At 35.7% G+C, this 143,126-nt stretch overlaps 3 protein-coding genes across 3 annotated transcripts; 1 reads left to right on the top strand and 2 right to left on the bottom strand.

Annotated features, from left to right (window-relative positions):
* Positions 1 to 15,307: 15,307 nt before the first annotated feature.
* Positions 15,308 to 16,383, bottom strand: LOC132560058 (uncharacterized). The gene is made up of 2 exons (XM_060224713.1): positions 16,342 to 16,383; positions 15,308 to 15,889 (listed from the first exon to the last, which is right to left on the bottom strand). Exons 1-2 carry the CDS (start codon positions 16,381 to 16,383, stop codon positions 15,308 to 15,310), a joined length of 624 nt encoding a protein of 207 aa, XP_060080696.1.
* Positions 16,384 to 33,553: 17,170 nt separating this feature from the next.
* Positions 33,554 to 36,101, top strand: LOC132560057 (uncharacterized). Its single transcript, XM_060224712.1, has 2 exons — positions 33,554 to 33,629; positions 35,674 to 36,101. Exons 1-2 carry the CDS (start codon positions 33,554 to 33,556, stop codon positions 36,099 to 36,101), a joined length of 504 nt encoding a protein of 167 aa, XP_060080695.1.
* Positions 36,102 to 48,699: 12,598 nt separating this feature from the next.
* LOC132560056 (A disintegrin and metalloproteinase with thrombospondin motifs 18-like) lies at positions 48,700 to 104,269 on the bottom strand. Its single transcript, XM_060224711.1, has 22 exons — positions 103,133 to 104,269; positions 102,021 to 102,081; positions 80,724 to 81,067; positions 66,159 to 66,357; positions 65,266 to 65,708; positions 64,859 to 64,942; positions 64,180 to 64,339; positions 63,353 to 63,458; positions 62,827 to 62,964; positions 62,395 to 62,548; positions 61,707 to 61,805; positions 60,306 to 60,454; positions 59,841 to 59,904; positions 59,266 to 59,377; positions 57,675 to 57,805; positions 56,531 to 56,654; positions 55,719 to 55,963; positions 54,814 to 55,076; positions 54,228 to 54,435; positions 53,047 to 53,238; positions 51,733 to 52,078; positions 48,700 to 48,812 (listed from the first exon to the last, which is right to left on the bottom strand). The coding sequence occupies exons 1-22, from the start codon at positions 104,267 to 104,269 to the stop codon at positions 48,700 to 48,702; spliced, it is 4,872 nt and encodes a 1,623-aa protein (XP_060080694.1).
* Positions 104,270 to 143,126: the final 38,857 nt, after the last annotated feature.

Here is a 143,126-nt window from a genome sequence, read left to right as displayed (position 1 = left end):
CACTTTCGATTCATCAATTTTACCCAGCCCTAGGCTCAATATTTGTCATTAATTGTCGACTGTTTTTTTAGAGTTTTGTTTTCATGGTGAATGGAATGAAATGAGATAAATAGTCTAACCAATACCCCTCTGAGAGCTAATTAAGACATTGCAGTATTATCATTTTGGGCCTTATTAAAAGTCAAATTGCAACTTTTAAGAAACTCAAGTGACTGTAAGTACAACAATAAGATGTCAATAATCAATGAAATTGATTAATTGAGAAGACATTTTCTTAGTACAGTTAACCAGGCTTTGTTTGTTCAGAACTGTAGTTCTGGTTAAGTAACCATTAATTGTGTCCTTTCAGTTACAATGACATACATTTTTGAAATACCTCTACTGTAGCTAAATATGGCATTTGTAATAGACAGCCAACATTAATTTTGTGATTTTAGGATCAGTTAGGACAGCTACTGTTTGTAACAGGCATGGGTTCGATTACATGATGATGTAATTAATGAAATTACAATTACATTATGAAAATGGCATTGCCATTGCATGACGGTCCAATGTAATTAATTAAATTACACATTACCTTTCAAGTCATAATGATTTTTGAAATACAAACGTCAAAATAAATTATCATACTGCACAGATTTATCTCATGAATTTAACTTTATGATTCAATCTCTGTATGACCATGGTCAAGATATTCTTATTTTCTAGCTGTCCATCATTTCATAATTTGACAGTCCTGAATGTCAAAACAATTAATTATATTTAATATAGACTCCTATTGGGAAGTTCAAGACTATAAGCTTATATAGAAGTGTATATATTTCTTGCACATAATCATAGCAATAAAGAAATATAGTTATTTATTTGCTTTACTCTCTTTCAGCAGGTGGATGTCCCTGAAGAAATGAAATCTGGAATGGTAGAAGGTATCTCTTGATTATTTTAACTTGGAATTGGCCATTGTGACCAACAATGGATTTGAGAACCTTATGGTGGAGAAAAACGTCCTTCTTTCCGACCTCCAATTAGATGTTGAAGATGGTTAATCACTTGAGGATATGCTAACAACCATGTTGCCTTTTAAGGTCACAGTACTCTCTAAAGGCGGCAATATAATTACCATCACAAAAGAAGAATCAACAAATGGCAGAAACTAAAAAAATGTGGAAAAGATCATTGTATGCTGCATTTGTAGTAAATTTCTTTACAATCTTCAATTTACTTAAGTAGAAAGATTCACTAGTTATACCAAGTTTATGTAGAAAGGCTCACTGTATACTGAGTTTGTAGTGTACGTAGAAAGGTTTACTTATTTTATTTTCTGAGTTATGTGTATACAATATATAAAAAAACTTTTTGTAGAAAAGATCACTGCATACTGAGTTTGTTGTTTACAAATGTGTAGAAAAGATCGCTGTATACCGAGTTTATAGTTTACAATTGTCTAGAAAAATCACTGTATACTGAACATAATACGACTTCTGTTAAAAACCTTCATTTAAACTTAGACATGTATTTTTTTTCATTTATCTTAAAAGTCTACCGACAACAATTTTGTGTATGCAATCTTGTACTAGGATATTGACATGACAAGATTACATTGCTGATCAAAGCATGGAAAGAATACTGAATAAAGAAAACAAGATATAAGCATCTTTATCGTGTTTTTATTTTTATTATTATCGTTATTATTTTTCCATGATGTCTGTCCACATGTGCACTCTTGTGCATTCTTATACCACCAAAAGGGTGGGTAAATCGAATCAAGTTGTCTATCCGTCCATCCATCTGTTTGTCTGTCTAGACACATCTTGTCTAGACAACTCCAATGAAACTACAGTAATATTCGGGACAATGTGTAGATGTGCATGCACCATTTTCCCCTGGAAATATTGATTGCCATGGCATCTGGTCAATATAGACAGGTTTTGCATGTTGGTCAACTTCTAAACCTGTGGACCAATTTCAACAAAACTTCGCAGGAATATTAGGGAACATGTGCACATGCCGCTGTGTTTCAGAGGATGTTTTTTTGCAAAAGGTCACCATGGGGAGATAACTAAGGCTTTGGGTGATGGGGGTATTAGTTATCATTTGGATTACAGTTTCAGTTATCCCTGGGCAATGTGGAGAGGATATAGTAATGATTTTGAGGATTGAATGTAGAGGTCACAGTACTTGCATAAGTACTATATGATTACCTTGTAAACGCATTGAGACCAAGACAGTTAGTATACTTTAATCAAATTTGGAACATGTATCCCTTGTGAGGAGAAGTCGGTTTCTTTAGAAATTCAGGGTCAGATATCAAAGATCAAGGTCACAGTCAAAAAACGGATAGTTGCATGGGGGTGTTTTTCCATTGTATTACCCTCGTTTTTCTATCAAATTTCACAACCTAAAAGATATTCACATCTTGTAAATTTCAAGGTTCAAGGTCACTGTAAGGATGTTAAAAAAATGATAATACAAGAGGAATAAAATATCTTGTGACAAGTTTTAGAGAACAAAGAATATATAAACATGAAAAATTGGAACAAAGTCAACATCTACTTGAAGATTCCCAGAAAAAGTACAAGGAGAATAAGACCAGGTTTTCTGGAAGAATAGGCATCTTCTATTTTAAGTTATGGTGACAAGTCATGTTTGTTTTAGAAAATTGGCACTCTTATGCAGTCATTTACAAACAATCTGGAAAATGAAGCTGTCCAATATTTGTATGTAGCATGTTATTTGCATGATGGTCTAACTAATGGTCTTAAACCAATAGGATACACAGTCTTTAAAGTGATAATATGGTGTCCATGATCAACATTCCCTACAATGTATCCAAAGAAATGGACAACTTCCCTATCATTGCATCTTGGAGCCTACTTGGGACATGTATTACATAAGTAATACTACTATGCCTGTTATTTCTGATATCTGCTGGTCATTTTTTATGGGCTGCAATGATTTACTGATTGCATATAGTTGGTTTCAGTATATAGCAAGCTAATAACAAAGAATTTATTTTTTAACGGTCTTAGCATACCAGTACTTTCAGTACTTTGATTTGTGTTTGAAGGAATCTAGGATTAGACAAATACGCTCAATTTTATCCAAGGGTAGACGCGTTCCATTGGAATGCGAATCAATGAACACTCCGAGGTACTCCAACCCAGTACAAGGGCCAACTGTCTTATGAAAAATAGCGAGAAAACGTTCCATTGTAGCAGTAGCATTAGCTTGAGCTGGTTCGACCACCAAGAAATCGTCCAAAAGATGAAGTATGTGATTGATGTTGTAATTGGTATGCGCGATCCAACAAATAGCTCGAGACAAGGTATCAAATAACTTTGGGCTAGAACGACTTCCAAACACAAGTCTAGTACAAAAATAAAATTTCTGATTCCACTGAATGCCATGATACGACCACAGTTCTGGTTTAATAGGTAGCAACTTAAACGCGTCAGTAATGTTCGTTTTCATTAACCAAGCATCTGCACCCAAGTTTTTTATAATACGGACCGCATCGTCAATAGTGACATATTGTAAGGAACACGTGATTTTATCAATAAGGCTATTAAGACGAAGGTTCGAATCATCGTCGTGCGGGGCAGACAAATCCACGATGAGGCGCTTCTTCTTAGAATATTTGTGTTCCGCCAACACAATGGGATTAATCCTATAGTTAGTGAAAGGGATGTTGTCAAAAGGGCCGATACGATAGCCTTTTTGAAGCTCTTTATCAACTAAATCTGATACACGGTTCGGGTCCTTCAAAGCTGGCTTGAGGTTTTTGCAGATAATGGAATTGATCGGCAAATGTTGAAAACCTGTATCAAAACCATGAGTTAATGAAGGAGATGATTAACAAATTGTTGGTCAGGATGATGAACGAGTTCAGATCTTAAGCGTTGATACTAATCGGAGTAGTAGCAGTAAAAGGAAAGCCACAGATACCACTGGTTATCTTTTCTTCAGAGGAGGCTTTGTTGACTCTAAAGGGCAGGTTTGCTTGGAATGACCCCCCTTACAGCTCAAACAAACGTGCAGGAAAAAGCAAGGGACATGCTGCAGCCAAAAGAACTATTAAAATTGTTACAAATTTCACGTCCGTCGTGGAACACCTTGGCGCGTCCTTTAGAATCTAGTGAAGAACCCTGATTTTTGTTGGTGCTTGACTTCACATTTTTGGGGCTAAAGCCTAAAGAGTGACGGGGTTTATCGCGAAGACTTGGACAGAAACTGGTTGTATGGAGTGTGCTATCACATCCCTCACACGACGGGTTTTGAGTTGGCAAATATGTTACAAAATAGAGTATTGTCACGCACTGACCAGTCTATAGGCACATTATTGTATCTCAGTTGAGCTGCTGCTCTCATAGAAAATTGTTTGTGATACTCGTAAAATCCAAAGGATTGGTACCTAGTAGCCATGTCCACAATATCGTGCTGGTATAGATCTAATTCCAAACGTCGCGAAGGATGGGCTGAGCACATGACCTGCTTGAACACCCCGAAGGCCAAAATAAATTCGCTTAAAGTAAGCGACTTAGAAAGTCGAGAGTCTGGCTTATCAGTAGTATAGCAGCTAGGATCACTTTGACCACTAAAATAGGGAATGAGCAAGGCCGCAAGATTCACATCACGCCTGGTAATTATTTGCTGACGGAGGGAGGGAGAAATGGTCTCTACTAGTGGAAAGGACTCCGCTGCATAACCAAACCTTGTCCTAGTTAAGACAGAACTCTCACCTTGAGAAGAAACTAAGGCGTCTGTACGCCATGTCCAACGTGTAATCCTGTTGAATGGTAGGAATAGCTACACTGCTCCAGTCGTTGCTGGTAGCAGCCCTATCGGAGTGTGAAGTTGAAGCATTTGAAGGAAGCTGACTCTCGCTTCCTGCTGCCGCCGTTGGAGACACATGTAGCCTAGTACAGGTTAGACGATTCACAGGATCGGGCAGATTCGGGCATGATCGGGTAGAATCGGACTAAAATAGTGCCGTTTAAATGATTTTCATGAATGTATTTTTGGAAGTCCGTCAAAATTGACCTAATAAATAGTCCTTATTGCTAATCTAACCCTTAACCTCGGGACCGGCGTTTTTTCTGAAATTATTTTCATGTTTTAGAGGTAGGTATAGCAGTTTGGTTATGAAAAAAACATCATTACATGTATATATATTTATAAACTACAAAACAAGTATATTAATAGTAGAGATCAGTTTGTGTTTTTAAAAAATCCTTATTTCGGACATGTGATTGCCATGGTTACCAACTGAAAATATGCAAAATACTAGTTTTTGGTGCGTAGACACAGATTCGAGAATGCCCAATCAATCATCTCCAATAAATAGCTAAATTATTATTCTAATCCTAAATAAATGTCTGATCGCCAGTATTACATGTTTTTCACTTGTCCGACCGTCCCGACCTATTTCTAGGGTTCCCATGATAAGGAAATGGTGACGGTTTTGTCATGTCGTCGGTCATTACTTTTATGGTCTCTAAGTTGTTGTTCTTCCGGCTGTTTCTTACTCCGTGTCCTTGTCCCCAAATAAATGTCTGATCCTCAGTATTACATATTTTTCATTTGTCCGACCGTCCCGACCTATTTCTAGGTTTCCCATGTTAAGGAAATGGTGACGGTTTTGTTATTGAGTCGTCAATTAATTGTTTTGGTCTCTTCATCGGAGTTGTTGTTCTGGTCCTTTCGGCTATTTTCCGTTTCCTTTGTCCTGGTTTCTTACCGCGTGTCTTTGGTCCCTGAATTAATGTCTGACCATCAGTCGAGGTAACTTGTATTTTGTTTTTGTATACATAACGTCTGAACCTGTTGTAATGTCGATTTCGTTCGTCTGTAATCTTCCTAGCCCATACGTCTCTGTGCATTTCAAACTGGTTGTGTGTGTCTGCCAGTCTGTACTGTACTGTCTGCAGTAATGCACGTCGCAGGTCTTTATACTGAACAGTAACTAGGTCTTGGGCTGATTGTACAAACTCAGTCAGTGGCTTACATTTCCAGTCAACTGTCTGCTTAAGTATGTGATTTATACTTTCGCAATTATTGTTCGTCCAGTGTTTCTCAATTTTGCCTAGTCTTTCAGGTTCGCTGACCTTTGTGCGTAGAATATCCTTCAAGCGTCTGTCGAAATATAACACGAAATTAGGGGCTGTCGATTGACATAACGTTTTAAATTCGTCGCAGTGCTCGTCAAAACAAATTGTGTCTTCATGGCGTTAACCATCGATCTTTCGTCATCTGTCCCGATCACCTGGTTCGACAGGTCAGTACCAACCAGTTTGGTTTTAAGGTGAGAGAAAAAATTGCTCTAGCTTTCGTAATCACTACTGTCGTGTATATACATAGGTCCATTAAACAAAGGGGCGTCGTTCGTGTCTGGTCTAGTCACGGCCAATTGTTTAAAACAAGAAGCAGTCGCGTGCATGTCACACAGGTTGAAAGTCTTGTTAAACCCTAACACTGTCTGGCCAGTACAGCAAAGGTGTCTTATGTCTGTCAATTGTTCGTCCGTGTACAACACCACACTGGGTGTTTTCCCAGAGGAGTGTATTACCGATCTAACAAAAGGATGGTTGTCTTTGACAAGGTTTGTAGACGGACAATTTTGTCAGCGATGTTCAAACGTCCGTACGTCTGGCCAGTCTGTTCTAGTCGGTCTCGTATTTGCTGTCGTCTTCTTGCGTCTCTCACTTGTCTGACAGATGTCGGAGCCGCCAATTCGTCACGTGTCCTCACTAATTTGTCATAATTTTTTTTTGGTTTTGTACCGTCATGTTTAAGCATGTCATTGATATCGTCCATAACGTCAGTCGGCGTTCTGATGTAACCTACAGTGTCGGTTTTGCTGTTCCCGTGGGGAGCCAGTCCCGGGTAATTGCCACAGTATTCTACAACTGCCAAATGTCTTTCACTATTCATTCTACCCCCCGTTCCCAGCCAAGACACACGTCTTTTGTAATTACTGTCAAACTTTAGCGTTCTATATTGCCTTTGTACCTCTATTGATTCCTCGGGGGCAGGCTGGGGGACAAGTGGGATACAAGTTCGCTTCCCCTTAACTATAGCTTCACTACAGAATGTCATCTGACCGTCTATCGTTCTCGTAAAAAGTTTCTTTAAGTCATGTCCGTCGTTAGTAATTAAATAAGTCGTTTTTGGTGAACATCCTGATTTTGAAGCCTATACCCCACAATCATCAGAAAAGGCACGTGTTAGATGTTTTGTCGTTTTTTAAAACATAATAAACATTGTTTTTAGTCCCTAATGGGATAGCATCTAAAGATTCAGTCGATGTCAGCAATAAATTGACCACTGTTGGGGTGTCAAGAAAAGTGCCGTTGTCTAATCGACCTCCCGTCTTTGAAACAACGTCTGCCTCGTCGTCAAAGTCTCCCTCGTCACTCTGACCAATGTCACACTCATACTCCGACTCTTTGTCGCCCCCCTCGTCACTCTGACCAATGCCACACTCATACTCCGGCCCTTTGTCGCCCCCCTCGTCTGACTGTTTACCTGACCATCAACTCTACCTTTAATGTTCGTGTGCTTTTTCTTTGTTGTCTGTGCGGATGTAGGTGGTGTCAGATCCACATGGTCGGGTTCGCTGATTGGAACAAGTGTTATGAAGTGATTAGGTCTAAAGTCTGTATGTTTGTCGGGTACATGCAGCTGCGTCCACATGACCGTTACGTCTACCGAACGAGATTCCTTACAACTCCATCCGGCTATGATACTATTGTAGGGTTGGGTGAGAAAATATTTGTCATCGTCGACGGGTAGTAGGACCGGAATGTCCATTCCAGGGCAGCACTAGCAGCACACATATGAATGAGCTCTGAATAGGCTCCAATGGTACAGGCGTCTCTAACTAACTGGATGTAGGGTGATGTCACGACGCGAATGTCATTGATAGGTTCAGGAGTATGGCGACTAGTTACACAGTAATGATGTTTGTTGGTCAGTAGCTCTACGGCGGTTTTGAGGCGGATAATAAGATGGTAATTTTCTGTCCCAGTCAGTCCTAATGACAACGCCCTATACAAGCAATTTCCATCCGCTCCGATTTTGGCAGGAACATAATCCTCTAAAATTACAGGTTGAAAACGTTTGAGTATATTCGCCGAAACAAAATCGGCCACACAATCAATACTACCTTCCCTATGTGGAATCTGGACATTGTATGTCATCATATGGAGATGAATATGGTGTGCGATCTCAGCGGTAGGATTCAATGCGAGTCTGAACATAAACAAACAACACAAATAAGCTTGTTTTACCTTATCAACCACCAGCCTACCATTACAGTACAACAATATTTCATCATAGTGTCACACATTATACTACAACACATGAAAATGTTGCTTAACATAATGATGCCCAGTCGGATTCAGTCCACGAAACACTGTTAAAAGTTAATTGATATCAAAATAAAATACGTTATACATGTATCAGTAAAAATTACATTATAAAAGAGAACGCCTAAGCCACACCATGAGATCTATTTATTTTGACACAAGAGTTTTTTTCAGTTTGTAATATACATCAAAACTTTTTTTTTATCACTAAAAGTGTAAAATTGGTTACACACACGCTAATTTTCATTTTAATGAACGTATTTCTAAGATCAGCTTATAAGCACATGGTATGATATTTAACAATATCAATAATGTATTGCAAATCATATAATTCTGATTGTGTTGTATTGTGCTATAAATAATATATTTCGTGTACAATTTACACTTGCAGTTACTGTTTTATTGGTCTCTAGTCTTTCGGCTTATCAGCGCAAACAATCTCAACATATAATACAACAGTGATTACAGTGATATAGACATGTTATAGAGGATCGACAATAAGATTTGCATTGACATTTTGATCTAACCTTAGAAGCCGCAACCACAAAATTCTGGTAATTTTGCTATGTTACTTATTTCCTTCTTATATTTTGAACAGAGGGTTTGAAAATATATGTACTTTTTGATATTTATCAATTTAATGAATTCTAAGAACATTATAAAGTGGACAAACAAGAAATAAAATCATGCAATTACTGAAGTATATGAATATGGCAAAAATGTCCTAAAGATATATATTTTTAACATAAATGTCAAGCAACTATAACGCTATCTCGAAACGGTCATATTCCAATGAAATATAAAAATCTATGTCTAAGTACACACCAGAAGTCATGTCAAAGATACGGTTTTAGTGACAACGCGTACTTAAGGTACGCATGCATTACTCAATCACTTAATCAGTCATATTATAGTAATTTATTCAATCATTCTGACATACTCACGTCTGTAACAAGAGGTCACATACATATAATTATCATGATACATGGCGTGTGATACGAAGTTCAAAAATACAACAATTTCTGTCAATAATGATAATTTATTTTTTCATAATTGCATAGAGAAAGATCACAACCAGGTACGGATATTAACTCAATAATTTATCAAGTTTTTCTACAAATCTACAAATATATCAATCAGATCTTGCATTCTATGTTCACTTGATAAGTGAAATAATATTTTGATATATATTTCCCTCTTATAAATCTTACTGATTCATTTTGGCAATTAAATAGATAGTGAAATTCAAATCCAATGTTATAATCTACCAATAACTCGCTAGAGTCCCTCTAAAATTATCAGAAAAATTCGTATTTCTAAAAATGGGATGAAAATAAAGCATTTTGACTGCATAGTGTGAGATATAACTGTAATGAAAAGATTAAATCATCTTCTTAATTTTTGTGTACTATTATTGTTCATACCTGTATATGATATCTTCCTGAACTGACGAGCTGCAAGGCTCAAGGTAATAAAGAATTGATCTGAACAGCTGGATTTACGAGATACTTTAGGTCTGATAGCAAAATATTAGAAAAACCATACGATCAAAAATTTGGAAGTAGTTACCTCAAAGAGGAAATGTATTGAAAGGGACGATAAAAAATAAATCTGTGTCGCTAAGCATAACTGTTAGTGAGATCAGAACAAACAAATTGTAACAAGTAACCCTACCTTAAAAGGGCGTCTCGTGCGTTGAAAAGTCCATCTTCATGACAACAGTTTCGACAAAGAAAGTCGTACTTTGACGATGTCCATTTCTTGAATAAAGTCACGTTCAAAGAAACACAGTCTGCATGAATCCATTTGTTGCAAGAGCCACAGAGAAGAGAATTTTTAGATGATTTACAATCCAAATTACAAGTAATACAAGGATATTTCTTGAAAACAGCTGGAGTTTTGCGTGCTTTTCCCATGGCGAATGATGGTGTTATGAATAGCGTACTTTGAATCAAGAATAAAAATAAAATATCAATAAAATGATAAATACAGGTTGCACCAATCGGCATCACTGTTTACGTTTTCCAAACTTTTTGGCACCAACTCATCTACTCGGTTATTTGACAATACCCCATTAGTACTAATAACAAGATGTCATTTGTTGTTAAGAAAATATCGTTCAGTTTTAAAGATACACTGTTCAAATAGTGATTGACGTAAAGAAACCCCAATACCCGGTTGAATGGCATTGGCTTCGCAATTATCAGATTTATGATTGTAATACCAAAAAACTGACACACAATTGAACCAATACCAACATACAGCTATTTGAAACTAAAAACAAAAGAAAACAAAAGGGTAAAGGAGGGAAAAATACTCAACAAAACAAATACAGAAACAAAGGAAGATGATACCGCCTTTTCTCCAGGCTGTATAAGTCCACACATTATAAATACTTAGTCTTACACAGTTTTTTTTACACTTATTACAAGTACAACTTAAATCGTGTCGAGAATAGCGTTATTTGGAAGTAGCTACATTGCGCGTCTTAACAGATTTTGCGGGGGTCGTTTGAGTTTTGAAGGGACAGTACGTTTTTTTGGTGAAGGTGGCATGGTGGCTAATAAAGTGTTTTCTGTGCCAAGATTGAGGAAGTGCCTTGAGGAACTGTTAGATTTTAAGGCTGACGTTGTGTTTGTTTGCTTGGGAGGGAATGACATTTCAACCGACTCATATCCAGCAGAAATCGTAGACAGTCTCAAGCTTTTAGTAGGTGTATTGAAGCGTCAGGCGTGAAGACAGTTCTAATTCAGGAAATTGTAGCGCGGGGTAAATTCAGGGGTGACTTATCCATGCAACATTTCAAACGCCAGTAGTCGTCGGTAAACAAGAAACTATTCAAGGTTTTTAAGGACAGTGTAGTAAAAATGAACATTCCGTATCCAGCGATGTATACGACAGACCTTGTCCACTTCCATGACAAAGAACTAACAAAGTATTATCATTATATTTGTAGTGTTGTTTAGGTACAGATAGACAAAAAAAAAAAAAAAAGAAAAGCCAAAAAAAAAAAAAAAACCCTCCCAAAAAAAAGGGTCTCCATGAAAGCAGGGTCCACGATCGCGAGACCTGGGCAATGCAGTGATATATTCCCGATAATGTTACTTTATTAGCAGCATTATCAGGCCATTATCACTGTAGCAGATGGCTTTCTACATTATATCAGTTAATAATAAAACTGAAAGGAAACATCCGCGACTTATTTTACATACTGCCGACAACATTATTACTAAGTATAGTCAATATTCTTTACTATTGTAGGGGAATGGGGTGCGGGGGATTTCCATTATTGTTAACACAACACAAAAAGGTATTATCAATTTTCTATGATATATTTTATAATTAACCTATGAATTTATAAATCAACCAATGTCCAAATTCTACATATGAACCGCCCGATTCTGCCCGATCCTGCAAATCGTCTTTCGGTCCAGTGCGGCACATTAGGTTATGTGGAAAGAACATAATACTTTTTTTTTGGCCGTTTTTGATCGATATGAAATTATGATGTTTTAACTGATATCATTTAACACCACAATAATTACACTAAAAACAATTTAGAGTCCAAATTCTACATATAAACCACCCGTTTCTGCCCGATCCTGCAAATCGTCTTTCGGTCTTGCGCGACCAAATCAGAAATGAGTGTTTTATGTAATACGTCTTCATTTTTCCTTAAAAAAACTTTCATAATGTGTAACATATGATGACATCAATGCAAAAGAAATTCATGAAAATCATTTAAACGGCACTATTCTAGTCCGATTCTGCCCGATCCTGCCCGATTCTGCTCGATCCTGCCTGATCCTGCTCGATTCTGCCTGATTCTGCCCAAGCCTGTAAATCGTCTAACCGGCCTAGTACCACTTCCTCCAGAATTAAAACAGTTTTCTAGTCGTAAATAGCTTTCCTGCAACGTAGCGACACTGTCAGCCAAGCTAGACACCATGCGATACAAAGTGTTGTTGTTTTCTCCATGGGCGCCGCCATCTTGTAAGTCGCCATCTTGGCCCGTTGCACTGTGGGATCGCGCACCAGCTCTGCCGTTTTGCACACGACCCATCGAATTTCTAGCGTCCCTCAATTTTTTAACAAGAACCATGCGTTTGTCACTTGTTCTGAACACAAATCCTTGTGACTGAAGTTCTTCCCTTAAACGTGAAAGAGTCCAGTTTTCTAATAGTTCCGGGTCGTAAGGCGCAGCTCGACGAGAAGAGCGTTTAGGACTCATATTAAACACAAATCTAAATATAGATAGGAATTCCCACGCAAGTCACGGCCTATTTCACAAACAAAACAGGATGTTTAGACACATGAATGATATCCGTTGTGAGTCAACACATTAAAAGTAGCGAAGGGGCGAAATACGAAACATAACAAACGGGCATTCCGGGCAGCAAACCAGCGTAGTTCTTAGTAGGCCTACAGAGTCCGAGTAACAACAATCAGGGTGCGAGAAATGGGTACAGTAAAGCACATGATCGGCGATAAAAGTTTGAAAGAATGTAAAGTTCGAGAAACGAACGGTGAGGCACGATCGCACACAATTAGGCCTACTGTAGTTTAACACAACATCGTAAATGCCATGATGAGTTGGTAATCATTAACAGCGAGTCCGAGCATTCCAGGCGAACTTCGTCGAGTTCGTGTCTTCAAGAACAAGCACCTAGGCCAAGGCCCAGTTCCTCCGGAAAAGTCACACTATAATTAAGTCACAGTGAATATATAGAAGATAGCGATGAAAATGCTGTACTCAGAACAAAGTAGTGAAGTACTAAACGTAGATCGTAGGGTAGATAAGTTGAGAAAAATAAGTCACAAACAAACACCACCATTCATCAGAAAACAATTACTGAAGTCTGAAACTGCAATACAACATACCCCTCTAGGGTTTAATGGTGATTGGTCAATAATCCCAAAATTCCCCTAATTTGCATATCAACATAATAAGCTTCATTAAATAGACTTACACTGGCCCTGGCAAAGGAAATCCTAGGAAATACACAGATACAAAATGAATAAAAACATAAGATTTAAGCCAATATAACAAAGGAAATAAAAAGTAACAAAAATATACCAGTATGGTGAATATTAAAGAAAGGAGCAATATATAAAGTTGTATATAAACTATAATTTAACACAAGTTAAATTATCATTTGTTACCGCTATTTCTGGAAAAGTACTGGATGGATCTTTCTCAAATTTCATATGCAGGTTTCCTTTGGATCCTAGTTGTGCATTATACCTTTTTGGACTGATCCGAAATCAAGATGGCTGACAGGCAGCCATCTTGGATTTTGAGAGTAAAATCTTTTTACTGCTATATCTGAGGAAGTACTGGATGGATCCTTCTGATATTTCATAGATATTAGTTTCCCTTGGTCCCTAGTTGTGCATTGTACCTTTTTTGGACTGATTTGAAATCAAGGTGGCCCACAGGCAGCCATCTTTGATGTCGACAGTAATACAGCACAAGCATATTGTCCATTATCCACTTGTAACTGACTGCTATCTAATAAGACTTTGGGATCTTTTTCAAATGATATTTGCTAATAGGTGCTTAATAAAAATTTCTTGTGCCATCATTGAGTACATTCAATGAAGACCAGTTCATGAACATTTACAACACCTGTAACAAACAAAAAAAATAAACAAATCTTCAAGAACTGAAAACAGATCCTCAAATGGTGGGCGCCAAGATCCCTCTGGGATCTCTTGTTGATAATTGATGTTGAAATCGTATGCGGATGGGGCCGCTAGCCATCAGTGTCCTGTTGCATCCAATTTATAACTGGTTAAGACATAAGTCAGAGGGTTGTTGTCGGTCAACACAGAGAAACTGTGGCCATATAGATAATCCTTAAACATCTCGGTGACAGCCAATTTCATCGCAAGAAACTCAAGTTTATGGGCTGGATAATTTCTTTCCGACTTGGAAAGCACTCTTCTAGCATAACGCAATAACCACCCGTTTCCCATCCTGATGCTGGTACTACACTGCCCCTAGTCCCTAATGACTAGCATCAGTGTGAAGCTCGAATGGCTTGGAATAGTTTGGGTAAGCCAAAATGGGTGGCGACTAAAGTACATCCTTCAGTTTTGTAAAGGTTTGCATGCTCCCTTAGGCGTTGCAGTACCCTCTCTAATTTCTCGAGGTGTTCCTCACATGTGGAGAATATTATGACATCATCAAGGGAGATGAAACAATCTACCATATGCAATTCCCCTAAACACTGTTCCATCAAACGTTGGTAGGTGGCCGGGGCATTTAATTCAAATAAATGCCTCAAAACGGTCCATTTTTAAGCATGAAAAACATCTTTACAATGTCAACAGAGCTCACAACAAACAACAGCCAGTAGAACCGGGAATAATTTAAATATCTTCTACATTAAATCTAGCTTACTATAAAGTTTCATATGAACTACTTTAGTTTCATGTAGATATACCTCTTACGACCAGCTAGACCCTCAACGATATGAGAGAAGCTGAAACAAATTGGGAATATTCTATTACTATGAATTGAGGGTAAAATTCCCCAAGAATTAAGTGCCAAAAATATATATGCAAAAACATCTATATTGCAACCATCTCCACAATGTTCAATGAAATTTTTGATGCGACCAAATTCAACATATTTGCCTGTCGTTAGTTTTTCATCCTGTTGGCCTCGAGCACTGTCTACACATACATAGGATGATACTGTTTTCAATGAGGAATGTTCTTTAGAACGGCAACTGTATTTTGTAACTTTCTGTGAATTGGGATCATTGACAGTCACCATGCTGGTAGTCTTTTCAACTGTACAAGTGGCGCCATTACATTTATTGACACACAGTCCATGTATAACAGCCATTTTTCGTGCAGTTAATCTAAGTTTCTCTTTAGAACTGGGTTAATTTCTAACATCATCATCACCACCGTCAAGGTTATAATAATGACTAGGAGTTCCAAGAGTAAGCAGGTTTCCATCTAAATGAAGTTTGCCTGAAGAAATCATATATAATGTACGTCTCCACTACAGTAGCTTCTTGATGTTGCATATGCAATGCACGTTTGCATAGCCAGCTGTTGAAACGTTCGAAAACGTACATCCATGTCCCATAAACTGGGCCAAACTTCCTTATTCCCTCAGTAATGTGATGTAACAGATGAGTTGTGATATTCTGCAGGGAACTTGGAAAGTCACGTTCCAGGCAAGCCAACGAGGTATTCAGTCTTGTCTCAGTGTCGTCCAACTCATCCACATTTTGGGATTCAGAACACAAGTCTGAAAAACAATCAAATAGCATGAAGAGTGTATGCCTTTGTTCCCCACCTAACAATCCTCTGATGCAGAATTTCAGTTTACCTTCTGAGCCTAATTGCACCCAATCATGAGATTTGAGACAACCAGACTTGGTAAAAATTGGAGAAGGCTTAAGACCAAAACCTACAGATATTCTCAGTGACTTTGCTCGTTCATCAGCAATGCTGATTTCTTTTTTTATCATAAAGAATGGTAGGTGTTTGGACTTTGTAGGCTGTTGAATATCACTTTAAATTTTGACCCGAAAGCACATGATTTGGAACTGGATTGCTTTTTCTTTGAAACACTGTGCCACTTTCTTTTTCTTGACCCCACACGACATGAAGAAGTTGATTCCAATGGCTGTATAACGGAGCTGGATTCATTTTCAAGGAAGTCACAAAATCGACCAAAATTTCTCTCCGCTTTTTCTATTTTTTCTTTGTCAATATTTGTCCCAGTGATAAGATATACGATAGCTTGTATCACATCTTTCAATGTATGACAAGCGTCAGGGCAACATTTATCCATTCTGTTGTGATCAGGTAATCGAAGCAATGGATACTTTCCTTTATATCCTGTAACTTTAGCCACTGCTTTAGCTGGAGTTTTGTTGGTAACATTTTGATAGGCTTCCCTGTAATTTTGTTCTGTTTGCAGAGTTCTAGGTTTTGGTTTGGAGCTTACCTCTGTGCAGTGTTCCAGGAAATTAGCTGTATCCTTTCGCATCGGGTCTTTCTTATCCAAATAAGACCTGTGTCGAAGATAGACTACCTTCTGTAAATCTGGACTGTAGACTCCATGGATGTCACACCAATGACATCCCGAAATGCTTCCACTTCCATGCTGGTGAAAAAGTTTTGACAGACCAGGATAATCCAAAACAAACAATAGTTTTAGTTTAACCTGAACAGGAACATTTGTATATGCCGAGTATGTTTCACATTTTGTTAGAAAAAGAAGTTCGTCTAAACATCGGTGTTTCTTTCAGAAATTTCTCTTTGGCCTTTAATAATTCCAACAAGCGTAATACTCTTGAAACAATTCCTGATATGTCGTGGCAAGTTTAATATTGTCAATATGATTGGGGTCATCGAATACATGACCCCAAGGTTGTGGTATGGATTCACACCATCCATTCCCAGTGCGAACAAAAGTGCCATTTTATCATCTTGAAAAAGTCCATTTTCTGAATAGATGTCTTTCCATATTGGTGAATAATGTATGTCCCACATCACATCATCATTTTACAAGGAACTCCCGGAATGTACTTGAATAAGTTTTGCTAGACTTTCCTCTCCATAGATCCTAGCCAGTCGCGGTCCATTACTGATATAGATTTAATTAATCGCTGTATTTAATTTAGAAGTAGTTTTTATGTTTACATTCTGATTTACACTTGCAGATCGAGGAGTTGATGAGGAAACATTTCTACAGTTTTCTAGAGATGACATACAGGATTTATTCCCAGACTTCCTGGATCGTTTCCATGGTCAAAGATAAATTGCAAATAAAAAAACTGGAGTTGAATGATGAAACGTCCAGTACTAGTGTGTCTACATCTAGCTATTTACTGAGTCCAACTGGTTCAAATTCATCAAGATCTAGTGTAACATGCAAAAGTCCAAGTTCATCCGAGTCCATTTCAACATATCAGAGTCCTCCTTCACTGGGTCCCCTTGAGAGTTCTTGTGCAAATCCAGATAGACCTAATACTACAGTTCAGCAAGATGTACATGTAGAAGAGATGTTTTTTAAAACAAATGCTGTAGAGGGACATCTACCAAGGCACAGGGTTATTTTAACACTGTACTCCGTGATTCAGCAATCGCTGCACACATTTGGCAGAAATCTCCTACATTAAAAGACATAAAGAGTCGGAAGGGAGAAGCAGATTAGAGGGGGTACATTTAGTTTTTTTGATGGCCATTATTTACAGTGTTTAATTGGCATTATTGCTAGAAATGTAATGGGTACACTTTTAATAGCCGTTAATATTAGGATGTGTCATGGTATTTTCATGCCCATTAAAATGTGATATCTCTGTTTAAAGGCCATTAAACAAGTCAATAATGCCCAAGAAAGTGGGGTAACATTAATGGGTTTATATGCCATTAAGGTGCCTGAACAAGAAATTAATGGCCATCAATCACCACTGTCCTTTTTACGTGTAATGACCATTACATGCACAGTTTCATCACAATTCAATGGCTTTATGCCTATAAGCCATGAAAATCACCCCCTTAATATTCGAATGTTTTAAAGGTTTATAAAGGGGTTTTTAATAGTGGTTTTCATGGGGATTTTAATAGGTTGAATATAATGGGTTTTTCATTGGCATTTAATGGCATTACGTATGGTAGTGAGTTTGTTCCACTTTCAGACTTGAACAAAACTCTATGACCATCAATATAAACGTGATAGCAAAGTGGTACCAGGAGATCAGTATCATCACCTATCAATATTACATTTCTGTTCTGTGCACACTCACAAACAGTCTTTGTGATCAAATAGTCTGCATCATCAGAAGCATGTCTGACTGATACTTCTCGATTGTAGACTACTACTGAGCAAGTTTATGAAATTTTGTTTGTTCTTTGGGTTTCAGAGAAACATATCTTTCTTTCCTTTCAATTAAAGCGGGATTCCGCTTTTTTTCAATTTTCCAATGAACATATTTTAATTTTCAGTAAAAAAAAAGGATTTTCAATGCTACTGATCGACGACGCAAATCCGGAATGTCCGCTGTCGTTTCCGCATTTACTGTCATAAACGTGTTTCCTATTTGTACTACAGACGAGTGTTTTAGTTAGAGTAAAGCTTATTGGTTGTTTGATTATTTTCAACTAATCAATATAGCCGTAACAAAGTAGCAAAAAAAGCGCGGTTTTGTCGACAATGGCATCGAGAATTATTGATAGAGACGTCGATACAAAGTCGATAGAAAAGGGAATAAAAAACGTCTGGAAGTGGGAATGGCTGGAAAAGAAAGCAAAGGGATAGTTAATCGGCAAGCACATTAGGAAAATAAAAGTTCCGGGAATGGCATTTTGCGAACTTTGTCAAAAGGACATAAACTACGCGAGGCGAGAGTGGAAAAGATTGGAACATCATATCTTGAAGAAGATACACATTGACAACGGAAAAGCCAGAGCTAACATTTATAGTTTACCAGGTATGTAAAACTCAGCGTAGCTTTCAAAAAAGCATGTTGTTTTAGGATAAGGAGAACTGTCCAGTTTTTTTGGATGTTTATAGTTATATCTGAATTACCCGCATGATATACACGTTTAAGTGTGAATTCATGGTATAATTGATATGCTGATTTTACTTGAGCTCTCTTACGTTGTAACTTGTATAATCGTTTCTGTAAAATTTTCGAGAGTGACATTTACACAATAGCACCTGAAACAAGTCGCCATTATAAAAATGAATTAAAAGTGTTTCTCATTAAATGAATATGGCATTGGCACATTAAATTTTTGTAAAAACGTTTTTAGCAATTTCCCAGAATTTATTGTTGATCTACAAATGCAATTTCAAGTTAAAATTGTCCAAAATTTAAATTTGGTAATTATATAAATGGTTAATTTGTCCCTGTGTATATATATATATATATATATAATGACAGTCACCCGATAGAGCATGATGATTGTTCAGCATTTTTTTAAAGAACCTGTAATAAGGTATAGGCCTACCCCACATGTATATATCATTATTGTGTGTACATGTACTAATAAAAAGGTCCAGAAGTAGATATTATTAATCAATTATGCTAATTCAAACTTTTAGAAATTAAATAAGTTAATTTATGAAGTAAGAACACTTATGAGGAATAATTGTTCAGTATATACCATTTCCCTAGTATAAATTTCAATCTGAAGTTATATTGAATTAATTTTTTTATCATTTTCATTGTAGGAGTTGGATAAAAATCAAAAACATGTGTCTGAGATCTTGAAAGATGACTTCAACATTTCAAGATGTGTTCATGTTGAACCTGCTGAGGAATCTTCAACCAGCAAAAATGAAGATAATGGTGTTTCCACATCCTTCACCGAGTCAGCTTCAATATTAGATAGTTCTTTGCGTCTACATGATTACTGCAGTGATTTACCATCATTATCTGTTATACTCCACCAAGCTATTCAGTCTCATGTTGATGTATCAGATGCATGCACCCAAATTGATGAAGTGTCATCTTTACAAATGAACTGCACACAGACTGACTCTATTCAAACAAGTGAAATTGGCATACAGGTTAATCTCCCACAACTCACACATGAAGATATTAAGAATGATGACCAGAAACTATCTTTCTATAGTGGAATTCCTAACAGGGTTGTATTTGATACACTATTTGAGGAAATTGCTGTAGATGCAGATGAAGGCACAGGGAGAGCTACAGGATCAACAGTTGGTAGACCAAGGTCTCTCAAGGTCATTGATGAATTTTTGTTAGTGCTGATGCGTTTGAGGTTAGGCCTACTTCTGGAAGATTTAGCATATAGGTTTCATATCTCCACTACGGCGTGTGGCAAAATTGTGAACAAATGGATTGATTACTTAGATGTTAAATTATCTTTTTTGGTGATGTGGACTACTCGAGAAGTGATTGATGCTAATATGCCCGATGTTTTCAAGGAGAAATTTCCAAATACATGTGTCATCATAGACTGCACGGAAATTCAAACAGAAACTCCAAACTCGCTCCAGTTGAAATCACTTATGTACAGTGACTATGAATCACATCTGACCGGGAAATCTCTGATTGGGATCAATCCATCTGGGATAGTGACTTTTGTAAGTGATCGCTGGTCTGGGAGCACAAGTGACAAAAAAATAACACAAGAGAGTGGTTTAATTGCCTTTGCGAACCTGGTGATGCAATAATGGCGGACAAGGGGTTCACAATTGCAGATCTAACAACACAAAAAGGCGTATGTGTTATTATCCCACCCTTCAAAACGAAAAGGACACAAATGCCGAAACGAGACGTTAAAAAGACAAGAGATATTGCCAATGCTTGCATTCATGTCGAACGTGAAATGGAAAGAATAAAAAACATCAGGATATTGCAAGGAGTGATGCCTATTTCGATGTCAAAGCGTGCATCAAAAGTTTGGAAAATATGTGTTCGCCTTACAAATTTGCAACCACCCCTTGTGCCAATGAAACGTAAAAAAAAACATTTTTGTGATTAAGTCAACATGAATAAAAACTTGACTAAAACCCATTGGTATCATACTAAACTGTGTATTATATACCTGCATGTAATTCACTTTATGAAAATTCTTTTTCTGATATCAGCATTTCAAATTGATATAAATATATATATATTGTTTATGTACATCTATGGTTTCAAATAATCAGTAGACAATTTGTGAACTGTGTGAAAAATATCTGTAATAAATTGACTGATGTGCATATATATGTTGACTAGTTTTTATAGAAATATTTCCGTGCACCTTGTCCTATCAGGAAAACATCATTTTTCCATATATGCAGAGAATTAAAATTTATCCTGCAAATAAAGCCCAGGCAGCCTGTGTTTAATGTTGTATCAACAGAGTTGGGGGACAAGGTAGGCTTATTGCATGGATATATAGTTGATGAAAAATGAATTTGAAATCTATGAAAATTATTGCTGGATAAATACGATACTAGGCTAAAAAAAGTATTGTATTTTGCTTGACTTTAAAAACAGAGCAGTTAAAACGAAAACACAGCATTTTTTCTTGGTCTTATATATTGGTACAATGAGGTAAAAGTACAAGACAGTTTCTTAATACAAATTTTTTCCACGGGCTACACGACTGGAGAAAACTTCTGGTAAAAATGAATCTTTGTAAAACTGTTCAAGTTTTTGAGCCATGACATTCCAAAACTTTTCATCAAATTGATCGATAGAACAACCTGCACATATCCACACCACGACATCGCACCACTTGCGACCTGATAATGCCATTTGTCCTTGCGCTTGGTAGTAATATACATGGTCAGTTTTCAGTTTTAAGGAACCATCACTAATAAGTGTACAATAAAATTTGGGGTCTTTAGCACATTCATAGGGTGTTTTCATTCTTCGTTCTAAAGAAGCAGGGCGTTTGATCTCGATCAAACCTTGTGAGTCATCACAATGAGGACAATGCACCAGTCCATCTGGGCTAGCTCCCAAGTGCGGATATTTGGGGCTGACAATTAATCCACATTCCTTGACACTTACATCTGGGTGACTTTGTTTATGTTTATTAACATATGTCCTTCTGCCTGCAGGCTCATGTTTTCTTCCATATTCCGTATACTTGGAATAAAAAACGCTGTAACCCCACAGTGTATTTAACAAACTCTCTGGAGTAGTGGATTGCTTCCTTTTACATACAAGGCCAAAGTTTGATGCGGTGATTCTCGCACCTCTCTCCGCTTGGGGTTGGTTGACTGATTCCTTGAAAGAAGTTCAATTTGATCACACTTTTCTTTTGTGATTGACAGTTTAGAAAAGTGACTGTGCATATCACCTACACACTCTAGGCTTTTTAAGTCAACATTATCTGCGTACTGAAAATACACATTAATGAGTTTTGGTACACTCGTGTCACTAGATTCACTGCTGGCATCACTTGGTAAGAAATTTTTCAACCAACCAACATTTGAAGCACCTTTTCCTTCCAGACGTTCACGGAAACTAGTGATGTTTACTGATATGCTGTGGGTTTTCTCACTGGAGTCATCTGTAGCGACTTTGGTCATGTCGTTGTTTTCTTTTCCCCATATTTGTTTTTTAAACTTGATGTCCTGTGCTTTCTTTGGACTTAATTTTCTTTTGCGTGGATTATTCCATTTGCATTTGACAGATGTAGGAGCTAACAGACCTTCCTTCTTTTTCCCAGAAATATCTGCAACAGCATACAAGAGGGCAGCTATATTGTTGCATGCCTCACCTTCCCTAGAAAAAAAATATAGATATATAAAAATAACATATTGACATCACTTATATATATACAATATATATCCAAAAGATGGATCATCATGATCAATGGACAGTAAAAATAAGTTATTATCAAAATACACAAATGTGTTATTTGCTTAACATTAAATGAATATTAAGAAATGTACTTAATGTAAAATAATTTATTTTAATTCCGTTTTATAAATATCAAGTTATGCGAAGTTCTTATAAAGAACTTTGTTAAAAAGATCATGAACAATATATATAATATCTTGATATAAACAAGTACTAAGCGGGGGCCCGTACTAAGTAGTCTTGTATAACATTATTACAAGAATAATAACACTTATAAAAGGTAATATAAAAGGTAATACAGGTTCAAGTGTATTTTATTCAAATTAACTTTGTCAGAAATATTTTTATCAAATACATGACTTATAATGTATTGCACGTAATGTATGACTATGTACACCTTTTTATACTGTACTGTACAAGAGTATATAATATCATCAGATATTTACCCTGCGACACAGTTGCACTCTGCAGAATGAATATTGCCCGTAACCTTTGACAACAGTATCCACACTGAGTAATCCGGAGATTTGTTCTTATTTGCTGTAGGCATAGCAATGGCTGGCTTCAGCACTGATCGGATGCATTTCAACCAAATGTACATGGCGGTCCTTGTAGGACACTTTTGATTTAAGTTGACGCTCGGCATTCATTTTCAATACGAAATAATTGTATATTCCCTTCTCAGAAAAGTCAGGCAAGCTATTAGCAAAGTCAATGTGCCAGTCCGATAAGCCACCGGGTGGGGATATTTCTCTCCCAGAGGTGTTGAAAGTTTGTCGGTCTTTCTTTTTACACAAGCCTCCTCATCACTTTGTTTTGCAACATTCAAATCTTGCTTTCCCAAAACCTATGTCCCTTTAACCCTCTCGATCAAGTCCTTTTTGTTACCTGATATTGGTTCTCCATATTTACGCAGATACTTCTTCAATTCTACCACCGTAAACCTATTCAAATCATCAGAACTTTCAATGGAGTCGCACATAATCTTATCACCTCCCGCAGCCATTTTTATTTGTTCTAAACAATAGCCCCCGGAAGTGCCCTTATCTATTTGAAGACTTCCGCGATAAGGGAGATAACCTAGTTTCGGGAACGAACTATATAAAACACTTAACATGTATGTGGCAAATTGGACTAAACAAAACGATTTATTTTTCAGGTTCATTTGGTCAGAAGAAAGACCATTCTTCAGAGATGTATGAAATACACCCAATGTTTAGATCAGTTGCTAAAAAACAAGATCCTGCTCCTTTGCCATTGACACCATTATGAATAACCCACGCTGAGGCAATGATTTTAGCTTTCACTACTGAACACTCCTTATCATTTGCAGTAGTTCCTGGACTCGTAGAACTTACTAAGGCACTAGCTGGATTCACTCCCAAAAAGCTACTTACAAAACGGCAAGCCAAAGAACACTCAGCCAAAGCAGCAAGGAAAGCACAAATAATCCATTGTTCATATATACATATGTGACATGTATATAAAGACTTCAGGAATTATGACTAAAATTTGTTATTGTTTTATAAACATACATGTTTAAAGGAAAGGAAATTTGAGGTTTTTTAATGTAAAACCAATTTTCATGAGGTAATACTTACCATAACTTTTGTATGCAAATATGGTACCTACACCCATCTTTGTATCCCAAAAACAAAAGATTCAAAAATCCCGCCCTCCCTACGACCATGAGCCTTCACGTCATGAACATAGAGTTATCTCCCTTCCTCTTAGCCTTTATGGGGCATACCCACCTAGACACCGACTGGGAGGAGATGTCTCGCTGTCCCTGTTTGATAGGCAAAAACAGACGGGATCTGGAGCCCCGCCCCCCCCACCTGGTTTTATCAAGATAAAACCTAAGAGCCCTACAGGGACAAAGCAATCTATCCCTCTCCTCCGAGCTAGTCAAAACCAGAATCTTGATGGGATCGGGCGAGAACCACGGGACCTGATTCTTCGAAAGGAACGAAGGATCAGTAAGAAGAGTAACGGCAGCGTAGCCTCAGGACCAACGAAGGCAAGAAGGAAGTGACAACAGGGCGTTCACTTCACTCCTCCTACGTCCAGAGGCCAGAGCCAAAAGGAAGACTGTCTTGAAAGTTAGAAACTTCAAAGAGGCAGACTCCATAGGCTCATAAGGTGACCTCGTCAGGGAATCTAGCACCAAGGCTAAATTCCACTGCGGGGCCAGCTGCCGAACTCTGGGTCTATCCAAAGCGAAGCCTCTAATTAGGGCAGAAAGAAATGAGGAAGAACCTATCTCCTTCCTGCCGTAAAAAGCCAAGACACTGGCAATTGCTGTCCTATAGCCAGCAATAGTGCCAGGTGCCAGATTGCGGATTTCCTACTCTCTCTGTTTAGGGACCGCAATCAGCTGAACAGAGGCTTCAAATGAATCAACCTCCCTGCCGACACACCAATCACAGAAGATCTTCCATCTGGACTGGTAGACGGCAGAAGAGGAAGCCCTGATAGATCGCGTGATGCGATCTGACACCTCTCCAGAAAAGCCTGCCTTGGCGAGGCTTCCAGAGATAGCCTCCACGCGTGAGCCTGCGGGAGAAGGACAAGAGACCTGAACGGGAGGACCGCCGTCCACCCTGCCAGACCCCTGTTCTGTCTCGGTTAAGGAGAAGAAAGAGTCAGGAGCCCTTCTTCTTGCCCCCAGGAGGTTTCTTACCCTTCTTACCTTTCCCCTTATTGCCCTTGAAGTGTGGCTGCGATTTGGGTTGGGCAAACGCCTGCCCTGCCGAAAACTTAGCCCTCTTCTTGGGAGGCGCTGACCCCTGCGAGGCGCTGGCCTTCTCGGAACGAAACCTCTTCACCAAGAGTGCTGAGGCGACCGAGTCCTCCTTCATATCCTTCTGGACAGAAGGGAGAGCTCCCCCGAACAGGGTAGAGCCGGAGAAGGGAGCAGTCAATAGACGGGAAAGATAAGGTTCCTCGACTGGGCGATTTTTTAAGATTGAAAATCGCCTAGCCAACACGACATTGGCGAGCAGGGAGACCTGTAAGGCCGCCGATGCCCTCAACGCCGCGTTCAAGACAGGTGTAAGCCTGTCCTGAATGTCGGCCTGTTCCGTCTCTGGTACCCGACCCTCAGGCAAGTCAGATACCTTGTATAGATTCACAGTCAGGAAGTCTATGCAAGACAGAACTTGGATGGAAAGGTGCAACATTCTCTCCATCCTGTGGTGCTCTCTAGCCTCGAGCACCACCTGGTCCACCGATTTGCCGGGCCAGGCAGCCAACTCCCTCGACTCCAGCTGTGCTGGTTGAGGTAGAAGCCTCTGACAAATCGCCAACACCGAGCTGCAGACCGGCAAACCCTGGAGTGCGGGTAGATGAAGAATTCTTCTCCAAAACCCGTGTCCGGGCGGTGGCCAGAGCCGAAGACACAATGGTGCCTTCTGGCAGAGTCCGATCAGTTCGAACGGAAGCCCGAGGAGCCACCAAAGAACCTAGAAGGGTGGTGGACTCGGGCACTGACGATGCAGAAGGCGGTGGGCATACCTCCGCTCCGAGAATCCGAGAAATGTCGGCCCATAGGGCCCGCATCCCCGAAAGAACATGCTGAGCCTCGGTTTCAGCAATCTCTGAGCCCCCTACCTCCTGGGAACCCTCCTGGTCGGAAGGGTCATCTGCAGATGACTCGGACAGATCAATCGCCGAGCACCCAGGAGACAGATGGATAACATCGTCATCCTCTGCCAAGCCCACGCCCTCAGCGTCCATCTCCTCCTCGCTAGCGACCGAAGTCACCCTGGAAGGAACAGGGGCCGCCAGAGGAGACCTCTCCGGAGAGGGGGACTCCTCTATACGGCGTTTAGACGTAGAACGTCTAACAGCCCAAGCTGTAGACTTACAAGCCAACCCCTAAGGACAGGAGACCGACGGGTAAGCGCGGGAGGCGGAAGTCCTAAAGGTCCGGCGAACCTTTTTAGGACCGGCCGAAACGGCCCCCGAAGTAGCAGAGCGTTGGGGGGATTCAGCACTGCTAAAACGTCTCCTAGAGGGAGAGACCATACCCCAAGGGTTCCATGAAGGAAGACCCATGGGGTAGAACCCAAACCCCTGAGGGAATGGGAACAGTCCCGCGGGCTGGGAGTGACCCCAGAACTGGCCAAATTGGCCTGCCTGAGCCTGGGGCTGGACACCCTGTCCAAAGGACCAGGAGGAACCTCCACTCCCACCAGGTGGAAACCCAGCCATGTACGGGCCGAGCCCGTAACCGCTGGGTAACTGTTGGTACCCATGACCATCCGCAGGTTGGCCTGGGCGGCCCGGGATTAAGTGCCCGCAGGCACCCCTACACCCCGAGCCCGAGGGAAAAGGTAACCGGAAACCGGAAGCCTGACCTGGGGCCCTAAATCCCTGGGGGAAACCCCCTGGGAAACCCCGCATCGGAAAATCTGGACTAGAGTGAAAAGCCCCAGATCCACAGACCTGTGAGGGTAGGAACCCAGGCCCCGCACTGACACAAGGATTAGTGAACTCAGTGTCACTAATCCCCGTAGCCACTGACAACCCTGACAAAAAGTCAGTGACCCCTGACCCCATATCCGGCATCAGGGCGGCCCCCAATCAACGACACCACCTGGCGTTCCGAGGTCCCTGAAAGACTCGGAGACCTGTGACCGGAAGTCCCTTTCCGGCGAGAAGTTCGCTGACTGGGTAGGGGAACCTTTACAGCGGACCCAGCGTGCAAACAAAGTTCGCACGGTGAGGCCTCGCTGCAAGGCCGGCATAAGGGACAGACATCATGGGAGTCCTGCTCTCCGTAGAAGTGGGAACACCCATGTGCCGATCCACGACGCAGCCCTGAATCCATAATTGTTACGAAATAAATAATCAAATAACAACAGTTATTAATACAAATAAACATAACAAAAATAAATGGAGTGAAAAAACACAACTCCAACAAACAAATACGGGACGAAAGCAAAAGCTAACGAAACATAAAAAAGTTAAGCAAAATATACGGTCGAATAAATAAAACGACCGATAAAAAGCGAAAAAAATTCACGAAAAAACCGAACAGCGCAAAACACGTGGATACGCGCTCGGTGCGTGGAGTATAGCAATGGCCGAACAAAGGCCGAACAAAGGCCGAACAAAGCCGGTCGAATAAAGGCCTAAAAGCAGGATATATTAACAAAATAAACGTCTGCAAAAGACTGTTAAAGTTAACGATGGGTTAAAGCAATAAGCCGATATATAAATACTCGGCTATAAGCTAGACTTAAGCTAGAAAGAAAAGGAAGGCACTCAGCTGAATATAGCATGTCCGCCCGCTCCGGTAGCCATAAAGATAAGAGAAAGGGAGATAACTCTATGTTCATGACGTGAATGCTCATGGTCGTAGGGAGGGCAGGATTTTTTAATCTTTTGTTTTTGGGATACAAAGATGGGTGTAGGTACCATATTTGCATACTAAAGTTATGGTAATTATTACTGAAATTAAAATGGAATTACAGGTAATACACAAGGGAAAAATAAGGGGAAATATTTTTTAAAAAACCTGCTAGGAGATGCTTTCCTAAGAATGTCTAAAAAATCATTATAGGTTGGGGGCATTCGGCCCCCTGAACCCCAAGAACAGGCGCTGCCCCTTGTAACCGCGCTGGGGGAGGTCTACTAATGACCATACCCTCCTTTCAGCTTTTGTTATCTTTGCTCTGATGTCTGTTACAGTGAAGGATACGTTTGACCCAACTATACCATGACTTCGACGAAAATGACAAACATCTTCTGTAGAAGGGCCAGATTCATAGCCATGAAATACCACCAAGCTGTCAGAATATCTTGAATGTATTGTATATATGACAAACAAATTTCACCATATGTCAATCCTGTTTGCCAAGGGATACGATGTAGTAGAACCACCGTCCAGTATGTGTTCAACATGTAAATCGTCCATAATCAAGGTAGAAGCTTCACGGTCACCAGTAGAGCAAATTGCATCCGCAAGAGCAGCTTTTTGAGGGAGTCTAAGAAGTCCAAAGTTTCCAAAGAGTGCGGCTGGGAAAATAGAAAGTTCAAAATCAAAAAGTGTAGGTACATCATCCTCGGACGATCTTGTAACGAGTCTCTGAAATAACAACCAGGTATCAACCTGAGTGAGCTCACTTTCGAGGGTTTTAGAAGGCTTCAGGTTCATCACTACAACTTGTTCCGACTTCTTAAAAGAATACTGAACAACCGAATGACCGACCATGATTTTGATGATGTTTTCACCAACTTCTTTTGCCTCATCTACATTCACGGCAGATTCGGCTTCAATACCTGTCTCAATGTTTCTAAGAAAACATGTTTCATCAGTGGAAAAGGGTTGCCTTTCTAAAAGATAATTCAAAACTACTTTGGCATCATGAACATCCCTTGCAACCCTTGTGTCACTACATTCTTTATGTTGGTCACTTGTGTGATAAGAAATACCCACAATTCCTGAAGCACTGCACTGATTTGCAGAGACAACAACCACTGCAATCGTTGACTTAATGACATACCCTTTCCCCTAGTTAACCAACCATTAGTATTGACAGTCCTCATCAAAACCTGCTCTATTACAAGATAACTTGACAGTCCTACCAAAACCGCTCACTTCGACAAACTACATGATGCCCAGTCCTAAACATATTGAATACATGTAGGTTGGTTTTCTCAAGCTGGTGTATAATTTGGAGATATACATAAGCCGATTTCAGATACAAACTATGGCCTGCAGCCGCAAAATACGGCAGTATACGTCTCAAAGTATGAAGATGTAAAAACCAGTCACCTGTTCGCTCAACCGCAAGAAACAATGGCATGAGCTCCACCATCTCCAGCACCATCTTCTGTGGGATTTCAACTTTTCTTTCCCCATCAAACACACCTTTTTGACATTATCCAAAAGACTGATTTTCTAAGGCAGAAACTTCTACTTTGGCTGACACGATATCATCAAACAAATAACCCATTTTAACAACGATACAGCGCGAGTTTTCATGCTCTGCGGGAGTTGGATCTTGACTAGGGCTATCTTCAGAGTCTGAATGTGTTAACTCCTCCACTATCGGTATATTAAACAGAGTTTTGGCAAGAATGGTAGACAGAGCCCTCTCGACCAACAAATGGCCTCTTATTGCTCTGGCTACCGATTTCCCACTCATCATATGGACAACAGAATTTGGGGCGTAAATAGATTCTAATGTCTCTACTTATCCTGAACCAATCATCAAATGGCCTATAGACCCCATAAAATTCCTAAGCGTATGAAAGCCTCCAAGGCATACAACGAAGACTACTCGACTCTGGCTCGTTTAGTACAATGTTCATCGCCTTCCAATGAATTCACCTGAAGTTGACTTTTCACTTCATGAAATGGTTAAATCAGACACACACAGTTACACCATTTGTTCGTCCTTCTCGAAATTGCAGTTAAAATATGAAACATTTCTAAATTTATATACTGATGGTTTAAAAGATAATGATAAGGTTGCTGCGACCATGGTTACACAAGATGAAACCTATGGATGCCGGCTACCGAACAACGCCTCAATATTCTCCGCAGAAGCGCGAGCTATCTACCTCGCTCTTGTCTGTTATCCATTCAGACTCTCTTTCTGTTCTACAAAGTCTTAGCAATAGAAATATCGAAAATATTTTCACTCGTAATACCTTAATACTATATCGTGAACTTGCTTTTAACTTTCGTATTGCTTTTTGCCGGGTTCCTGGGCACATTGGAATACCAGGCAATGGAAAAGCAGATCGTGCCGCAAATGAAACTTTATCGCCTCCACCTGTTTTTTCAAACTTCATTTTATCGATTTTAAACCATTTATTAAACAAATTTCAAAAGCTCAGTGGCAGGAGGAATGGAATACCTATACCAATAACAAATTGCACTCCGTTAAACCTGTTATCGGTGAATGGTATCCAGGCTAATGAGACAACCACCGAGACGAAGTTGTCCTTGCCCGTCTTCGGATGGGTCATACATACCTTACACATTCATATATGTTGAAAGGCGAAGATAATCCTTGGTGCATAGGATGTGATGAGCCATTTACCATTAAACATTTTTAATTGGACTGCATTGACCTTCTGTCTTCTGGAGAACTTTTTATCGTAACATTATGTGGCAGAGACGATATTTCGTGTTAGTCCGTGTTACTTCGTACTTATTATATTTGTTCATATACCTAATCATGTCCGATGAACTTTCTCACAATGAAATCACCAAGATGGTTGACTTGATGAAGAAGATAAAAGTGAAACAGAAGTTAGAGTCGGAGCAAGATTTTCTTCAATGGATGGCAGGAACGGTTTGTAATTATGAAGTGGCAATTAAGCCCGATACCAAGGAGATGGATCAGGATAAAAAGGGGAAAGACGTAGCGGTGTCTATGCTTCAGCACTTCCCAAAGGTATCACAATTTTCAGGAGACAGAAAAGGAGTATCCTACGATATTTGGAAGCAAAAAAGGAGACAGAAAAGCAGTATCCTACGATATTTGGAAGCAAGACGTTTTGTGTCTGAAGACTGAAGGCCACAACCAATCTACCATACGCCAAGCTATTAGGACTTCTTTGAAGGGTTCAGGTTTGTGGATAGGGATGAAGAGATCGAGAGATATGGAGAAACAAGGGAAGATTAGCGGTGGTGAAGCTGGCAGGACATCAACCGATGACGATTAGGCCAAACACTGAAGTGATTGTAGCTGGATTCTTGGACAAGGAGTTAACATACCAACCAGTTTGTGCTTTAATGATGCCAACGTCCAAATCATCCATACCAGAGGACTTGAACATTACGCCCAAAGTCGTACCTTATAAATACAAGGATACAGGAATGCTTTCAGTTGGGATTTCAAACCTGTCAACCCGTACTGTTACCATTCAGCCTCGTTCTGTACTTTGTGAGCTACAGCCAGTATCTATTGAGGATGTTGAGCAGCTACAAGCACCTGAGAAGTCAGAAGATGTTCTACAAAAGGTGGAATTGTATAGGGCAAATACAGATAGGAAAGGATTTACATGAGAAACATAGACCTATTTTCTCTACCGGCGACACCGATTTCGGGCACTACAATGACGTTACTCACAGCATAGATTTATCCATAGATGTTCCATTCAAGCAGAGCTACAGACGGATCCTCCCAACCCCTTTGATTACTTACAGATGAAGGGAACAGTTTTACATCGAGTGACCAACACTGAAGAGGGCATGAAAGATCAAGTAGTTATTCCTAGCAGCTGTAGATTGTCAGTTCTCAAGATGTTGCATGACGATATGGGTAGGGCCGAGATAAGACGTTAACCTTGACTAGAGATAGATTTTACTGGCCAGGAATGGTCAGGGATGCGGAGGATTATGTCAGGAGATGTGATCGTTGTATTAAGAGGAAGGCTACGGACAACAGAGCTCCATTTGTGCCTATCGTTTCCCATGAACCTCTTGAAATCGTCTGTATGGATTATTTGAGTTTGGAGAAATATGAGAATGTTCTCGTGATCACCGACCACTTCACCCATTATGCCTTGGCAGTACCAACTAGAAATCAAACAGCAAGTACTACAGCGGATGCATTCTACCATCATTTTATCAACCATTACTGCATTCCCAAACAGATCCACTCAAACCAGGTGAGAAATTTTGAAAGTACTTTTATCAAAGAACTATGTAACATCACTGGGATGAAGAAGAGTCATATCACACCATATCATCCATTGGGTAACGGAGCTTGCCAAAGATTCAACAGGACGTTATTTGGAACGCTTGGAACTCTAGAGGATGAGCAGAAGAAATATATATAAGTTTGGTTAGTCACATGGTAACGGGGATCTTTCATATCGAGCCCCAAACATACTTTCGACATATGCACTCCGTTGCCGCATGAAAAACTATTTCAAGTTTTGTCGGAATTTCTTTACCTGTGGTTGTAATGGTCGATGGTTTTCCAGCGTCCTGTAATACCCAAGGTAGTACAAAATACTGGAGATGTGCGCACACATTCCCATCGTTCTCTCTCCAACTGGGCACTGGCAGTAGTAGTCCTTTATTGGGGCCTCAACATCGGGTGAAACGGTAAACCGTATCCAAACGTTATATTTCGTTTGGCTTTGGTGTCGAGAATGTATTTGACATCGGAGAAGGTCTGGGGAGTGCTGGTAAAGCCACACCTCATAGTCTCCGTCATCACATAAATGTTCGGAGATGTAACCAGGAGCCAGAGATATCTGATACGTTCCACACGTAATGGTTCTCAAGTAATCAAGATCGAGACGGGGAAACAGTACGGAAGATGCATCCATCTTGACAAACTCGGACCTTGCCCGTCTAGATAGATCCGGATCTATCTTGACTCTCTGAGCTAAACCATTCGGTGTTGTCAAACGGTCCTTCATACGTTCAGCCATTAGCCTATCTTTGGCATCTCTCTCTGGATATCTCTGGTAGATCGGTCCTCTAATACCATTCAGACAGGCTGTGACGGTTCGAAGCAAAGCCTCAATGACATTGATAAAGCTGTTAGACACCAATTGCGTTCGGAAGAACGTCCAGTGTTTCAGACGACCATGATAGGATTCCACAATCCACCTCGATTTGGTGATAGTTCTGTCAAGATTTGCTTGATGGTCAGAATGTTGACTTTGACCGGGTTTCAGGTATGACGGCATGCTAGCATTGAGGCAAGAGGCTTCGAGAACTGGTAGGCCATCTCTAAAACCTCGGTCAACGACAACGTTGTCGTCTGGTTGTAGCCAAGTAACTCGCTTGTCCATGACTTTTTTTGTAATTGTAGCATCATTTTCGCTGCCAGTGAATGTTCCTACGGTGTCCAGAATGTAGCCATCTGGTAAGGCCATGCTCATGAATTTGACATGGTTTCTCTTCGTCTGGCCACAGTAGGACATTCTCTGGAGCTTGTGGTCGGAGCTTTTCTGGATATAAATATAGGTGCCATCTAATATGGCAGTGGCTTTATCTCCAAAAAATGCTTCTGAAAAGACAGTATTGTGCCCGAGCAATTGTTCTCTTGTCAAGTGATCCGGACCTAGAAATTGTGGGACTATCGATGTGTCTAATGCCTGTACTATGGAGTGGAAAGTTTTGGACACACTTGACTTGGAAATTCCAAAAAGATAAGAACGCCTGACTGCAGGAAATGTCGGTTTTCAGTTTTACCCAGAACAGTAATAGAGCATCGTGTGTAGTCTTGGTATATATACCAGATGAAAGATATGGGGAACAGTGCGAGTGGATTTCGAGGAACTGATCTTTGGACCAACCTGTCCAGGCCATGCATGCCGAGTCATCAAGAGAAGAAAAGCTTATTGTAAATGCAGACTGGTTCTGTGAAAGGACGTGCGACACCTCTAGGAGGTCATTAATGATTTCGGACGATTTTGATGGTAACTGAGATTCCAAGGAACCTCTACCATCAAGGACAACCTCTGTAGACGGATCTGTCGTTACCAATAAGGTGAATGGAGCAGTTTGTGTGAATAGATCAGGTGATGTCTTGCACGTTTTGGTAAGACTGATGATTTTGTTCCATTTTTTGGAAAGGTAACAAGTCAGAGACAGCATTTTTTGTGTGAAGATGATCCATTCAAAAGATCATGAAGGGTCAGCAACGGCAGGATATGGGACGGGGAGTCGTCTTCTTCCTCTATTTCCTGGTTCTGCTCGGGTTCAGGTTCAGGCTGATTTTTGTTCCGAAGATACTTCATGTAGCACTTCTGGCAAATAAATGCTTGTTCCTTTGCTGACATCAATACTTGTTGCACCAGCGTATCTAGGAGCCATTTATATTGTGGACTATTTACATTGCGTACACTTCTGTTCTTATTGCCACTACGTTTCTTTAAGTATACTTGACACTCTTATCCAACACCTTTACCCTCCATCTTGAAACAATAACGATTGGTTTATGAAGCGTCGATAAAGTAACAAAATAGCAAGCCACCGATGATTGCTGTAAACAGCTAATACTTAGTAGTTTGGTACAATTATGCGAAAATGTGTGATAAATAACGAACAACTAATTACACAAAATAACAATATAATAAATCACATTCAATACCTCCAAGAAGCGCAGAATTGATTGATTACTTAGAACAAAATAAAGTATTTCATATGGATAATCTATCTATTCGATGTGGCGTGGTCGGCAGGCACAAAGAAAGTGAGACAAGTCAGGGTCTCAACCCTGACAGAGCCACAACGCTTTGGAGATGGGACAATAAAACAAGGAAATTGAGACAAGAGTAGCTAGCGTCGAGTGAATGATTTCGTAAACGTATAGACAAAGACAAGAAGATACGGATAAATGTACAAGGCCACACGATCAGAAAATTCAGAAGAGGACAATACAACAGTATTCATGTATCAGGGTGTCCTCAGTGTAAATCTTTATATCGATACTATTTATTTAGTCGTTACACATCATAAAACTGCCATGAAAATATCCGCTCTGATATTCAATATAAAAGTTTATATAATAAGCTATATAATAGGGTTTCAGACAAGGTTGTTACTCATTTCCCCTTTTCTTTCAATTTACCACATTCTGGCGGCGATATGAGAACGTTCCACCACATGGAATTACACATATGAAACAAGTAAAGCTCTATCCGATTTTCTGATGGAAATTTGCATCCAAAACTATATAACGGGAGAAAATTGCAAATTTATGGCATTTTTCTTCATAATTGTGTCTCTGCAAGTGCATTTTCATCCGAGAATATTTTCTTTATGTTTTATGAATAAACACGATGTTTTGGAAATATTTATCAAAGTCTTTGATGCTGAAATTGACAACTTTATAAAAATACATTTTCACTGAAATTATGAAATCTGGGTGTCGCAAAGGTGTAAAATTATTTTTCGGAAAAGAAAAAAAACAGTAGTTGAGCTAGATAAGAAATTATACGGGGGCAGGCTCCTATGGAGAATAACATTACTGGAAACAGGCCCTTTACTACTTCCCATATAATAGTTTCGGAGGATAACGACACTTCCGCTCCCAACAGGCCTATTCCGGCTCCACGATCATCCCTGACTCGGAGGACGACTGTACCATCGTCTCACAGAAACGAGGATGATGATGAAGATGACGATTCAGCTATATTGGTCTCGTACCCGACCGATGGTATTATAGCTGACGACGAAATAGCAGAGATGGATGGCCCGGGCGACATCGAGGAGGTCTCTGATGATGACATAGAGGTGGGGGACGCGCCAGAGATGTCAGAACTGCAGTTCTATGAACCGGAAGTAGAGAGATCGGAACAGGAAGTTGTCGAGGCAGAACAGGAAGTGATAGGACCGCGAGAACCACAACCGGAGGTACAGGAGGAAAGGAACGATGACGAAAGGGAAAGACAACAACCGCAAATGGAGAAAAGAAACGACAGACCGACATGAAACCGGAAAACAGAGAGCTGGATGACCATCGGTGATTATGTGTTGTGTCAGCAACACATAGATCCTGCCTGGATGGTAAGAGCTAATTATATGCAGGATTTATTTCAGCAGGTACCAGACTGTATGACTGAAATTTGCTCGGCAGTTTGTCATATTGTCACTACGTAGATATGTCATTTGTATCGTTTCATTTATTTTCACATGCGCAGATTATTTTGATATATTTGCTTTTCTTGTAACTTTGTTTTCAGGCTCACGGTGTTACATTTTATTTTTATTTTCAGATAATTTTAATCGAGGACGATATTTCCTCAGGATGGGGGAGAATGTGGCAGAGACGATATTTCGTTATTTGATCTTTTTATTATTTCAGTTCATGTATACATTATAGCGTCCGTCTATTAATTGAAATATGTATTTTCCTTTAGTTTTGCCTTGATATATGTTTAGAGTATTTCTATTTATTCGCTTGGTTGGTTTATAGCAATCCTGCTGGTACCTCTTTCTTTAGCCAATGGTCAGTGTTTTCTTTGTTTGTATTGTGTTTTTGGTCATTTCGGCGCGTTATTTGGCACTCTGACTTTAGACACTTGACTGACAAGATGAAATTTTGAAAGGTAAGACATTTACTAACTTTCACTAAATTATTTGTCCAATTACTAATTCATTTGCTTCCTTTGGCCTTACATTCGATTTGTGTAATCGCGATCAGATCTATATATGTACTGATAACGCTATATGGTTTTTAATTGAATTGTATTCGTTTCTTATACAGATTATTAAAAGTTAATATATATCGTCAGCTGTCAATGTGATCCCACTGCCCTGTTCCACAAATAGCTAAACCCATATAATTGATATTTATTGTATTTATTTCATTTTAACCATCTATTCATATAACTAGAATATATGAAACTGTAAATCAAGTTCCTAAAGTAATTGTGATTTAGTAGTTGTATATGTACAGGTATAAGCGAATGGCTTGTTATCTTTATATTGTGCTGTATATGTGCGATATTGAATGTACGGTAAGGTCATTGCTAATTGTTATTTCATATTGTTACAGGTAAAAGTAACGTCTATAATAAATCGGAGAACCCTTTTGAACTGTGTTTGTTGGTGTGTATACAACAAAAAAGCAACACTACTACATGTCTAAAATTCCTTTGAAACTGTTGAGATGTGTAAAATTCTACATTACCTGAAAGTGGTTGGTCTATATAAAAGACTATAACGTACCATTTTAATTTTTTGTGTTAACATACCCATTTAAGATTTTTAACATTTGTCTTTTAACTTTTGGTTTGGTTAATGCTATTTCCTTTCGGATCGCTGTGTGTTTTACCGTTTGATGGCCCTAATGACCTTTTTTGTGTTGACGGGCCATTAAGAATGTAATAATAATTATACCGGACCTCCACCATGGCAAGCTAGTAAGACAGTCATAGAAATAACAACTAGATCACAAGATGTGAATTGAATATGGCCGTTTATTATAGTAAACGACATTTGTTATTTAGTTCAAAGTTTATCATTTAAATCTACCGAACAAGTCTTAGATGAGGCTCATAATCTGCCACCACATCATACATAAATATACCCAATCATATAAGGAAAATTTGACAGCATACATAAACATAAGACAGTATAGTTCAAGTGAAGAAAAACTAACATCGTACAAAATTATCAGATATGAACGTTAAAAAAGGAAAATTTAACAGCATATAACAAGTACATGACATAACTGGATGCTATACTCCAGGGTAGGAATATTAACATCAATTGTGAATTATTGGATGGTACAAGTTCAGTAACCCAGAGACGTATATACATCTCTGAGTAACCTAATCAACAATGCAAGCTTAGGTAATGACTGTATGAAATTACAAAAACTTAACAGAGTGGATATGACGAGTCATGTACATCAGCATAAAAACGCTTGGAACAATTTTATGAAGGATACTTCCTATACATATTTGATGTAAAATTGAAACTAATGAAAAGATCTCATCAACCAAGTCTGGAACAAATTAAACAGGCCTTGAAAGAACAATAAACAAGAGATAAAAACTCAAAAAAGGAACGGAGGAAAGTAGGGGATGGTGGTGGGCTAAAAATGTATGATTTTTTATTTAGTTTTCCGATGATATAAATAGACTAATATAAATCAAATAAACTGGCCTTGACCGTGCGAACCTTGTTCCGCCATATTCTGCTGTCAGCTTCTGAATAGAAAATGCTGCGTCATTTATATTTATAGCGATCTAAAAATATCCACCGAATTAGTGCGCCCGTGCGACAGTTGGACCACCATGCTCCAACCCCAAATTACCTCCTTCCGCTAATAATTGAATCCTTACATATAAAAACAATCAGCCTGTATAAATAACATAAAAACTTGTTTTAATTTGCATTAATAACACTGCACTAGAAATCTATCCTCTAAAGACCAAGTGACAGTTTAGTTTGTATTATAAAAAATTAACAATTATTAAATAATCAGTATTACTGATAACATGTTATCGTCATTCCACTTTTCTTCGTTTAGCATTAAATATAACAATAATGGATATAAATTAGTTAGATACTCTAATTAATAAATGAAGCCAGAAATGATAACCTTGTCTGACACTTGAATGTGCAAGTATGTTAATTTCCTGAAACATAGAAATGTATTACTAAGCGAAAATGGTATGAATACTTTACAGTATCTATTGACAATTACATAGACAAAGTTACACTTATGTCAGACATTCTGTATTAAATTCAAATACTGCAAATCTCCCATCAACTTTACTAATAATCATGTCAGACGTGTGCATAGGTCATGGTTGAAAAACCAGGTTGAAAGATTTATCTCACGGAGCCAGACCTCAAGTAAGATATGTATGTTTACCCAGTATAACTGGCTGGACCAGCTGCTGACTGCTGAGATCATAAGCATAACGGAAGAAAACATATTATGAAGAAAGTGCTACAAATGGTACCTCAAGCAAATGCCATTGCAGTCTGAATTGATTTACCTTCTGGTAAGAGCACTCGAGATGACCTGGCGAATGATGCAGATGATGCTTACACTGATTTCATGTCATCCAACTAATACCACTAGTCTCATTTTTCGAAATTATTTTATGGTGGCAATTCACATAAAAGATGTATCATATGTGGAAAAGAGGGCACTGAGCTATGCACTATACCCCAACCAGCGTGCCATGACAAACTTGATATTTTAACATTTTCTATGGTGTCGCCCTGTTGTTCGTGTTTGCATTGACCATGTAATTGGTGATTTCTGAATCCTTCCTTGCCACTAGATCTGCAAACAAGGGAACTGTTTGCTCTTCATCTTCAAGAAAGAGCTAATAAGGTTATCAATTGCCTTCTTGAACTAATCCATTTCCTTTCTGCTGGTACTCCAACCAACACAGGCATATATGTAGACCATCACGGAAATGAAGATTTCAAAGCATGGACTGGTTACAAACATAAACAAATGCAGTGAATCCATAGCATTTACTCCTCACATCAATAGAGGTTCATGTTCCATGCTTTTTCTAGGTTAAACTGAAGACCAATATGTCATTGTTTCAATATGGTGTCTTGTGTGGCTGACAAAAAAAAAACCAGTATGTGTCTCACACATTTCATATCTTAAAAGCCTGGAATCATTGTGCCCCGTTTCCTTGGTCCGAGACACATTACCCGCGAGCACGCTAAGTGCAACAACACTACGTTTACAAGATGTTTCTACGGGGACAAAGTAACTGTAATCCTTGATGGTACCTACATTTATGTCCAAAAAGTGCTGATCACCCCCTTCAAAGATCCTCATACTTTGGGCAAAAAAAGCGCAACTATGTTAAATTCATGAGCATCGTCTTTCCAGATGGTTATGTACTAGACACTTTTTGGGCCTTTTTATGGCAATGAAAATTATACAAATATCTTAATATCTTAAAAATTCTTAAAAGACTTGAGAACCTGACCTTGTGGCTCGGTGAAGATGACAGTGTGATTGTTGACCGGGGGTTAAGGGATGTGTTGGAGCTGCTGCGAGGTTCAGGGTTTTCTGTGTACATGCCTTCACATCTTCTGTCAGGTCAGACGCAGCATGATACACTTACTGCCAACGAGGACGCCAGTGTAGTAAGTCAAGATGGGTTGAGGAGAGTTATCATGGTCGACTGAAGGAGTGCAAACTGTTCAGAGAACAACTCGGCTCAAACCACTTCTACTAATTAGTGTCATGGAGAAACTGATTAAAGTAACTACTGCTTCCGTGAATGCTGTACATGGACCAATTTATGTGTGCACACCAGAGAGGGGCTTGAGGGACCGTCGCCTTGCTTTGCGAATGCAATCCTGTTTGGCTCTGTCCAACACCTTGGCCTCAAGGGTTGCAGATGAATGACCTTTCTAGGTGCAACAAGGCCAACTGGGTGAAACTTGATGCTTGTTCAATAGAGTTTCCAGTACTGGATATGGAATATTTAGAAACAGTAACCTGCGGATCATACTAGGTGAAAGTAGCACCCAGATATATTGCTGAGTATCTGACTCCTGCTGGAGACGTTAAGTTTGGGTCTATCAGCATGATGAAAATCTCCTCGGAGGCCAAATCCATTCAAGGGACAAATCACAGTCAATATACAACGTTTGGATTGCGTTTGACAGAAATGATCAAGATGACCCTGTCACAGATTACTACTGGGACTGTCAAGCGGGCAAGCGAATCGTTGGAATGTGTGTACATGTTGCGTGCATTTTGTATCAACACTCAGGTTCAAACGAGCAATCACTTGCGCATTCATTTGTGTAACCTTGAACAGGGGTCAAGGCCAGCAATGCTAACCAAACTGATACAAATTGACATGAACAACCACCATGTCAAATAGCAAGACCTACAGACTTTTTGTTATTAAGCTGTCACTATTTAACGAAAATGAAAAAAAAATCAATGTTTAAAATATGTAAACTGACAAACTTACCGGTTTTCATTTTTTTCAAGAATCCTTCTTTTGAAAGATATCATCTGTGGCAAACTTTTAAGCAAGTATGAAAAATAGACAGATTTCAGAAGTATGAAAATTGAAGTGTCCAAAACAGTACCTTTCTCAAAAGTAATTGTTGATTGGAATTGCTTCATAATAATACACTAGAAGGAATTACATACCAACTACTTTAACATCCACTAAGGTGTTCGTCAAGGAGCTCCCATTTTTTAAGAAATCAATTCTTAGACTAAAATTTCCATATTTAAGCTTCTCATACCCACATCTGTTTAAGGTTATCATATTTTTTAAATTCCAAGTAGGGGCCGATGCTAATGTTAAATTCCCATATATGTTGATCCCACCTTTGGATTAAATGTAAAGCCTAGGGAACCAACTTTGATGGCACAATGTAATTTATTGGTGAGTGGTCCCGAAGTGGTCCCTATTGCTGGCAACCCCACCTTTACCACAAAACGTAATCTTTTACTGAATGTCATGGTTCAACATGTCGAGTATCATCGGCTGTCATGGTTTGAGATGAATTTTACTGTAAGTATGCTGTTTACATGTTATTTGAAGAGATTACAAATAAAATTCTTAGTTTTTGTTGAGAAGAGTGTTTTCTTTATTATTTCATGTAGTGCAACATTAACACCCATCATGTCTTGGTGTGGTAGAAATTATCCGAAAAGTATATATTCCTGGAGTTGATTATTTGTATCAATACAGAATTAAAGGCTGGAGTTCTTTGATGCCGAAATGAACAGCACAGATGCTAATTTTGTATCGCGTTTATTAATAATTATTGCTATAGTGTACAACTACTCCAATAAATCACTGCGCATTATTTTACTAACTGCAATTTCTATATAAATATGTACCTATCAATACTCCATATACACATAGATAAGACTGTCTTTGTTGCATAAATAAATGCAATGGATGTGTCAAGTCAAGTGGCCCTTAGGTTCTGCATCGCTAAAATAATTTCATCCAAACTAAAGGAAAATTGAAATTTAAATGTTAATAATTTCCCCCATTGCCCTTGATGAGGTTAGCCAAATAATCTTTGAAATAACCTCTGTCGCCCAAACATGCTCCGAACTAAAGTGGGATAGAATCCTGATAATCCTACAAAAGGACCAGATGAGCTAATAATGATTGTCAACTGGAAGCAGTAATATCTAAAAATTGATTTCACAAATAAGTAATGTTTCTGCCAAAATTTCCAATTTCTTTTTTATTCATAATAGTACAAGTATAATACATGAAATGATGGTCGTGTTAAAATGATAATAAAAAAACATATAACATTCATTATCATTATTTCAACACCTCTCATGCACCGGTTACACGGGACCGTCTCCCGTTTAAATACCTTGACATTGTCTAATGCATTTTCATTCCTCGTGAAATAAAAGTTTCTCTGAAAACAACTAAAAAATGTTGCTTTCAATGAGGATTAAGCATTGTCGTACATTTATTCTGAGAATGCATTTAACTAGGTCACAAAGTTACATAAAGGGTAAATTAACTATAAAAACATCCTTCATATGCTTAATCATTCATGGACACAGTCGTCATGTGACCCTGACAGGTGTGATGATGAACAAACATAAAGGGGCTCAATAGGAGTGCAATATTGCATCTGGTCAGACCAATTTGATTCTCCCTAGCCGTCTCCTAAGCTTCACGATGCAAGCCCTTAGCATCACTTACGTGTCTTTGAAGGATGAAGCAGCTGTATGATGCAGTTAATTTGGCTTCGCATAACACCAAATTCCAAATAAGCATTTATCTCAATGTAATCCATCATCTTAGATATTGAGATTTGTGTGATAAAAATAAATAATTACAACTGATGCGTGTTTATTTTGAATTACAGAGTGGAACAGCTTGGATCAACAAGAAAATACCATCATGTCAACTTAATGAATAATCCAAAATCAAATACAGTAAAGCAAGGGCGAAATATGAACAAAAGAATGATTTACACGGATAAACAGAAACATGTATAAGGGGAGAATAAGCATAGGTGTTCAAGAGGAGTAAGGGACAACATCTGCTGTGTAAATCTGGGTAAATCCAAGTAAGTTATGCAAAGTTATCAAACGTAAAGGCATTGAACCAATCTCTTGAGTGTTTTAGCAACTATTCAACTCTGATTTTCTAAGAAATTATTCCAGCTATTAAAATACATTTTAGCAGTGTGTGATTATTTCTTGTGAGGGTGGCATGAAAACTTATTTTATTTTTGGAAATTAGTTATTTAACAGAAGGCAAATAATGGCCTGTAGATATCAATAAACTAATACTATTACATGTGAATTATATTCATAGAAAAGCTGCAGAATACTTTATCTTATCTTCAGAGACCTATGCTGTTTACCAGTTGCGTTTGATTCGATATTCAAAGGTCTGTTCCTATTATCTTGATCTTCGTGCAATAAGTCGTCAAATAATGTAAACAAATGTCAAAACTCATGGTTTCAAAAGATGAATGTTGATGAAAATTATGGAGAAGTTTTACGATCATGATCTCTATTCTGTTTCTTAGTGTAATAATGAAGCTGGATATACTTGATGCTTGTTAGTTTGCCTGTCGGTTCCATTGTCTTATACCAAGTTCTCATCTAAGAACGTGACATGACCTACTTGGATTAACCACATTTGCATGGCAGATGTCGTCGATGAAGCAGATGATGCTTACTCTTCCCTGACTTATTCTTCATTGACTTTTTCAGGAGTCTCAGAGTAAATTTTCTTTTTGGCATGTTTTGCGTTTGTTTTACTGAAGTTTGGATCATGATTGCGTTGACCTGTTGGTATTTCCTTGTTTTATTTCTAACACAGCACGATGAGGTTATGTCTATAAACCACTTGATAGCATAATAGAGCTTAAATGCCTCGAACTGTTAAAAGTGGAATTTTATCACTGTTCTTGAAAATGTCACTTTTTCAAAATCACACTCAAGTCATCATGATTGTCCATCCTTGGCCCCCAAATATGGCGGCTTGGAAGAAATATCTATCTATGAAATAAGTAAAATTTGCTTGCCAAAGTATACACAATATGCACAAAGAGCAAATATTTCTGTGGCGGTCTTGACACTTACCCTTCACACATGTATATTCCTTTTACATCAGGATGCAATGAACTAATTATTTACAATATTATAGATATTGATAGTACAATCAAAGACATCACTGTTACAGACACATTCTCCATACTGGCACTGCGAGCATAATACAGTCTAATACAAAAATAAATATCTTCCATCTGTACAGATATAATACTAATAATCGTGATTGTTTTGCACAAATATATGAAAATGTACAACAAACATGAAAAGACATGGATATAAATACACTTTAGTATTCTAATAGTCATGGTATGCAAAAGCTTTGTTATTCTGTCAAACAATATCATTGATTCATATTTCAGGTTTCCGTTATTTACAATGTAAATTAACTGCTCTGTTCACCTTTCATTCCCACATTGATTTCATACGATTTATCGCTCGGCAAATATATTAATCGATACATTTAACAAATAATGTTCAGAGCGATTCCAAATGCCCTTCCCGACAACCACAGAAAATTCTGAAGCTTTTTAACATGTAGTGATGACTCATGAAATAAAATTGAAGTTTTGTCTGTTTCCAACTGGTCTAAAACTCTGAAAGAATAGATTCATGTATTCAGTTGGACTGTATGACATCAATATTTGACAAAATTATCCAGGGGACATGTTGGCAATATAAAAAAATTGCTATCTGGAAAAAAGATCATAACCCAATATTTCATTAATACACAAGAGAATAGGACGGATGATATATATTTTTTTGACAGTTTCTGTTGTGTAAGGGCTATAGACCTGTTGAATCGTCAGCTAACATGACAGTTTTTAATGGTTAAGTTTCAAATAAACAGAGTTAATTAGTGACATCTTTTCCTTGTATGATTTCATTATTCTAATTTCGTTAAGGACACTTATGATCATATGAAGCCATAGTGCAAAAATACTTTACTCATCGTAAACTACTCAACTATTTCAAACGTTTGTAAATACTCCATCACTGTTGCAAGGATAGGAATCTTGAACTCTAAAATCGATACGATTCACAATGGGAAATATTAACTGCCAAGGAGGTGAAACAAAACAGAATGTGGATATGTAGAACATCAGTCGCCAGTCTCAGCTCCGAAATCAAGAATGATTCATTTGCTCTGTTTCTCAAGTGAATAACAAAATATCCCACGAATATGGCGTGAAATGGTGGTGGAGATGTAATGAGTTCCAGACTAGATATTTGATTTATTATATTGTATACAGTCTTTTGTTTTCCGATATTTTTTTGAAAAGCTTCGTGATTTAAAACAACAAATATTTCTAAGAAGTGCTTATTCTAATTTGTTTGTAATTACTAAAGAGAATGCATTCAGTATTTTGGTGCGCCTTGACACATTTGATCGTTTGGTTTCAAAGCTTTTGAAACCAAGATGGAACCTTTTTAGAGACGTAATTCAATATTTGAATTCTATGAAAATAACTGAAATCCACAATGTATGGTTTAATAAATTATGGCTATTAACACTGTTGTCAATAAAAGGGACTTCAAAAAGAGTAATGTTGTCATTAAGATTTTCAAGATTACAGGTTACTCACTAATATTTAGGACACTGTTTTTTCATTAAAAAATTAGGAATTGGAATTAGTTAAATAATTCATTTAGACGATAAGTTGGAACAGATTTAATGATATTTCACAATATTGTCAACATACCTCGAAATACATGAAATCTCCTTCTTTATCCGATTGGATTTTTTTTCAAATTTTGAAATACAAATTTATCCTATACAAGGGCATCACAGAAGCAACACCATTGAAGTTTTTAACAAAGGTAAACCACAGCGTGGTTTCACAATGTGGAACTACATCTGCTTTTTATAATATATGTGTATAAAACCAGGATTTGAATTTAGATTGGGATCTTAATACAGACATACAAAACCAAAAAATGAAAAGTTGATTCATGACATGGAAATGCCATGCGAAAGGAAACATGTTGTACACACAAATTCTCAGTGTAATGAATTCAAGTTTTTGTCATTCCGTAAAAAGCTATTTAAAAAGTAACTCGAGGAACACTAATGGCGTGTATCATCACAACTTATCAAATCTTGCACGTATAAAATCACAAATGCACACGCATGCATACTCAATCAGGATAAAATATCGTTTGAACTCATACCAAACAATCACGTCTATACATTTCTTCTCCACTTTTATCAGAAGTGAACAGCTATAAGTTGCAATTAATTCCAAACTTGATTAAAGAAATGAAGAGGAAATCCTAAATTGATTTCATAATTGAAAAAACAATATAAGAAACATTTTCATTAACCTTACCACTGTCTTCATTGCAAACAAAGTGTGCACAAAGAAATATACACCGTTTTGTTGTCAGTTCCAACTGTTTTCAAGTATGACCTTTTTTTAATAATGTAATTTTGAATCACATTCTGATTGTAAATTTTTAGTAACAATGTGAGAGATGTTCTCCATTTGGTTATACTTTGAATTTTTATGAAGAATTCTCTACATGAACAACTTCCTCGGCAGATGATATGGCATTTCTATCAAAAGATACCAAAACAATAAACATGCAAGTATTCAATGAATTCATTTCATGAAACCACAAACACAATCTGATTTAGCAATTGTGTGTGGTGCATCGTACGTCGTTGTAAGCAATGCGTAAGTTTTTTCTGGTTTGTTGCATCATTGGGTAAAGGTGATCATTTTTTGAATTTCGAATTGTTATTCGGTCCCTAGGGGTCAAGGAATGGTGCCCCAAAGGAGGAGGTACTGAAATTAGATTTAAAATCCTACTTCTCCTTTCTGCTGCATGGATTTCAACTGTTTGGGTAAGCATTTATTTAAGAAATTTGATCCACCTCTCTTGCCAAAGGGACATGGAAAATCAGCCAATACTTTGCTTCAAACTCTACTTTTTTTACGCTTAAATTTATTTCAACAAAATTTGGTCTGACACATTGAGGATGGGGAACCATTTCCTAAATTCAGAAAGTTGATTCACCATATGGACTTTAGGGGAAAGGGGAAATATAACAATATTTAGCTTCAAATTCCTATTGGGGGGGGGGGGGGGGGGGGGTCGGTGAGGTCCCAAAATGGGAAGTTAGACAATCTCAACCAAATTTGGTCTAAACCATCATGGAGAGTGGGAAATCATTAAGATTCAGAAAGTTGATTCGACCCTTAATTAAAAGGAGTGACCTTGGCCTGCTTGAAAGGTCACAGGGATCAAATATGTCAAAATCTTTAAATGACTTCTTCTCAATACCCAAAAGGCCAAGGATGATGATATTGGGCCTGTAGCATGGTAGGATGACGGGCTAATAACATTCTTATTATGAATGACATTGACTCACTTTCAAGGCCATAGGAAACAAATGTTTTAAAATGTTTAAAAGACTTTTTCTCAATAACTAAAAGGACCAGGGTGCTGATATTGGACCAACTTTCAAGGTCACTGGGGTCAAACGTGTTGAAATGCTGAAGTAACTTCTACTCAACAACTGAAAGGCCAGGGGTCTTAAGCTTGCTTTTTCAAAACGCAATATGTCCAGAGTAATGGCAGTTGTGTAGTGCATGTATAAAGGATATGATTTCAAGTTTGCAGAAAATGTATTGATGAACCAATAATGTCTTCTTTGTAAGCTGTAGATTAGTCAAGCAATTTATTTTAGACCTGTTCTGCCTCTTTCATATATGTTTTTATGTTCAGATTACCACATTAAGGCCCAGGGGTATCTCATTATTTGAATTTTGATAATGTCTCCAATCACTAAGTATTAACATTACTTAGAGTGACCCTCTCTATTGTCATCACTGTTATCATCTATTTATCAAATCCATCACTTCTCATACGTTTATGTAATAACGGTTTTTGTATGTTATGTTTATTATGCCGAATAATGTGTTGTTAATCCAGGTTATACTTTCTTTCCGAACTGCAATGACGTCGATTAATAGAGCAGTCCAGATGAGTATTCTCTCAGGAATATGGTGAACACTCACAGCTAAAATCCAGGGATATATATGTTCTAGACATTTACAATATCTTGTAGTATCTAAATCAGTATTTTACAGGATTCAATTTCAGTCCCTTCTGGTGCCTCTTTCCAGGTGACTCAGTAATTGGAATTTCAAAACAATAACAGTTGTTTTATACATAAATGATCTGATGGCTTTCTCACGATTGTCTTTACTAGGACGTGATCAGAAGACTTGTTGTAATTGTACAAACTTGTTTGTCAATCCTAAAAGGACTACGATCTTGGGATAGTAATGCTGCAATTTCATCACACTTTTGAGGTATTTTCATCGTCTTGGAGTCAATCCACCTCCTTATCAACAATGTGGTATGAGGAGAGCTGATTTACTTCTTCATTATTCAGAAGCATTGCTGATTATTTCATATAAGAAATACTCAAAATACTGGAGCATGCAGCTTATGAAGTCGACGAATCCCAGTCCAAGGTTTATGATTGGTCTAGTTGCCACGCTGAAGGGGTCATGATTTGGTTTTACATGACAAGCAACATTTCCGTCCGTAAAAATGGTGATTACATATATCATGTTTTGGTACCAGATGACACCACTGAAACTGGTCTATACACAAGGGATCTGGAAAAGAACATAACAGAAACTGATTTTCTGGTTATATGGAAATTAACCTCATGAGGATGATTATCTCTGAAGACACCGAGATAGGTGGATTCGTCTGAAGCACGAAGATGTAAAGAGTAACAACAGGAGTCAGAAATTTACCATTTCTATATCATTTATACATATAAAGTATAACTAACTCCTCAAATGGTGGAGAATGTCACTTTTTCAGAAAGTAGAATGTAAGGAGCATTTTAAGAATTCGATTGCCAGCTGAGCTGAAATAATACTTGTACACATGTGTCCTCCTAAAAGTGCACTTTTGAAGGTACTTTTCATATTAAAACAAGAATTATCTAATCAATGAGTTAAAAACCGTCTTATATGTCAAAGTAACTCTGAACATTTTCGGATTCGATTGGCAGCCGAGCTAAAAAAACTTGTACACATGTGTCCTTGTAAAAGCGCACTTTTGCAGGTACCTATCATATTTCAACAAGAATTATCTTATTAATGAGTTAAATCAAAGTACTGAAAGTACTGAGAGGCTAAACGTATTGAAAAATGTTCACAAATAACCGCTAAGCTATATTCCTTTCCCCATACTCCTACACTTTGGAATGAAAAAATTACTAAAATAAGAGAACCAGAGGCTATTTTCCTTAATTTTAAGCGATTTTATATCTTCTTTAATTCTTATTTCAAATTGGACGACAATAATGTGAACAAATCAAAATAGGTAAAAAAAATAAAATAACAAAATAAACACAACCATATATTCATCGCCAACAAGCCAAATGATAAATAGATCTATGATGAAGTTGACTAAATAAAACCTTTAAAATCCCGAAGATGTTGCAATTACTATCCTATCAATATGAGGATTTAGACAAATCGAAAGGACTTTATACCTACTTCTCTATTTTAAACGTATTGCAAAGTAATAGTCCTTACTTATTATAATTAAATTTGTGGTTTAGGAAAGTAGATAAGGTGTACACAGCATTTCAGATAGATAAAAGTGTAAACAATTACATTAAATTTATTTACATGCATATCTTCCTTGAAGTATCATGGTTAGATTTTTATTCCAGTAATTATATCTATAAAGACATAGTTCTATGAGATTAAACTTGACTTCCATATATATACAAAATTTACAATATTTTCACTATAGATACTAATATTTCTGATCTCCAATGCATTAGATAATGTCACCATGACACGCAAAATGAATTAATATGTTATGGAAATATTTCGTTCTAGTTAATTGATTATTATAGACATGAATATTTTAGTTTTTTATACGCGTTTTGTTTAAAGGAATATTTTCATTTCAAGGAACTTTGATACACATTAACAAACCTAGAGAAATCAGCACAATCAACCTTCAAATAAAACTAAAAGACAAAAATTATAAGTTATAACAAAGTCAACATCATGATCAGTACAATATTAAAAATATATTATTCATAAATCATGAACATCAATTGTACCTTGCCTACGAGGCGCAAACTTTTTATCTACAAAAACTTGAAAAAGAGTCATGGTGGTGGGTGTGAAAAACCTGAAAAAGTGTCATATCGGCGGGTATGTGTGTGGGACGAACAGTCCAATTTTGTGACGTCTAATGAGGTAAAATGATGCTATATATTAAGACGATCTTGCCACAACGACAAGGATTCAAGCAAAATTGATGTTCTGTTTGTAAGTTATGTTTGTTATAAGTGCTGTTAGTTAATAATTCAAACCAAGCCCCCAAACAAGCTTCTTATCATGGCGCCAACTCGCATGTTCAGTGTTCTGTACGCTTACGTCATGTCGAGAAGGATTCATAAGCCGCCATACAGTAAATACACTGTAAATCAGGTCACGCAGTTACAATAAACTTTGAAGATGCAAGAAACCATTTTTTAATTACTTTCGGCAGAGACGTATCTCTGCTTACGGTCAATATGGTTGTTTTCTAGGAATATTCATAGCAGGCGATAAGAATCACGTCAGCTCGATCTTCTTCAATAGCACAGGTCGGGGATGTCCGTGCACAAATTCCGTAAAATATATTGTTCAAAATTTATCAACAGTTCAACCACACTGTGCTTCTTTTTTTAAATATATAGTAATCGTATTGTTATTAAAAATGAACTTATTGAGGATGCTTTTAAAATAGTGATTTAAAAGATTACGGCATTATTTACGCAGAAAATTACCGCTAGAGGGCTCTTACTCTTTTCGATATTTCAGCCAATGAGAAGGCCAGGATCGGTAAATTTTGTCTGAAAGGCCGTCGCAATAGGCTGCACGTACTGAGTACGTTTAGCCTAAAAACCAGTGTTATATGTCAAAATAAATTGTTTTTGAACTTGCCAAACTCAAAAATAAAATTTTTCATGAAAAATAAACTAGACAGTGATTCGTCACACATTCCATCTCTATTTTTGACCTGATTTATGAGGATGTCAACCTAAATCTATCTAACATATGTACATTTTTCACAAACTGTGTTTAAAGCCAACCTGTTGATAAAATATCACTCACTATACTATAGAAAAGGTTGAATGAACAGAAAATAAACATGTACTAGGTTAACACACCTAGATGTTGAAATTTGTTTTATTCAGTTTAATTCATTGTTTGGTTCTACTGTATCTAACTCTGAATTATTGAGTGGTTCTAATCATTTCTTTGTACAATAATGGAATACATTTTAAAATTCATGCCAATTCAAAAAGTCCACAAACTTTTAATAGTAACCACAATATCATATCACCTGATGAGTTTTATAGCTAAATCATTAAACTGTTCTGAGATATTGATCTAAACGAAACTTCTTAACCTTGATTTTGACCCTGACATATTAATATCTCCGATATTTCTGTTCCTTTATCACGAAAACTCAAAAAACAACAATATGAATGACAAGGGACGAAGGTCTCACCTGGTGTTGGGCAGGTTCTTGTCTGACACCTCCGCCTAGACAATGGTTTGGTGCTGGCTGCACATCCGGATGCAAGGCCCTGGGTCTGCTTGTCCATACAGTGGACTAGACGAGTCTGGATCCCTGCACCACATGACACTGAGCACTGTGACCAAGGTGAAGAGAACCAAAATGGATGCTCTTTTACGGGACATGCTGGTAGTTGACATTCTTCCTTCAATGAAATGTCTGGAGGAATAACATTCCGACATTTTGCAGAACTGTCCATTTTCCATCCACGGCCATTTTTCTGTTTTCCACATTTTAGCTTCCTTGTACGAACCCCAGTATCACAAGTCGATGTACACTGCAAAGAATGAATAATTTTAATAGGATTTCATAAACAACAATACAGGAAAGGTAATGAAAATGTTGAACATTTGTCTTCACTAACTTAACAGAATTCTTGTTTCCCAATTGTCTCCTTTTTTAACTGCTGCTGTTGAGAAGAGAATTTTCCGCGGTGAGAGAGACTAAAAGGTCTGTCCATAGGCCATATTTATTTTTAAAGTTGAAGAATGATATCACTATTTCCTGATAAGTACTGGATGGATCTTTCTCAGATTTCATACACAGACTGCCCTTAACCCCCTGTTGTACATGATTACTTCGGACTTCCTTAGTTCTTTGTTGTTCATGATGAATTGAGTGACAGGTTATAAGTTCAAACTGACAGCTTAATTTTTTATCAGGATTACTTAACAAGGACAGTGCATATTAATCTCAGTTTTATGTCAGTTCCATTAAGTCAGAGACATATGAGGGTTAAGAAACAAGGCACAGTGGTGTCCTCTCTGGGGTTAGCGTTTGCATTTGTGCACTGAGCCATCCCCTCTTCTTACTGTTCTTATCAAGTCTTATCTGTCTGTCTCCCTTTCACTCCTTTAAAAAGTCTTCAACTACTATTTACTTTAAGAAGATAAATTATGTACTTTGGGAGAAAAAATGGATTACAAACACAGCAAGGCTGGTAACTTGAAATTCTTCGTTATAGCTTTATAGAGACGTGGATAGTTTCTTACCCTCTTATTATATGCCCCTACTCTTAGTAAACCAATGTACATCAAGGACTAAATGCATTGCTGATAAAAGGGCAAATAATAGTAAAGAAGAGAACAGAAGGGACAACATCCAGGCAACAGAATCCTTTAGTACAGCTTTTCTCCTTTTTTTCTGCTTTGGTCATTGCAAAGTTGGTAAACCCCAAATACAAAAATAAAGACAGCAAGTGTTGTCACGTTGACCTTATGCCAATATCTAGCTTGGTTGTCTTACCTCTGTCCAAGATGACACAATCCACTGATAGGTTATCACAGGTGGACATTTGGCAACTTGACATTTCCTAGTTGTAGCTACAACTGGCTGGTGTTGACACATGTTGTCTGGAAGCTCTATTGGACCACGACTGGTGCGACTACGACAAGCCACCTCTCGTGTCTTTGTGCCAGGACCACATGTTGTTGAACACTACCATTAATATAATCAATGACATGTTATTTTTTTTCAAAACTGAATGTGTTGAATTTGAAACAAAGGATCTGGAATGAAATGGAATTAAGCCAGTAAAATCCATTATGAAGGATCTTGAATAAGTCAATACGTTTAACTCCTAAGACATCAAATAATCATTCCAACTGTTGTGTAAACATATAATGTTATATCACATGTGGTTTAACAATTTCGCATGTTCCAATTGGCTGACAGGATGAACTTTGACCGAAATGGCGCTTTGGAAATTCAATCGCAGATTAGTTTTATATGTTGTTTTGATCATCAAATTTTCATACATATTTCTGCCGTACAATGGACTTGAAAATTCTTCATTTGTTAACTTCTTGTTACAAGTTGTAATCAATCTAAAAAAATTCTAGAATTGACATTTTTTAATATCAAGCGGCGACATTTTACTTCAGGCCATTGTATTGCACTGTTTTGGAAAGTCAATAGTTTTTGTGTGTAGAATGTTTTTTTCTCTTGTGGTAGAAACCCCCCACAAAATGAGTGGTTGTCATTTATGGTATTTATTTCACTTGAGTTAGTTATTTTTCAAAAGTTACCAAAAAAAACAGGCTTTTTATCTTCTATTTATTCATGACTTCACTTGTAATAGATGCATAAATTTTCACTGAAGTTAAACAAAATTCACTTCTTTCGGTCATATTTTCCTCTGTGAACTTTCAGAAAATTTCCACTGTAATAAGACAATGTCCTCTGTTTCTGGTCATTTTTTTCTGTGAAATTTATGAAAATTTCAACTGCAGTTAGATATGGTTCCTTACTTTTGGTCGTATGTTTTTCTTTGAAATTGTCATAACCCTGAGAAAAACATATGTTTACAGAAACAAAGACAGAACTTGAAATGTACATACAACTGGGTTCTTATTGTCACTTGCAAGTTTGAACAGAGCTACCCTGGAACAATCTGAACTCACAACACCATGTTTTGAAATACTTACCTCGGACCATTTTTTCATATGCCAAGCTGGTGGGCACTCCTGTGTGTTACATGCAATCTTTTTGGCTGGGCGGAGATTTTTGTCACAGCGGCGTTTACTGACTCGACGGTCCTCCTTTTGAGAGATTTTCTGTCGACAGAATACTCGACGCTTCTGTTTCCCTCCACCACATGATTTTGTGCAATCACCCCAGGGCTCAGTAAACCACCTGAATTATTCAGATATAAACAGCTTTACACAGCTTTTTCAGCAGCTGCATTAAGAGGAAGTCACCAGTCTTTAGTACAGTGGACCCTCGATAATACAGACTAATTCATTCCCCACCAAAATCATCTAGTTTTCCAGACTAGTGATAAGTCAATGGGCCAATCTGGGCTTTGGGCCTCCAGATTATCGTGGGTCCACTGTTTATTTTGATCTTCCTGTTAGCATTATATAGTGTTAAATGTACTTATCTTTGAATTAAGTTTATTCCAATAATTTCTTTATTTTTATACAAAATCTTTTTACACTTCAGATTTTTCTTTCAATATAATGATGATATGATCTTTGACATACGTAAACTAAGCCTGAAATATTTTCATACCTTGGGGTACAAGGTTTTACATTACAGGAAGACACGCCTGTCTGTGGCCTTGACCTCGAGTCACAAAGACGTGGATTGACTTCCTCTCCATCCTCACGAGAACAGTGAGCTGTGGATGTCTGGACACCACCGGCACACTGTTCACTGCAGTGAGTCAGTTTCACACTCCATGTGTGGTTGTGGGGAACTGCAAATACGGTTGGTAAAACCTTGGGCATGGCATACTGGTAAGATATCCCTGGATTGACACCTTGTGACAGCAACTATAAAGATCAATACATTTCTGTCATACCCTACATCACGAAAGGAGTATGCAAAACCATGACATGAGATACATTTATTGATCAGTTTTAAAAATAAATAACAAGGGAATCTGATGGGCAACAGTTTGAGCTATCGACCCTGATCAGTGGGTCTCACTTTGGTTCTGACCTAAAATGTCATATGTGCTGCTGATCAGATTCTCATGAACACGCTCATGAGCAATTTCGAAAAAACTTAAAAGTTTTTATTGATCATGTAACTAAAGAGATATTTCATACATTAATCTTAAGTCTATAGTGGAAGCTGTCCCCAAAGTGTTAGTCCTTCTAATAAAATAAAAAGTTATTTTCATTATACAGAAGATTTTAGCATTTAGAAAGCTTCAGATTTGCACTTTCCTAAGGCATATACAAACCTCCCATAAACATTAATTTAATTCATGCACTTCGTATACAGAGCAAGGCCTAATTCAATGGTCCTAATTGTTAAGAGGATATTATACAATAGCAATCACGACTAAAATTTCAGTTTTAAACACTTAACCATGAAGGTTTTGGTATATGGCGACATAATATATAAATAAGTTTCAGAGACACATCTGCTGAAAGAGAGAGAGACCCTAAAATTCATGAAGTAATTACCTCCAAGACAATGTCCTCTGAGAGAGGTCCATCTGACTCCAGTCTCTCCGGTTCTCGATAGCTTCGTTTGTAAATAAATCTAGCCCCTCCCACTGTGTAAGATCCCTCTGTGCTCAAATGCCAATCACCATTGAGGTAGTATTTGCCAAAAATGTTACGAAGGGCGAGGTAGTTTGTAGAGAGTGATGTCTCACGTAGGACAATGCTACGCGCTCCTTTTGGGATGACGACAATTGGGAAATAACCTAAAATGTAACACATAGTTTGTATTGATGGAGAAGTCTTTTTCAGTCATATACCAGTCTTAACTTTATTTAGATTTGATAATGAATAAAATTTGATTTCAATGTCTTTAGAAATTTCATCCTAAATGTACTTTTCAATCCGGGTGTCATAAATGTTGGCCAAAATTGAGGTAAAAATATACGAGTTTGTGACCATTGTCAGCAAAAGTAAAGGAGCCGAATAAAAAAACTCAATTGAGATGAGAATTTCAGACACTAAATGTGAGATTAATGGTAGACATTTGCACTCAGACACTAAATTGTGAGATCAATGGTAGACTTTTGCACTCAGACACTAAATTGTGAGATCAATGGTAGACATTTGCACTCAGACACTAAATGTGAGATTAATGGTAGACTTGTGCACATACAATGAGTAAGAAGAAGAAAACCATCAGGTACTTTTGGAAATTATTTTGCATCATAAAATTATAACAGAACTTAATTCAAGTTCATTTCCTTTTAATCAAAATACCCGAAATTATTAATACTGGTAATTATCTGATTCAAAATAGTTGTCGTTCTTACGATTTCTTTCTGGTTGACTTTCATAGATGCCTTCAAACACATTACAAGTGGAGTTATCACCCATGCACACTCCACAGATGTCTTTCTTGGCAGGAGATCCAACTACAAGGTCACATCCGACAGACTGCAACATTAGTTATAAATCACTTATACAATCATGCTACCTGTTTGCAAGTCATCTGACTATAAAGACCAATGTATTGTACACTGGTAATGGTAGTAGTCGGAACAATTACTAACTAATTAAGGTAGTTCAGGACATTTTTGCAGTAAGGGCAAAAAAAGCTTTTCATTTCAGTTTTAACAACATTTCTACAAAACTTTGGCTCAATGGCATCAGTGGAGCTGGGGAAAAAGTTTTTCAAGATGGCAGCCATATTGGATTTTGGGTCGACCAGAGCAATAACAACAAGTAGAACTTAGAAGTTTTAAAAAGGTATTGTTCAAAGAAAACCATGACTGTGTCAAAACATAACAAGGCTGTAGGCTTCCCTTCCTGAACATCTCCAACAATTTTTAGCTCCATGGCAACAGTAAAGCTTTAAAAGTTGAAAATGTGTTTTTCAAGATGGTGGCCATATCAGATTTCAGACCACCCCATCAAATTACATTTCCTGATTAGGACCACCTCAGAATCGTTTCAGGTAATTTGATATAATATAAAAGTTTAAGTATGGCGGACGGCACACATCAAGATGATGAAAACAGGATGGCTTCTAGTCAGATGACACAACAAGGATGTGTTTTAACTCCAGTTTGTGTATTCTTATCAAATGTATAAACACAAGCTTACTTTCTTGGTTTCAAGCAAGATGATAATTCATCATTGCTGTTGAAAGAGGTCATTAATCAGCAGCAAATCTGAATTACATTGAAATGTCTCAAATGTTTGTCTCTAAGGCTTTGCTCTACTTTAATTTGGTCACTACCACAAAATATTTTTCTCTGCTAGCTTCAGAAATATTATCTTTATTTCTTGTTCAAAATATGTAAAAAAAATATTAAGCTTACCATGGTAATCTGAGGTGAACAGGTATTGAATATCTTTATCCAATATTTCTTTTTCAAATTTAATGAAAATTTAGAACAAGATTCTAATGGATTAGAACTGCTCCTACATAGTCTTCAGTAGATTCCTACTTACACGACACTGGCCTTGAACACATATGTCGTTGGAGTAATCATTACAGCGCGTGCCATCAACCACTTGTTTTGCAAGAGCGTAGAAAAAGTTGTATCCATTGGCCTGACAGTATAACTTACACTGGTCTTGTACTACAACGCAAACACACACTTGTACAAAACTTTGATTGTGCTTCAATAGTCATGAAAGAACATGTGAATGTTGACTTTTCAACAATATGTTTTAAAACTCATTAAACATCTGTAAGCTATAAACAAAGAGCAGATCCTTAAAATAAGATTTTCTTATCAAACATTGCCTTAAAATAGATCATCATCTGATTTTATTTCAAAGTTATACAAGTGTTGTTGAATACCATAAATTTGCGGGTTTAGTGAGCACGCGGGTATAGTGCGCAGGTACTTTTTTGGGGTCAGATTCCAAAAAAAAAAAATAAGAAGATTTTCTACAGAAAGATTAATTGATAATGAGGAAACCACAGTCATCGTGACCCTAACATATTTAATTACCTTATGTAAACAAATTCACACAGGTACCTGACTTAACAAGGATGAAAGGCTTGGCTAATTGGATAATTAACGGTTCTTAACAGGTAACAAACACGTTGAGTATGAGGAGATTGATGACACCCGGCTTCGGCTAAACACGTACTACAACTCAGAAAACAATGTTGTTTTAACTGTCTGAAAAGTTTCAATCATACCTTGTCCCCATATGTGTACCTACCACGGTATCCGAAGGTACTTAGTTATAGAATGTTTACACCGACTTCGACATGGGGAAACCGCGAACGCCATGGACTACGCCAAGAGACTTGAGTTTCGTGCCGCCGGTCGCCACTTCGACATTCCAGAGTGAAATATCAAGGCACGAAGAAAAAACCGTCTAAAGTACCAACCACAGACCAGAAGGGCTGACATAGGTGCGACAGCGAAGCACCAAGAGATGGAGAGAGAGCTGTTCAACTTTGTATGCGATCACTGAGATGCCGGTATCGCTGCCAGTACAACAGAGCTGCGCGTGCAGGCCATGCAGATCAAGAGAGGACATGGGGTCACCAACTTTGAGCATCGGTGGGATGGGCTGTCTGATTTATGAACAGAACGACAATCGCACAAAAACTTCCGGACACATTGAATTCCACAGATACATCATCAAAATGAGGCAGAAATTCAGACACTACTATAGCCCCGACCAATTGTAAGTCACTAATCAAACGACGGGAAATGAAAAAAAAAATTAGATTCACCGTAATGCTAGCGTGAATGGCCGATGATTAAAACATTCGAAATTTACTTTTACTTTTTTTTTTTGTTGCTGTTGTTTTTATCTCCAAACTATCATATAAGACCGATGACTTTTACATATAACTATGTGAAGGGTGGTAATCCAATATGGCGGACGCAGAACTCGGGAATGATAACCCCAAGAATTGCATGTTCCTGCATATAATGCGCACCTCCTTTTTGACACGACAGTTTCAGCTTGAAAAAGTGTGCACTATACGCGAAAATTTATTTGATAAACTGTGCAATTTGGCTCATTAAGTTATCTCCCTTCCTCAACAATTTAGTTTTCAGGTTTTACTCACCATCGAATATACGTTTGTAAGGCTTCCATTTATAATGCCATCCTCGGAATGCCTTGTCATCATATCCTTTACACTGGACACTGCGGAAGTCAACACTGTCCTCCGCGCAACTCTACATCGCAAAGATTTGACAGATAATAAGGTATTTGAAATATTAGCTTTCTTCATTTTACCAAATTTGCAAATCAAGTTATTTAAACATATTATAATTACTCTTGTTGGTCTGAATGTAAGTGCTTGAGGGAATTGAACCCTGGACATCTAGATGAAAGGCGAGTGTGTTACCACTGCACCAACTGACCACCATTTTACAGACATAGTATATCTACATTGATCTGGTGAGTTTAGCACATTCAGTCCTCTACGCTGTCAAACAGTTACGTATTCATTTTACTACATAATGTATTATGTACGACCTTCTATGCATTATGTACAGTCTTCTATTGTTAAATTAAAGTAATTCATCTAAAAGATCAATTGAATATTGGAATATTTCTTCATATAAAAAGACCAATATCATCAGTAATTTGATTAGCAGTCATTATCTTTATTCAGCCTCATTTTTGCGGCCCTACCTGTAAGTTACACAGCTTACTCATGCTGTCATTTCCTTTACATGGTTCACCCCCATACTGTGGCCTGAAACCAACACAAATCATTGGCTTTAGTTTCCAACCTAATACCAATTAGCATTCAACTTAATACCCTGACGCATTAAATTTTCTATTCTTCTTTCTTTCCTGTCCTGAATGTTTTTAATCAATCAACATTAATAATGGCAGATGATATTATGGTGAAAGGAATGTCTATTTTGAAAGAGAAATAATGTCACTGGTGGATTTCAACTTGAATTTTAGATAATATACGACATCTAAATAAAAATGTAAAAATGTTGTGAGCAATTCTCATATTTAGATCCTTAAGACATTTTGTAATGGTTGTCTCCCTTCGCTTGTATAGTCCATTCTCATGTTGTAGTTCTAAAATTATGTAGGGTTAACTGTATTTATATGAGGTTATTGCCACAGTTTATAACTTACAATGGATCATTACACTGCCTCTTTCGACCTTTGACACCTCCACCACATGTCCTTGAGCAAGCTGACCACTCTGACCAGGCAGACCACTGTCCATTTACTGGAAGAGGACCACGTACACCGTATGTCTCACACTGACCTTGTCGACACCACTACAAATGACGTTGATATCATGAATATTCAATTGAAAGAAGTTGGTGTTTACATTTTCTTCAGACAAACTTGATACACTATCTTATCATCATAAAATCACTGTCTTTATAACCTTAAACTTCCATTTAACACACTCAATCCATTAAACACACTCGATCCATTAAACACACTTGATCCATTGAACACACTCAATCCATTGAACACATTTAATACATTTAACACATTCAATCAATTAACCACACTTGATCCATTAAACACACTTTATTCAACACTCGATCCATTAAACACACTTAATCCATTAAACACATTTAATCCACTGAACACACTCAATCCATTAAACACACTCGATGTAATCAGCATTACTTAAAGATAAACCATTGTGTGGAAAACTGATAGGAAGCCACCAGTGCAATATAACTGACATCCCTTTTGATGAGACATATTTTTTTCCCTTTATACTTTTTTGATACTTTAGTTTCCAACATTAACTTACTCAGATGAACAGGTAAAAATTTCAGTAGTTCCAGTGAATTCAACATGGTTGACAGGAATAACAGTTTCATTAATTTTAAATTTGTATAAGTTAAGCCCTTTGTTTAATAATTTTTGCTTTGAAAATAACAAAATATTAATTTCAATGTAAGTCTACCAGAGAATATCATATTCACTATCAATTTGGAATCCTGATAAATATCACCATTTCTACTGGTATCCACTGTTGTAGCTTAAGGCAAGTCTTAGAATACGGAAATATCTTTCAAGTAGTCTTTCTATACGCATCAAGTTTGTATTGCAAGTGGTCTCTATACAGGTTAAACCTTACAAATAGTCTCTTTAATAGTTTAAGAAACCTTAAAAGTGGTCTCTCTATACAGGTTATAGAAATTTTCATGTAGTTTCTCTTTCAAGTTATAGAAACCTTTCAAGCAGTTTCTCTATACATGTTAGAGATACCTTACAGGTGGTCTCTCTATACAGGTTTTAGAAATCTCACAATTGGTCTCTCTTTACAGGTTATAGAAACCTTACAAGTAGTCTCTCTATACAGGCTAGAGATACTTTACAAGTGGTCTCACTATACATGTTATTGAAATATTTCAAGTGATCTTTCTTTACAGGTTAAATATACCTTACAAATGGCCTCTATACAGGTTACAGATACCTTACAAGTGGTCTCTTTGTACAGGTTCAGTCTGTTAACGCCCATTAGTCAGACAGAGTAAAAGAGTATTCTTTCATTATCCTACCTACCTTACCAGCACCACATGAGGTCCCATCAGCTGCTGGGAGGAATTTGGTTTCACACATCATCCCACTCTTGTAACACCACAGCTTTTGGCAAATTTCTCTCTAAAACAAGAAACACTTCAGTATAATGTATCAATTATATGTCCATCTAGATGCAGGTTTACGTCAAATAATTTTGTAGTTTTATTTTCACACAGTGATATAGTCGATATCTGAAATATTCTTCAGAGTAAAGCTATTTTAATCTTTCTAAATCATACAGTACTTTAAGTCCTTTCCCAAATGCAATTCATTTTCAGTTTTGTTTTTGGTAGAGAGAAGGGAATTTAAACATAGTGTTTTTCATTTGATCGAATAAATATCTTAGGGATTCATCATTACTTGATCAGTGAGGTGGCACAAATCTCTCGGATAATTTGACCTGTTTTCAATCCATATCACAGACAATTTAATGTTTCAAAAATATTTTAACCTTGTTACATAAATCAAAGTGACAGTTTTGAAAAAAATTTTTAAATAAAACTTAAAAAAAGAAAGCTGATTCGTACTTTTGAAAGGTCACATTTATCCAAGTACCTCTATGTTGAGTATTATTTACACTAATAAAAGTCATTTTTATTACAGTTGAAATAAAATTTTGAAATCATTCCAACTGATTATGATTTTGATATGAATGCATTTTGATACAAACCTTTCCAAAGTCAAAAATGCACAGTCTTGCATGCTTCCCAAATTGCCACCGACATTGTGTATCGGCATTAAAGATTTCTCCTGGTAGTTTATCTGGGAACTTCAACTCGGCCACAGCCTGTGGTTCATCAACTAAACAACTTGACTGGATTGTGCTGGAAAACAGGATTTTGACACGGGGATAATCAGCATCAGACATCTACCATGATAGCTGAATTGACATTTTTCACCTTCTATAGATTTTACTAAGACTGCTCTATTTAATCCAATGTTTTTTAAGACTGACATGAGCTTGGTAAAGTTAAGGTTAACTATTAAATTCGAGTAATAATAAATCATATAAACATTGTCAAATTACAGCAACAGATCACATAATGTTACTGTTAGCAGTGAATTCTCATTTAAAGTACATGTATTTAAAACATGTACTTACTTGAAGAACCTATGAAGGTAGTTACGACTGCACTGAGACCATTGAAATATGCCGCTCTTGGAGCTGAGTGTCGGGGACATGATTGTTCCAGCATGAGGCCGACAGAAATTGTCTGTTCCATCGTGAAGCATTCCAAAACTAAAATAAACATTTAACAGATATGAAATTCAAATTAGGATTTTTTGGGGGCATATCAATCTACTGTTACAGCTATGTGTACTTTTATTTTCTAAATAAGATAACTATATTCCTATTTTGAATTCTTCAGTATTGATGAATTAATTATTGCAGTCTCTTTTTTTGTTTATCTAAATATATATAGTTTCCTATTCTACTGCGATGTCCCATATCCTTTATCCAAGAAAGATATCACTGCAAAATTATAGTGATCACTTTGTAGTCTTGTATATAATTTGTCACCTTCCTGTTACAGTAATATCTCTATGGGAAATGTTTGCTGATTATGTATAACAATAATCTAATTTTAGTATATGAGAATTCATGTCCCAGTGAAATGTGAACTGACTTGTGTCCAATTTCATGAGCAATTGTGAATGCGGTAGCCAGCCCTGAATCTTCTGTAACACTACAGCTCCTTAGTCTGTTGCACATCCCCTTCACCGGTGCAAATCCTGAAATTTCAACAATGATGAAATTTAAGCAATATTTTATTTTTAATAAAATCTTATAAACATGACAAAGATATTTATATAAGTTAGAAATATTCTAAGGTTAGTGTAGTGATGACCAAATCTGATGACCATAAAAATGTTATTTGACCTGTACAACTTAATTGGTTTGAACTTTGACCTTTTATTGTTACCTTGATCTAAAACTATGAGGGCTGCTGCAAACAGGAAAAAAAAATTGGTACAGCCATATTTTCATTGTTAAGTATTATGATGTGTGTCTAATATACTTGTTGAAGAAATGGTCTGCCCTTTCTCATTCATTCTTAATACAACGTTACTGCAAATGATTGTCTTCTACATGTTTTTGACGTAGTTTAAACATTCAGTTTGTACAAGAGTCATGTGACCTCTAGTGGTGACTTTAAACCATCATTTGATACATCACAACAGGGCTAAGTAAACAGGTACATAAACTGTCTGATAATGACTTTGAAACTTCAGAAAGTTATGATTAGTCAAAATCATCAGCTATAGAGAGAATGAACACATCAGATGCATATTGAACATGGAGAGAGCATTGACATTCACAGACAAAGATGTTTGACATTTAACTGGACCATTTGTGGAAACAGGTTTTTTTTATATTTTGCCATTTCAATAAAGTTCAACGTCTTAATACATTACATAAAGCATTCAATGATATTCTTCTGATCCTTTTTACCTAGAGTATTACAAGGAGCATTTCGTAAGGCACAGATGTCCAGTCCCGTTAGGAGAATAGCATGGTCATGTTGTCGGTGCCGTTTTCCCCCTATTACAGCTTGCCACTGACAGAAACTATTGAGTGTGTTGTCAGCATTGTGACTAATGCTAAGTCCAGGCTGATAATGAATATAAATAAACAGTTTTAAAAACCAGATTAAAATCTTTAAAAAAAAAACAAACATTCATTTATTGTGATCATTCTTTACAGAAATTTTAGTAAAATATTTCCTTTTTCTGTAAATTTGAAACCACCCCATTTAAAGGATAACTACATATGTATTACAGATAAACACCGTAAAATCCAAAAGTTTCCTGAAATTATTTTTGAAATGGAGCTATATTGTGAGAGTTACCTCCCTTCCTATAACTTTTCTGTATCGAATAAGCATACTACTTCTTAAGAATAGCATTATTTCATATTTTTGAGGAAGATTACTTAAAACAGACATTAAAAAACATAATGTTATCAAAACAACAAGTGGACAAAAAATAATTAAAATCAAATTCAAAATGATTATCTTGTAAAACAGGCAATCTTTAAGCAAAATGACCATTAATCATCTATTGATCCAAAATTTTACGACTACTCTCTTTTGGTCTCTTCTTGGGTAGATCATCCTTTTTATCAGTCTTACCTCAGATCCATCCATGATAATAAGCCCAACCAATACAATGTTGACTTTGTATCCAAGACTGTCATCTAAGAACAACTGTGACACCTTCAAAACAAACAGGAGCATAGGAAGTACTAGGAACGAATAAAACTTTTTATGGAAATGTAATTTGTAGTAGAGAAGGAAAGAAAAGACCAGTCTAAGTCTAGTTTGTAACTGATGGCATTCATGGCATTTTAAACCTTAAATCTTTAAAATAATTGATCATATTTGTGTTTAGTTTTAACAAATTAAAATCAATTTTTTCTAATTTACAAAATTTATTTTAAGTGGGGTTTGGTTATTTTTCCATAGTTGTCAATTGAATACTGATTGATGAATTACTCACAAACAAAATGATGAAGAAGGACTCCATCAAAGTTGCTTACCATGTTAAACATACTGAGGACGTAAGTAGTCACATTCTGGCGTCCATGTTTTTTATACACATGTTGATCTACAACCACAAGAGTTTCGACAGTTTTTGTGCGTGAGAACTCCTTTCGGCGTTGGGCAGATGACGATTCCGCTTGTCGTCTGCTATTTGATGATCTCTCCTGCTGCCGCCTGGCATTTTCTGACCTAGACCTCTCTTGTTGACGTCGAGCGCGCAACAACATTTCCTGTCGACGTCTTTCGGTTGACAACCTTTCTTGACGCTGTCGCTCAAGCAACAACCGCTGTCGACGAAGTCGCTCATGTAACAACCTTTCTTGGCGTTGACGTTCATGTGACAATTTTTCCTGACGTTGTTGCTCATGTGACAAGTTCTGTTGTAGATTCTGAGAAGTAGATGATCTTTTCGTCCTTGTTGCATTTGAACGTTTGTCATCTAAAATCAGAAAGGATGGAAGCCACTTAAACGAAACACCTGCAAAAGTCTTCATCACGATAATAAAGACAGAAATGTTCCCTATTTTTATATCATTTTGGCAAATAAATCAATAATGAACAAACATTGTTCATAAAAGCTGATGACCTTTTAAAACACATCAATATTTTGTGGACATTCAACACAGATATCGTTTTTTTGTGATTTCTTCACTTGTTATCTAAAAGTTGTTTAATATTCTAATTTGCACAACAGTTTTATCAAAATTTTTCAACAAACATTTTTTTTGCAAAGAAGTTATCAAACAGCCTAAGATTTGTTTCGTTAATACCATTTGCTTTCATAATTTCATCCTTGAAATGATGAAAATTTAAAACTCTATGAAAATGACAACTATGGTATCTTCACATATATACAGTGACAAAAATCCTGGCAGCCTCTTTTACTTACAATTTTGAGCTTCATAATATCTTGGTTCATGGCCATGGACAGCAGACATTTTGTAAAGGACATGAGGAAGTCTGTATCCATGGTTATGACGACGATGTTCATGGTGATGTTGTTGAGAGGTAGATATGTTTCTAACATCAAAATTTACAGGCATTGGTTCTATGACATAGTCTTCATCTGGCAACCGTAGAATCCCTGTCTGTAAAACAATAGTAACTTATGTTAATTGGGTCAAGGTTACTAACCTGAACAAAGCTGATGATAACCTCCTAGTTTAAAGCTACCATCATATCCCTGTACCCGACATATTTGCTTTATCTGTAAGTAAAATTTAATGACTATCAGACTGATAATACTGAAGAGGTCATTAAAAGTCAGTCCTACTGAGAAGACTAGAGATCCATTTGTTTTAAATTAATAATACATCAGATCTCACCAAAATTGAATATAACAAGAGAATTAGAAATTTGTTTTGTGAGCAAGAAACATTTATCTCCCTTGACTGTCTCATTCAGCCTGGCTATAAACTTCTGTCAATAAATAGTACACAATTTAGAAGCTAACTGATGAAAAAGTGATCATGATTTTCATTATTTGTCATATATATGTTATCATGGATTTAGAACACTTTATCTGAATTCATTCATCAATCAAGGACATCATTTTTAAGACTGAAAACAAAACACATTATTTCTAAACATTTACATTTATCCCTACTGATAAACTGTACTCCACCCTGATAAAATATTGTAATCTTATCTTATTACCCTCCCCCAGGCTCCAGCTAGTATCACTTATCATCAGCAAAAGAACATTTTTCACTCCAACTTGACTATTGTCTGAACGACATCCATGACATCCATGTTAATGTTTCTCCCAAACTCTTGACAGATTAACTCACCCTAATGACAGGGCTATACCCGTGAATGTACTTTTTATCACTGATCCTAAACATGATGACTATAATCTCTCTCGAAACACTTTATAAAGAAACATGTCTGCCCTTCAAAGTTCAGCAGTATATTGTGCAATGAAAGTGTAATTAAGTTGATTTAATGAATGGTGCCCTATATTTAGAAAAAAAAGTTACATTTCAAAATTCTTGAGAAATGGAAACTAGTATTAAATTGATGGTCTATATATACAGGATTTATATTATAGTGATAAGAAAACGGGGTCTATAAACAGATCCTGTATTGTAGTATTGTGAAGGCATTTAGTTCTCTATATTGCGATATTACAAATATGTATTGATATTGTTGTAGAAGTGGGTGGTGTTACAAAGACACTTTTTTGGTTTAACTGAATTGTATGAGACATTCGTCTCCTTAGACTGGCTGGTATTTCAAGACAGGCTCTAGTGGAATGAAGTAAGGTGATCACTCGAGTAACGTTCTATGTCCTTGTGATACTGCTGTAGTATTTCAGGTTGTTATTACAGAGATCTGTGTGACCTTTGAACCAATAGCTTGTATTTGTAATATATATATTCCCTTTCCAAGTATAAGCAGTATCATTGCTTTATAACTTTTTGTTGAGTAAAAGAAACTGTAATATTACAAAAATCTACAAGATGGTTCTTCTAGACAAGAATGCCTCAGCTCCCATGCATGTAAAAATTGTTGGATAAATTAAAAGAAGTTTTCAAATGTGACCTTTGACTCTTTACCTTGACCAATGACACCTTTTGTATAAGGTGTAGATCTTGTTGTTATGACAACATGGAGTAAATATGAACACAATTAGTAGAGAGATACTCAAAATATTATATTTGTTCACAGCACCATGCGGTGCAATGGGACAGACAGATGGGCGGACATTGGTAGCATTACGTATCCACCCAGCCCATAAAATGCTAAACACATGAAAACCTCTAATGGATAGGAATATGTAAGAAAAAATTCTCTTCCACTCAAGGTCTGGTGAGTTGTAATGAAATCACGCCTTGTGATCACTTATCTGCAGAACAAGTCAGAACGATGATTGGAACCAGTATCAGGAATGTTATACTCCATAAAATGGTGATAGAAATAGGAATAATTGTCTTATTTAATCACTAATTTGGACTATCTCTAGAATTATCAATCTAACAGGTGAAACTGTCTCTGGCTGAGTTGCGACCTAACAGACTTACACGATATTATCAGACCTTTATCTGGGAGTGACTTCCCTTGGGTGATGACAACTATCTGATAAAGAAGTAGTCCAATTTAAAAAATTTATTCCCATGTTGAAGTTGAATCAGTTTAATTTTATATAAATTCTGTTGGTATCTGTTTTATGGGAAAATTTTAAAGGTTTGATACAGCAAACCTAGAGTCTTAGAGACGTGCTGCCTTTCATATCACAGGGTGGTGATATAATATAGGATAGGTACAACTTCTACAGATTAGATATAGAGGAATAATGATGTACATTGACAAAATCAAAAGGTGGGATACTTTTAGTCTACAGAATTATAGGAGTATGACATCATTACAAAAATATTGATATTTTTCTACAGAAACAAAGTAAAAAGAAACTTATGAGAAATGATTATTGTTTTATCATTAAAATATAACATTTTTTTTAATCATTTTTTTTGTCTATCCACATTTATTCAGTAATATTTTTCACACAGAATTATATTTGCTATCCTTACTATTCTCTAATGCCTTAAACCTAGGTATAATACATAATTAATGTTGGTCCTTATCACTTAGCACTAAAGGAGGCCTATTTACAACATTTATGATATATAAGTTTACTACTTCTGTCAACAGTATGTTATTTATATTCAGGGTTGTTTGTTTTCTATAATTTCTCCAATGACCAACTCTATACAATAACGCACAGTGATGAATACCATAATTATCCTTCAATAAGACCTCTGACACAGTTTGGGGTGGGCTTATTACAGAACAATGAATTAGCATTTACTGCTGGCAATAATCTTCTGAACAGCAATATAGATATGGATGATAACAGAGAAGTGTGCCTGCTTAGCTGCAGAGATATGATGGTACAACGCCATAATTTGACCTTATTTGACCTTAAGGGTTTGAAACTAACTACAATAGATAGAGGATGCTGATCTATATATTATAAAATTTAAGATCAATTGTTTTCGTTATAAGGTTATAGTAAAATATGCTTTTGTAGCAGAGCTCATTATGAATTTCAATAAATCTATTGCTAGGATTTGAACCTTGGACCTCTGGTTTACTAACCTTATACTCAACAGATCAAAGTAAAGTTATTTACTCTCTAGAGGAGCAGTTTGTTACACAAGTTTTATATTTTAATCTGATAAATAAAACATATTAAGTATTGTCAACACTGTAGGTGAGTGTATACCAAAATTATTGTCTAAGTTAGTGATTCTGATTGTCACCTTCTGATCTTTTGTCCTAATTTTTTCAACACTGCTGTGAATATTTATGAGAAAAAGAAGTGCTTAACATATTGAAAATGATTCGAACAATTTTTGTTATAAATCCTTATAAATCAATGTTTGTTTTGCATTGAAACAAATCAATACCTTTCAAACACATTCTTAACATTTCACAAAATCTGTCGCCATCATGGCATGATTATAACATGTTAGTTATCTCCTCAATTTTCCTGTTTTTGATAAAAATACATAACAAGCATCTCTTTTCACGACATTAATCTGTCATTGACAATTACGCAAGCTTGTATAAATATTATTCAGAAAAGATGTTAATTGTGACAGAATATCAAATTTAAACACTACATCAACTATAATCACATGCCATATATATCCCAAGTTAGAACTTTCAGAAGGACCTGATAACGAAGTGAAGTGTTTTAAACATTTAAAAACAAAAACAAACATACTTCAAGTGTTTCACGACTTCTTGGTTTACAAGTTAGGTAATAAAGTCTCTTTGAAGTATTTTCAGTCCTTAAACTTCTCCTTAACAGGAGTGACAACAACAACCTTCACAAACAAAGGCCCCTTTAGGTTAAGTAGGATCACACCACTTAGCAAGGGAGATAACTTCAAAATAAATTGTGACCTCTTATCTCTAATAATGAAATGCTTCATGAATAGACATCAAATGCACTTTTTTTTTAAACACTTAGTTTTAAAATCTTTGGTATCATTCAATCCTAAATAAACATCTTCTTTTATTTCCCATAAAAAATCACTTTATCTGAAGCATTTAATCCTACACATATCTAAGAATGTAAGATTTTAGGAAATCACCTTCAAAAACACTCTGAATATTTTAGACATTTCACCAAATTGTCAATTATATGATAATTTGAAAAATTGGTCACAAATACATCTTCCTTATTCCTTTTGGTCTTCCATAGAGAAAATTTGTCTTTAATTTCTTTGACAATATGACATATGCATTAATTGGTACACTTGATATCTGACTCTACCATAGTTTGTGAGATAAACATCGTGAATCTATTTGTCATTTCTATTAATCAGATCTTTCATGAAAAAAAAACGTTAAAAATGGAGTTACCCAGTGCAGCTCTACATTATCAAATATGAAAGCACCTCCAAACTAAAAATTGATAGATATCTTATATAACATAGTCACACATAAGCTGTTTATTTTAGGGTTCTATACAAACCATTTGTAATATGCATTCACCCAAACTTAATGAATCGTTCAATTCGAAGTGACACATCATTTTAGTACTTCTGTTTGTAATGTTCTTATAAATTTTACAAGAAATGGATGATAGATATCATATGTTATATTCACTTTATTTTTGCAGGTGGTTCTATTATTATTTGTTATAAGCCCTATTTTGGCCTTCAATAAAATTTCCTTCAATATTGTTCCCGCTGAAAGCTACAATATCTCTCTATATTTCTGACACATTGAGTGTTATCAAGTCTTCCTGACAATCATTATAGCAAGAAAACACAATATGAAAGCCTTTTACCATAACAAATTGATAATGAATGTGAAATTCAATTCAACTCTAAATTCATTTTGCTTCGTGAAAAATTGATGAATAGAATAAGACATCGACAAAAGAAGGAACTGACATTGTTGGATCACACTAAATATTTAGGGTCGCCCAATATCAAAAGAAATCAGCAAATTGATGACAGGTGTTTTAATAGGTGAATTGGTTGACAGGTCATTTTAACATTTCCATGATCAGATATCAAACATATCAAAATGGAGTGGTGTGATTAGCACCAAGAAATTTACGCACTATTAGTCATTGCCAAACTTCGCGGGAATGTTTAGAAAAAATGTTTAAAACATCAACACAATCTCTTTGAAATTATATAGATGATGATTAATATACCCAGAGGGGAAATTTACTTTTTTAAATTAACTTTTTTAAAAAATCTCAATGAGGTTATCTAACTTATTTATATGTAAAATCTGAAAGTGAAAATTATGTATGGTTAAAAATCAAAGTAATTTGATGCAAGTAATTAAAAATATGCAAAATAAGTACGGTTGAATTGAGTGCAGTTAAACTAAAAAATCTGAAACTTTTCAGAATGAATTAAAATACTTTATGTTAGACTATTTCCATTAAAACTGCAAATTGAACAAAAAGATGATATACTGCAGTTAGCCTCTAGACAACTGTTGATTGACAGATAGTGACACATTAACTGTAGAGAGACAGATAGACAGAGCAATAGAGAAACAGTGCCAACTTGTTGATACTACCAGTGCTCCAAATGTAATTCAACACTAATTGAAATGATTTGTGGGTAGAAACACACCTTTACCCTTAATGTACATTCAATTAATTTGTCTGTAATACCTGCCATTCTTGATGCCTGTACACAATCTCTATGGGTGGTAGTGAAATGTCTTTAGATTAGATTAGCCAGAAACAAGCAATTAACTAATTAACCTTCAAACTGATCTTTGCTCATCTGCTGTCATTAAATTGAAACAAAATGCAAGAAATTCATCTGAAGAAATGAAGATTGGCTGAGAATCTATTGAGTCATTCCAGACATAAGTGTTTTAGAGATGTATATCGATGCAGTGCTTAGTGTCAGTCTCCTAAAAACATGATGATGTTTAATCTTATTTCAATGAGTTTTACTGTTTATTATCAGCAGCATACAATACAGTACGTTATACTGAATTATTACAGGAACAAGCACTTTATAACAAGTCACATCAGAACTGCATTGTCTGTTTGGTGGGTTTGTAACCTGGTGAACAATCAGGGTCTTTTTTGGGGACTCATTCCATGCCATCCACACCAATTAAAGGAACGTGTCTATTTAAAGGATAAAACAATAACAACAAAGTCAGGTTCGTTTCTCGGTTTCCCAAGAAAATGTAAGACATAGTGAACCACGAACCACGTACTTCTTAACACAGTTACATACACCAACGATCTACTAAGCCAGCTATCACCACACCTCCTCAATCTTTAGTTACATTGTAAACAACACAAATAGCTTACCATAAGATTGCTAGGGAAATGTTCAAACATGTATATTTATATATAACTCAAATTAACACAGTCGTACATTATCACTTTTACAGAATTCTTTTTTTCAAACAAAAGTAGTATTAAAGTACTCTACAAATTCTTTATGATGAAAGAGTGACATTTTTTTCATTCCCAGTAAAATATACTGTTTCAAACTATTTTACTTTTTTTAAATGCTAACAGTATGACTACTACCTACGACAACCATATCAATTTTTCATCAAACAATTTTTAAGGTTATTTAGATTTTAAAATTTTACTTTAGTGCAAAAACAGGTGGTTATGTTGCACTTTTAAAGTACAATGTAAAAAACCTATTTGAAAGCATGGGCAGCTTTTTCTAATTTTGCCATCTTTCTGAATGATATTCCCTACTTGTACAAAATAAATAGAAGTATCTTTAAAATTTTCCAACCTAAAATTATACATACACATTCTCTGATCAAAATTTTCCATAATCAATATGGAAAAATGTCAATGAAATAGTGTTAGAGATAAAAAGTATAAAAAAATATTCTATATCAAAGTCAGCATGTAAACTTAACTTAAAAAAGAAATTATTTTTCTAATGCGTAATTGGTGAGCCTACGTGATTGAAATCAAATCCTCAACATTGAAGTGATACAAAAACATAATTTGTCACATAATCTATCTTGCAACTTTTAACAAATCTGTTTAGCAGAGATCAACAGTCACCCACAGCACACCTTAATTCCCGATATTTCACAGTTCACTAGTGATAATGTATATTGTACTACAGAAACCGGACCTCTTACATTTCACTGTTCAGAGTTTAATTTCTTTCTTAAAAGTTGATTCAGAACGATACCAAGTCCACTCATGTTTAGCGTGTCAGGAAAACAAGAATTCCCTCAACTGGTTTCAAAACAAAAATTTGTGACCTACCGCAAATCACGCTTAAGATTAACATGGCATTTGATGGACAAGCGTTAAGGTTTCGATTTCACCAACATCCCTTTAACTTTAAAATGTCATTTACACTTCAGCTATTTTTGAAGTTATTGAACTGTAAACTTGAACTATCAAGAGATGTGCACTTTAAAATTTGGTACCAATGTTTTTCATATACATATACCAACTGTAAAAGATTTTTTTAGATATTCACATAAATGTGTAAGATGGCACTTACACCCAGAATTTCTATTGTTTAAAGTAGCAACATATAATGTGTAAGGTAGTATATATCTGTAATTCAGTTATAATGTAGTATATAGCCTTAACTCTAACACAAATCACAGAACAATGTATAATGTAGTATATAGCCTTAACTCTAACAAAAATCACAGATACTATGTATAATGTAGTATATAGCCTTAACTCTAACAAAAATCACAGATACTATGTATAATGTAGTATATAGCCTTAACTCTTAACAAAAATCACAGATACTATGTATAATGTAGTATATAGCCTTAACTCTTAACAAAAATCACAGATACTATGTATAATGTAGTATATAGCTTTAACTCTAACAAAAATCACAGATACTATGTATAATGTAGTATATAGCCTTAACTCTTAACAAAAATCACAGATACTATGTATAATGTAGTATATAGCTTTAACTCTAACAAAAATCACAGATACTATGTATAATGTAGTATATAGCCTTGATTCTACAAAAATCACAGATACTATGTATAATGTAGTATATAGCCTTAACTCTAACAAAAATCACAGATACTATGTATAATGTAGTATATAGCCTTAACTCTAACAAAAATCACAGATACTATGTATAATGTAGTATATAGCCTTAACTCTAACAAAAATCACAGATACTATGTATAATGTAGCATATAGCCTTGATTCTAACAAAAATCACAGATACTGTGTATAATGTAGCATATAGCTTTAACTCTAACAAAAATCACAGATACTATGTATAATGTAGTATATAGCTTTAACTCTAACAAAAATCACAGATACTATGTATAATGTAGCATATAGCCTTGATTCTATACAAAAATCACAGATACTATGTATAATGTAGTATATAGCCTTAACTCTTAAAAAAATCACAGATACTATGTATAATGTAGTATATAGCTTTAACTCTAACAAAAATCACAGATACTATGTATAATGTAGTATATAGCCTTAACTCTTAACAAAAATCACAGATACTATGTATAATGTAGTATATAGCTTTAACTCTAACAAAAATCACAGATACTATGTATAATGTAGTATATAGCTTTAACTCTAACAAAAATCACAGATACTATGTATAATGTAGTATATAGCCTTAACTCTTAACAAAAATCACAGATACTATGTATAATGTAGTATATAGCTTTAACTCCAACAAAAATCACAGATACTATGTATAATGTAGTATATAATGTAGTATATATATAGCCTTAACTCTAACACAATTCACAGTAAAGTACAAGGTAGCATACACCCTTAAGTCTTACACAAATCACAGTTATAACGTGGAAGGTAGCATACACCCTTAAATCTTATACCTACTTCTCAGACTACTCATCTTGTGACATTATTTGACGGAAAGTTTAGATAAAATCATATCATCAAAAGCTACTTATTTCAGTGCGTTTAGAAAATCTAACCAGATATATTTTCAAATTTTAAAAGACTTTGTTTTTATATTTGAAAAATGTTCAGTAATCAATAGAAAAATGTTATAAATTTTATCAATTTTCCAGTAGGGATATGCAACATTGAAAATAGCTTTAAAACATGTTTCATCATTTGATAAAAACTGCAAGACTATATTTAAATTTTTAACTTTCACTTCCTGCCTGAATATTTCTGTACGTTTTCTGCATGCCTGCTGCGATTATAAACATATTTTATCAAAACATGACGGTTTAATTTGCAATTTATTAGCAGACCTGTCAAAGTGTAATCAAATTAAAAACCTGAAAATGTTCATAATCTTGGGTGTCTACTCTAAATGCAATAAGATCTAATTACTTTCATGTGCGTAATGGGAGAACTTTATCAAGCACCAGTAAGATTCTTAATAAAATATAAAATTCTTATTAAAAACATTCATTCCATAAGTACTTCACTACAGATAAAGTTGAACAAGAGGTCTAGAAGATATAAAGCCATTTTAAGTTAATATATCTCGCATCCATACCTGTTTTTAAAAAAAACAGAAAAAAAAACATTCATCTATAACTTTCATTACCAGTAAATTTATTACACTAATTGACATTCTCTATATATAGTTTTAAAACAAAATTGATAACAAAAACAGTGTTTGTTTTCACACAATTGTCTATTTACGGACATCAACATTGGTAGAATAATAACTAAAACAGAATAAAACCAATAGTTTTCGACATCAAAAATAATATATTCATATGCAGGCCAAAATAATCAAATGGTAGCATAGGGTTATATGATTCAGTAGGATGTCTGTTTATGGATGTTTAAATGTTGATCAAAATCTGTTATGGTTCATTTTGTACAAGATGTACAAGACATGTGGCTGTCCAGGAATGGTGTTAATAACTTGTGTGACCACCATTGGCTAGGACCAAAAAAGGATTACAAGGCTGGGGCATTGAGCCTGTATATCATTGGATGGTGTGAACCAGGATGGTATTCCACTCATCTTTCCAGAGAACATCCCAGATATGCTCTGGTGGGTTCAGATCAAAAACTTTTGTAGACCAATCCAAAACTTGGACATTGTTCTTCTGTAAGAAGGTCATGGTGTGGGATGCTGTGTTATCAAACTGTAAAAATAGAACTGTGACAGGTGCTAAAATTTCATCCTGATACCAAAATGCATTAAAATTTCCAGTGACAATGACTAATCTGGTTCAATTTCCAATGGATATGCTGCCTCAGATCATCGCACTACCCCCGACAAATCTGTCACGCTGGTCTACACTGGTCCTTCTGACATTGCTATACTTGCTGCCTCCCATCATCGTAAATCAAACAAAATCTTGACTCATCGGTGAACAAAACCTTGTTTCACAGCAATCATCAGTGTCACTGAGCCCCAATCAAGGCAATTGGTGTGATGGTGTCGCCTAAGAATTGGGCCTGTGTAAGCCCTCCTCGCACACATTCGGTGACAGCTCAGTCTGTTACAGATTGTCTAGCTGCTTATCCATTGTCCAAGCAAAGTCCTTGCTGTTACAATTGCAGAAACAGATCCCAACAAAACTGCAGCAGTACTAGATGTCTCCACAAGGGGAGGTAACTCATTGTCGCCCACTCCTTGGATGATCAGACATTGAAGTGGTTACATTAAGATCTTGCCATGCATGACAACCCATATTTTGGCTATACACCCAAACTGTCTTGCAATCTCAAGTTGTACTGCCTTGGAGCATGCCAATAGCCTTTCCCTTTTTCCTTTTGACAGACATGGTGTTAATATATACAATTTCAAACCAAATGAATGTTTATCAAGTGATAAAGGTTTTGAGATAGTGCATAAAGCATTTTACAAAGAATCAGTTTTGTTCTGATGCAATCTTTGAATTTCACACTTGACTGACTTCACTAAAAATGTTGGAAACTAATCCAGAAATTCCTACAAAACACATTTAGTTACTAAAAAATATCTGTATATATAAGCAATCAACATTTGGTGTACAGCAAGGTAACTTGATAGTGTTTTTCATTTGTAAGTATATTTTATTTCATACAGAAATATCTTTTATAGATGTAAATTGAATTTCAATCTTAAAGATAAAACAGTTAATAGAAGAGAGGAAATTGAAGAAAAAAGATTTTTATCTATACAAACTAGTACACAGATAATAAAGACTTTTTGTGATGCTTGAACATAATCCATTGGGATTAGAACGGATACCCACTGTGACTCTGAGGTACACGATGAGGTGACAGGTCAATATGCTGCAGTGAACACTCTTTGTTGTTCATGGATGCATATACCTCAGCCATCCTGACAATACAGGCCTAATGACTTCAGGAAATGCAGGAACATAAAATCAGCATGTACAACAGACCTCTATATGGGAGGTACCTGACATGGGACTAAGTATTTAGTGATAAAACATAATTGTTCCCTCGTTACTGATGAGGCTGTTACACCAAAATTATCTATGGATGTCTGCTTTATTCATTGGGCAATAAGCCTACACGACAGGTAATAAGCCCATGGATCTATACTGTTGTTCAATTAAATGCACACACAAGCACTATTTGATTGTCTAATGATAGGTATGCCCTCTTTATTGCTACTATTGACTTATTTTGGGAGAATTATGAGGTTTAAACTGAATTAAACAGATCAATTGTCCATCCTTATCAGAGCACTTAGATTAGAGTCTGTGACATTCATTTGAAATTTGAAGAATATAATTAACCTTAAGCAACAACAGGAAAAAATAAAAATATTTTATTATTCTAATTGAACAGAAGATATCAGCCTGCTCAGGGTGGTAATATTCATATGTTATTTTAATATATTTAACATTTCTGGAATGGTTTCAAATTTGAGCAAACAGATGGAATATGACATTAAATAAAAAAAATATTTATTTAAGATTAAGTTGTGATGCATATTCTCTATCAAACATAAAATGTTAAGTAAACAAAGTTCAATTCATAATCCTCCAGAAATATGACACTGCATTATTGTTTTCTCATAAGTGCAAAACATTAATAAAGTTTGATAAAATGATATCAGTGAACCCCACAAAATAGCTGTGACGACACCAGGTGAAATTTCTTACACAAAGGCCATGGACATGTATATATACACACCTGATTTTTTATAAAAGCGAAGAAATAATCGGCATGTTTCGTTCACCGTATCAAAACCCAAAGGTAAAGATGTGATGAAAATTTTTGAACAAATACACATTCCTGACTGTCAGCAAAATCTTAATGTGCTTTCGATATTATTCAATGACTTTCATCTTTTAAATTCCTCAGCTCAATGATTCCTATGGATCTAAGTTTTTGAAGAATGTGTGTGGGGTACATGATTTGAAGGTGATAACCTCTGTAAAAATGTGGGGGTGCATATTCGAAGGTCATGAACTCATGATTTCAGAGTACAGTACGCTGCATAGTGGGCATATCTATATTCACTTTTCTGTAAGTGCCTCCTGTCCTTCAGGAAGGTGAAGGGTTCTCCAGATTGGGCAGGGTTAAGAGCTAAAAGCTTTCCCAATATACATGATCAAGTGATATAAAGAGAATGTGTGTTTTATCCTACTCATGAGGGACAGATCTGTGAGTAATAATTTTGAAGGTTGGGGTGCCCAACTAAGCTTATTAATTAAGTTAAAGTCTATTTCAACCCAAATTAGAGAGACAATTGTTCAAATTGATGAGTGACTGAGGAGTACGGGTTGGGTTGTTCATCTGATACTAACATAATTTTGTTACAATTTCTCTGATCATTTTATAGAATATTTACAATCTTAAAATCATAACCACAAGACAAGAATGGTAAAAGAACAGAACATCAACATAAAATCCAGAGAACAACAAAGACATAGAAAAACAGAGAGCCTCTGTAACGTCACATTTCACATTTTCAGAATTCTTTTACATTTAGACTTACGGAGTCCTTAACTGAAAAGACAGGTACATGATAGAATCACTGTATTTCAGGAACATTTGAATCAGTGAATTTTATTTTCAGAAAGCTTTATAATAAATAATATCAGTGGCCTTGGAATGATTAATTCTTGGTTGTGATTTACAGGATAGATAGGAGAGGATTACTGATAACACAACTGAGATGTACATTTCATATTTATCACACCCCAGGTAAGGTCCCACTGGACAAAATGAATTACTTTCAAAAGATAGCAAGCTTTATTTGTGGTTAGCAGCAGATTAAATCAATCTTTCTTTTTATACATATGTTATAAATGTTATTGTTCTAAATATTTCATACCATATGTAATATAAAGATTAGCATATTTTCGTACCTGTGCTGTTGTCTGTGATTGACAATTATTGCATACAATTAACAAGACAATATCTGGTTTAAAAATGTCACCAAATTATTGTGGTATCAGTGGTTGTGGTGGGGACAGGTAGGGGCAGGTGGAATTATGGTAGGGCAGGCGTTGTGGGATTGTGGTGATGGAGGGGTGGAGTTGTGGTGGGGTTTTGATATTCATTATAACTAGGTTAAAAAATTGTACTAAAATACATTTTTAACTTAAATTATCAAATGTCTTTCCAATTTGACCAACACCTGACTTAAAACACATTTCAGATTTCAATATTTTAAGGAAATTGCATACTTAACCTAAAATGTTTCTAGATTTTAAAATTTATTTAAAACATACATTGACTATAAATTTTTTTTATCTCTTTTCTGTTTGTAAAATCCTTGACAAATGTCGGTCACCTGTAACAAGCTATTTCCTGTACACTTCCGATTTTATTTGTCAAAAGCATTTTATGACATTCTTAGGTAAAATTGATTTATATTCCATGCTCTGGTGAATTCCCCTGTAGGGACATCACCAAATTATTCAGGTAATTAACATTTGATCTATGGAAAGAAATTCATTATTCTGCTGTGATAGGTCACTTGATCATATTTTTTACAGGAAACTTTTGAAGACACCGAGTCAGCTAGCAGTTGTAAGTTATCTTGATGCAAACATCATCTTCATGGTATGAAGATATTACAGTATATATCCTACAATAGACCTCGGGGACCAATACACTGATCTGGTTCTAAGTGAGAGGTGAAGTTTTAGGACAATGAAATAGCATGGTTTTATAATTTTACTGAGCAACATTATACATGGGTCGGTTTATTACCCGACATAGGCTTAATAGAGGTATTATAATTTTCATGAATCTACATTGCAAGCCTACAGAGATTTCTAGGATAAGTTTTCCAGAACTGCAAGTTCATACATCTTATCAATAATCAGACATTATATCAATTTCTGTATTTGTACAGTTAATATCAAATATAAAAATCTAGATTAGACACAGGGAAGTCTATATGTAGAAAACAGTTTGTCTCTCAGTCAATTATTCAATATTCATCCTGGAACAAATGTGATTCTGGACAAAGATTTATCACAAATTTGTCATAGATATTGAGATTATAATGTCCTATGGTATATCTCAAAAAATAATCGTACTTACCACTCCACGACAGAGCGCCAATGCCACTTTGGAAGAATGGGAGATGATGTCCCCACTGTACATGCAATCATCAGTGTGCGACGAACTCTCTGTTTCCATGGAGTTTGTAATGTTGTTTCCATGTCGCAGATAGACTTTGAACCCAGGGGCCAGTAAGTGAGAATTGTGAGAGAGTTTAACATGAAATGTCTCAATGTCTGATGTTATGTTGAGGTACAAATGATTATCTAGTTGGACACTGCGACGACGACGCTCCAATACATGAGAGTTATGTGAATCATAACCCCAATGTGAGATGAAATGGCCTTTGCTATTTACACGGATGATATGAGCAAATCTGTGAACTGAAACAAACAAAAAATGTTGAAGAAATCAATCATAAAATATAATTCTAGGTTTTTTAGCAAAGGATTGCCGGAGTCCTAAATATAGTTCATGTGACAGTTATATGAAACACCCCAGAGAGATTTCTGAGATGGTTAAACAAAAAACGTTTTGGGTAAATGTAAACTAAATGATACTGGAAGTGAGAAAATATGTATTTATCATACAAGTGTTCATACACCTGTTAAACATATAAACACCTGCGATGCAAAAGTGTAGTAAAATATCAAAATGATAGAATTGTCTCTGAAATGATAGAAAATGCAGTCCTAATTATAAAGAAGGACTGCCTAAGGGAGGAAATGACACACCTGTACAATGTCAAAGTGACATATATCCCTTTAATAATATACATTCAACTGGAAATCTAACTAGAAGAATAGCTAAATCAAAACAAAACAGATAAAACAATGACAGTGTCAGTGTCAGTGACCACATTTAAGAGATCAGTTGAAAAATGAGTGGGATCTTTTGACAAAATTTTAAAATTAAAAGAACAAAGGACAAAGGCTCTATTCTAAGAATTGAAATGTCCTAGGAGAAAACAGTAACATGTCATGATGATTGAGCCTACAAGGTTCCTAGTGAAAAACTCACATAAATGAACTGTGAACATGATAAAAACTACTGGACGTAAATCGTTTAAACATTGTGCATTAGTGTTCTTTTACTTTTGTTTCATGCAATTTTCTGTCATTGTTATGAAGCTTTCCAACTTTCATAAGTGATTGGTACAAAAGTCAAACGGGTGATCTCTGGACAAGAATTACTTGTTGATACATGTACAAAAAAGGTCAATAACTCTTCAAAATTTCCTGAAGAACAGCTTCATGTCCAGGTAAAAAAAAGTTTAGAAAGCTTGAAAAAGATTGGTTGAAAAATGAGAAAGGACATCCCAAGACAGGACAGAATTGCTGATTGGAAACAAAGGGCAGTTACTTGTCTTAAAATCATTGAAATATAATGTGCTGTTTAGGAGGAGAATAAGGATATCTGTAGATAGAAAAAAATGCTGATTGAAAACAAAAGGGCAATTACTCTTCATAAAATCACTGAATTATAAAGTGTTGTCTAGGAACTCAGAAAAAGATATTTGAAGACAGGAAACAAGAGGCCCATGGGCCTTAACGGTCATCTGACAAAAAGCAAGCCAAACCTAGAAAGTGGGTTGAGGTCATTCATTTGAACAAACTTGGTAGCCTCTCCTCCAAGCATCTTACAAGCCCAATATCAGCACTCATGGACTTTTGCTTGTTGAGAAGAAGTCGTTTGTATATTTTAACATATTTGACCCCTGTGACCTTGAAAGTGGGTCGAGGTCATTCATTTGAATAAACTTGGTAGCCTTTCCTCCCAGCATGCTACAGAAATATCACTCATAGACTTTTGCTTATTGAGATCAAGTCCTTTGTATATTTAAACATATTTGACCCCTGTGACCTTGAAAGTGGGCCAAGGTCAAGAACAAACGTTGTAGGGCTCCATGCCAGCATGCTATTATTATTCTAAGAAGTTATTCAAAGATTTTAACATATTGTGTGACCTTGAAAGTTGTTCAAGGTCATTCATTTGAACAAACTTGATAGCCCTTTCCCAGCATGCCACAGGCACAAAAATGCCTTTTGATTGAAAAAAAGATTTTAACAATTTGGCCCCTGTGACCTTTAAAGGGGGGGTCAATTACAAACTTGGTAGAGCTTGCCAGTATCCTCTGTGCCAAAATTCTAGATTTGATAAGAAGTTGTTTGATGAATGTGGTCATCTTGACCCTTTGGGTCAGATGACCTAAAAATGATTTAATTATAATGTGCTGTCTATGAAAATAACATCTCATTAAAAAGTTTTTAAGGTCACATTAAAAAGACAAGTTTGTTGAGATATATCAATCCAATGTTTAAAAAAAAGCACAACTACATGTCATGATATTGTTACTGAGTTTCCAAAATGTAAAAAATCCAAGAAAGGAGAAATGGAAAGTAGAACAAAGGGCAATTAATCTTTTAAAAAATAAATTCAATTATTATTATTATTATTATTATTACATTCTTAATGGCCCGTCAACACATAAAAGGTCATTAGGACCATCAACCAATTAAATTCATTAAAGAGAAAGATATATGAGTGTCAAACACTTAGGTTAACTGAGAACTGAAAAAGAACAAGTCAATATCAAAATTAGTCGCAAAATTTAACTGATACATCAACACTTAGCAAACAGATACAAGCATATCAAATTTTTTAAAAAAATCCATGCAGTCCTTCAAGAAAGATAATAGCGACATAAACAAACTTTAGCTATAACAACAGAATGGTCAAGGGTAACCTTTGACCTTTAAATGCTTTGGTGGAATTATGAACCAGATCAGTTCAGGGGTTCATGAGATATACATTAAGGCAACCACTGAATGAATGCACACACAGATGGATAGGTGTAAATGTTGCTGCCAGTTCAAGGAGGAAGCACAAGATTTGAACAGATAAAATACCAACATTGTTGGAGAGTTAGCTAAATGAATGACGCCTTCCAATAGGCAATCTTCTGACTTCTGTTTAGATATATGTATACCCATAATATATATATATCATTACAAATACATGTATATGTGTATTTAACAGATATAGTTTTTAAACATTATTATGTTAATTTCATGTAAATGTTTAACTCATCAGAGTTAAGTGACATATCCATTTAAATGATATTACTTACTGTGCATCATATCAACAAAACATGTTACGTAATTTTCAAAATTTTTTCCTCATTCTTTGCTACATGATTGTACACTCCTTTTCATTCACCATTTCATATTTTATGTGTCCTATTCTCTACACTAATTACTTGGCCTGTCTTTATCTATTTTGTCCAAGAAACTCGAGATCTAACCATGCCTAACATTCAAGCATTAAATTATCTTGATATGGCATTTATGACCTCTATAAATGACAGAACTTTGCAGGTAAGCATCCTATTGTACACATGCAAGCACAACATAGCGTTTTTGTCTGCACAACATCTAAATCAAGACACCAGGATAAAAGATTATATAACATCATTGCTTCTCCTAAAGTAGGCCACCTTGAATTTTTAACAACATAAATGTAAATATGTCTACCCTACATCGAAGAAAATAAGACACTTAAGTTCTAGTGTCTATGGTGTGACTAGACTTTCTCCAGAATAAAAGGCCCAATGTAATAGAAGGTGTCTTTAGGGTATGTAATTACCTTGTCCTTTAGACTAAAAACCATTCATTACAAGATATCAATTAAGACATCTGTACTCTACATGTCTTCCTAGATGTTTCAGACACTCTTATTAGCCTCACAATTAAGTGACTTTTGGTGTCTTCCCTGCTCCTGAGACGATGATTGAGACACATAATTTAACTCTACAACATGTCTAACCTGCTCCTCTTATTGTAAGACACAAGAATACAAATGTTGATGTGTCTTCTCTCTATGCCGAAATACATTTGTGTTCAATTGTCTTCGAAAATACCCTAAAACCAAGTGTCAATGATGTGTTTTCTTTTTCTCCTTTTCAAAGTGTCTCTGCTCTCTAAAGATACAATTGAGTACAAATGTCAATGGTTTACTCTGTTCTACAAACTAAAAGACAATACAATGAAGTGTCATAATCCTTCTCTACATTGTAATTTGTATTATAAGATACTAGTAAAAGTACAAGATCTAATATGTGTCTATCTTTTTCCACTGATACAACATTACATATTAAGTGTCCTTCCTGTGTCTATATCTATAATAGACTGTAAGACATTATATTAATACATTTGTTACAAATGTTTCATAATGATGAAACCACCCTGCTCTTCAGACTCAATTTGATACAAGCCTCCCTGTAGTGTTAACAGCCTTCTTTGATGTACAGGAAAGCTTACACTACACAAACTGATCTGAATATTACTGTGTGTAGCAATGCACTTCAAATACATTTCTTTCCATTCAGATTCAGACAAGAAACTTGATACAGGATTAACTCACAGGGCCATATTTATACACCAATTAAGACTGCTTGTCACGGACATGGATAGCTGGCACACGAGTGATCAGGTACACAAAATACAGGCTTTTATATATCAAAATTCTCCTGTTTACCTGCACAGCATTCTATATCAAAAGTGTATCACAGGGATTCATTGATCAAACCAACACAGTTTTTAACACAATAGCTAGTCACTGCCACTAAAAAGTATGACATGTATGATTTAAAAAATTATTTTACAATTTATGGAGATCTAGACAGAACAAGTTTCAAATGTGAAAAAAAAAAAAACTGTGTTGCCAAAATGACACTGACTGTGGTTACTGACTCAAAATTTTATACAGACAGAACTCTATTACCACGACAGAAAAAAATGCTTAAGTTTAGTTGGTGCAATTTGTGATAGTCCTGATGCTGAGAAGATGTGTCGATGGTTTGTCAGATAATAATACCAGCTGAGAACGACTTCACATTCACAAGTCAAACTGTCTTGTCAGCTTTACAATCATATTACTTTCTAAAATTCCAACTTTTTGATTCATTAATCTAATAATCAAAATGGTTTAATTAATTGTTAAAATTCATAACTGACTTGTTAATTACTATTTGAACCTTGCATTTTCTTCGTCATACATCTTTTTAGAAAATTACAAAAAATTAATTTGTGATAAAATTTCCTCAGGATGATAAGTTTTTAACAGACTGTCCAATGTACTGAAGATGAGCTTAGATTCATTTCATTACTTTGAAAATTTTCAACCACAGTTACTAGGCGGAGACCCTTAGTCTTGTGGATAGCATGTGGCTATGTTTATTCTAACGCAAAAAGTTACATATTTGTGGTCAAAAAAGCATTAGGAAGCGTGGTAGGAGGATGACATTAACACAGAAACACTTCAGAATTACTAATATAACTGTAGAAAGCTGATTCAGGAGTTTGAGATAGGAGATCGGGTGAATCATTGATTCTAAGTTTTTAATATAAAATGTATTAAACTATTTTTATATTTATTTATGTACATGAATTGAAAACACATCAACAACCTGTTGTAGATAAATTAGGTACAGTATGAGAGATAAAGATCTACAGAAAAGAATGAAATTTACATCTATACCTTAAAGTACATATACAATGAAATTGACACTTTAAAAAGATAATACACTGACTAAACTTCTGCAGGATTTTATCAATTCTTACTGACACTGATTCTTCCAACAAACAATAGTAACTCATCAAAAAGAACAGAAACTGAAAAGCTGAACAACAAGAGTTGTCTCCCTTTAAAATTCATATACCATAAATATCAATCTATTGTGGGCACTCCTGTGCAATACCCTGGTAATTTTTTAGAGAAAAATCTGACAAATAAACAAAATTCTCCCAAAAATAAATTCTGCCACCTTCTTACGGTCTTACTGATACTTGTCTTGGTCAAACTATGAACCTGCTGATCAGAAAAACAATACTGTTCTCACACGGTGTGCTCAAGAAGACATAATTACCAGGTACTGACTCTAATAACTTTTTAACACTAAATGGTTGTAGAACGTCAAGACCAAGTACACGCCGGAAAAACCTACTGGTACTCGGTTCCTTTTGATACCATAACAGCGATATCCAAATAACATGTGAAGAATACATTTATTACACAATGTTGAACTTCTATGAACTGACCAAAATTTTCTGTTGTTTCCCAAATCAACCCAGCAACATTTTGCAACACCTACAACATCAGAAATTTATAATTTTGTTGATGTACAACTCAATGTGCATTATTTCGATTAAGTTATCATTCTGCAAACATACTTCTACATATGTTCAGTGTTTCCAAATATAGAACGGGCCATCTCAAACAATTTAGGATTCAGCGTTTATTCAAAATGGACATACACAACTATGTAATACAGTGCTACAACACTATGATTGAAATGTTGCTTAATTTTAGTCTGAATTTTTGTAGTGTTTGGATATTCACTGTGACGAATTTATGATATTCAATGATTGAGGAGAAACTCAAACACAGAATGATGTTTCAGTTCTTTTGTGTGTTTTATCACTCGAATGGGACTGACCACAAATCATCTTTGATATGGTAAGTATTGGCCGATGTATGTGCCCAAGTCTGGCACATCCATGAATATACCTTGTTCTTTTGTATAGAGTTCATCACCTTTTTGAAAAACAACAATTTCCTAAATAGTGTGAATTATATGCGAGTATTTATGGCACTGAACATAGAAACAATTAATAGAAATAAAAATATTCAGACCAATTATTTCTGCTTTAGTGCAAATCTGAATCATCCGAGTTCTAATTTTGAAGATAAATAGATATCATTAGTCATAATTATTGAAATGATCCTATGCTAATTGATGCAAAAACATGTTCATCTTATTACCATATACTTAAATATTGGATGTGATTAATTGAGATTATCACAAAGGAGACAAAAACTGACAATCATTTCTAGGATTTACAGAATTCAGGTAAACCATATTGTGGTAAAATTTGTGTAATCAACAATAATGAATATTCATAGTTTACCTAATTATCATACAAGGACAAAATTTATTACAGTAGAATGTTTTATGAGGTGTCCCTTAAGCCTAAGTTTGTGGTTATCCAGCTTATAAAATAATTCATGAAGTGGAGAGTTTGCAGTTTCAAGATGTTTTTCTTTTTTCAATACCTGCACTTAATCTATAGGGAGATATGAAATCTATATTAACCAATTGTTGATAGGTTAGATATTAATTTATCAGCAATATATATTCTTTTGATAGCAAAAATAAATAGTGGCATTCATCAGTTATTTTTTTCCAAATCATGATGCATGAATGAGTATCTAATAGAAAAATATGTAAATATTTCTGTATTTGATACAAAGGAACTCAAATCCTACTTTTATTTTCACCACAAAAAAAAAAAACAACAAAAAAACAGTAGTTGGAAAGGTGATCTAATACACTTTTCTGTACATACAAAGTTATGTTTTCACAATCATATTTACCTAAGTTGATACATTATTTATGAGCGATAAACCTGAAATATTATGGAATGTATGGGAAATAACACAAATGACTCCAGATGTTTGGTACTCAACATCACTCAGGTAACATTTAGGATGACAAATATGTATATATTTAGATTAGTGTGATATACAGAAAATCTTGTATTATTCTCCTTCTTAAATTTCTTCCCTGGTTGTCACCAGAAAACATTTAAGTTGATGAAATTCCTCTAACATATCAAAATATTTTTACACTAGGACAAATTGTAATGTTATGTCAATAAATTCTATTTCAGATGTGTATGTCAGGGCCCTGAGGTATACATTTCCCCAAAAGACTACATAAGGGAGAAAAAAACCAACAGCGTGCCATAAGTGATATTGAAAAAAGGCATATATATATGATCTATGTTAGTTTTAATACATCAGATCATTCACTGTATGTTCACATTTTAAGACTGTTCAATATGTTCACAGTCACAAAACTACCAACATGAAGTGAGAAGTACATATATAGTTTTGGAAAACCTCAAAGGAAGCAGGCTTAATTTGATCTTTATTAGTAGTAGCATCTGCAAAGTGTCGGTACAAACCTTCATAACCTTTATCTTGACCTTCAAAACCACAACATATGGGAGATAATTCTTTAATGCGGAAGTACATGTTCTAGTCACTTTTCATGCATAATTCAGACCAGAAACTCGCTGTATCACGAAGTAATCCGAGATAAGGTCCAGATATCATGCTAACCACCTCTCTAATTGACTGAATTCTTGTTTTTCTGCAAATTTTTTCAATCAATTCATAAGTCTGTAAGGTTTCACTTAGTTCATCAACTTGTTCTAGTGTGAGAATTGTATTTTAGCTAAAATTTAAAAAACTTGAAATGGGAATATTTACTGTCTTTAGTTTATTCAAAATCTTAACATTTTATAAGAAAGAGTTTTATAGTCAGTGGAAAGATTTTTAGGCAATACATTTTATTAATAAAGTACTCTGCTAATACATTTACCTCATCAAAATCACACATCATTTGATCCCAAAATATCAATACTTTTTATTACTTATTTGATTAATTTAAAAAAATGGAGTATCTCCAAAAAGTATCTGTTTCTGTCTGTTCAGTTCTAAATGCCATTACCATTATCACTGTGTGACAACTCAAGATTTAAAATCAGAATTATCAATGAGATATTGCCCAGAATTTCATTCTATTCAACGTATAATTTCTGTTGCTGTTTCTGGCTCCTATTTCTATCAAAACCATTTAGTATAGTAGTTAAGATAAAAGTAAAAATTTTATTGAAATCCTGTTAAAACAGGACTTCATGGTATAAGGGTATCACATTTAACTCGACAGTAACAACCCGACGAAATATTCATCATAAAAATCATCTGGACGTATCAGAATGCATCGCCACTGCCAAGTACATAATTTACACGGTGTTAATAACCAGTGTTAAAGTCAATATACTGCTGACATATTCATGACTCAAACGCTTGTCAGGTTGACGTAACAGGTCAAAATTACAAGCTATATCTGTGGTAAGGTGTATTTTTGTTGGTGGCAAATATTTATATGATGTAATTTATCAAAATTTTAATAATGTTGAAAAGATTATTGAGTTTATACTCTCAGGAGAGAAGGATTATTAAAACTTTCATAAATAGCCATAGACATTCCTTAACAGTGTCTCCATCATTTAACATGTTTGCATAAAACTAGATTTAACCTAAATAGAACGTAGACTCTAGCTTGGGCCTTGACTGCATCAAGGCTCTGATTGTCACAAATTATGTTAAATGTACATAATTAAATGGATATTATGATAAGCCTTTTCCAATTTATATATATTAGGAGAAGCAATTTTTGTCTTTTACTAATACATTTTTCAAGTGTTAAATTCATACAGAAATACAAGAGGCCCCATGGGCCTGCAGAGCTCACCTGGTATTCAATGCTTTTCACAAATACATTAACATTTCATATCACTAACATTCAAAGTCTTCATCATAATGAAGTATTGTTTGAAGCTTTTAACAAATTTGGATCCTGTAACCTTGAATATGGCCTAAGTAATTTTTTTCACAAACTTTGCTGGGCTTCCTCAAAGGAACTTTCCAGTCAACCATCATTGAAAACTTTTTGATAAATCATAAAGAAAAAGTTGTTTAAAGATTTTAACATATTTGTCCTTTATGACCTTAAACATTGTTTATTTACAAAAAGTCATTTGACACAAATTTGACTCTTGTAACCTTGAATATCAGTAAAGATCATTTCTTATCATCAACATTTTTGTGCTTCATCTAAGGAACCTAGCAATCTGATATTAAGATTCTAGGCCTTCAGATTATTACAAAAAAGTTCTTTAAAAAGCTGATCCCAGATGGATAAAGGACCAGGTGAGCTAAAAAGAAACCACACATTTCAGTTTTCATTTCCAACTTGAACCAATTTGTAACCTGTAAAAAGTTAAACTACAGCAAATATTTCACGATATATGAAAGAAAAACAAGGATGAAAGGAAGAAAGTAAATTTATTCAGATATTCAGATGCATATGTAATAATCCTATTTATCAAATTTTCAGATCTTGCAGCATATAATTTTTCAAACAGGAATGTAACATCACTGAAACATTTCTGTAAACATAATGTTGTCACTTTCTTGTTTGAAAAATTAACTCGCTGACAGATTAAAAAACACACACATAAATATTTGAAAGTGTATAATTCCACCCTAATAAATCAGCCGTGTTTCAGGATTATAGTTGAAATGATTATGTAGATTGTATCCCAACATCCTGTAATTCTGCCTGAGCCACCTCCTACGCCCCCTACAAGTTACCATGACACTATTGAGTTGTACCAGAGTGACCTAATTGGCTGAAACGACCTCCCTGTAGATCACCAGTCAAAGTCTTTAATGACAGGAGGGTTCTGTCCACACACCCCTAACTTACCTCTAAGTCCTATGTTGATCAATGATTGTTTAGTTTAACAATTAACACTAAATATCTTGTATATTGGAATACTTGTTTATACAAATTCAACACCAAATGGCTACATTATGAAGCAAAATTTGCAAACATTAAAAAACAATTCCAGTCTTACACAGAATTTTAGACTTGTTTGAATTTAAGTTGATAGTTTTTCAAGCTGACAATGCTTTAAAAAATGACCTATGATAAACTCATCACGCAATATACCACACACTGACCTCTAATGACAGGTTCGCAACAAGAGCAATTTTATTGTCATTATTTTTTTCTTTTCCAAATTGACATATAATTTATGTGTGTACAATTTTTTTAAAGAGTGTAAGTGTCTTTTCAATGACATTTATACCAAGTTTAACCCTGTGTCACTAAAAAACATGATGAGAACCCTCGGAGCAGAAAATCGGCCAATTACAGGCTAAATGATAAGATCTTTGATTAGGATGGCTGATAAGGTAGTTTTGAAATGTTTCTGGTTTCAAGGTTTTCTGAAGATTTTCTCAATAGGCCACTAGTGTAGCCATTCACCATTAATATACATCTTAGAGTGAATACCTGAGACCTTACAGTATTACAGAATTTGCCTTAAGGCATTATGCTACCATAAAATATCAAGAACCTTCTTACAACGCATGAAGAATTTTTAACCTAAGAAATTAAAATCCTCTTTTTTGAAATCACTGTTATGAGCAATGATTTCAATATTTGGGTTTATATATAACTATATGTTTATTGCACCATTTACTGTAAAACCATTTATTTTTGTGGTGATTTTTATTTTCATTTATTTTATGATTACTCTTAATCACAGATTATTATGTCCATGAAACTTTTGTAATTAGTATACCTGGGTCTACAAAATCAAGCGTCCATCCAATAGCCATTTTTTGGAAAACAACAGGAATTGTGCTCCACAAAAATACATGATTTAATGGTAATTCATGATTACCTATTAATGGAGGTCATACTATCTCACAACTTCATGTAAAGATCCAAGATTGCTGTATGACACTTCCTACCTACAGGGTCTTGTATTACTTGGGAAGCTGGGAAAAAGGCGAGTATTTTGCAGTTGTGGTTGTGTCCACAAAACAATTCACCATATTTTTTCTGAATTGTATGTGAAGGATCTCCCATATGTTATTCTGTGAGGATCAAAGAATTATCAAAAATATTACTAATATGAAATAATATTCAGCATTATGTAGTACTTAAACAACACATCTTCCCTAATACATTCACTAGAAAACATGACATTATTCTGCTCCCTTATCAATATTAATGTTGACTCTATAAGCTGCCATTTGTGACAGAATAGAAAAAGGTAAAAATTTATCATTACAAGATTATATTTTGGCAAAAACCTACAACTTTCTAAACAAAGCATCAGAAAGTCCTACTCTAGTGCTTATGAACAGAAATGGATATGAAATCACAGTAATCAGTCTTTCAGGAACTAAATATCTTAAGTACCTATGTCAGATCCATACAATCAAAATTCTCTCAACCTCTTTTTTATAGCTAAAATGCAGTTTTTTATTGTGAATGTAGCTGATTTCTGTAGAATATCAATGTCAGCAGATTTCTTGGAGATCAATGAATTAAATTTAGCAAATCAAAAACCTTCTTTTATTGTTTTTGTTTTTTCGTTGTTTTGTTTTGTTTTTTGTTTTTGTTTTTGTTTTTTTTTCTTTGTCTTGAACAAAACTTCCAGAGGAAAAATCCGCATCTGCATTGAAATTAGACATCTTAACTTGGTCAGAGGTCAAGTTTCAGAATCTTTATATATAGCATTTTTGTGTCTTTTTAATTGAATGACAACTTGTCAGATTCCTGGCAGCCATCAGATGGAAATCCATCCATACCAATTTTTTTTGAACAACCAAACCGATAACAAACACATAGAAAATCATGAATGATTTTATACTCAAGTTTCAAAACAATTTCACGCTTCTGTCTGTATTTCCGCTTCTTAAACAGCGTTGACTTTAGGATCTGATTTTCACCTTAGATAAAACACAAAAAATATTTACAAACATTGAAGGAATAATTATATGTTGTCTGAAGTTAAAATCTATTTCAGAAAATGAATCTGTCCGTAGATTCTTAAGGTTGAACTGTTAGCTTAAAACTAATTCTCATGTACTTAAAATGTCATTAACAATTTCAATTTTCTCTGAAACATACAAGTATTCTGATTAAAAAAAAAATCTTTAAATAACAACTAATATTTCAACACATAAACTGTTATCAAAATTTTGCTTGTCTGTGAAAATTTTGAAAACTTATAATAAAAGCTTGTACTGGGCAAAACAAAACAAAATCAAAATTTTTTTCCTGTTTTTTGACACCGTAAAAAGGTTGCATAGTGACAGCTTAACTAGAGGATAATAACTGCAGAAAATGACAGATAACATTTTTTTAACAGAATGAAAAATAAGAACTGCACAAAAACACAACCTTATCTTGACACCTTGTCATAGACAAGAAATATATACATATATATTTAAAAAAAAACCTAAAAATAGACTTCAAAGAATATAGATATATTTGTGACCCATAACTATGCATTAGTGTACTGGAGTAGACAATTAGTTGAGATGTGCTTATGTAGTTAGAAACTATACAGAGCTAACAAGGCAAGGACATGGAGAGAGATAGGTGATACGGTCATGTAAGACAGGACAACTAGAGACAGAGATAGGTGATAGGGTTTTGTAAGACAGGACAACTAGAGACGATCATAAGGTACTGATTCCTTCTCATCCCCTTACTGTTCCTACCTCTGTCCTCCCTACTGCTGATCCCTTCCTGTCTCTACTCCAAACCCTCCTCTCATCTCTATTCCTGAATCCTCCTGTCCCGATTCCTGCCCCTCCTGAACCCCATCTGTCCCTATTTCTGAATTCCCCATGTCCCTCTCCTGCCAAGATCCTGCACTTCCTGAACTCCACCTGTCTCTACTCATGAATCTCCATGTCCCTTTCCTGTACTGACTTCTACCCATCATTCCTGAACCCCTTCTGTTGCTACTCCTGGCTCCACTTTGCCTTCTCCTGTCCAAATTTCAAGCCCTTCTGTCCCTATTCCTGAATCCCCTGTGTCTTTATCCTGTCCCAACATCTTCCCCTTCTGTCCTACTCCTGATCTCCACTTGTCCCTATGATCCTAAACCCACCCCCCCCCAAGCCCAAACCCCTACCTTCCTATCGCCAATTCACTTTTCCTGACCCCTCCCTCTAGATATCTGTTTTCTGCTGCTAACGAGACATTATGTTGCCATGATGCAACTGTTGCAAAAACAGCATAAAAAACTCTACATGTATTTTATGTGTGTACAAGCACCTGTGGCAGATTAGTTCATTAGCACTGGCAGGAGTGCAACATGCACATTCTATAACTGATCCATAATGCCTTATTCTTTCCTAAACACCACCTTCATGCCAACAAAACCTAAATATTGTTCAATAAAACCTATTTATAACATTACCAAAGCCCTAAAGAATTAGAAGAAGAGTTTTTACAACATTTGTAAATAATATGTAAAATGCTTGATGCTAAAACACAATATCTGGTCAACAAGAGTGTCAATATTTTCCACATTCATCATTATACTTGAACAAACAGCAATATTTGGATTGTATGTTCAATACAAAAGTTTGGTTCTAGATTTTTATTTCCTAAGAAGTCTTGTTTCAATTATTTTTTGTTGTTGTTACTTTTTAAATTTTGTAAAAGACATTAAAAACAATGAAAAAGTACATTGGAAATCCTACAGAAGTCATTTTACTTTCAACAGTTTAAATCAAGCAAAATTTTGAAACATTAATTTCTTCACTGAATGTCATAAATGATTTTACTGTAGGTTGCTTAAAATATCCTTCTTGAGGAATAAACAAAGTAAGACTGTACATCTTTATATTAAAATAAAAAGGAAGTGAAAACATTTAGAACCCGTGGGAATTCCTTAAGCACCACTGTGAAAGAATAGGAAAAAACCTGACAAATGCTCCGTCGCAGTCTCCAGTGTGATAATCCACAGTTCTACCAACTGACCTAGAGAAGCATGCACCATCAACTAAATGACAAAGACTGTATTTAATGCTATGCATGCATATGTCACCACAACCCACTCCTTTTACACTTAAAACAAGAGGTCAAGAACATAAAAACATAAGAAAAGAAAGCAAAATAGCAAATTTATTGGTCAAAATAACATAAGTGAAAACAATTACTAAACTGATCAATGAATATTGAGCTGAAATCTGTTCACCTGTTTTAGCTTAAACTGGTTCTAAAAGAATTCAGTTTTGAGTTTCCCTTCCCTACACCTTATCATATCTAAACGTTTGAAGACAGTGATTCTGACTCAGAGTAAACACTTGCCCAGACAAGTAGATGTTATGATATAATTAGCTTGAGAATGTAACATACAAAAATACCAACAGAATCAAAACACAAAAGATGAATGCAAGAAGATGATAGAGATTGGTGTACTTGTTATAAACATGTTTATAGTACTATTGAACCATTTGTACGAGATAAACACCTGTTTACTCAAGGTATAAATGTTGTACACCTTCTTTGAGAACTTTATCTGTAAGTATGCACATTTTCCTCTTAAGAGGTAACTCACAAAGTTATCAATGATAACCGATTTAATATGGTGTAATCCATAGCCAAAATCACCTGTCTATATACTTATATATATATATATATATATATATATATATATATTCACCTGTCTATATATATATATATATATATATAAGTATAGATATATATATACACAGCAGATATCATCGGTATGACCTGCCTTTTGAACAACTGAATCATTGTTTGTTGACCTTCCCCTTGAAAGGCACCGTCATAAGTGCATGATCCTTCCCTTCAATAGCCCAATAATTATTTTATGACTTTGCCCTAGAATGGCCCAAGCATTGTTGTATGACCTTCCCTTTTGAGTTACCCCATCATTGACTTATGACCTTTCCCTTAAATGGCACAATCATTGTTTTATGACCTTCCCTTTTGAGTGGCCCCATCATGGACTTATGACCTTTCCCTTAAATGGCCAAATCATTATTGTATGACCTTCCCTTTGAGTTGTTCATCTTCTTAACATGACCTCCCACTGAAATAGCCCATTCATTGCTGTATGACCCCTGCATTGCATGGCCAAACCATAGTTGTACCTTCCCCTTGATTGGACCAATCATTGTTTTATCACCTCTCCCCATAAAAGATGTTGTTAAATAGAGTTGAATGGCTTTACCCCTGAGTTGAACAATCATAGTTGTATTATCTTTATCCCCTTTGAGTGGGCCTGCCTTAGTTATATAACATTTTCATCGAGTAGTTTAATCCCCTTTTCGTTGAGTGGCTTAATCATTGTTGAACGACCTTGTTTTCAAGTTTCCCCATCAATGTTTTATTTCTTCTTGAGTGTCCCCATCATCACTGTATAACCCTCCCATTGAGTGCCCCCATCATTACTGTATAACTCTCCCCTTGAGTGCCCCCATCATTACTGCATGACCCTCCCCTCGAGTGCCACAATCATCACTGTATAACCCTCCCCTTGAGTGCCCCCATCATTACTGTATAACTCTCCCCTTGAGTGCCCCCATCATTATTGTATGACCCTCCCCTTGAGTGCCACAATCATTACTGTATAACTCTCCCCTGGAGTGCCCCCATCATTATTGTATGACCCTCCCCTTGAGTGCCACAATCATTACTGTATAACTCTCTCCTTGAGTGCCCCCATCATTACTGTATGACCCTCCACTCGAGTGCCCCCAACATTACTGTATGACCCTCCCCTTGAGTGCCCAAATCATTACTGTATGGCCGTCACCCAGTGTGACCTCTTGTTTGTAGTATGACCCACTTGAGTGGCTTAATCACTTTTGTACAACCTCCCCCTTGAGTGGCCCCATAATGTTTTCCTTTGTGTGGCCCTATCTTTGCTGTATAACTTTTTCCTTAATTGGCCCCATCTTTGCTGTATCACCTCCCCCATGAGTGCCCAAATCATTGTTCTGAGATAGTTCCTCTTGGTCCAGTAATGAGTGTATAAAATGTTGAGTCATGTTGGCCACCTTAATACCTAGAAGTCTGAATATAAATATAAAATGTAGACAATTTGTGATATTGTATCCAACTAAGCAGACATTGTTAGCCAAATCAATGAAGGGGAACAACTCAAAAAAAAATGTTGCCAAGTCATTGAATAGCAAAAAATATGCCAAAGATTGAAGTCTGTAAGGGATCTATTGTGAAATATGCTAAATATTTCAAACAAAATGAGAAGAAAGCTGTTAATTTTGGTGAGAATTACCTTACCCCAGAGCTGTTAATTTTGGTGAGAATTACCTTACCCCAGAGCTGTTAATTTTGGTGAGAATTACCTTACCCCAGAGCTGTTAATTTTGGTGATAATGACCTTACCGCAGAGCTGTTAATTTTGGTGAGAATTACCTTACCCCAGAGCTGTTAATTTGGGTGATAATGACCTTACCGCAGAGCTGTTAATTTTGGTGAGAATTACCTTGCCGTAGAGCTGTTAATTTTGGTGATAATGACCTTACCGCAGAGCTGTTAATTTTAGTGAGAATTACCTTACCGCTGAGCTCTTAATTTTGGTGATAATGACCTTACCGCAGAGCTGTTAATTTTGGTGAGAATTACCTTACCGCAGAGCTCTTAATTTTGGTGATAATTACCTTACCGCAGAGCTCTTAATTTTAGGCAGAGTTACCTTACTTATGAACTGATAATTTTGGAGGGATATGATTTGCTATCTTAATCCTAGTGGACAGGTATATGTGTGTATCAGAACAATAGTGGTACCAACACATGGTGCTTGATCCTGGAGTAAACATCATAACATGTGTATTGTTACATAAACCTGTACACAATAGAAATATTTACATCGGTATTAACCAGTGTAATATCCTTGGAATGCAGTATGTGTTAGTTTCTAAGACAAACAGAAATATTTTTGGAATCCTTTGTTTTTCTGAGTATGCTGCAAAATTCATCCACCCACAGCACATGTATTAATTACAGCATTAGTTAGCAGTAGTCCAGTACAATCACGTTATCTAATTAATCTATCTGACAATTATTCCAAAGTCTTTTCTGTTTCTTTAATTCAACTTTACAACAATCTTACTTCATGTTACACAAAGGATTTTTTATTTCTTTTGATATAAGTTTTGATGAATTTTCACATGAGATGTTTTGTTTTCTGTAAAGCTCAGCACTTCTAAGTTGTACTAAAGACACACATAGCGATCCAGCTGATGGAAATGGAAACTTATTTCAGATTAAAACGTTTTGGCCACAATTTTGGCTTTCGTTAAATTCTGTTACATCAAAATCATTATCTAAATTAAATAGCACTACTGCCAATATGGCACTGCTCAAATATGTCACAATACCTGTTTTAGGCAGTTGAAAGTACTTGTTTCGCATGAGTGAGCTACTTAATGAGATGACCAGTCATGTGGTACATGTGACGTCAGTGAAGGCAGACATTTCTCATATGATCCTAATTTTTTGCAATAGATATATAAATCATTATAAAAACACTTGACAAATAAAACTGTTTAAACAACTTTAAATTAGTGGAAAATCCCCACCGAAACATTGTGAGTCTGCAATATTCAATTATACCTGTACATCATCATGAGTGAATATCTCCAAATATATGCCTGTGGTAAGAAACAGCTGTTAGTCTTATGAAATAACTTTTTGATATAAGATAAGGAATATTGTTATACAGGCGTTCAAGACTTTTTATGATTTCTGCTTTTGAGTTTCGGAAATATAATATTGATTTGAGACAATGATATTTACACATGACACATGTCCTCATCAGTCCCGTACATGTGTACGTGTGTCAACAATCGTGTAAACACGAGAATTATGTGGATATCCTGGACTAATCAATCAAAAGAAATATGAATCCCAGAAACAATTCAGCAGAAAAAGCCCTAAACTAGCTGACATGAATGATTTTGCATGTTAAAATGTCTATATCACATACATACTTTTGACTGGCGATACAGAAATGTAAGATAGTATTTGCATAAAGATTTCCAGATTTTGATATTTACATGTACATGAACTTTCTCGGAATTCAAGAATGAACTTTTAACACAAAATTCATAAATATAAAATTTCATACGAGACTGGATTAAATGACTGAATACATATCCACAATATTTGTGGTAGATAAACGTAGTGCATGTCAGCACAAATGGGGCAAGTGTTGTGCATATAAAACAGTAAAACCGAAACACATTATATCTAAAATTACCAAAATTACTAAAATTACATGGCGGTTATAACAGGTTTCACTGTAGTCTGGAGGGTCCATTTAGACAGAGATGTCTCTGGTTTCCCTTTTTCCTAACACTTCAAGTATTATGACAAAAAAAAATCAGTTTTATATTGTCTTTAATGTATCACTTAAGTTATTTTCCATACAATTTGGTCATCAGTTTAATTCCAAGGTGTTAATATGTTAACATTTGAGTGTAGAATGTCGTGACACAATATTCTTCTACATTACGTAAAAATCCATTGAGGCATTTTATTTGCATTTGCTATCACCAAATTTCTCACCGTTTGATAGTTTCTCATGTTGGACCCCTTGTACCTTGACAGTGGGTCAAGGTCATTTACTTCTATGAACATGTATGGCAGTCCTTCCAACATGCTACTTTAAAAACATTCAAAGTTGACAAAATGTTTTGCTGAAGTGTGAGCTCTGCTTATACTTGCCCTTTAGGCAGGTTATCTTTTCTTTGAAAACTGTGGCCTTTCCAAACTTAAGGATTTCAAAACAAAGAGATGATAATATAAATATTACTCATATATAGAGATTTCACGGGAGGTAACTCTTGAACAAAGCTGCCGTATAATGCAAAATTCCTATTGACCTTGAATTACACCAAAGTTCATTCAGTCTACAGAATTGAAGTATTTCCTTCATATTCTTACTAAAAATATGCTGAAGCAATTCTTATGACTGGAAGAACAGGCTTTAATATAGACAGACAGACAGACTTGATTGCTATGAAGACACAAGCCGCAGATGAGTTAGGAATTCCAAGATCAGCTGTCCATTAGTGGGTTTTAAATTAAGCTTCTGTCAGTCTCTCCATCTTTTCTGAATAACATGTTTGGTTGTAGCTTAAGTGACACATTGCCATAAATGTCAAATAGCATGAACATGTTTTTTTTATCCCACCTACTAAGCTTTAAAAAATACATATACTGAACAGATAAAGTGACTGTAAAATTGAAAATTTGAAAGGCTAGAAAATTACTTTGACCTACATGTGATTTTCTTTCAGTCTTGGTTTTTTCACAAATACATAAAATTCTTTTATGTTAAAATTACACTAAAATGTCTGGATTTGATATGTTTAATACTTTCGTTTTTAAGTAAAGTTTCAAAAGTTTTTAAATTCTTCATACCAGTGGTAATTAAAAGCTAAACAAAAAATCTCTTTCACTTCAGAAATAAAAATTCTTGATTATATGACCTTAATATCACTTTACTTGAAGCAGGTGCGAATATGTAAATTTGCTCTTGTAATTTTCAATGCTTCTTCATCCAGTTATTGAAAAGAATAGTTTGATTTGCTGTTTAGAAATGATCTCATTATCAGGTTTTTTTCAGATTTTTCATTCTTACTATAAATGCCTCGAGGGAATGTCTAAAATCAAAAACATTTAGGATATATCTTCTATTCAGTCACATCTCTTTGTTGAATCTTTCCCAGCTCTTAAAGCATTCCGTATTTAGTTCATGATAGATATATATATCTAAATATTTACTAATATTTCTTTGTTTTTTACTTACTGGATAAACAAAGTTCTTCCTAACTAGTTTGAGATAAAATATTTTAATATTTAATAAAGAATTTTTGTGTTTTGTATAGCATTTTTCAGTTTAAATTATTTTCTTTCAAAATTATTTCCAGTGCTAGATTTTTTTTTAATCTATTCTTGTAGTGCCCAGTAAGTGTTTTGTTCAAACATTTATGTATTAAGATAGTCTTCAATCATAGAATTCCATTTAGAAGCATTTTGTTACCTTTATATTATCCAAACATTCCCATGCATATAACTTCATCAAATTTTAACAGAAACATCTGTCATGATTATTTGAAGCAATTTCTCATGATTAAATTTGGTGATGCCAAAAGCTCACTGTATTAAATGAATATCTTCTAAGAATTTATCTGCTAGCTTACATGGATTAAGAAACAGCAGAAGTATATTAATTAGGGAGAGAGTCCCAGATCCATGTTTTGCACCTCCAATGAAGGAGAGTTATAATTTGCTCATCATCATTCAGTAGTATGCCTCAATAAAGAATTATGTTCATAATGTCATTTATTCACAAACACATTAATGCTAAGGTATTCAATTATGAACCTTGTAACTCTGTTTATCTACTGTGGTATATTATCTTGAAGCACTTTATACTTTTCTCCATTATCGGAAGGATTAAACAAACAAGAGGTCAAATGGGCCTGAATCACTCATCACACTCAATCCTCATCTCAATGACAATAAAAATATCAAATTTTATCAAACCATCTTAAAAGCTGAGAGCAAATACTCTAGTTAAATGGTTAAATCAGAAGTAAGATGCTGTGATGCTCATGGCACTTCTGTACTGCCCTGCCCACCAAGCTGAAGGGAGGGAACACATAGGCATACATCCCGTCCCAGTCCAGGGTGGCTGTGGCCCAAGCCTTCGGATCTTGGACCGGATCAGTCCTTTTGGGATACAAAAATGGGTGTAGGTACCATATATGCATACTTAAGTTATGGTAATTATTACTGAAATGAAAAATCCTATCAAAACATACCTGTGGGAAGGATTCTGTAGCTCCCTGAGATTTCATTATCAACACTGCCACATATATGTACCTGTAAAACACAAAACACTAGAGTTAATTATGTAATACACAGAACGTCATAATTATGATATTTCTATCACATTGATGATTAACCTATCTATGTTTACTACATATAAGTCAGGTGTAAGCATGACCATAACCTCTTTATTATTGGGTCACCTTTTTCACAATGAAGCCTGTAAATGTCATTTGACCTGATTTCTTAATTATTATTTTCAAACTCTCAAATTTTACATTAAGTGTAATTCTGTACACATCAGTCCTTTACTGTGTGGCTGTATCTAAGACTGTGTGGTTGTATCTGGGACTGTGTGGTTGTATCTGAGACTGTGTGGCTGTATCTGAGACTGTGTGGTTGTATCTGAGACTGTGTGGTTGTATCTGAGACTGTGTGGTTGTATCTGAGACTGTGTGGCTGTATCTGAGACTGTTTGGCTATATATGAGATTGTGTAGCTGTATCTGGGACTGTGTGGTAGTATCTGAGACTGTGTGGCTGTATTTGAGACTGTGTGGCTGTATTTGAGACTGTTTTGCTGTATCTGAGACTGTGTGGTTGTATCTGAGACTGTGTGGTTGTATCTGAGACTGTTTGGCTGTATATGAGATTGTGTAGCTGTATCTGGGACTGTGTGGTAGTATCTGAGACTGTGTGGCTGTATCTGAGACTGTGTGGTTGTATCTGAGACTGTGTGGTTGTATCTGGGACTGTGTGGTTGTATCTGAGACTGTTTTGCTGTATTTGAGACTGTTTTGCTGTATCTGAGACTGTGTGGTTGTATCTGAGACTGTGTGGCTATATCTGAAACTGTGTGGCTGTATCTGAGACTGTGTGGTAGTATCTGAGACTGTATGGCTATATCTGAAACTGTGTGGCTGTATCTGGGACTGTGTGGCTGTATCTGAGACTGTTCTGCTGTATCTGAGAATGTGTGGTTGTATTTGAGACTGTTTTGCTGTATCTGAGACTGTGTGGTTGTATCTGAGACTGTGTGGCTATATCTGAAACTGTGTGGCTGTATCTGAGACTGTGTGGTTGTATCTGAGACTGTGTGACTGTACCCGAGACTGTGTGTTTGTATCTGAGACCGTGTGGTTGTATCTGAGACTGTGTGGTTGTATCTGGGACTGTGTGGCTGTATCTGGGACTGTGTGGCTGTATCTGAGACTGTGTGGTTGTATCTGAGACTGTTTTGCTGTTTCTGAGACTGTGTGGTTGTATTTGGGACTGTGTGGCTGTATCTGAGACTGTGTGGCTGTATCTGGGACTATGTGGTTGTGTCTGAGACTGTGGCTGTACCCGAGACTATGTCGTTGTATCTGAGACTGTGTGGTTGTATCTGAGACTGTGTGGCTGTATCTGGGACTGTGTGGCTGTATCTGAGACTGTTTTGCTGTATCTGAGACTGTTTTGCTGTTTCTGAGACTGTGTGGTTGTATCTGAGACTGTGTGGCTGTATCTGAGACTGTGTGGCTGTATCTGGGACTGTGTGGCTGTATCTGGGACTGTGTGGCTGTATCTGAGACTGTGTGGTTGTATCTGAGACTGTGTGGCTGTATCTGAGACTGTGTGGTTGTATCTGAGACTGTGTGGCTGTATCTGGGACTGTGTGGCTGTATCTGAGACTGTTTTGCTGTATCTGAGACTGTTTTGCTGTTTCTGAGACTGTGTGGTTGTATCTGGGACTGTGTGACTGTATCTGAGACTGTGTGGCTGTATCTGAGACTGTGTGGTTGTATCTGGGACTGTGTGGCTGTTTCTGGGACTGTGTGGCTGTATCTGAGACTGTGTGGTTGTATCTGTGTGGCTGTTTCTGGGACTGTGTGGCTGTTTCTGGGACTGTGTGGCTGTATCTGAGACTGTGTGGTTGTATCTGGGACTGTGTGGCTGTTTCTGGGACTGTGTGGCTGTTTCTGGGACTGTGTGGCTGTATCTGAGACTGTGTGGTTGTATCTGGGACTGTGTGGTTGTATCTGGGACTGTGTGGCTGTTTCTGAGACTGTGTGGCTGTATCTGAGACTGTTTGGCTGTATCTGGGACTGTGTGGCTGTATCTGAGACTGTGTGGCTGTATCTGGGACTGTTTGGCTGTATCTGAGACTGTTTGGCTGTATCTGAGACTGTTTGGCTGTTTCTGGGACTGTGTGGCTGTATCTGAGACTGTTTGGCTGTATCTGAGACTGTTCTGTATGAAGTCATTTCCCAGCAAATTCAGGTCATAAGATCCTGTCTTATAAAAGACATTTTTTACTCAAACTTGTGACAATTTTATACAATTAATGACATGGTGTGAAGAGTTTATAACAGAAATTTGTTTTATTAATTAATTTCTGATGTTAATTGGGTCGAAAAATGATGAGGCATCACAATTCGTGACTGTTATTGTCCAGCCATCTTGTTTAGATAATGTGGCTTTGTCATGGGTCTGGACACACACACTACAATTCAGAATCAACCTGAGCATTTTTTGTATTCATTTGAATAGCTGCAGTCAATATGAGATGGTATATACTGTAAACTTCAGTTTCTGACATCATACAAAAAAGGACATTATGATACTTATTGAACTGTGATGCTTTAGTGGCACTAATCCACATTAACATTTGGAGCTTTTTTTTCTCCAGCAGATTTAATTTCTCCAACTTGCTTCCTAAGTTTCAAAATTTATTTTAAAGTCTACTGTAAGCATACACTAACAGGTCCTGAAGGGACAAAAACAGCTGTATGACAGAGCTTAGTTCATTATTTGGCTCCACTTTATTCGACTCTAATTGAAATGTGTAATATAAATTTGTGTCTTTTGAATAATCCTTTTGCAAATTTGGATGTACACTCTGAAAAGCTTGAAACATAGACCAAGACACATTTATCTTCAGAAGACTAGACAAAATAAATTAATTACAGAAGTTGAAGGGTCTGAACATGTAAACAGGTTTCATTTTTCAAACAAATTAGTAGGAACCTCAATAAGAAGTCTTGCCAACAGTATTTTCAATTGACAGGTAAATATGAAACAATTAATTTAATGCAGACAAACAATATTGCTATGGATAGTTGCCATGAAATAACTCCATGTAAACAATCCATTTCCGACCCAACTACAAATCATCAAACAACATACATATTACCCAATACCAAAGTCTCTGCAAAAACATACAAGTATGATATAGATTCCACTGTACATAATGAAACTGTAAAATTCCATCTTGTACTTGCCAAGCATGAAATGCAAATCTTGCAATCTCAGACTGAAAGACTCAATTTTCAACTTCACTCTAGCAATATAATGGGAAAATATACCAAGACTATGATTTATTGTGCAGAAGAAATAATGACAAAATTTCAAAAAGCATTACATATTATTACACAAGTTAAGTTATATTTCACATAAGATACATGTACTCCTGTTATCTACCCATTCAGTTGTCCTCTAGCATTAGCTTCATTTTTGTTGTAATTATAACCCAGCCCCCCCACCTCCCCCATACACATACACTTACAGTCAGTACAGGTACATGCAACATTTTAGAGTGCATTAGATTAATTAATTTATTCGAATATTGACATGTCAGATACACTTCAAATCGATGAAATTGCCATGGTAAAATTAAGACTCTGCATCTGCTGGCAGTATTAGTTATCCTGGGGATGACTGTTCTAGTTGAATATTTTTAAACTACTGCATTTCTTTTTGAAAGTTTTGTTTCTAAATGTTCACTACATTTATTTTTCAAATGAAATGATCAACTTCATCAATCCGATGGCACAGTTACTTACTTAAAGAACCTGGAGAAACAAACACTTATTTTATGTTGGCCTATACACAGACATGAAAACTGATTTATAATATCACTTGTAACAAACTACTAAAGACATCAAATGTCCAACACTATTTACTATATGGACTTGATATCCATTGTATATCAGAAGGTAAGAGTAATTCACCTCTGTACCCATCACCAACTGGAACAATTCTTTAATGCTACAGATCACATACAGTAGATCCCATACTTACCGCACCTATTTTATCACAGATTCTACTTATTACTACCAACATTTTCAAGAATGAAATCATTTTTTTTTTTTTAAATTGAAATATATTTTGTACATTTTTTCCTTTCTGTGAAATATACATTCATATCTCCTTATTAGGATATACTAACTTAATGCCTGAATACAGAACCAATACACAGTCAAAATATCACAGCCATATAGCATGATCATCCGAAGTGAAAATGAAACACATTAATCCAATTATCTCTAACGATCTTTGACACAGAAACAGGTCAGAATTGACTCAAAATAATAGTACAACTTTAATGAATCAAGCCAGAGCCTGAATGGATTCAGGGTTTAACAGCAGATAAAACCTTGATACTGATTATCATTAAAAGAAGGTCAGAATGTACTCTCTACATGCTGGAGAGCTGAAGGGGACATGCTTTAATACCATTATGATCACGAGCACCTTCATGTACCTTTTACTTAATTAATCCACAAAGAAAAGAAGGCCTACATCGCTAGAACACTGATGTTCGTCTATGAGACGATATCCAGACACGGAAGGAGTCATGGAGAGGGAAAACCTGTCAATCAATCAATCAATAGTAGGCACACCCATTCTAATATTGTATCACAAAGAAATCAACTACCAGTGAACATGTATCTGCATAATCAGAAAAGTTTCAGGGTGAACTGTTTCACTTGATAATAAATGTTTTGTTTCTAGTATACAGTACTTCCTCTGCTAAGTTATTCATCTTTCATGTTTATACAGTACTTTTTTACTTCTTTCAAATTGAAATGTTTGGTTTATTGTCTAATACATCATGTCCTATTAACACCCAGGGTCATTTAAGCATGTGCCAGCTTTAGGTTGTGGAGAAAAGCCAGATTTTCCATATAAAAAACACCAACCTTCAGCCAGCACCTGTGCCTCATATAGGCCTCGAACTCGCAGTTGGAGGACTAGTGACAAAGATGGTGAGACCCCTTAACCACTCGGCCTCTGCAGCCCCTTTTGGTTAATACCTATAGTGTTACAACATCTAACAGACAATTGACACACAAGAAAATAGCATCTTTCAATACAAATTGGTAGTAAGATGACTTGTGCCAAACAACAAATTACACTGCATCATTCATTTGTTTCATCCCTCCAGGAATCGTCAGTGATAATATTTAGGGTCTAGATTCGTGAATCCTTGAGGTGGTGGAGATAATGCAATTTGGTTGAAAAGAAATGTCTAAAACCAAATAAGATTCTACATAAACCCCAGAATTCTATAAATTTCATAATTACTAGTGTTGAATGACTTCCAAGAAATAACATGCCAGTATTCAATTCAACTGAAACATGGCACGCTGGTCCATCAGCAGTGTCCACCATCTACAATATATAAGTTTGTGCAAAAGACACACAAGCACATAACAGCTTTCAATACAAGTTTTGGATGGAATACAGACAGTAGAAACATTTCAAATTACACACATTATACTTAAATTACTATACAACTCCTAAGCCCTTAACACAACTCATCAAGTGTTTCTTTGTTAGTAATTCTCATTCCTTGGTGCCAAATCATTTTAAATAAATTTAATGAGTTGCTAATCCAACTTCAAAAGTCGAATTGCATTTATCACGTAAGTTTGACTTATTAACTGAACCCTGGATAGTCACACTGATACCTGAGGTTTAATTGGACAGAGTGTGGTAAGATTATCTAACTCATTACTATACAACAACTACAAGTACAATTTCTGTCTGGTAGACTTCCTCCAAGTGTAACCTTAAATTGAAAACTATGATCTCCTATGTAATGCTGCTACATGTGCTATAACTGATAGGACAGATGCCAGCTTGGGTCCTATGTCTCAGAGATTTGTTACTGGAACAGTCCCACAAATAGGACTGAAGCCTTGGGTCCCATGTCTCAGTGACTAATTACCAAAACAGTCCCAAGATAAGACTGAAGCCTTGGGTCCCATGTCTCAGTGACTAATTACCAAAACAGTCCCAAGATAAGACTGAAGCCTTGGGTCCCATGTCTCAGTGACTAATTACCAAAACAGTCCCAAGATAAGACTGAAGCTTTGGGTCCCATGTCTCAGTGACTAATTACCAAAACAGTCCCCCAGATAGGACTGGTGGCAGCTTGGGTCCAGGTCTCAGAGATTTGTTACTAGAACAGTTCCACAAATAGGACTGAAGCCTCAGAGTCCCATGTTTCTGGGACTAATTACCAAAACAGTCCCACAAATAGCACTGAAGCCTCGGAGTCCTATGTCTCAGTGACTAATTACCAAAACAGTCCCCCAGATAGGACTGGTGGCAGCTTGGGTCCAGGTCTCAGAGATTTGTTACTAGAACAGTCCCACAAATAGGACTGAAGCCTCAGAGTCCCATGTCTCAGTGACTAATTACCAAAACAGTCCCAAGATAAGACTGAAGCTTTGGGTCCCATGTCTCGGTGACTAATTACCAAAACAGTCCCCAAGATAGGACTGGTGGCAGATTGGGTCCACATCTCAGAGAATTGTTACTGGAACAGTCCCACAAAAAGGACAGATGCCAGCTTGGGTCCAGGTCTCAGAGACTTGTTACTTGAACTGTTCCCTAGATAGACTGAAGACTTGGGTCCAATGTCTCAGAGACTTGTTACTAGAACAGTTTCACAGATAGGACTGAAGACTTGGGTCCAATGTCTCAGAGACTTGTTACTAGAACAGTGTGATAGATAGGACTGGGAATGATCAGAAACAGAAACGGTATGTTGGAAGTGTCCAGCAAGTCTGGTAATAATGCTAACATGACATCCAAAGTTCCAGCTACAATAGTGGCAGGAGTACCGGCCAGCAAATATCCAAGAGCCATTCCTTTCTGCCATTGTGTTAATCATTTCATGAGCATTATTCACGCTACCTTGACTGAATGAATGTTTTTGGGACAGACCACTTTATAAAGGACATGTCTCAGTGAAAACTCACCTGTATTTAAAACACCTGTAATTGCATGTGCAGAATTTACAATTTTACACATTGCGCATGTGTCAGTGTGAACTGTGTCAGGAGTGAACAAAAACACACCATTTCATCATTTGCACTCACAACTTTATATTATCAACAATATTATAAAATGGTTAGAACTGAAAATTTTCACCAGAAAAAAGGACTCGCATTTTATGGGGTTCAGTACAGTCCTTGCAAATTGGGTCCATGCCTCTGTATTGGCCTAAAGTCTTTGGTTCCATATGACCCAATGTCTTGTTACCAGAAAAGGGTCCCAGATAGAATTAAGGCCTTAATGTTAAGCTTTGGTGGGTCTATGGTATTAATTTCAAATATCAAATGCAATTTAATTTACATTAACCTGATATTTTTCCAATCTATTACCACAGAATTTCACTTTACCTGATCAGAACAATCAGGACTTTATAAAATGTCTTCATAAAGAATAGTCATAGATATTGTTTATTAACATCTGATTTTGATTAGAATGATAGTCTGAATCGTTATTGTACTAGGTTTGATCATCAGACTGAGGTTTCAATGAAAGGTATATTTTTGTAAAGAGTTACGATAAACATTAAACCTTAATTATCTCTATCATGATTGTTGCCACATGTGGTGCAAAAACTTCCAAGTTTTTATAAAGAATTGGGATGTCTTATTTTACATGTGTTTTATAGAGTTTCACAATTCAAAGTCTTTGTGTGTACATGTATCTGATATCAACTTTGAGACTGTATGGATTTTGTCGGTGTGACACAACGCTTAGGGAGATTTTTTTAACACAGTTGAAATATAATAAGATTATAACCCTACGCCATCTGTAATACAGATTTTAGTGCTCTAAACTTGATGTTGGTATTTTTATCCCACAGAAGAATATTCAGACGAACAATGGCAGGTTCCTTCACAACACAGTGTTAAATCTATTACAAATATTTGGAACATTTTTACCATCAGTAAGAACATGGCTTTGTTAAATACCACACATAGATCTGGTACACACAAGACATCAAAACTCCAGGGAACGGTAATCTACCCCACACATAAACCTGACTTTGTCAATAGAGGCTTTGTCTGGAAGACAGGGAAAGCTCATACGATTCAAACACTCAAAAGACTCCGACATTGTTTCTAATGTGTGTGTCTTGTCGGTTTTTGACTGGAAGAACAGTTTGGATGACAGTGATATTGTAACTATTGTCAGAGTGTATATACTACACCAATTAGCCTGTCTCCATCCTCAATGTAACGACTTTAACACGAGACATTTATTCTTGGCCTGTTGCACCTTTAACAATAAAAGCATCACAACAGGATCTGTGTGTGTTAAGTCCTCAATGTGATTTTATTTATAATATCTTGGTGGCAGAACTGTTTATGTCTCACCATGGAACACTCCCCTCCCCAACAGGTGTTTCTTAATTAGATTTCTTTGAAGCTAACATTAGGTAATTTCTGATTTTTTTCTTTTGAGTCATCTATTTTTTTTACTGAAGAAACCATGAATCTGACAGGTGTCACAGAGCTTTTCTACAGTTTTATTATCATTTCTAAAATGTGTTATACAAGCATGACGCAAAGCCATATCTGAGCTCACCCTGTTCTGTCTTCATTTGAGTTGAAGGTTGAAACAGATGGTGCAATTTCCTGTTGTATCATGTATACAGCCCAATTTTTTCTCACTTCTGTTGGCTGTATGTGTATGTATATGTTTGTGTAATATTTATATCAAAGCTAATTATAAATTGGTCAAGAATGATTACACTTTTTTGCATTTTGAAGACAGCTGGTAATTGAAGACTACTTGGCCTTCGAAATGAGACAAAAAGATGCTTCAAACAGGATATAATGTTCACGTAATGAGGAAATGAAGGATTGAGACTTCTAATGCAAAATTGTCTAATATAATTGTGTGTCGTATTTGTCGTAATGCCTAAAAATATTTCATAGTGATTAATACAATTAGAATATTTCATCATTTCCTTAATAATCAAATAAAAATTGTACAATAGACACACAAAAGAACAGTACCTTTCAACACAAACTTAAGGAATTTAAGTGCATCACACAGATGTTTGTTGAACACAAAGGAAACCCTAAATGAATATGATTCACATACGAAATTTGGCAAAAGTAGGTGGCATGATTCAGCAAATATGCTAAAAGGAAATCAAAAGAGGTGCAAACAAAGCGACATAACTTTGTCTTTAAATGGTCATGATCTTACTCTCATTGGCAAAATTAAGATTTGATGCATATCCTCTAGTATTTAAATGAAGGATCTGGCCATCAAAGGTGACGTAACCTTGCCCAGGACAAAATGTGCATGGTAAGCAACAAAGGGCCATAACTCTACATAAAATGACTCAGGATCAAGATATGATCTGGATGTAAAGACATAACCATCTCTATAGGTATATTGATATAAAAACATGTTGACTGTTCTTGACCGAGTCACGAAAAATGTCTTACTGGTAAATATGATGCTAGGCAGATAGACAGAATGACAGAATGACATAAAGACAAACAGACATATACATAGACGTTTAACTGAAGTGTTGATATACCTACCAGGGAACTAAAAGTTTATACCATTTTTAAAAGTAAGGTTACCATGACGTCATCGTGACTGAAATGTTGATATAAAATTAAAAATCAACATCTTAACATCTTTCATATGCATATATTGATGTGGCTGGGTTCTGGTGGGCCTTTGGGGAGAAGAACATCCCAATGTTTATACATGCTGAAAATGGATGCTTATACTCCAGGTGCACATACAGAAAAAATTAGCAACATTCCTGTAGACAGAAACACCTATCTTTTTGTGTTACTGCATACATGTGGATGACAAATATGTTTCATTAATGTGAAAACCTGGTTATCTCCCCTTACCTCCTACAGACTGAGCCGTCCATAGATCACTTCACATTGTAAAGCATATGATGTCATTCATAAACGCAGATCCAAGGTCAAACTTAATTACATGTACTGAAGGTCACATCATTGCCCAAGTACAGATGCTTACATTATCATCATAGCCTAAGTCCAGATGCTTACAATATTAGAATCAGATGTAGGTTACCTGGTAACATCACATGTCACTTCTATCCAGCATTTCTTCCCATCATACCACTAATAGTACAGCATTTCCCCTTCTCATGTCCACCAACATTAACACATGTCTATTGATATAAGAAAGTTTCACTTTTCTTGTCAGGTTAAGTCATATCATTCCTACAGGCTAATCATGTCTACGTAGATAGATTTTCAAAAAAAGTCATGTATTGTATCATTATTTTATATTGGCCAAGGTCATCTGCAAGGGAGCTCACTTTGAATTTACTTATAGATTAATGGTTTACCATTGGATAAACGATGACTAAATTACTGCCTAGAGAAATTGATTTGGCTCTGTTCTATTTGATGGACCAATTTACCTCACCAATTTTAATGTGTTTTTTGTTTGGAATTTAGATCCTTACCTAAAGTTTGAGATGATTTTCTGAATGAAAAAACTCTGAAGTGTTGAGCCATGTGGCTCAGCACAAAGATGTGTTTCCATACATTTTGGTTTAAAACTTTTATTACTTGTACATGATAAATATATAGGAGATTAAATTCATAAGGATTTCAAAATGTTAAAAAGTCTTCTCATCCAAAATGGATGAAGGAAGATGAAACTAGCATCAAGGTTGATTAAATGAAATTTTTATCATGTTTATTGGTTTAAGGGAACTGCATCCTGCAAGTCGATGTAAAGTACTACTAAAAATACCGTTATCTTAAGATTTCAAGAATATGTCTTTTTTTATTTATTGATCTAGCCATTTTACTTCTTTATTTCATATTTTATTTAAGAAGTATTTTTACTAAAGTCCATAAAACTTCTTAAGTATTATAGAACATAGAATGCTTATCTTTCATTTAAATGGGAGGGAGTAGGAGGGATGTGGATAGAAAATGTAAACCTCTACAGGTTACGAACACAAGAACATTATACTTTTTATTTTATCTTTAACAAGATCGAGTGAAATATCCGAAAAGAAAATTAATAGAATATAAATCTTGATCTCATCAAACATAATTATAGTTCTTGATTCTTGTTAGAGTACAGTGTTAAAAAATAATTTATTCATCCTGATCTTAATTTTGATCAGGAATAGAAAATATTCTACAGTTTATCAAATGGTGTGTGATTTGGTCCATTATTTAAGTTGTTAATCAACTCGCTCAGCATGACATGCAAGTGGATACAATTACAACACTACGTTTACATCTCCTTGCAGCTTACTGTGTAGTGGAGTTGTATCTTATCACAGAGAATAACAGTTTAACCTTTTCTAATAAAAATAACAGGTAATGATAACTATCTTATCCTAGTTCAGAGTTACTATCAGTGGCGTGAATGAGATTTATGGTTTTTTATCACCTACTTGAAAATGAAGAAGGACCTAATTTCTCTCCCTGCTGCATCTTCTAGTTTTCTGTTAATTCACTGTCTGCATCTATAAATTACACTACTATACAAACTGCTGTAAGTCACCCAGTCTTATCTCTATAATGTGATTAAACACTCAACTACACCAGCAAATAGATATTTTTTAACCAGTTTGCCTTCACCTCAGTTGCAATAAAGACACATTGGGTCAAGAAATATGAGCTTTCTTTAATAGATTCAAGGTCAGATTTTCTATTTTTATATCTGCAAATGAAATGTTATATGTCTGCAAAATGTGCATTTTCACTATTTATATATATGTGTGTCATTTTAGTTTAAACAAGACAATCTGCCAAATTACCATCCCCTGCCAACAACACCACATTTTCGTGAAGGTGAACCTACTAACATACTGCCTTACCAAGGTCAACCCATAACCCAAGTTTGAAGTTCCAGTTACTAGCTTTTAAGGAGATAGACAAGAGTGTCAAGAAACCTTTTCCCTGATGTAGGTCAAAGGTCAATATATAGGTTAGAGTAACTCCCTTTTGATACATGACACCTCACCAAGTATGAAGTTCCAGTGACTAGTAATGTAAGGAGAGAGCCTTGAAAAGAAGTGTTACATATTTAAATGATCTTAATAAAATCATGTACAAATTACGTATATGTGTACATAATAATTTACCTATTAACACAACAAATTGAGGATATAGACAATATTGCTTATCATGTTAAACATCTTCAATGTTAAACAAAATATAAGTGACTTGTGTCTGCTGTACTTATGTAATGTACGTCACTGAGGAAACTGACGTAAATGTGAGAATCTTCAGTCAAAACATAAATTGCTTATCAAAGAATTCATCTCCTACAGACGGCAAGGTTTCAACATTTACCCGAGAAATTGACGTAAAAACTGTTAATCCACAATGTACATGGTAACAGAAATTTGTTCAATATATAAAAGATAATTCCTCTCCTAAAAACAATTATTATTTATTCTGTCAGAACAGAGAAGTGAATGAGTTTATTTCTTACAGATTGACACAGCTTTTTGTACTTTTTGTTGGATTGCAATATTATGGGATTTGAATGGCTTTATTCTGTGTTTTGGCTGCTTGTTCTACGAGACGTAAACAAACGTAAGCTGTCGGGAGCAGTCCGTATAAACAAAATTGGGAAGATAAAAGTGTCTTATATTAAAAATACAGAAACACAAAAACACTTAATTTTTAACTCCCTGTTCGTTGTTTTAACTTAATCAAAAGAATTTCATTTCTTCACATTGTATCCATGCAACAATATTTTATTTCTCATAAATGGTTTTGATAAAGACATATCTTTTTACCTATTTATTGAAATTACACAGAATATTTTTTTTACTTTTTTTATTGCAGGAGTTTGTTTATACAGTGGAAATGATACTGTTCATCTCAATTTAATAAAAAATTGAGCTGTGATTGTTTTTTAATGCCCATTATATCAGAGTTAGGTAAACAAATGTAGAAACCAGGACAGGATTGTAACACTGCCCTAGTATGTTAGATCCAGTCACCAAGGAGATCAAAACAGGTGTTGCACTATATCCAACAGGGTGGTGGAAATTTAAACAAAATTCCTGATAACGCAATCTACCTTGAAGTACACCAATTTTCTGACAACTACAGCCCTGGAGGAGACTAAATATCACACATATGAACTTGTACAAGAGTTTTTATTTGAAACCCAGAAGATTTGACATCTGGACCCAGGCTCTACAATCACCACTTAATTACCTCAATCTTTTCTTACAACACAGCCAGCAGGGGGAGTTTTCCTTCACGTTATATGATAAGTAATGATTTTGATTCTATTTCTATTTCTGCACAGTTACAACCCTGCTTACCAATTTATCTTGTAAATGGTTCATTAGTCAAGGGTTTGAATCCAATATCATAAATTTCAAGACAGACCTCAACTGCTGATGGCAAAACTGACATTATACACAGCTAGGGTTTCGAGAAATATATGTTATTTGTGACCAGGTTTACTGGCCACCATCATGAAATTACATCGACTTATTCTGTTTCCTTGAAAGATATGAAGTTTGGGTTGTTCAGTATTTGTTAGTATGCCTAATGATTTGAATATCATTAACCTGATTCTCTTTTTGAGAACCTGACATTACATAGATTAACTTACATGGTGACTGTTTTTGGTGAAGTAAGCTAAATTTGGATTAATCTTAGCTTCCTTTACACCTGGTTGTGCTATTTTTACAATAATTCCTATATCTATTTCATTTCTTAACTAATTACTTTATCTAATTTGATTTTGTTTTATATATACATATATATGTAATACTATCATTTTGTACTGCATGAGTGGTTATCACAATTTGAAGATTTCATCACATACAAGTAAATTGTTTTCAGTGATATGACATAACTTACTCAATCCTCTGACAACTCTTGTCATTCTAATATCAGGGAGGGGGCTTAGGTGCTGGGAGTTGGTGTCTTTTTGAGATCATGTAATATCAAACAGATTATATGATTTCAAATTACATCATATCCATCAAGCTACCTTAGACTTCTACAGCATTTAAAACAGAACAAATGAGATATAAACCAAAATTTATAGAACCAAATACTTACATGAATTCAGGAAATTAAGTCTGATGTGAAAATCTTAAAACTATAATGGAAGTTAAATTATTTCATTTTTGTTTGTTTTTTTTTTTTTTTTTTTTTCAGCATTATGATCCAGTCAGCTAGAAAACAAACAAACTACACCCACCAGAAGCCAAAATTTAATTTCCAGCTGTGAATTTCAGCTTAAATTCTCATTCAGAAATCTTGCATGAATGCAAAATGGATTTGTTAATATGCATTCTAAAGCTAATTTGGTGTTCTTATATAGCAAAACTCACATAAATCAAAACTTTTATACTTTGGTAAGGAAGACTTTTGTGATTTCTTTACATCTAAATAAAAACTGAAGACTTCTTAATCAAATGAAAAATAGCTAGGAAATTTGATTAACAAAAATGTTTATGTTAAAAGTCAAAGTAAAGTGGATTCCAAAAAACTGCATATTGCTAAAAGTGCTGTTGATGTCTTTCAAATTCTATAAGCTGCTGACACATGCAATATTTAGCCTAAACTTAGTTTTTAGTACCTGATGAGGTGTATTACCTGCCTAAGATACATATCTCCTTGCCAAGTATTTGATCCAAACCATCTCATTTGTATAATGACTTAAGTGACAGACAGTTTGGATTCTTTTTATTAACTGGCATTGGATAAGGATGAAATCATTGTTTCATTAGCTCTGAGAGTTCAGTCTAAACTATTCTCAGAAATCAATGGAGTCCATGTATAAGAAAATAAAGTTTAAATATTTCACTAATATGAGATGTAGGCTTTAAAATTTTAAAGAACAAATTGTTTTAACTGAAGACAATTGATCCTGATTCCGAAGACTTGGCCATGCAAGGGTACTTATCTTATATAAATATTGCTACTACTTAAGCCAATCAAGGAATTACAGGAAGATGTCATTACTCAACATTTATTTGAACATTTTGAGATATCTGACATCCTTTCTGTTGATTTAAATCTAAGTCAGTTATTTCAACACAGACTTGAAAGCATTTGACACCAATAGCCTAAGCTGGGGAACAAACCAACAATTATAATACTTTTAAAAGTTTTAGTGTTCATTAGAAGAAGTTGTTTTATATTTAAATATGATCCACTGTTTATTTGATCATACTTACACACTGCATGAAGAAAAGCTTGCCAGTTAACCTTGTGGTTGTTAAAAGCTTTCATTGCACAACATCACATATCCGTTACTAATGACTATACTGATAAAAGAAACAAGAACTCCAAACAAGAGGATATCTTGTATAATTTTACCAATGTTAGCGAGATTTAAAAGAGATGGGTGAAAATTTTTATCTAAGATAGTGACACTGACTTTCGAGCAAGCCATTCCATGCAAGCTCTAGTAATCAGGCAGTGTAATGATCATTGAAGGTGGAGTTGATGGGCCAAGGAAACACAGTGTATAGCAGAGAAACCTTGATAAGGACAACCAATGATAAAATTATACCAACATAGTGATCTCAATATATATGTCACTTTCTATGGCTCACTGAATTGGTGACAGAACAAAAGGCCAATTGGGTCTGAATTGCTCACAAGATCTTTGGTTTAAAAAGAAGTCTAGATTAGTTTAGCTGATTTCTATAAACAATTGAAAGCCAAATACCAAACTCAAGGTCTATTTGTTGTTGCAAAAAGAAGTTTAAAGTTCTTAAAACATTTGACCACTGCTGTCGTGATACAATGGGTCAAAATATTTCATTTCAACAAATGTGGTAGCCCTCTAACTGAGCATCCTACAGGTCCAATATCAGTGAACTGGGTTTCTTCCTTATTCAGAAGAATTTGTTGGAAAATATTGAAATCATTTTACCTGTGATCTTTGAAATTGGTATAGGACATTCATTTGACTAAAGTTGGTAGCCCTTCATAATAGCATGCCATAGGGCCTGTTTCGTGACCCTTCGATGTTTGGTTTTGAGAAGAAGTTTACAATTCAAAATATTTTATTCCTGTGACCTTGAGAGTGGGTAAAGGTCATTCATTTGGACAAACTGGATAGCAATTGGCCTTGTGGTCATTGAGAAGAATTTTCTAAAAGGGAAAAGTTGATTATGGTTGGAAGGACAGACAGAAAGATGACATGTATGCTGCGTCATGTCCTTCAGGCAGGAAAGCTAGAATTGGGTAGATGATGAAAGGCAAACTCACAACACAAGGATAACTCTTCATTTGATAATAGAAGACAATCTTTTCCACATATAGAATCACTGATAGTATTGCGATCTGATCTACAGTTTCTGTGAAAAATTACAGCATTTTTGCTTTAAAGTTTTAACCATTAGAAATCACTGTAGTAAATTCAAACTTGCTTCCATGCACTCTAGGAATCCTAATCGATATGTGTGTTCTTCATGAATGGCAGCCAACCTTGGAATTGGTATACAGCATTAGTTAGGCAATTGTATTGTTATTTTGTTATGATGACAAACTGTAAAGTAAAACAGAACAAATTTTGATTGACAAATGACACTTAATTCGCTCATATAGTCTAATACATAACTACTAAAATCAATCTAGTAGAGTGATATCCTCTGTGAGAAGCTTAACATTATTCCAGGCTACAGAAAAAGATGAGTCTCCTAGCTCTTAATTGTATAATCATCCGAGAATAAACAACTCTCCCAGAGTCAAATTCCAGTGCCAGAGTAGCTATGTGCATGAAATTTGAACCACCTGTATTTCAGGTTAGACGTGCAGGACTTACACAAAAACAGTATAAATATTTGGAAAATTTTTGATTAGATAATCATTCAAGCTTCATGCATGTTTGCTCCAGCAGACCACACATGCCTGTTATGAATTATGTGTTTCATCCGAATATAACTTATCTATGCCCGATAATACATGGCCAATATGTCAATGTGTTGGTTACTTTCACAGTAATCACTTTAAGGAGTAACACTTGGACAGCAGGAAGCTGACATGATGATCTGAGCTTAAGAAAATTTCACAACTTATTGTTTTAAAATTGAACATATACTTAAAAGGAAAACATTCTAAATCAAATTTACAGAAATGTTATCAAAATTGCCACACATTCTATATCAAATGTAACTGCAAATATAGCATTTAGGTCAAAAACAAAAAGGCAGAAAATTGGGTCACAGTGATCAATGGTCAATGTACTTGTATATACATAGTGTAGAATTTACTCTCACAGGTAGAAAACAAACTCTTCCATAATCTCACAGGAAGTAAAAAAACTTTTCCGTACTCTCACAGGAAGTAACAAAACTTTTCCATACTCTTACAGGAAGTAACGAAACTCTTCCATACTCTTACAGGAAGTAACAAAACTCTTCCATACTCTTACAGGAAGTAACGAAACTCTTCCATACTCTTACAGGAAGTAACAAAACTCTTCCGTACTCTCACAGTAAGTAACAAAATTCTTCCGTACTCTCACAGGAAGCAACGAAACTCTTCCGTACTCTCACAGTAAGTAACGAAATTCTTCCGTACTCTCACAGGAAGTAACGAAACTCTTCCGTACTCTCACAGGAAGTAACAAAATTCTTTCATACTCTCACAGTAAGTAAAGAAACTCTTCCGTACTCTCACGTGAAGTAACGAAACTCTTCCATATTCTCACAGGAAGCAACGAAACTCTTCCGTACTCTCACAGGAAGTAACGAAACTTTTCCATACTCTCACAAGAAGTAACGAAACTCTTCCATGCTCTCACAGGAAGTAACAAAACTCTTCCGTACTCTCACAGGAAGTAAAGAAACTATTCCATACTCTCAAAAGAAGAAAAGAAACTCTTCTTCACTCTCAAAGAAAGTATAGAAACTCTTCCATACTCTTACAGGAAGTAAAGGAACTGTTCTATAGTCTCACAGGAAGTAGTGAAACAAAGTCTTACCAAAAATAAGACTTTAAGAAAATGACAAATGTACAGGTAATCAATGTACCTCTGTAGACTACTTTAAATAATTTGTGTTATATGGTACTCAAACATCTGATAACAAAGACTCCCAATCTTTTGTTTTGTGTTGAGGCTTAGATTGTCTGTACAATTAAATTGAAGGATTGAATTCTTATTCATAAAATTAATGTAAGTTAAATAATGGTGTACAGATACTGGAGGCATTTTGTGCCGCAATGTCGCCAAAACTGCAACCTGTGCACTATTCTGAGATCAGGGTGGTCCTACACATACATAAATTTATTTGTCAACATCAGCAATGATAAGTAGCCTGACAAAATTCCACAGAAATACCAAAAACAAACATGGTTTACAGCAATTTTTTTTTTTTTTTTTATTTACATGTGTAAATGTTGACCCCTTTTTTTATTTTTGAGAAAACAGTTAAAACGTTTTCTGTAAAATTGATACAAGAGTAAAGACCATGAATTTTTGAAGCATATCGTACTTTGAAAATCTGGTTTTTAATTCAAGACTCACTCTATTCATTCACAAGTAAATTTATTTAAGTGCTATTAACACCCAAAGCAAATATGAAGTTAATAACTTCAACTTAATTTGTTCAAAATATATCAAACTTAATAAATAGATTTATTAGGAATATTCTTCAATTCTCAAATTACTGGAGGGTTTTTTTTACCTCTTTTACTTTCATCAGAAAATAAATCAATGAGTGCATGTTAAGAATGTAACATTTTAATATGTGTTACACTATCCCGAAATAAAAACAAACTAGCAAAGATCATTGGCAATCCTAACAGTGCTCTTCACATCCATGTACAGCCAGGTAAAGCTTAAACGATTTCAGGCAATTTGACCTACTGATGACCTAATAAAATCCTTTATTCTTTTCAGAAGAAATTTGAATGAATTAAAACTTTTAGCAATATATGGAGATCCAATTATTGACAATGTCAATACGACACTGTATCAATAAAGAAAAGGCACTCCAACATATTATCAGAGAGAAACTTTGTCAGACCATTATTGATGTAGTATGTTTTCAACTCCTTCGTTTCGTCAATAGTGTCTATCTGTATTCAAACAAACACCACTAACAATTCGACCGAATATGGAAAGGTGTAATTAAAATATTTGATTTTTTTTCAAGAACTTTATTCAAATATCAATATTGGTTGAGAAACTTTACTTTCAATACCACAAGTGGGTCAGTTCCGCCTTCAAATCAAACTACAAGTCCTATTTTAATACTCTCTGTTGCCACTTAGAATGTTACAGACAGTAATTAAGAGTTTCTGTATAAATATGACCCGGAGACGTATTTTGTTCAAGATAATATTTTCAATAATCCATTCAATTTAAAATGCTCAAATCTCAATAGCAATCTGAAACTTAGACTGAAGTCTCACATACATAGTGGATTGAATAACACTTGAGGAACAAAGACATCAACCTAATAGAATTGTAGCCTATTCAAATCTCAAAAAATGTGATGCAACAGAATCTCAGACTATCAATATTATAATTTCACACAATTAAACTTGTACCAATACTATAGATTTCAATTTCAGTGAAATATACAATATCTAATAATATCCATTTCAAAGATTTCAAGACCACAACATTTAAATTGACTTAAAATGAGTAATCTCTGATTATATACCAAAGTATTGAGCAAAAGACTCATTAACTACCTCAAACAGGTGTTTTAATAAACTCTCCAATATTACTCACTCAGTGAAATATTTAGCTTACTCAGCTTATCAGAGAAAAATTATAACGAACATGGCAAAAAATATAGTTTATTTAAATTGTTTTTTATTTAAAAACTCATTTAAGCAATAAGTGTATGTTTCAGATGAAAGGATATTAAAATGAAATCTGACATTTCAACAACAATATGATAATAAACAATGCCATTTATTTCAGAGTTGTTGATTTTAACCCTTGTCTTGTTCTGTATTGCAAAATACTCACAGCTGTGTTTGAACACAGAAATGTCAAGCATTCTTGAACACCTCATTTAATATTTTAATACAAGGAAATATTTCCAGTACTACAATACTGATAACATTAAAAGCCAAAATGTCAGACACCTATGTAGATATAGTATACACTTGTTATATTTATCTACAGCTTAGCATTCCAGTATTTTTCACACCTGGTGGTACGTAGTTAAGATATGCACATGTATAGTAAAACATGATAGTGTCGTCCAGGTGAGCATTTGTTATTTTTCTGGAGGTATTTTTACAAAAAAAAAAAAAAAAAATGACCTTTCAGCCTCTGTGTATTTATTGTAGTGTATCTCTAACAGATATGAAAGTCAAAAGGGCATGTCAGCTTTTTTGTACGTGTCATTTCATGCTGAACTCACAAATGAATGGGTGAAAGCACCCAGGTGAGAAGGTCAGGGTTCAAATTTCAGTTGTCAATCAAAGATTACAATATTCAGCTACAGAAAATCATATCAGAATATCGAATTTCCTCCATGTGATTTTGTAACTTTATAAATACAGCAACTAAGGAGAAAATTTTCAGTTTTACCTCTGATTATAACGATCTGTCAAACGAATTAACTGCAGGTGTCATACTGGTAGTATGACGCTCTGAACCAATCAATTACCTGTATCATATATATATATTTATTCTGTGCGACTATCAGTGTATCAACAACACATGTGACCCATGTTGAATCAAAAGTTGAAATAAACAGCAAATGTTTCACCTTCGAGGAAAAGATAACATAAAAATCTCTGACCTATCTATAGCTTTATAAATCTCAAAGGAAAATAACTTAAAGAATTCTTCTCCATACAGACCCCATAATTCCACTATACTATAGTAAACAGATCAATGATCTAGATTTTACTTGTCATTTTAACCATAAAGGTATCTGTTACTTTTAAATAAACTTTCAGAAAAAAGTCCTTTAAGGATATTTTGTATATTTGATCCTAATGACCTTGCTGAAGGTCAAGGTCACTGACCAGAACAAGCTTATTCTCATTATCCCAATACGCTTCAAAAATAAATTGTTTAATAACTTTAACCAATCAAGGTAATTCAAACTACCCCAATTTTTGTGAACATACAGCCTCATGTTTTCCCTCCGAGAAGTTGTAAACCTTATCCTTCAACTATTATCACTGAATTCCATCTAATAGTAGCAAACCCTGAACCCCACCTCCATCCTATTGCTGGATTTTAAACATTTCAGTCCTTTATCAAATTCCATAAAGAAAGTGTATCACTACTATTTCAAAGCTTCCACAAGCCATCCTATCCTCCTAGATTACTGAATACACAAGTCACAAGTTCAATTCAATATAGTATTATACCCCTGATCTGTAAAGATCTTTATCTAAAACCACACCCAGAGACCTTCACCAGATATTCCTCCCAATGCCAAAATTCAATTACCGCTGATACAGGTTTTGGCAATTTAATGACGATGTTACACATTGTAAACAAGGACTATCACTTTAGGGTGTTTACTTCTCTCCATCGTGCGCTAGCTACCTGCTTATCAGTGAATTATGATTTGTTTACGTCAATGATATGACCCTTAGTAAGCTACACCTGTTGATCGCTGATCACTGCGCCATAATTGTACAGGTTTATGTATACAGTATACCCCATCTGTAAACAATAGCATATCTTATTATGTCACCACTCTCTACTTTACAAGTGTGTTATTAAATTGCAGCTGCTGAAAGAATCCAAGGTGATTTTTGATATCGTTGCACCAATTTTATATCTGGAAACAGCTTAACTAAATCTACTCTGGAGCTGAAAAATGCATGCCCAGACCTGGGTTCAAACCTAGCACCTTCTAAACTCTAATCAGATGTGCTACAAATTTAGCTACCTGGTCGCCAAAGATCGACCAGTCAAGTTCCACTACATTCCTCCCTCCTTTTCATAAGTCTTCACCCCTGTGAACACAACTACTTACAACACTTGGTACCCCCTTCTCAAGTGTTCGACTGGCTTCCTGAAACAATGGCTGGCCAGTTTATCATCAATTGTAACACGAGGGAAAATGCACGGCCAGACCTGGGTTTGGACTGGGATCCTAAGAACTCTAGATTTATGCATTACCATTTCAGCTAACTGGTTGCTGACAAATTTGACCAATTCTAGTTCCCTTGCACATTGTTAGTTTTACCAAGGTTCATGTATTTGTTAATATTGATAAGGAGTTGGTATTTTACATGAGTGGGCTTATTTCTGAATAAATACAGTATTTTTTTTCATTCCATTCCAGTTCTCCCTTCCTAGTTTATTACCCAAAGGACAGGTTAAGTGTATGGTAAACATTTGCTTCATTTCCCTGAGTTTCTAACAGAGATCTTATGAGTCTCCTTTTTATCAAATAAGGAAAATAGGAAATATCATTTATACAACATCTGGTTGTTAATAATCCCCCTCCACCCACTTTGGTGAATATCCTTGTACAGGAAAGGTGACTTCAGTCATTAAGAGGAAAAAATACATGGCGGCCCAAAGACAGCCCCAGGTTGATAGGTCTTATCACTTGGGGTCACCACTCCTTTCCTATTACAAAAAGCAACATATCAAATAAAATGGGAAATTTTCAATGCTTACTAGTTTGAGTGGGTAGGTGTGGGTGGGTACGGTAGAGGAGGTTTGGAATATTGTTTTTAAACTTCATCATTTGAAAGTAAATTCTGGAATTGACAGTTGAATAATGTCACAAAAATCATAATTTTGTTTAATGTCACATTCCATTTAATATCACAAGTAATTACTAATGATATAAACAGGAATATAAATAAGAATGAATTTACAATATAATACTAGTATAAATTTCCAGTCAGTATAGCATTATGGTGACATACTGAACCTCACCATCTGGTCAACAAAAGCCTCCAGCTGTCACAAACTTGTAGCAAAATAATTGTTCATCCTCCATACAAGATGGCCAATCTTAGGCTTAAAGACAATATAATTGAATTTGGTGAAAATAACAAATCTGATCAGCCATATAGTTGGTCATAACCAACAAAGACCAATTGTCCTTATCACAGGAGTCTTGTGGAGAAAGGAGAAAGGGAATATTAGAGCATGTCATTATCTGGGTTCTATAGAAGCACCTGAAATTTATCTCATTGTGTCCAAATGGTCAGCCTGGTGGTCAACTACAGTGGTCAGTGATCACCTTTCTTCACCAGCTGGTCCACAGAGACAGTCAGTGGTGACACCTTTCAACAGTCATTTAGGAGATTTTCTGCTGGATTTTTTATATAGAGACCCATCATGATGTACAACCTGTCCTTACTGTAACGCTTCATCTATATTTTTGCCATAAAGGTGGGCAGAGTCTTGTGTTAGCATAAACCCGCCTGTACATGCGATATAACAGGAAACATATAAAATCACAGACAAACTGACAGACATGGGTATGAATTCTGGTCTCTCTTCTTGACCTTACAACATCATCAGATCAGCTCATTTTTGTGCCAAATTGATAAAGATGTCTTGCTTCTCCAGACCACTGATAATCTGTCAGTTGTCTAGCCAGTCTGGACAGTGGTCAGTGGTCAACTATCCAACCCAGACTAATAAAACTTAATACCATATTTACGGTCAGGTATGTAGAACATTTTATGTATTAAAGTAATATCTTTTTTCACCCTAAGTGGCAAGTGTGTTGACAAACACGTGATATTATTTCCTGTAAGGTGGTCTCTGGGTCTTCACTATCAGTGTAAGTATAGTATGTAGTATAAAAACACTTAACAATGAAAGAGTCTGCACATAAGGTAATGCTGTACATTTGACTTTGTTATGAAATCAAACAGTTTATTGACAAATCCCTGAACATAGATGACTTACAGTTACTAATTTAAACAAGTCTCCATGCAGTAATTCATTGCCAGTCTCTATGTAGTAATCCATTGCCAGCCCCAATGTTGTAATACATAGCCATCCCCTACATTGTAATCCACTGCCAGCCCCTACACTGTAATCCACAGCCTGCCCCTATGCTGTAATCCACTGCCTGCCCCTACTCTGTAATCCACTGCCAGCCCCTACACTGTAATCCACTGCCTGCCCCTTCACTGTAATCCACTGCCTGCCCCTACACTGTAATCCACTGCCTGCCCCTTCACTGTAATCCACTGCCTGCCCCTATTCTGTAATCCACTGCCAGCCCCTTCACTGTAATCCACTGCCAGCACCTACTCTGTAATCCACTGCCAGCCCCTACACTGTAATCCACTGCCTGCCCCTATTCTGTAATCCACTGCCAGCACATATGCTGTAATCCACTGCCTGCCCCTATTCTGTAATCCACTGCCAGCCCCTACACTGTAATCCACTGCCTGCCCCTATTCTGTAATCCACTGCCAGCCCCTTCACTGTAATCCACTGCCAGCACCTATTCTGTAATCCACTGCCTGCCCCTATTCTGTAATCCACTGCCAGCACCTATGCTGTAATCCACTGCCTGCCCCTATTCTGTAATCCACTGCCAGCCCCTTCACTGTAATCCACTGCCAGCACCTATTCTGTAATTCATAGCCATCCCCTACACTGTAATCCACTGCCAGCCCCTATGCTGTAATCCACTGCCTGCCCCTATGCTGTAATCCACTGCCTGCCCCTATTCTGTAATCCACTGCCAGCCCCTTCACTGTAATCCACTGCCTGCCCCTATTCTGTAATACATAGCCATCCCCTACACTGTAATCCACTGCCAGTCCCTATGCTGTAATCCACTACCAGCCCCTATGCAGTAATAAATTGCCAGTTTCAACGACTGGTGTTGATTATGCAGACTTTAATTCTGTACGTTCGCTTGGTTTAATATCCCAAAAACAAAAAGTTAGGATCAATGAAGTAGCTGTGGATACCTTGCTGAACAACATACTGGAGGCCTTTCACAGTTATCCAGAGGAAATGGGGTCACATGTCTTGACCAATGACACAACCACAACACCAAAGCTAGGACAATCTGTGGTCACATCTTCCAGAAAAAACACAAAACTCATATGGAAGGGATCAAATCACAGCCCCATATATGGTTAGCAAGTCCTAACCAGCAGTCAGTTTGATGTACACAGTGACCCATTGTAACAGGGTGTACCATCATATCAACAACAAAGGAATATGATATGCACCATATAAATCTCATCTTATGAGACAAAAGCTGGGCTACAGGTCTACACTTTAATAAAAACAAACACAGAGTCAAACCGTGAATACATCATACAATGATTTTAAACAGTGGGCCCACCAGCAGTATCCTGTCCACACAAACTGAGGTTAACATACATCGTTTCCACTTATGTACCTTAAAAGGCTAATCACTGAACCCTACCACACATAACAGGTCCACAAAGTGGCATCTGTTCTTTCCAGTTCAATACATCAAATGGCCATGTTTTTTTTTTGCCTTGTCTATGGCAATTTGACGACTGCAGTGTCAGTATTGTTTTATCTTTATGTTCTACAACAATATCAAATAAACAAACAACCTTATTCTCAATGAAATAAGATTGAGTCAATCTTTAAAAGCAAATCTGATTACTGAAATTTTGAAATCAAACACATCAGCCAACCCTACACTTACAACCCCTATATAACACCTAATTAAAATGTCAGGTTTTCAAAAATTCTATTTTTGTTTTCAAAGATTGATGTGATCCTTTTTTATTTTTTACACCTAAGAAATATAAATGATAAAAACAGTTTTCTGAAATGTTGAAAGTTTTAGTATACCATTATCAAAAGCATGCACTTTCCACAATTAGTAACAAATGAGAAAAAAGAAAATTGCTGAATCTTGTATTGGTTCTGTCGATAGCAAATATAAAGTTTAAATTGCTAGCTATTGACTTCTTTGACCTTGAAGGGATTTTGAAAATGGTGGTTACAGAATAAATATTTTTTACCATGCCAACAATGCCAGGATCTGCTTTTACTAATAACGATCTGGGAAGCCGTGACAATAAAATAAAAACCTTGACCTCCTTTTGAAATTCAGATTAATGTTTTTGTTTAAAATTACAAAAAGGTTGGGTTGGTTTGACTTTAGAACTTGCATAACGTGACATCTGCCTAGTCCGCCATAGGGTGTGTTTATGCCGGGCGATTGATTGAAATCAAACAACGTGTGAATCTTATGCCTGTAACGGCAGAATAAAGTATACTACTTAGATACTACAAAGGGAAGCCACGCTCATAAATTTTCCATGGCGGTGGTCTACTACATGGTGTTTATAAATACAAGTCGTTTTTGAGTACCACCGATCTTGAAGAATTGTATCGGATCCAAAACCTTACAAAGGCAAATAACCCCATATATTTTGCCGAATAGAATACAGAAATACTTGAACAATGCCCCCCTAGAAATATGAACCTCCAGACATCTTACAGTTGACAGATATTACACAGTACTACAGTATGTAATTTCTTGTTTAATGGAGGGGAAATCATGTATCCATTTTTTTTGAGGCAGACAGGTATTTAGAAACATCTCAATTGGTGTATATGTAGTCAGTGTTTTTTTCTAACACTTCATGGTTAATTTTGGTCTGCTGTTAAATACCTCTGTCTCTAGGTCAAAAGACTGATAAACATGCACTGTTACAACATATAGTGACCCTGATCTCTCTTTTACTTCCCACGTCTATAGAAAAAGTAGCAACTTAATCAAGCTTCTATACCCTTCAGTAAAAAGTTTAATATGAACATAAAGGTCAACAACTGTTTATGCAAATGCTATTTTCAGAGAAACACAGCATCTCTGTAAATGGTATATATTTGTTAAAAGTCACAATGCCTTGTTAATATCACATATCATTTCATATAACAATTCCCTGTTAATATCACATGAGGTTTAATATCATCATTCCCTGTTAACATCACATGTTTAATATTACAATTCAATGAGTTGCAGGTAGTATTTAGAGATGTACACTGTACACACAACTGACCAATAAAAACAATTATTTACTTAAAAAACAATACTTATACTGAAATTTATGATAGACATCACATGTATCTATAAAAATTTCTTAATAATTTGCAGTGAAATGCTGACATTAAGAAAATAATGCCCCTTAGAGAAAAAGAATGCGAAAAATAGGTTGAATATGCTGAGAAAGTGTCAGATGACAAATTGTTTGTGTTGATTAATTTAATATTTCAAAAATGACCTCCACAAATGTGACTACATCTGAAATTTCTATAAAAGACATATTAATGGTTATGTACTGATAGATTATGTGCTACCTGTGGGTTTTTTTTAGTTTTTTCTTAATGCTGGAGCCATCACACTGCCAAGTCAGCATAAATAACTCTTGCTGACATTTGTTCTTATCATTTATCTGCTTTGCTTATTTTGTAAATATCGCCCTCATCATCAGAGACTGGAGACTCCATCTCAAATCTCAGTATGTTATCTGACTCCAATTTACACATGCTCCGTTATACAAGGGTGAACAAGGCAGGGAAATGCAGAATATCATCGGCCATCAACTTCAAAATCATCCAAATGACATCACTTGCTCAACATGTCGTAACTACCTGTCATACCTTTAAACAGAAGTAGAAGACAGCCATCTAAGAGTTGGCTCCATCTATCTTTGACAATGAAGGGAATACAGGATTCCCATAATCATTCAGCTATCAAAATATCAATAGAACACCAATTTAGCTGTTGCATTATTGGTAGATTTACCAGGACGCCAGCAGAGAATCTGTTGATATTTGGGTCCAGATTCCAATGGTATCAACATATTCAGTCCCTGTAAGTAAAAGCATGGATACCATTTATCAGTATCGCATCTGTACCTCAGCATGCAGTGCTCGCATTTCCTACTCTAACAACAAGTGGTTATTTTTTATTTTTTTTTAAATTTTTTTTTCTCAATATCAAACTTTTTTTCTACAATTTCATGAATAACTTCACTTTTCACAAGGCCATTCAAGGTAGGAATATTCATTCCATTTTTTGCCTTTCTTGTAACCATTAAAGCTTTCTGGAGTAATTTTACAAAAACCAAAATGTGACACTCTGAAATGATGCAGTGTTAAGACAATGTTAAGAAACTACTGTAATAAGCAGTGTCTTTGTATTGATCAGCTTTTATACATACGACCAATCTATATCTCCTTTCTATGTAAACAATAACGCTGAATAGTAGGTCAGCTTAAGGTCACAGCAACCCAATTTAACTAAATGTTGTAATAACATAAAGATATTTTTATCTTAAAATAATATAGTAGAAATGATATTTAACTGTTGGGGGAGGTACACATGTACTAAATATATCGCTCTTTAAAGTTTGATAGGAAATAAATTGTAACAGAAATGTTAATAGATTATTTTTTCTTTAAGAAATAATAACAAGCCATGTAGCCTAAGCAAGATTCCTTCTTGAATATGACATACTTGAACATGACACAAATTTGAACATGATACACAGCGGACCGATGTTCTTGAATATGACATACAAGAATATGACACACTCTGGACCAAAATCCATGAACATGATACACGCTGGACCTAAATCCATGAACATGATACACGCTGGACCTAAATCCATGAACATGATACACGCTGGACCTAGATGTTTGAATATGACATACACTAGACCTACATGTTTGTATATGACACATATTGTACCTATATTCTTGAATCTGTCATACACCTGACCTAGGCCCATGAATAAGACATGAATTGGACCTTGGGCCTAGAACAGGACAAAACTGGACTTAGACCCTTGAATAGAAAACACACTGGACCTCAGTCCTTGTATAGGGAACAAACTGGACCTTAGATCCATGAATATGACATACAATGGACCTTAGATCAATGAATATGACAAACACTGGACCTTAGATCCATGAACATGACATACACTGGACCTTATATCCATGAACATGACATACACTGGACCTTAGATCCATGAATATGACATACACTAGACCTTAGATCCATGAACATGACATACACTGGACCTTAGATCCATAGATATGACTTACACTGGACCTTAGATCCATGAATATGACATACACTGGACCTTAGATCCATAGATATGACTTACACTGGACCTTAGATCCATGAATATGACATACACTGGACCTTAGATCCATAGATATGACATACATTACGACTGTATCCTTGAAAAGGACATAAGTGGACCTAAACCCTTGAATAAGACACACACTGGACCTTGGTCCTTGAATAAGACACACACTGGCCCTTGGTCCTTGAATAAGACACACACTGGACCTTGGTCCTTGAATAAGACATACACTAGACCTGAGAGCCATGAATAACATATAGTGGACCTTGATAAGTCATTCCAGAAGCCCTTTCAGCCAGAGAAATATGTTAAGAGAAGAATCTCCATACAAAATTATGTAACATTTGATATAAACTCAGTCAGCGGTGGTATAAAGTGTAACGGAGAATTGCGCTCACATCAGGTCTCGGTTGTCGGAGTGAGAAATTCCCCTTCTGTCCTACTTAGGTTTTGATTTTATCACAAATAGACATGAACTCCTCACAACAAATGTAGACGATTTTAGCTCATAAATTACAAGATCAAATAAACGCTGAGATTTTTTCATATCATTATCTACAACTGTAATCATTTCTTTATGAAACCTAATCCATACCAATCCAGGGTACGAACAGATCTTTTACACTGTATACTCAGGAAAATGCATCTTTCGAACATTTTCTCTGTTTATGCATGATATGAAAGAATGTACTTATATTTCAGCAAGCAGTGATGCTAATATAGAAAAGAAGGTTATATACCACAGCAGACAAATAGAAATGTGAACTATTTAAAGAATAACGATATTCTTAACACATGTAAAAATTAGAGACATCATATTTCTGAAACCTACCTCTCTGTTAAGACCATCTCTATGTAAATAGTTGAAAAGAATCAAATGAAGCTGAATAACGATAAAACAAAGATCACCAGATTGAACTTTTGTAGTTTATAAATAAAGAACATATTCTCAAAATTACCACAAAATACTGCTGTATTTTCCTAATGGTAAAGGTTCAGCCCCTGTAAAGAATAAGGAAATCACATTCAATAGTGAAAATAATAAATTAAAATAAGATCTGTCAATAATGACATCTTCTGTGAGAAATTATCACCTTTCTATAATGATTGACCTTTCTATAATGATTTACCTTTCTATAATGATTTACCTTTCTATAATGATTTACCTTTCTGTGACCTTTCTATAATGAAATTATCACCTTTCTATAATGATTTACCTTTCTATAATGATTCACCTTTCTATAATGATTCACCTTTCTATAATGATTTACCTTTCTATAATGATTTACCTTTCTATAATGATTTACCTTTCTATAACAACCACTTGTAAACAGTGAGCACTAGTCTTATATGCATGTATATAGACTCGATGTATCTACATTATCTGTCTAGAAAGACCACTTACCAGTGTCTACAGATAAAAACACCATTATTGTATAATCTCCAATATACCTATGATTGTTACCTGCCTATAAAGACCATCTACCGAGTGTATATAGATAAAAACATCATTTCCACATAGACCTAAAATATCTACATTGATTACCTGTCTATAAAGACCACCTACCCAGTGTATATAGATAAAGACATCATTTCCACATAGACCTGAAATATCTACATTGATTACCTGTCTATAAAGTCCCCCTAACCAGTGTTCACAGATAAAAGCACCATTTCTATGTAGACCAAATATTTGCTTTGTTGATTATTCATCTATGATGACCCTTAAATAGTGAGTACCTATAAATTTACACACAACATATCAGACTAGATATATGCTTAACAAATAAAAATAGGTTATCGAGATTTGTATCATCCATAGCTATGTCAGGTTCCATGGCAACATGGTAAATGAAGGGTCAAATGATTCAGAATATTGTATGTTAATGGACGTTGACATGCTGACTTAAATCGGTTATAATTCCGTGATTTTGTGTGATGTACAAAATATATGGTGGTCTTGCCTCTAAGAACAGAGTAAGTAGTGTGACCATTATTTGCCAGGACCACTACAAGCATACATATGCTGTATACTGTTATCATCAAATAGTGTGCGCCATTTCCAGTAAGTTGGAGGGCAGATATGGCCTACACCATACTGATTTTCCAAGAAACATTCCAGATGTGCTCTATTGGTATCGAGAACTTTTGTAAAACAATCCAAAACATGGACTTTGTCCTTTAGTAAAAAGGTTCTCAAGTGTGCGATGTCACATTACCATGCTACAAAATGGACCAAGTTCCTTGACAATGTAAATAAGGAATGGCGACGGGTGCTAAAACTTCATCCCGATACCGAATTGCATCGAAATTAATTGCCATTGGCCATGACTAATCTGGTTCAAGTTCCACTGGATATGCTGCATCATCAAAATCATCTCACTACCCTCAACAGATCTGTCACAGTGGGCTACACAACAGTCTGTGCAGTGTTCTGTTCTAGGTCACCATACCGGCTGCCTCCAAACATTGTACATCAAACAAAATCTCAACTCATAGGTTAACCAAATATTGGTCCACCGCCATAAGAACCATCATCAGTGTCACCAAGCCCAACCAAGGTGATTGGCGTGAGGGTGGGACCCAAGGACAGGGCCTGTGTAAGGCATGCTCTTACACATTTGGTGACGATTCAGCCTGTTACAAATGGTCTCGCTGCTTACCCCTTGTTACCCTTGCTGTTACAATTGCAGATAGAAACAATAATGCAGTAGTACTAGATGTCTCCACAAGGGGAGGTAACTCACGGCCACCCACTCCTTGGATGGTCACACATTGAAGAGGTTACATTAAGATCTTGCCATGAATGACACACTATATTTTGGCTATACACCTAAAGTGTCTTGCAACCTCAAGTTGTGCCGACTTGACGCATGCCAATAGCCTTTCCCTCTTTTCTTTCGACAGACATGGCATGGTGTTAATATATACAATTTCATACCAAACGAATATTTTTATTTTGAGATTGTGCATAAAACATTTTACGAAGGAATCAGTTTTGTTCTGATGCAATCTTTGAATTTCACACATGACTGTTTTCACTAGGTGGTAACTCATGGTCGCTCACTCCTTGGACAGTTGATGTTGAAGAAGTTGCATTAAAATGTTGCCATAAAACAGCATACCATCTCTTGGCTAAATCCAAACCATCTTGCAACCTTGTATTGTGCAGTGCCAACTTGAAGCATGCTAAAACAGCTAATATAGGTTTGAAGACAGTGCATAAAGTATTTTTTTAAACGCAACAGAACAAATCTAGAGTAAAGTGGAGGAATTTGTTTTGTTTTACGTGACAATCTTTTTGATATCACACCAGACTGATTTCACTAAAAATCCTGGCAACTAATCCTGAGATTCCTACAAAACACACTTGTAATATATTTTTCAGTTACTGACACTGAAAAATATCTGTATAATCAACCAACGTTTGGTGTACGGCAAAGTTACCTGTTTTTTAATTGTTAATTATATATACAAAATTTACCAATACATTGTAGGCAGTTTTTATATCAAGACTTGTTTTGCTGTGAATAATATCTTTGTAGATCAACCTTAGGTGGTCTTGAATAACAGATAAGACTAGAAATGTTCAGGTAACCTAGAATTTGGCCATATCTTTATAAATGTCAAAAATATAACTATACAAAATTTATCTTCATTTTATTTAGTCAAATCTTGCGTCTTATAATTCTAGTTTATTTCATCACGATTCGACCTCATTTGATAAATTCTCATTAAGATAAACAATTTGAGATTTACTTGATCCATATTCAAACATACATGAACACATAGCCATGAAAGCTATAGAAAGATTAATTTCCTTTATTATGAGTGTACCTTCAATTTTCTTCTTAAAGTATAATCAGCTTCTTACTAGAATAATCAGACATTAAATACCTCCCTCATATATAAACTGGACCAACCCATATCAAAATACTTACATTGACATCTAGAAATCATCCTTATTATCAAAAGCCCAATTACAAAGGCCAAAACAACCCCAGATCAAAGAGTCAATCAACTTTATGATTGCATCTAGGCTTTAAAACTGACACCTTTATTGCATAAAATCCTGAAAGATTATAGACATTTTTATATACTGGTATAAAGCCTACACTACGCCCACTATAGGAAGATATGCTTTACTACCAACCCCTATTAAATCTTCAATAAATAAAAGGACCATGGTTAGAAATGAAAAAATCCCTTTTATAATAAGACGTTCACCTATATTTTGAAACTGATCTTATCATACTAGTGTACACACGATTCTTCTCTTCTTTTTGTTGAAATTTGAAAGGACATATACAAAACATATTCAGCAAAACTAAAGTGCTTTGAAATAATAAATGCAATATTAGCCTCGGTCATGTCAAGCGATCTTTGACCTTAAATATATTATTACTTCTTATAAGCATCTCATTTTATGTATCAAACATATTATATCCATTGTAGTTGACCTTGACTTTTGACATAATTAATGTATCATAAGTAAGGTCAAAGTCATTCAATCATCGCATGTGGTTTCATTTCTTTTCAAAAATGAAGGTGCATTTCCTTTAGTTTTTGTGTCAATCCTAATTCTTCAAATTGACCTTTCATTTTTTTTTATGGCTGAACGCTGAATTAAAATGTAATGTAATAAGAGAATCTGTTACTTCTACTTTTAAAACTTGAACTTTTGATTTTCACCTCTTTTTATTGTGGAGGGGAGAGTTTATTGTCAATACAAATTTAGATTTCATACCCATAAACCAACAATGCATAATTCATGAGGTGTTATGTTGTGATAGTAGTGCAACAGCTATATATCTCAAGGTCAAAATCATAGATACATACTGAAAATTTAAAAACTTTATCATTTCTAGTTTCTCATTTCTAAAAATAGTTCTCATAGGCAAAACATATTTGAATCACTTCAGGATATATTTTTTCATATATTTTTTTTCCATCTTTTTGCTCCTTTTTCTATACATATCACAAAATTTTACAGCAGACTGGCAAAGTGTACCACAGTCTTGACAACTCTCCATATAGATCCTGTTATATCACAGCTAGAGTAAATGGATTTATCAGCAAAGATGTTCACAGAACAGTTTCAAATTAACACAACCATCAAAAAGGTCTTAAATTTTCCCCCTAAACACCCTACATCCCACACCGACCCATCTGCAAACACCACTGCCAGCCCTACATCCCACACCAGAAAGTTTCCTTTCCCAACCCCTGTCCAAGACTACCTTACACCTATATAACTATTCTGTAGACCAGAAATCATTCATTATTTGTAGATGCTTTATCTTAAGTAAATACATCTTTTTCATAAATGCTGATGGATATTTTTACATTGAGTATGAAACCATTGCTAAAATGACAATTGAAATAACTAGGTTTTATACACCAAAGCATTGTCCATTTAAAATCTACTGCAGATTGTCTGGTCTCAACAGCGTTCTAATGTAAAGTTCTCATTCAGTCTGTAACAGACCGTTTATGTATACAACTGACAGAGGTCGCAGTGTGCAGAGTTACGCATATCCTGTACCATATAGGACGTACCAACTGGGAAGACTTTAAGCTAGGAGATAATCATCAAGGTCACTAACAGGAAGTGCAGGTTATACAACTCGAAATGACCTTGACAGCGATATTTCTTTCAAGGTCATGCCATACAAGTTTTATGGGTTTCGTCTGCTTATATAGAGGCTAGGTTTTAAACAGATCAAAGTCAAGCTTACTGACAGGTACATAACTACCAGTCTGTCAATTTTTTTTTTACATTTCTTGATTTTAAAACCTAAAAAGTTGTACCAAATAAGTAAACATACTACATTTCAAATAAAATAACCCCAACTTACATTCTATAGTGTCAATCTTTTTGATATATCATTTGGAGTTAAATTGCATTATTTATTTTATCTTTTAAAATTTTTTTTTTTTCAGAATCATGATTAATGTATTGTGTTAAGTACTCTTGGACTTCTCCATGTCTACATCTACAAAATATATTCTGAACCATTATAATTTTCTATATTGATTGCCAATGTCATCAACGACTAAAGATATCATGTTTAGTCAGTTCATTAACCCGAGACCTATGTTAATTTCCTTTCACTATGAAATTTGTATGTGAAGATATATAGGCAAAATGTTAATGAAAATGAAGGCCAATGTCCTGAAAAATGAACAAACAGTGAAAAGGTATATCATATGACCCTCAATAGGGATCTAAATATCTGTGGAACTGGGAAATAAATCATAATTATCCCCTTAAATCTAAGATCTATACATAACAATGCCTTTGGTGTGAATACTATCTCCGTGTCAAATGGGACATTATGTAGTTATCTCCCCTTTACAAATGCATTTCCTCCTATACAGAAGATAAACAATTCCACAAATGAAAACATTTATCACATTTATAAGAAAAAATTAAGTGTGTCAAATTTTGTGATAGGGTATCAAATGGACTGATACTATATCTTTATGGACAACTTATCCCTATCCAAAATCCATGGAGCAAGAATTGATGGACTTCCTGTCTCCCAAGTGCAGATTTTATATATTGTGTTGTGAGTGTCCTAAAGCTTAATGCAGTTATCAAATATCGGTGGTCGTCTCCTGTTCAAAGTAAAGGATACAGGGGGGACGTCTGTAGTATCACGTTACCTACAGCTAGCCCGACGTTCCTCACACACCTATATACCTACCTGTATTACCTGTAAATGTACCTGTCTCACGCCCTCAACCTTTACTACCTACACATAGAATCAAATGAAAAATTTGTCTCCAGGAAAAACATTCACAAAAGGGATGGGAAAAATACACTGTATGAGGTATAATATGTTTGTGCTATTCATCTCCCGAAACTAAAATTTACAAATTAAATAGTGGATGTACACTTAGATTTTAAGGAAATGAAGTCGTTAATATGCAGATTTTAGAAATATGATATAATTAACCTGCCCTGCACGTCATAGATGTGTTCAGATTTCCCAGTTTCTATGCGATGATGGCCAATATCACACACCACCCAGACATCTATAGTTTACTGATGAGGGACAAACCTGTCATTGTAACACTCAAGTATCCAGACAGTGCATCATACAACTTTGATCCTAACTGGTGTAAAACATGGTCCTTCAACACAGGGAATAAATTTCTTAAAAAAGATTTTAGTTGCTGTCTTAAAACAGAGGGTAATAATCCGGGCAAGATCTAATGTATAGGTCTACTACAAGAGACAGTGGTCCCTTCTAAATAATCATATCTATTAAAGTGGTCCTGCAAGAGAGGGTGGTCAGTCTAGATAAAATCTACTTAAGTGGTCTTACAAGAAAGAGTGGTCACTCTAGACATGATCTACTTAAGTGGTCCTACAAAAAAGAGTGGTCACTCTAGACAAGATCTACTTTAGTGGTCCTACATGAGAGGGTGGTCACTCTAGACATGATCTACTTAAATGGTCCTACAAGAGAGGGTGTTCACTCTAGACATATCTACTTAAGTGGTCCTACAAGAGAGGGTGGTCACTCTAGACAAGATCTACTTAAGTGGTCCTACAAGAGAGGGTGTTCACTTTAGACAAGATCTACTTAAGTGGTCCTACAAGAGAGGGTGTTCACTCTAGACATATCTACTTAAGTGGTCCTAAAAGAGAGGGTGGTCACTCTAGACATATTTACTTAAGGGGTCCTACAAGAGAGGGTGGTCACTCTAGACAAGATCTACTTAAGTGGTCCTACAAGAGAGGGTGTTCACTCTAGACATATCTACTTAAGTGGTCCTACAAGAGAGGGTGTTCACTCTAGACATCTACTTAAGTGGTCCTACAAGAGAGGGTGTTCACATCTAGACAGGAGAGGGTGGTCACTACTTAAAATGGTCCTACAAGAGAGGGTGTTCACTCTAGACATATCTACTTAAGTGGTCCTACAAGAGAGGGTGGTCAGTCTAGATAAAATCTACTTAAGTGGTCTTACAAGAAAGAGTGGTCACTCTAGACATATCTAGACAAGATCTACTTTAGTGGTCCTACAAGAGAGGGTGGTCACTCTAGACAAGATCTACTTAAGTGGTCCTACAAGAGAGGGTGTTCACTCTAGACATATCTACTTAAGTGGTCCTACAAGAGAGGGTGTTCACTCTAGACATATCTACGTAAGTGGTCCTACAAGAGAGGGCAGTCACTCTAGGACATATCTACTTAAGTGGTCCTACAGGAGAGGGTGGTCACTCTAGACATATCTACTTAAGTGGTCCTACAAGAGAGGGTGTTCACTCTAGACATATCTACTTAAGTGGTCCTAAAAGAGAGGGTGGTCACTCTAGACATATTTACTTAAGTGGTCCTACAAGAGAGGGTGGTCACTCTAGACAAGATCTACTTAAGTGGTCCTACAAGAGAGGGTGTTCACTCTAGACAAGATCTACTTAAGTGGTCCTACAAGAGAGGGTGTTCACTCTAGACATATCTACTTAAGTGGTCCTACAAGAGAGGGTGTTCACTCTAGACATATCTACGTAAGTGGTCCTACAAGAGAGGGCAGTCACTCTAGACATATCTACTTAAGTGGTCCTACAGGAGAGGGTGGTCACTCTAGACAAGATCTACTTTAGTGGTCCTACAAGAGAGGGTGGTCACTATAGACATGATCTACTTAAGTGATCCTACAAGAGAGGGTGGTGATGTGAAGATTTTTTGAGAAATGGTCTTACTACAGAGGAGATCCTTTCAAGTACTGTCTCTAAATTGACTTACTCTGAAACAGTAAACTTCTGCACTACATTGATCAGTAAGAAGGACCTAACCACTGCTTTAACACCTTGGGTTCCATACCGCTATAATATAGACATTCTCTCAAACTATACACTGCATATTGTACAGGTCACAGGGTGCAGAACTATTGACATTCATTCAAGGTCTGATGGTTCTAAGATGGCACATCACAAAGTGTAAGATGCATGTAAATACTAGGTGTTTATGTCTGTAGCTTGAAGGAGGAGAAGATCCACTTTTAATGTAAGTGCTTAGTATGCGTTTCTCAGAGCCGAGGAAAGTCTAGATCACTTTACGTGCTTCTAATGATTCTACAACTTTTAATCAAAATTGTGAAATAAGATCATTATTGAATATTTACTTTACTGTAAACAGGACAAGTCTGCATGCATCTTTGCAACAGTCTGTAAGATAACTCTGTTGTGTTACATGCTGACTGCCTACTCAAACTGTTCGAAAAGTTCTCAAGATATTACAATGATTAAGAATGGGACATCACATGATACCATGTGACAGGATAAAACTGGACAGGACCAAATGGACAAGGGTATCCCTATATCTCCCACGTACCCCTTATAAAATGACTGCAGCACAAACTTGTCTCTGTTTTGTGTTTATCTTTTATATGTAAGAGTTAATACACCAAGCAGGCACAAAAAAAATCTGAAGTGGAATTTGCTGTAAATTAATATTGGAGTGTTAATGATGGAGTCTTAAAGATTCATTGCTCTCTGTTGAGATCTTCATCCTTAAAGATGAAAACTATATCTGAATTGTTTCAATCAAACACAACGTACCATCAAAAACTTTGAAAAATGAACTCCACATTAAACTTTTGAAATAAACACCCCTGCCAGGGTTTATTCACTAATAGTTTGACATGACCCTAAACATTAGGTCATGACCCTGGGGTCACCTTGACATTCATGACCTTCCAGTGTCATATCTCCCATTGTCAAAATGATAGTTAATGTCAATTACTCCCACTCGGTTAACATTTACAGAATCAGCATCAAAGTGGGGCATTCACTGTACAAGTTGTTAATTGTTTCCAAACTCTATACCCAACTCATGAAGCCTCTATTGTTATAGCTAACAGATGTTGTTGCAGACAGTAATCAACACCCATACCACTTAAGGCTATATGCTACCTTATGTGACTAAATGAACTTCTTTACTGAAGATTTCTAAATATCAAATCTGTGAAATTTCATTTATTTCTTGTGTTGCTAACACATCTTTATTGATAATCTGAGACGTTTTAAAGAAAAAATCTCAGGAAAAAATCATAAACACTTCAATCCAAATCTTCCAACACAAGCAAGATCATATCTTCATTTCTTATCTTGAATTATTCTAAATCATTCTTACAGCAAATTTGAACTCTACATCCTTATATAGCATTAGTTGAGGTAAACCATTACCAGTCGTGATACTGTACAATTAGGATAACACTGATGACATCAAAATACAAAGAAAAATGTTTAAGGTATATCGTGAATAATGAAGTCAGACACAAGGTCTTTTTTTCCTGAATGCTTTTTTGACTGAATTCCTTGGAAACAACTGCATCCTAACGATACGTAAATATATCTATATGGAGAGTGCACTCTCCCTAGCTAGCTATTTACTCCTGATCAGAATGTTGAGACCAAATAGTTCCCGAGACCAGACAGCAGACATGATTTCTCTATAATCCTTACAAACATGAAACAACTGTCTGCATTAATAACCCTTTCCACATGTATGTAGAACTTTACTGATGGACAGCTACATGTATCTTAACATATATATACTAACACCGACTAACAGATTCCCTGCCCAGCCCCGTAATCTCATCCCCGCCCCTATATATCAGTCACAATTTGCTTAAATCCCATTCTCCACCCACATATAATGGTTAACTTCCAACCCATAGATATATTCTGCTGCCATGCATCAACCTCACCTTTTTCCCCCTAAACTCCTATCCCCTCTCCGACCCCTAAATTTCATCCCAGCCCCCCAGGTATCTCAATTTTATCCACACATGCATGTTTTCTCTAGTGTCTTGACACATCCCCACCCCAAGAATTTGCATGTAACCATCAGTACCCTATAGGTCAACATCACATCTTATTAGCAGCTATTCATATGATATATCACCTCTTCCCCAGGAGAACCAGGTTCTTACAGCACTGTGTGCTAACATTTCTCAAATATATCACAAAATATAATATCCCCAGCTATCATATAACATGTAATGATAAAGTGACATTTACATCCCCCTCCTACTGCCCAATCTCCTTCTTACCTTAGCTATATGTCCCCAAACTCAAAAACTATTAGAATTCACTTCAGGATACCCAAGTCACGTGTACATGTCTCTATATCTAGATAAGAATACACAAAAGTTTGTTTTTTTTTTACCTGCAAAAGGCTGCAGAAACACATGGTAGTACATTTGTTCCTCTTTACACAGAAGAGCTCTAAACCTGTGTTGTCTGGTTGGTCTAGCTTCACCTACAGAGGTTCTAGGTTACATTTCAAAATGTGAACCCTGCAGTATTTATAATTGTATCTTAATAAACATCTGTCAGAAATTATTGTCATGTTTTTGAAGGGTGTCCAATACTTTCCAAAATCTCATCAGCCAGACTTCTCTGACACTTAATTTGTTATAAATGTATCAGAGGTATGATTTGACAGTTACCGTAGTTATCTTGAAATAAGTCCATAAGACCTACACATTACATTCGATTCTGATTCCGGGGGTGAGAGTATTATAAAAACAATAAATAAGCATTTAGTTGATAGGTGGTTCTATTGAACTTTAATATGGGTGGGCTTATTACTAAACATGGGCTTATTACCAAGTGAATATGGTAAATGGGTGACTACCTTTTTATCTGATGTTGCAGCCAAACAAATGTGACTTAGGAAAAGCCATGTATGTATTATAGTTATTAAAGTTAGAAAATATCAGAATATTTACGGTATAACATATCAACAGTGACATGAATTAAACACCTTTCAACAGGATGATGAAAACTGCTGAGCCATCTCAATGACTACAAATGTTTAACACTCAATGAACTGCTGGTAGTGCAAATTTTCTGCATGCTAGCCTTCACACAAACACAGGTATACTTACCAGGCACAGAAAAACTGCCAACACATTACCTATTTCCCACATAATTGTTATAATGTTCCACAGGTAAGAAATGAGAAAAA

The sequence above is a fragment of the Ylistrum balloti genome, unplaced genomic scaffold (assembly GCF_031769215.1).
Source record: "Ylistrum balloti isolate Yb309-2 unplaced genomic scaffold, AGI_CSIRO_Ybal_v1 Utg371010, whole genome shotgun sequence".
In the NCBI taxonomy this organism is placed as follows: Eukaryota; Metazoa; Mollusca; class Bivalvia; order Pectinida; family Pectinidae; genus Ylistrum; species Ylistrum balloti.
The sequence above is the reverse complement of the archived record's forward strand: the minus strand, read 5'-3'. Positions and strand labels throughout refer to the sequence as shown.

Coding starts and splice junctions, on each gene's coding strand:
- LOC132560058 (XM_060224713.1), bottom strand. CDS start 16,383: ATGCGAAAGGATACAGCTAATTTCCTGGAACACTGCACAGAG. Junction 15,890..16,341: donor TCCTGGAACACTGCACAGAG/GTAAGCTCCAAA, acceptor GATATTCAACAG/CCTACAAAGTCCAAACACCT.
- LOC132560057 (XM_060224712.1), top strand. CDS start 33,554: ATGGTTTCTCTTCGTCTGGCCACAGTAGGACATTCTCTGGAGCTTGTG. Junction 33,630..35,673: donor TTTTCTGGATATAAATATAG/GTGCCATCTAAT, acceptor CCCATATAATAG/TTTCGGAGGATAACGACACT.
- LOC132560056 (XM_060224711.1), bottom strand. CDS start 104,269: ATGACTTCATACAGAACAGTCTCAGATACAGCCAAACAGTCTCAGATA. Junction 62,549..62,826: donor TACCTTCATAGGTTCTTCAA/GTAAGTACATGT, acceptor CCTGTTTTCCAG/CACAATCCAGTCAAGTTGTT. Junction 55,964..56,530: donor AAGTCAACCAGAAAGAAATC/GTAAGAACGACA, acceptor GTTACATTTTAG/GTTATTTCCCAATTGTCGTC.